At 38.5% G+C, this 118,828-nt stretch overlaps 2 protein-coding genes across 2 annotated transcripts; one reads left to right on the top strand and one right to left on the bottom strand.

The window, feature by feature from the left end:
* The first annotated feature begins 6,233 nt into the window (after positions 1-6,233).
* LOC149018972 (uncharacterized) lies at positions 6,234-7,076 on the top strand. Its single transcript, XM_089154033.1, has one exon. The coding sequence runs from the start codon at positions 6,234-6,236 to the stop codon at positions 7,074-7,076; it is 843 nt and encodes a 280-aa protein (XP_089010159.1).
* Positions 7,077-14,407: 7,331 nt separating this feature from the next.
* LOC149018971 (putative acyl-activating enzyme 16, chloroplastic) lies at positions 14,408-109,478 on the bottom strand. Its single transcript, XM_089153071.1, is given in 18 exon segments — positions 14,408-15,090; positions 15,176-15,233; positions 15,934-16,076; positions 16,172-16,251; positions 17,442-17,601; positions 21,737-21,874; positions 23,188-23,268; positions 23,358-23,411; positions 23,541-23,699; positions 34,470-34,575; positions 35,558-35,625; positions 45,141-45,290; positions 71,306-71,424; positions 75,711-75,925; positions 93,511-93,598; positions 93,842-93,956; positions 101,787-101,978; positions 109,035-109,478. Coding segments are annotated over 18 exon segments (2,208 nt in total). The 5' UTR covers positions 109,224-109,478; the 3' UTR covers positions 14,408-14,997.
* Positions 109,479-118,828: the final 9,350 nt, after the last annotated feature.

Here is a 118,828-nt window from a genome sequence, read left to right as displayed (position 1 = left end):
ATTGTCTCGTAGATGTCTGGGTGGTCTTTCCGCCATAGCATCCTTCTCAATATTGCACAGCATGTAATAGGTCCAATGTAATGTGAAGGGTATCATGTAAAATGTGTTCCTTGTGTCTTCCCAAATAAGCTTATCTGGGAAGAGTGTGATGGAGAGAGGGATCTTTAGGGGTTGTATGGCAAGATAATGTGCCAAATTTCCCAATTTGGTTCAGAATGCACTTTTTATGCTTCTATGCCAAATTTGGCACATAATTCATCCTAAAATCTTGAGAATTCAGAGAGTTGAGAGAGACCAGAGAGAGATGAGAGATGAGAGTGCAAAGAGAACGACGAGTGCAAAACGAGACACGTTAGGTTTTAATGGAAAATGACATCGATATCCTTGATCACTGTCAATGAGAGCTTTGTGCCCGCGCATTTTCTTCAGAAGCAATTCTGTAATTTGGAGCTTCTCTGACACAAAGACTTTCTGTGTCAAACTCCTGGTTCAGCACAGTTTTGTTGAACCAGCACATAAAAGTTGAACCGGTTTACCATGTATGTTTTTGCTAACTTCTGTGCAAAAGTGGGCAAATGGCACAAAATAAGTGTGCCAGAATCGTACCATACAACCTCTTAGTATAGCTGCCACTGGTAGGGGTAAAAAGAGTTAACAAAGTAAAGCTTTCTTCCAGATGGTATCTGTGGCTACTGCCCTTTCACCCGTCCGTCTGTCCTCAATAATTAACTCTCGCTGACCAAATCCTATAAAAATCATCGAATCGATAGCAATAATCCTTGTTTGAAGAGGTTTATTATGGATCATCTCAAAATAGTACATGGGGAGGGAGGCTCAATTAACCGAGACTCAGAAGCAGAAATTCCACCCCTACCATTGACTAGTATCTTTGAGCATTTTTTTCCTGTTGCTTTTAGAGAACTTCCTTCTTGTATCATCAATCAGGCACCCATTAATCTAACACCAACATTATTTGATTCCAAACTTAGAGCAATACCGATTCTACCCTCTTGAAATTCTACTAATTCGCCTGCCATTATTTCATCAAGACCATATGAATACGAGTAATGCCGTCACCTACTTGAAGTATGGTGCCAGTATTCACAATCTTTACTTCCCTATTATATTGCTCAATACGTTCACGGATACTATTACTAATTTTGTCGGCCCGAATGGTTACCATGAGTCTTTCTTAATTCTTTTTTCCGAAGCAAAAAATAAAATAAAATAATAGGTATAGTACTAGCACTAATCGGTTATTTCTCTCACTGCCCAAAACATGCCAATATTAGCACTAACTGTACATAAATTTTTTTTAACTCATTGTTCAAAAAATTATTCAGAGTTCCTAAAGCTCCTTGTAGGGCTTGTTGAAAAACTCATTGTCGGACTTGATTAACGGCTCTTTGTTGTTCAAACTGATCCTGCCTGGAAGGGAAGTTCCCACCAATTGGACCATACATCAACAGAAGCTCCATCACACATACTCAGCTGTTCTGCAGTTCGTGGCTTCGCAAGTTGCTTTAGAAGCTTGAAGTGCGACACTGTAAAGCTTGAAATAGCTAAGGCTGTTAATTTGAGGAGCACCTCTCCACTTGCATGCGTGAACCATTTAATCTACTAGAGATCCTATCATTCAAAGCATGAAACAGCTAGATTTAATTCCCCGGTCTCCGTAGGGACTCCCAAATACTTCAATGTCCTTCTCCCTATTGAATGGCATTTTATAGCAATGTCAGGGAGCTTTTAGACTAGGGACCCCATCATGGTCCAGTCTCTTTTAAGTAATTTAATCCAAATGTCCATAAAGGAAGATATATACCATATATATGGAATGTATATGTGTTGCTTGTATCTCAAGATATTACGCAAGTATACGTATCGCAATCAAGTAATAAATGATAAGTCGATCGATCCCCGGAGAATTATATCCTAACTTTCATGAAGTAAAATTGTTTAAATGAAATTAACGGTTGATTGGTACACTAACTAAATACTCAATGACGGTAAGAAACTAGGACTAAGTGTAATTACAATGGGAACTTTGGTGCAGTGTGTTAGATCGTTTCCTCCCGTTTTATAACCAAATCTGCATACTCAACCCCAGTAATCGACTTGGTGTGCTTGGTTTTTCCATCCTGCTCTCCTTCCTCTCTTTCCTTGGTTGTTGTGCATTTAAACCCATCCAATCTGGTTGTGGGTTTGGGTTTCCCCCCCTCTTTCCCCTTTGTGTGCTACTCCCTTCCCCCTGCTTCATTTTTTCTTATGAAATCATAACATTCATTCAAGAGTCATTCGCTGTTAGTCAATATACTGTGTTCTTAACAATGTGGTTGCTCTAAGCACATGTTGTTACATTCTTCGGTTTAGGTCTACTATCTCCCCCGCGTTTGCCCATCTTCATGCATACCGTTGTTGACATGGCTGTGGTGGTTATCAGTCTGGCTTCTGCTTCCCTGGCTCCCTTTCTTCTTCGCTCGCCTCCGCGCTCCTTGCTTCCCGGCTCCGCGTCTCTCCCCTTCTCTCGCCTCTTTCACCCTTGGTCGTCTCCCCTTCTCCTCCTGCCTCTCTTCTCTTTCTTCCATAATATCTTCAATCTTAGGTTGTCGCCTGGTTGCTTTCCTCCCGAGATCGGCTGAACCATCTGTTTTACGTTTAGTCCACTTGTTGCCCTTTTTGGTCAATTCCATTTGTTGATCGGATTTCCTCCGTTGTTGTGCATGCGCCCTCTCCGTTGGGCATGTTCTTCTATTTGAATCTTCACCTACATGTTCAGAGGGCGTCTTCATCCATAGGGGATTCATGCTGGTGACATGCTAAACATGCAACTGTTGCTATAGACACACCTAATGAATACTATCACTAAAACAAGCAAATCTCCTAAATCAGCCATCTCAGTATGTTTAATCTTAACTCTATTTCTGGTTATCAATATGGAATGCACAACTCTCGGTCCCTCCTGGTGAATAAACCTAATGACAAGTAGATAACTTTTTGGTCAATCATATGTCATCCAAATTAATTAGAGTCTGGATCTTCTATTTCCATGAATTTTTTTTTCTAACTCACATGATTAGATTCTTGACAATTGTCTAAATTTCAAGATAAGATCCCTAGTTTTTAAATTAGTTGGTTAAAACTAATGACAACCAATTTCCAATCGTATGTCATGTAAATTAAATGCCATTTTAACCAATTTAGTGAAAAATGAAGGTATTGTTTTGAAAATGGACACTCGTCAAGAATCTAACTGTGTGTCTTAGAAAATTTCCTCTAATGTGGATGGAGGATTTAGCTTGAATTAATCAATGAAAACCGAAAAGAGATCCCTGCCAAGCTCAGATGCAAGACCATTCTACAACGACTGCTTCATTCCATGAAATGAAAAAATCACATCGTAATTGATGCTCTACTTGTGTCCTCATTGTTGAGGCAATACATGCCATCCAATCTTCTAGAAGTCTCTATCAACCATGTTAATCGTAGTGGGTGGGTCCCACCACAATTTGCGCCATAGTGACAGCAAGATGGAGAGCACATCCAGTGTCTAGATCCATTGCAGTTAAGATTACTAAGGTAAAGGATCTAAAATTCTTCCTTTTATGTTTTTCATTTTCATTGGTATTAGAGCCAGGTTGGAGTTAAGGTTGCCGGCAACGGCTAGTTTCATGGATGTTAGTTGATTTATGATGAAAATCATGGGTTTTACTTTTTCTATTGACACGATTGAGTGTCAGATTTCTCTCACGATTTATCATGTTTCCTTTACGTAGAAGGAAGAGTTCTATGTTACTGGATGTTCACCATTTTTCTTATTAAAAAAAAGGGAGAAAATCCTGTATCTTCACGTAAAAGGATTTTTTTAATTAAAAAAAAAAAAGGATAAGAGGGAGAAGATAATGGCTCCTCTTTGTATAGAGAGAGAGTATTGCCGTCTCCCTTTTGTATGGAGAGAGTTTTTTTTTTTTGTAAGATTTTGGTTTCAATCTAATTGTGGAGATACTGTTGTTGGAAGGAAATTTGAACCACTGACCTGTTCAAACCAACAAAGCTCTTCTAGCACAATGTTTAATCTCTGAATTAAAAAGATATTAGCCTGGAGTTATTTATGAATGAATTTTTTTTATGCTTTTGAATTTAAAAAAAAAAAATTGTGCAATTTTTATGATCATTAGTGTAAATTCTTTGCAATGATGATATGCAAAAAATTTAATTAGCAATGGTACCCTCCAATGACGGTTTAGACCTTAGATTTGCTCCATTGGATGGATGCATAATCAATCTCTTTTAAATAGACCATAAAAATATTTATTTATTACTGGAAGAGATCATGTTTGGTGCTACCATAATGACACATTTTATATATATACACTAGCGTTAGTATTTGAGAGTGATGCAAAGTGTGGTACACCCTGGTAGTATTGTAGTAGGATTTTTTGAGATGTAATTAAAATGTTATAATTTTAATTAATTTTTGGAAGCCATGTAAAAAGGTTGTCATCACTACACTGCGCATCATAATCTTGTACTGACTCGATGTGTCATTAGAAGTACCAAACTTTGGGTTCCTCTGGTGTGATCCATGTACACCCGTATGTATGGCACAATTATGTGATAGGAGATGCCCATTCCTCCGTTGTATATTTTATTGGAATAATTTAAATTAATTATTCTTAATACATAATTAGTGGGGTTTGACATCAAATGGTGTTAGATGATTGACACCCTAGTATGGATTAAGGATAATTAATTTGGAAAAATTCCAATGAGTAGAGAAAAATATACTAACTATGTCTTTTCGCATTCGGGATGTAGTCTAGATGGCCTTTAAAAATGTGATCGCTGACCTACTCATAGGTGAGAAGCTTTGATAAGTTGATTTCATACATATTATTTTATATGATTAATTTATTATATTTCCATGTATTTACAATTGTTTTATATCAATTTACCCTAATATGATATGAAAATGAATATGTTGCACCCTTTCCTTTAATTTCTATAATTTTGGTGATTTTATATATTTCTTAACAAATTCTAATCAAGATTTATTACTTTTATGTGTGATTATCAATAATGTTTATTGGAGTCCTACCTCAGTCAAAACTGTTCTTGTGCTTCTTGTTTTATTTCCTTTTGGATTTGTGAGGAGAGATCATTAATATTCCTTTTGTTCTGTCCATTTTGTCGATCTTCATCGGTGGTCTCTGTGTCGTGAGCCTTTTTGGGGATTCACGACTTTTGGTCTTTCGGTGTTTTTGAGATCTCTGTTGTGTTTATCATCAAACACTCCTTGGTTGTGATGCTTTTGTTCCTTTTGTTTAATTAATCTATGATCCGCTGGGGGCTTTTTGGGAGCTTTGGAGCGGAGAATAACCGGTGTTGGTTGCTTGGGTTTGGCTTGGGATGTTTTTCTTCATCTTCTTTCAATGTTCTTGAACTCCTCTGTAATGTTTTTAGTTTCGAGTATGAACTAATTTAGTTTTTCTAGGGATCAGATGTAGCCTATCTTTGAATTCCAACTCTTGACTTCATCAATATAATTTTGAATATTGTTTCCCTTGATTGAGTTTTTACTTCTATTCTTCATGCTTTTGATGAATTGGCCACTAATCAACTGATTTGTTAATCATAATGAACTGAGAGGGGATTTATGTGTTTAGTTCCTTGGAGTAAAAGCCATGAATTACATGTAGGATAGAGATATACTTACATGGTTTGTGTAGTTGTTACATGGGAATCCACAGAATTTAATGATTTCTCAGTTGTTGTAACCCACATAGAAATATAGTGGGTTAGCAATTGAGGGAATTTCTACTAGTACTCGAGAGAGACTAATAGATAGGAAAGGGAATCTCGACTATCAATCAGGAAAATATTTCTCAAATTATAAAGAGGGAGAAAAGGGTGGGAATGCTTAGTTATGGTGAAATCTGACCCCTAGGTCTTTAGCAATTAATAATCTCAATTTAACTTTCAATTTGCAATATAGTCTAGAAATTATTATCTTCCTTATTATTTGTTCAAATAAAATTGGTATAATTAATTTGGTACTTAATCTATAGTCTTCGAGGGATCGATCTTTTATCATTATATTACTTGTTACGACAACGTACACTTGCGTTGTACTTTTTCACAACAAGCTTTTCGGTCATAAGAACTATGAGAAGTGGCAACAGAAAGTCCAATACTACCTTAATGACCAAGATAGCCTAAAGCATCTTACCACGGAAATGACTGAACCGACCAATCCTCCCTTAGGAAGAGAGACTACACAGTCTCGTAAAGATAAGGATCTGTATGATGCTTGTGTTAAGAAAGATCGAAGTGCGCGATTTTTCATACTAAGTGCCATGCAAGATGACCTACAAGGGGAATATGAGGGTTTCCCTACAGCTAAATCCATGTGGGATGAGTTGAAGCGTGCTTTTGGTGGTACATCCACAACTAGACTACGAGGTATGATCCTCAAGTTTGAGATGTACCAAATGGACCCCAAACATAAAATGACTGAGCACATCAGAATTGTCAAAGAAATGGTTTGCAAATTAAAAGATGTTAGACATGACCTTTCTAATGAACAACATATCCAGGCCTTGATTAGGACCCTACCTGATTCTTGGGCACCAATGAAACAAGTAATTACTCACTTTGAAAGCATCAAGACGTATGTTGATCTAGCTCAACACCTTGAGATGGAAACAGAGCGCCTAAAGGCGACTCGCACAACTGCTATTGTTTCTCATGCAAGTAGACGTAAGGGCAAATGGCCCAAACGTAAAGGACTTAAGAGAGGGAATCATGAGGGTACCAGGAACTTGGCACCTAGGGGAGAAATGGTCAAACAGAAACGTGGAAAGCGTGGGGGTAAGAAAGACATATCCAAAGTAACGTGCTATAACTGCCAAAAGAAGGGACACTTTGCTCGTGATTGCACCGAGTCAAAGAAGGTACCATCTTTATCTTTTCCTTATACCTTTGTGAGTAGGCATGTTTTAGTTGCTTTAACACAATCAGATTGGATTGTTGATACAAAAGCAACCAGGAATGTCACACGGAAAGAGGCAGTTTCATAAATTATCGCAAAGTGTCACTGGAAATGTATAGGATCTACGTGGGAAACGATGCCAACATTGATGTTCAAGGCATTGGAGCAGTCCAACTTAGCTTACGAATGAGCCGCACGTTGATCCTCCATGATGTACTCTATGCACCAGACATAATGCATAATTTAGTTTTGGTTTCATCACTTTTAAGTTTTGGATATTCTTTTAATTTTTCCAACAGTGCTTTGGATTTGTTATTTGATGGGGCCATATGGGGCCACTGTATTCTTGACAATAGATTTTTTAAATTAGATTTGATTTCAGTTATCTCTAATTCTTTTTCTTAAATTGTTGACTGTAATATGAAATCTATAAAATGACATTCTAGGTTAAGTCACATTGGGAAGGATAGGATGTCACGGTTAGCTAAAGTCTGCCTTTTAAGCTCACTCACTAAAGTAGACATGCCATATGTGAGCCTTGTTTGGTTGGAAAGGTTTATCGAAAGCCTTTTGGAAAGGCACCCAGATTAACTCAACCATTAGAGTTAGTACACTCTGACATTTGTGGACCCATGAATGTAAAGGCAAGACATGGAGCCTCCTATTTTCTCATTGTTATGGATGATCATTCGCGATATGGTTATGTTTATTTGATTGCTCACCATCAAGATGAACTAGATTGCTTCAAACACTTTGCGACAAATGTTGAGAATCAATTAGGCAGATGATTGCATCGCTAACCAATAAAAAAATAAAATCCTATACTAATCTAGCTAGCAAAAAGTATGGGGTTGAACAATGGGGAACTAAAAGGCTAAATTACTAATATTGAATTCAACAAAACTAAATTTAAATTAAATCTATTAATTAATGCAAAAACTTTAACTATGAATACGTGAAGATTTTTGGGATTTCGAATCCCCAATGCTTTTCACTAACCGATATAACTCTACACTTCAAAGCAAATTAAGGATGGTCTTCCTAGATATACCCTACACTAACCAATCAAAAAAAAAATCCTATACTAATCTAGCTAGCAGAAAGTAAGGGGTCGAACTATGGGGAACTAAAATGCTAAGTTACTAAAATTGAATTCAACAAAACTAAATTTAAATTAAATCTATTAATTAATGCAAAAACTTTAACTATGAATACATGAAGATCTTTGGGATTTCGAATTAGGATGAATAGAATCTTCTCAAATTCATTGATAATGAATAGAACCAATACATTTTAGTCATTACCAAAAAAAATTAATAGATCTACACTATTCCAAAAGATGAGGGAAGAGAATGGAGTGACTGATGATCACTTACCTCTTCAAGATTTGCAAAACAGACAAAAGATTGGCTCTATTTCACAATCCACACTTCTCTTACCTTCCAGCATATGTTCTCTACTTCCTAACTGTCCACAATAGCAATCCCAAGTAAAATAATGAGTAAAAAGGTTGGGGTTTGTTTTATATATGGAATAGGGGGCAAATTAGGGCAAAACCACGCAGGCAGACCATGGAGGTCGCTTGGGGATTGCCTTAAGCAACCGCCCCCAAGTACTTTTCAATACTTGGGGTGCTTTGCTGAAGGGGTTGATCCCCAACTCAATGCTAACCCTAAACAACATGTGGGGGAGGTCTTACCTTCAATCCGGACATCTTCAAACACCTCTTGATTTTGACTGGAAATCCACTTTCCGAGCAAAGCAAGTTCTTCATCAAGAGACTCTAGATCCATGGACTCAGAATATGGATCATGGACTTCAATCCAAGTACTCCACAACTTATTCCGGCTTGATCTTCGGGTTATCGGACCTGCAATATGAATTCCGGATTAGAAATACGAGGGTTGTTGCAACTACACCCAAAGAGAGGGAGTGGACTATGATGAGACATTCTCCTCGTGGGTGAGGATAGCATCCATTCGCCTTATATTGTCCATTGTGGAAAGACTAGATTTAGAAATCTTTCAAATGGACGTTAAAACGACATTTCTCAATGGAGAACTAGACGAAGAGATCTATATGGATTAACTAGTGGGTTTTGAGTCCAAAGGACATGAGCGCAAAGTTTTTCGCCTTAAACGTTCCATATATGGCCTCAAACAAGCGTCCAGATAATGGTATTTTAGATTTTATCATGCCATAACTTCAAATGGCTTTGATGTGATTGAAGAAGATCATTGTGTGTATATAAAACGGTCCAAGAAAGGGTTCTTAGTTCTCTGTTTATATGTCGATGACATCCTTTTAGCAGGGAATGACATTGACATGATTGTCGCCACTAAAGAGTGGCTGTCCTCCACATCTTAGATGAAGGACATGGGTGAAGCTAACTTTGTGTTAGGTATCAAGATAGTGAGCAATCGCTCAAAGAATTTTCTTGGTTTTTCTCAACAAACTTACTTAGAGAAAGTCCTTAAACGATTCCACATGCAAAATTCCAAGCACATGGACACACCAATGGACAAAATGTGCAAACTGAGCCTAGATAAATGCCTTAAGAATGAAGAAGAGAAAATCAAATGTCAAGAGTTCCCTATGCTTCTGTGGTTGGTAGTTTGATGTAAGTGATGATGTGCACGTGCCTAGATATCTGATATGCTATTAGGATGGTCAATCGTTACCAGAGTAACCCAAGACTTACCCATTGGCAAACAGTAAAAAAGATTTTCCGTTACCTTCATGGGACAACAAATCTCATGCTCACATTTAGTAGTTCAGATTTGAGGTTGAGAGGTTACAGTGATGCTATTCAAAAGGCAGTTTGGCTTAGAAGATTCTTGAGAAGTCTTAGCCTATTCTCACATGCATATGATGTGGTGCTCCTACACATTGATAGTATGACAACTTTGGCTTTTTCTAAGGATGCTGGCACATCCACCCAGCCGGTAGCCCATCGGGCATACCTAGGTATGTGATCCACAGTGCCAAGGATCAAGTATCGAGCAACCATGCCTCCCACATACACGATAACACAATCATGAACAATAATAATCAAGCAAAAGCATATAATAAAGGAATCATGAATAAAATAAAAACAAGATAATCAGAGTGCAGAATAAAATAATACCAAAGTATATATAATCCAAAAGGAGAGAGATTGAGCGGAAGTCACTCCCTCAATGGCAGCGAAAAGTAGATAATTCAAGTTAAGTTACAAGTCCAAAACTTAAGGAGTATATCAAAGAAAGTTTAATTATAGATCCAGGTTCCAAAAGAACAGTATAAGGCCTAAGCTAAGGTCTCCTCGGTCTTATACAATGTGTCCTCATAGGTATACACGAAGGAAACTAAGCAGGGCCTCTCCCACACCAAGGTCGGGCTAATCTTGGTACAGAGGGTAATCACCCTCTGCACCTTCACCGTAACTTTCATAATGGCCAAGACGTTCATTGTAGTATGCGGGATCCTAATCCGCCTCGAGGTATGAGCCATCAGCTTCTTCGGTACTTGCAGAGAAATCTAACAAAGCAATTGCACAAAAAGGAATGAGTTCAAATGAACTCAGCAAGGCAGTTATTCCATAATACACAAGTCATATGATACAAAACGTAACATGATGCGAAATGATATGAGATAGATGATGCAAACATGATTCTAACTCTACATATGCTAATGTCTATGGTGGACATGCTTTAAGTCATAGCACCATACTTCTTTGGGTAGGTCTCAATCACTCAAGCCGGTGGGAATTGGGTCCTGCATCACTCGGGACAATCCATGGCTGGGGTTTAAGTCACCGGTCTCTCACACCACCATTTGGTCTAAGTATTGGCGCATGTCACGGTAAAGCCTAGCCCAATGCAAGTCATCTACTCAGTCATATCATGTCCGATCTAGATATGTCCATTCCTCGCCCCCGGCGATCCTTTTCGGTATCCTTCACACTAGAGTCAGCATAGTCCCGGACTATGGACTCATCAACCCTATTGGTCATCCACAAATAGTAGACGGGAAGCTCTCACGTCCTCTCACGGGTTGGTTACCGGTCTCGAGTGCCCGTGAGCCCAAGTCTAGCTATTTGCAACCCTACCAATAAATGGCTCCTTTCAGGTATCCGTAGTATGATTTATGTCCTCTCACGGGTTGGTTACCGGTCTTGAGCGCCCATCAGACCACACTACTACCACGGGTCGTTCAGTCTCAATACACTTCCGATTCGGGTCTGATACGACAAGGACAACCTAGCCATACATCTAGACAAGTCCTATGTATATCATCCAATAATTCGGGAAAGTGTTGATGGGCACCTTCGGAGAACATCCCATACTATTCCCTCCGATGTCCAAGGACAAAAATGTTGGAAGGACATTCCCCAATCCCAAATCATACTTAATCAATCACATGTTCAATTCCATCATATCATACATGATTGATACTTCATCATATAAAAAGGGATACAATGTAATACGACTAATCACATATGTCATTATCGAAATAAGTAAGCATGGTAATTCAAAATGATATATAACATGATACTACTATTATGAAGTGTATACAGTAGTCACAAGATGTCTAAAATATTACAATGAAAGTAAATCTACCACATTTCAAACATAGCGGCAAGATTCACATAATTCATGTAATTATGACAATAACCGTCCTTACCTTAATCGAATCGAAAATAATACCAAGTATCACTAGAATAGTCCCCAAATCAGTGCTTGTACCCTAGACAACATATGTGCAACATTAGAGAAGGAAACAATCAAATCGGAGATCAAACGGAGCAAATCGAGCAAAGATAGAGTTGCTGTTCTCAGTTGGTCGACTGGCTGGTTGACTGACTCAATTGACCAAGATGAATAGTAACGGATAGCATAGTGATTTTGGTCAGAAACCGATCTTCCGAGGCTCGGATCAATCCGAAACTTGGGGGGAATGATTGTAACAGTATAAGAACATTATACAACAAGTATTAACACAATCTAATGGTTCAATTAGGAATACCCAAATTGAAACCCTATGTTCTATATGCTAAACATCAAGAATTGAATTGGAATTTGTTGCAATGGCAAGGAATGATGGGGAATTAGCTAAGGAAGTGATAAGAACTATATTAGAATCACAAACCGATAATAAATCAGACCTAGCATACATCTACACATCAGTTTAGATCAATAAGACAAGTTGGAATGAAAAGAATCATAGAAATGCAATGCTAGTAATTGAAATGGAAGCATAGCATAGCAAGAATGGAAGGAAACTAATGGAGATGAAAGGGGAAACACATCACCAAGTGTTTGCAAGGTTGTAGCACTTGAGTCATGGTATCAATAGCAAGAAAGAGTAGAGGAATTAGTAGAATAGAGGATGAGAGAGAGAAATCATACCTTGAGGAAGCAATGGAAATGAAATGCAATGATTGAGACCACGAAATCTTCACAAACTCCAAGAGATAGCCTTGGAAGCTCACTCCTCGTTCTTTGGAGTCCAAATGATTGGGGTAGGGTTCTATTCACGAGGTCCCAATAAGTAGGCTTAAAATAATCAAGAAATTTGTGATTTTCGTATTTAATAATCTGCTGGTCGACTGGGCCAGTTGACCAAGCAGTCGACCCAGCCATGACAGCAACTTCAGATAGGGAATTGGAAGGCCAGACTGATCCAAATTGAGTTGGGTTTTCTCCTACAAGTCAATCGACAAGTCTAGATTAGAGAAATACCTTCGAAACAAGACCGAGAGTGCATCAAGTACTTCAACTAAGCTTTCCCTCTTCAAGATGCAGTTTCTCACTGAACACTGATAGTGTATTTAAGTAAAGGGCATCACTGTCAATATCCATAGGCTTTGAGTCATATACCAAATCTTCAATTGCAAGGGCCCACAAGTCTCTTCTTCCACTACTCCGGGTTTTCGGACCTACAAACATCAAAGGATCCGAGTCGGGGTCAGGGTTAGGATAGGGGTGGGTTTCACAAATGTTAAGTTTCATGGAAAAGCCAAACACATAGAGATCTGCTACCATTTTATCTGAGATATGATCACGAAGGGAGTTGTCTTAAAGCACATCTCTACATCCAACATGGTGGCTGGCCCATTGACTAAGCCTATACCAAGGGATGTGTTTCCGTCACATGTTAGGAGTCTAGGTCTTAGACGTGGATGATTGTTTTTTATTTTATATATTTTATTATTATTATTATTTTTATTATTAAGATTTTTATTCATTTTGGACATAATGAAATCAATTTTTTTTATGTGCATTTTTTTACACATGTTTATGATAAGTGAGTTAGTATAATTTTATAAAGATGTCACTAGGCATTGAATTGACCCACTCACACGAGTAATTCGCCTTTGTGCTTGCAGATAGCGAGCAAGATGAGCCTATGGGTTTGTAAGGCTTTAAGGGGCTTTCAACCCAATGATAGACGCCTTAGTTGGAACTAAGATGAGACCTAAATAGTCAAACATGGAATCATCACATTTCTGTGTTGCCTGTATTGTAGCCGAATGTGAATCTTTTATAATTCGTCATTGAGTGACTAATTGTAGAAGAATCATGTTAGGCGCTTTAGGTAGTGATTGAACCAAGATTCATATGACGTTTTTTCTTTTTCTTTTGTGACATGCCCATATCAATGGGAGTTATGCCATAGCATGCATGTTTGTTGCATGTGCTGAAGTCGACCGATGATGAGAGTGATTGAATGGATCCCTGCTTCGTCACTATGTGAGCCATCGGGATCACATTTGTTGGTCCTACTTGTACCCTTTACCTTAGACTATGCCACGAAGAGGACACCTAATGATGCTACTTTAACTTGTTCCTTAAGATCAGGGATGATGCAATCTCGCAGGACAAGACTGAGAAAGCAGTTGGGGATAATCCAAATGGCATGAGGGCTTTGAGAAAACTTTTCATTCTATACCCAACAATGATGTGACTCATTGCTTGGGTGACTTGTCATTTGACAAAGTCATGAGTACATTATATGAGGATAGTTAATGTTGCTCACTATGAGGGATCGAGAGTGTGGAACTGGGTATAATTGAATTGTTTAGAGTATAATGAGATAATTTTAAGTGATGTGCTATGTTGGTTAGATGGAGATTTGATATAGCACTCATACCCTATATACATCTCTTATGTCGCACGTTCCATTTCCGCATTTAAAGGATTAGAGATGATGAGAGCATTTGGATAACTCCGCCACCTTGTGGTGAGTGGGAGGATGTTAATCGTAGTGGATGGGTCCCACTAAAATTTGCGCTATAGGTGGCGGCAAGACGGTTATGTAGTCCAAGATGACTACCCTTCTATTTAGTTGAGTCCAAGCTAGACTCTAGTATTAATTTCCCTCACTTGGATGAGTCTAAGTAAAACCCTAATCAAGGAATTAGGGTCGAGGGAAAATATTATAAATAAAGGGATGAAATACCAAATAGAGGACCGATAATAGGATACTCACCTTTGCTCCGCAAATTCTCCAAGCTAATCCTGAACCTCCATCACTGTGGTTCGCAGATTCGTGGAAATAACCTATAGAGTACACAAGGCAAATCAAGGGAAAGGGAACACAAAGATGCACTCCAATGTCTAGATCCATTTTAGTCAAGATCACCAAGGTAAAGGATCTAGAACTCTTCCTTTTATGATTTCAATTTACAAGCCAGAATATGCTTTACACCAAGAAGTACCAATAAATCATTGGAGAGGCGAAATGAAATAGGCAAATTCTTGTAGAGTAGCACTTGTACATCACACAAGCTAAATGGGCTTTGGGTGGAAAATTTATAATCAATATCCAAACAAATCTAAAAGTGTATAATTATACAACTTTTTCACATGAAAAGGTCAAGTACATCACGAGCATCACACGCCACAAAAATGGTTGCAGCTAATAATGTAGATCCCATTTGTTTGATGCCTTCTAGTCCATCTGGACAGTGGAACATCATTGAAGTCGCACGAACCTTAGAAAAGTAACAGCTTCTTGATAAAAACCTATTTGTAAAGTTCAGCAATTTGATCACTATATTTGGCTACAACTTTGTCTCTCCTTATTTTCATGGTTGGGGTCATTAAGCCACTATCAATCTGCAAGCCAAAGCATCCAAACGACAAGCTGTCAAATCAAAAGTAAAACAATGAAAGTAACCTTGATAGCTATGTGAAACATTACCGTAAACGGCTCATCCACAATCAGAATTGGTCCAATCTTAAATGAGCACTCTTTAGTCCTGCACAATGGCTAAATATGTTAAGGCATCTAGCAAGCAACGCATAGAACCATTCAACCTGTCATTTGGATACATTATTCTATATGCAGCCGAAAACATTTTAACTGGTTTGAGAATTGATGCTCAGAAAAAATAACTATCATATTTCTCATGAAACAACTGTATGTTTGGTCTAAAATATCATACGACATCAATTGCTATTCAGAAATGGTATATTAGAAAAATTAGAAAACACTCTTTGCTTCTTGATGACTTCAAATCAATAAATCCAGCACGTCAGTAGCTTCCACGATGGTGCTCATTCAGAAGTTCTATGTTGTAAAATTTTCAGAACTCCAGAGTACATGACCATAATTATCAATTAACTCATTAAAAAGAGAGAAGAAGAAGAAGCAACCCATTCTTGCACTTTAAACACCCACAGCTGACTTCCTCACTGTACCAGCCATGGCTGTGTCCTCATGTACCATACAAGCTTTTAGGGTGTCTGATATTATCTCTCAATTTTGTAATAGGTTCACAAGGTTCAAGTCATGAAATACTTTGACACCCTTGTCTTACTGTTTAGACAAAAAGAAACTTCATATTTTATGTTAAATCAGCAATGGATTTTCATTTACCGAAGTACACAAACATCATTGTAATTCTAAAGAATCCAGTATAACAAGTTCATTTGAGAGAGAGAGAGAGGAAGACACACCATGTTTTAAGCTCCTCACGTAGAAGACTGTACATTTTCTCCTTACTCAGTTCAGAAGCATCAGCATCTAAGCTAAACTTTTTCGCTTTAAAAGAAACCTCCTCTTTATTTGGAACAATTACAGCTCCCAGGCGCCGTTGATCCTGCCTCAGAAGAGAAGGACATGTATATCAAAATACTACCTGAGAAGAGAAAGGGCCTGAAAATCATCCGAGACAAACCACCTATTTTATTTTACCTGGCCAACAACAACAATCTGTTGAATTAGATTACTTTGCAAAGCAGCTTCCTCTAGCTCTGATGGTTCGACATTTTCACCTATATAAATAAAAAAATATTTTTTAACAAACATCAACTTAAGCTCATGGTGGTAGAACTAACAAGCTTTCTGTAAAATGAATGTATGGAAAAGGGAGAAACTTGAGAAGTATACATTAGCAAATGCTTCTAAAAACTATATTCACTCCATAGAAACCTGAAACACAAGCTAAATTTGGATTCATGGGGACTAAAGTACAAAAACATCAAAAGGGAATTTGTAACAGAAATTGCAATTTAGAAAGTCATAAACAGAAAAATGGAGGAGAAGAGAATGAAGAGAGGGGGAGAGAGTGTTCACATGACCCTCTCCTTCCCACACATGCTTTGTTAATAGTCAAAGACCCAATCTCAGTATAGGAATACTCTCCGTAACCAAGTTACATCACAAAGGAAAAGTAGAGATTACACACAGAAAATAGGAACTAACTAAAAAGTTTCTAGAATAGGGAGATCTTCAAATACCCTCAAATCTAGTCACAAGATCTTCAAATATCTTCAAACATTATTATCCTAAAAGACTTGCTTGGCACCCAAGCAACAAGAAGGAAACAACACAATAGTAATACTAGAAACACCTAGGACCTAAAAATAGAAAACGAAATATAACATTCATAATGAACACCGTTCGCAACACTGTTCACGCAAACAGTGCTGTGAATACTTAATCAAGACTTCTAATAGAACTCAATTGGGGATTGTCACCCCTCAACTATTAATAAATATTTACTCCCATATAGCATTAAGGTAAGGCATGATTCTAGCTCCTCCTATGTGGCAAAAAAGCATTATTGTTCACCCAACAAACCTAATTGTCAACCTTTTCTTATATACTCTAAATTATTACCATCATAAAATGAGGATAAGTTACACATTCTCATTAACTGGTAGGTTATTTCCATTGTTACTACAAAAAGAAATTTTATAGACAAAAATAATGTTACAACATGCAAAAAAGTATAAATGAAAGAGATCAAGTCATGAAAACAAAGCAATCATGCTGAAGCCATATTTTTGTTAAATTGTTTAGCACTAGCAGTATTTTAATATGTAAATACAAATCAAATCACCCCGTCTTTGTACCCAAAAAAAGAAGACAAGAAATTATCATCCAAGAGGAAAAATGTGCTCCAAGTCCAATTCCCTAACATGATTGTATAATGCGACTCTTCTGATTGGTTATAAAATACCTGTTGTAAGAACTATAGTATCCTTAGCGCGGCCTTCAAGAATAATTACCCCCCCACATGTCCGACTTTGTCCTATTGAATGATGGGGAGCGATCCAACCAATATCACCAGTCTTTAGCCAGCCATCCTTGTCTAGTACTTCTTCCGTAGCCGATGGATTCTACTCCAGAAACCACATAAATCTCACATGAAAAATTAGCAAGTAGGATTATTTCATAACACGATAGTAATACTGAATTACTGCAACTACATAAAAGATTGAAGAAGTGAAAGATCAATTTTGGACGCTTGACAAAGGTCATAAAGTTAGAAATGGGATTCAATTATGGAAAAAGATAACAACTGTGTGCTCACCAAACAAAAAAGATTTTTGCAGCATCATTATATGTCACTAGTACAATAATTTCTTTTCTCTACACCGACAGCGACTATGGCATCAATTGCCAAGATGATAATTGGTATACCAGGTCAAGGTAGATTCATTTCTATCATGAACACCATTTTAGGTCTAGTCATTTTGCAGACTAAAATTATTGTGAATAACTATTATCCATAGGCACACACTTTTACAATATTTTCCTCATGCCTTTGAACTATGTTGAGAAACTGCACACTTTTAGCAAATAAAGAAAAAGGGAAATGATAGCCAACAACATCAAGACTCAACCAAGCAGTAATTTGAAATTTAAAAAGTTTTGAGTTTATTTGAGATATTTTTCCTCAACTGATCTCCCCATACATTGTACAACCGCCAACCTAAGGTAAAGTCATTATAAAGTAGGAACTATGCAATTATAAATAAAGGTCCACTTACGGTTTTAGTAAGCAACACAATTCACAATAAATCCTATCCTTCTATGGAATCAGAGCCTGGTTCTATAGTTCTCCCAAATACATAATTCTCTCTCTCTCTCTCTCTCTCTCTCTCTCTCTCTTCAATTTCAAATGGGTTTTAATGGCAAATCAAACTCTCCCTTTCCCATCTCAAGCCTTTCCGACCTCATCTCCATCAAATTGGGTGTGACGGATTACCTTCTATGGAGGGAGCAACTGCAGTTTCTTCATAAGCTGTGATTTCGTGGGCTATCTTGACGACAGCATCATTGAACCTGCAAAAACAGTTATCACTGACAACACCACAACACTGTATCCTGAGTATCTGACATGGCGCAGACAAAACCATTTTGTTCGAGCATGGATCAATGCATTCCTCACTGAATCACTTTCCTCCCATGTCCTAAGTCTCCAAACAGCGCAACAGGCATGGGATTCAATGGCAGAATTATTCCAGCAGCAGTCCACTGTGAGGTGCAACTTTCTTTACAACAAATTGGCAAACTATTGACATCCACCATTACAGAGTAGCCTCCCCTCAATAGGCAATTGAGGTAGATTTCTCAGCTTCGCGAGATCTTGTGGAATTACTTGCTGGCAGATGCTAACTCTAAGCAAATCCTTCATCTTCAGAATCTGTCTCTTAACTCATTATATTGATCTATGGTCACAAACTGATTATGATTGGACAAACCAGCAAGGGTGTTATTAAGAGGAGGAGTTTGCCCTCGTCCTCGTGCTGCATCATTTTGTTGGATCTCTGGTCCATTAGAATCATTCAGATGACTCCCAACTAGCATTCCCAATCTAGTTTGCATTATGGCTTCTTGATCAAATTCCCGTAGATGGTGCCAAAAATTGTTGCTCCAAAATCTTGTTCGTCAATGCAAGTGAACTAACCTACAAAACACGCGCTCAACCAGGTTGGTCGGGTAACGCCATTGACGAGCAAGTTAGTGAATGCACACAGCCTTAGAAGTAGACGCAAGTTGTAGAGCTCTCAATGCTAGGTAGAGTACTAGAAGAATGCGTACCTGTTACTGGAAAAGGTGTACGTTTATATAGATTTTAGGTAGTTACCTTGACCGTGTGATCCGTTTCCCAAACACTTGCTGACCATCAAATGTAAGGCTAATAGTAATTGAGTTCAACCTGGACTCCTTAGTTAGTTTGAACGACCTAATTCGTCCAAAGTCCTTATCTCGAACATTAAGGAGGTTGGTAATAGTTCAAACGGTGAACATTGCTTAGTGTACATGCTATATGATTTAGTTCGCTTATGGTCCGACCAAGATCTGGCCCATCTGGGTTCATCGTTGGTTGACCCTAGTTAGTCTGTTAAGGGTCGACCATATCACTAGCCAATCCACTTAGCTGCTACAATCTCCTCAGCTCTGACCACACAAGTTGCTATGCCACCTTCCATTGGTCTCCTTTCCCTAGTGCTGCTCCTTTCCAGGACCATTGTCATGTTGCCGCTATCACAAACTTCTGGTTGCTTTGCCTAATCATTGTGAACCCCCATTGCACTGCTACTGTTGTGATCCTTATTGTTGTAATCCCTTGTTTGCTGCCTCATGGTGACCATTGATTGCTGTCACGTGCCACCAAGGCCTCCTTGCCACAACCCTTGTCACACTAACACTGTTGTTGTGCCTCTTCCACGGTGATTCCTCCTTAGTCACCAACTTCCTCTGAGGTGAGCTGCACCTGCCAGTGCCTTCACTACCGCCACTGTGACCCACTGGTTGCTGTACCCTTCCCTGCAGCAATCACTCCTCAATCATTGCACCTCCGGCTAGTCTCTCTCATTGGTGCCATCGTGCGTTCCCAGTTGCAATGTCTCTTTGTCAGTCTCCTTATACCGCACTGCCACAACTTCCTGATTTCCACAAAACTACCTCTGGCCTCTACTGCTGGTGCTGATTGGTTGGCTTGATGAAGAATACCTCCTCCTTTTGTTACCCTTGATTTTTCTTCTTGAATATCAATGGGTGACAACAGTATGAGGGTCAGGTCTTATGGTTTTCCCTCCTTTGGTACAATTAAAAAGCCTCTACATGGGATTTCAAGCAACTCTGCTAGGCATTACAACACACGCCACCCTGGCCCTACTAAATTTGATGGCCAGAACTAACTCACATGGTCTCGAGCCTGCCTTATCAATTTTCATGATAAAAATGCAGACCTTGCTTTAGGGACATCCCTAGCCAACATACCCCGGCTGCTGTTGCTAGATGGACTTCTAATGATGCTTTTGATAACTTCCATTCTAATAAACTCCACATAGGCATTTTTAGGTCCCACATTTCTTTTCTTTAATGTGGTCAAGGAATTATGGGGTGCTGTTCATCAGACCTATTCCCAATCCAGGAATCATGCCCAGATCTTAAGTCCATTGACAAGTCCCTAATAGTACTCAGGAGTTGTCTCACTCTATACTATATCGCCCTTTGCTTCGGCAGCAATTGGATTTTTATGTCCCTGTTCCCATGGTTTACTATGAGTCATTAAATGGCTGTATATGTTTTTAACAGGTCTTAATCCTTCATATATCATGTTCAGGCGCAGACATAGGACAATCTGATTGACACCCCAATTCTGCATCATTGCAATTGAAATTCAGTTTCTGCCAGTTCTATGATGGATTTGACAGTTCCAGCTCCAGATCCAGACCTTACTGAATGTGCTCTAAGCACTAGACTATGTGCAGGACAACCATCCGTTTGTGGGTTGTGACAAATACTTCCATCAGGTCCAAGGAGGAAAAAAATTGGGTTTACAAAAGCTTGACTGGACCTAACTTAAATGGAAGTCATGTTGGCTTTTACCTAAGCTAGCACCAGGAAAAAAGACTGGCAGTTTGACAGATTTCGCCAGAATCACCATTTCTGAAATTGGTTTCCGCAGTCGCTCAACTGGATCAAGACTCCAAATGTGAAAAGAAATTTCATGAAATTTCATGTCCTCCATTCTTGTTTTTATGGGTATTATGCTTTTACTGGGCTCTGGCTCATCTCATTACTCATCCTGATAATCCATAAAAATGATGGAAGTATGTTACCAGTAATGCTTATTTTCAGTCTAGGGAAAAAGCATTTTTATTAAGCAAAGTTGTCAGAAAAAAGGCGGATGTTATATTACAAAAACAAATGTCTATTCTATTAGAAAGACTTCTCTTGTGTGCGCAAATAGCTGGAATATAATGAACCATATCCTCAATTCCTCATATTTGATTAACATTAGGTTGATGGATAAGCTAATAAATCTGACAAGGGGATTAATTTTATTTTACATAAGAAACAAACCCAACTCTGACAAAAGTAATAAGACATTTTTTTTGGTGAAAAAACTTGCTGAGCCACATACACAGAATGAATCATCTTCACCTACAACTATACAATCTACAAGCTGAAATAATGAAACAACCATTACTGATTAGAATTATAATGAAAAACTACCTTAAAGTATCCCTTCATCACCTGCGGCCCTCTAACCTTAACAATGCCCTTTGATCCATCAGGTAGCACCTTATCAGTTTCAGAATCTACAATTTTAACATCTGTATGTTGAAGAGGGTGCCCAATCGAACCAAGAACCTTCAAAAGTTGATAATTTGATGGTCAGTCATTAGATGTACCATTTAATCTCAAATAAAACAAAACTGAATTCAAAATAAAACGAATCAGCTCTACAAGAAAGATAGATACAAGATACTAGAGCCCAAGGCAGAGTATGTTATGAAGACCAGGTGCTTTTAAAACAAAAATAGGGACTCTTGATGTGTCTATATGGAGAAGGATCCTAACCTTAAAATCAATTCAGATCTTAGTTTTTTCATTTCAGCAACCCAAAAATATTTCATTTTGGTGGTTCGCTCAAAACAGATCCTTCAGTTTCAGTTCTGTGATTTGGTTATTTTGGTCTATTTGGCCATTTTGGTGAATTTGGCCAAAATCATGGATTTAGAATTTCTATTTGTCACAGTTTATAAAAGGTATCGGTATCAGGTACCACATTTCAGAGACGCATTATATTGTGCTGAAAGGATGAGGGATGATGTAAAATTACATATGGAAATGGTTGGTTAAGTAACACAATAAAGTGCTCAGTACGTACAAAAAATGAAGTCTTGAAGCATAACACACTATATATGATTAACACATAGAAAGATATCATGTATAAAAAAGAGATTAAGAATGATAAGACAGGTGCATTTGAATGATTATTTGGGAAGGATGAGGTTCCATGCTTGCATGATTACCCAATTTTTTTGTATCATCACCTTAAAGGCACAGTATTGCTCAGTTAGAAACAGCAGATAGGGTATGATACTTGAAGCCTAACATTATCCTGTTGGATTTAATTGGGCCAAAATGAGACAACCATATTTATAACTAAGCTTCAACTTACCCATTTTTAGGTAATTCAATGTTTTCCATAACATCCTCACCAACATGTTAATATTTTAAAAGTTTTTATTTATATTATAATATTTAATTACTTAATCATATTTATCATGTTATATTTTTTCTAAATATTTATGTCAACCATAATACTTCATATTGCTGAATTGCTGAAATTTTGATTCTGGGAACAAACCTATAAAGCCATGGGAGAAATAAAATTTACAAATCTGATTTTCAGTACACTAAATTCATCCCCAAAAACCTAGCTTTCACTTCTATACCTGAGAATTATTCCTTCACTTCCATAGCACTGTATTTGCTCATTTCTTTTTACCATGTTGGTAGCAGTCTATTGCATACTAGATATATAGATCAACAGAAATCTACTCTATAAATCTTTATTATGGTCAAGATATCAACAAATGCATAAGCTATATGACAGCATGAAATAATCAAATCAAACCAGTAATATTTCATAATCATGAACAAGCTGGGTTTCTTACATTGCAATCAGGTCGTCGAACACTAACAACAGGAGAAGCCTCGGTTAGACCATAACCATTTTGCAATTGTACGCCAATTGCCTACAAGTTTTACATTTCTTCTGTTAAAGAGCCACACTAACATTGGATTCTATCTGCAATAAGAATGTGTAAGAAACTAAGAATCTAACCTCAAAAAACCTGTCAACATATAATGGTAGACTGCCACCACCACTTATACTAGCCTGCATATGGTCAGCAGCTTTTCTGTTCATTCCACTTGCGAACAACCAACAGGACTTTCACAGAAATAACTAATATAAAAGAACTTAGTTGCTATGTACGTAATGATTTACAATACAACAAGCCCAAACCTTTGATATCCCAATTGCTGAACGAATTTTAGAGTATACAAGCTTCGACCCTGCAGCATGCATTGGCCATAAAATTGCAGCAATAATTCTTGCGAATAACCAGTCGAACATTGATACAAGAAATGGAGGTTGATTCTGACTTCTAGTGAGGCACTTTCCCTACAAATCATGCTTAAATTGAATCAGTAACATACACATGGGACCAGTACTTGGAGAGGAAATAATTTTTACTTTGACGGAGGATGACACAAATAAATTCATTTAAATAGGCAAGCAACTGGTTACTTTATCTTTGGGATGTGGCTGTACAGGCACAGCTGTGCATGGCCTAGCATAATGGATAGTTTATAACTAACATTGCTTTATGTTTTCTTACATGGTTGCCAAGGTGCTGCTTGGGTAACAAGGTGTTTCCTAATGGTAAGGTGCCACCTTGTTTTATTGAGTATTTATATTTTATGCATAGTTTAAAGTATCTTTTGATATGGCATGACAGGGCTGATATGCAGGGTTTAGAGTATGTTTTATTGAGTGTTTATATTTTATGCATCGTTTAACGTGTCTTTTGATATGGCATGACAGGGCTGATATGCAGGGTCTAGAGTATCTGCCCATAAAATAGACTGTGAATCCATATACTGACATAATACATGGTGATACATCTTTCTTTTTCTTCCCCTGCCCCCCCCCCCCCCCCCAAAGCCCCAAAAGAAATAAAAATAAATGGCATGCATCGGGTGTGTCAAACTACACCGCGGATATGGGTCGATACTGTACGATATGAACGATACATCTCGATACCACTGATACATTCTGTATAGGGTTCGGTGGTTGCACTAATACGTATCAATACCTGTAGGCCAATAAAGCTTGATACATCTGATACAACCACCACCTCCACCTTAACCTTATCGCAACTCAAAAGGTTGTACCAAAAGGCACATGAGGAGTAACAAGTAAAGTAAAGATAACGAGGTGAAGTTGAGGTAAATCCAAGAATATCCCTTCACATGGGGTCAGATGCATAGGTCCTAGTCTTCCAAACAACTCTATCAACATTCATACTAGAATCTAGTCCTAGGACATGCATATGCTTTCTTACTGCTTTTCTAATAGTTAATTTAGGCCTGTCCCTACGTCTTCTAGCTCTGTCTAACTGGAACTAATCAGTCTTCCTTACTGGTCCCTCTAAGGGTCTCCACTGGGCATTACCATACCACCATAAATGGCTCTGTTCTGGATTGGTGCAATTCCTAATTTGGTTCTAAAACAATCATTCCCTACTCTTATCTCTTCCAGTGCTGCCACACAACTTTTCACGTCCTCATCTCTGCTACACTCATTTTTTCTATATGACTCATCTTGGTTGTCCCACATTCTGCCCTATAAGTCATTGCTGGTTGGATTATTGTCCTATAGAATTCCCCTTTGATATTAGGCATTCATTTGTCAAATACAACTCCTGAAGCACCTCTTAACTTCCTCCATCTTACCTTAATTTTGTGAGAAATAACATAATTTATATCACCCTTATTGTAAAGGTAGAGCCTAGGTATCTAAAATACTTAGTTTTTGGTATCTCTTGACCCTAAAGCCTCACTACATTGCTTCCCACACTTGACTTAAGTTACACATCATGTACTCTTATCTAGTTTTTGGTATCTCTTGACCCTAAAGTCTTACTACTTCGTCACTTCTCACATTTGACTTAAGTTACACATCATATATTGTTATAACAAACTGGTATCAGAGCTCTTGGTTGTTTTCGATTTTTACACCCATGGCTTCTACATCAACGAAATACGATATTGAAAAATTCAACGAGAGCATCAGTTTTAGTTTATGGCAAGTTTGGATGTTCTTACTCAGCAAGGAGTGAAGAAGGCCATACTTGGGAAGACGAAGAAACCTAAGGCTATGTAAAGAAAATTGGAATGATAAGGATGATTGAGCCCTTAACACAATTTAGTTACGACTATCGAACGAAGTTCTGCAAAAAGTTCTCTTGGAGAAAACAACGGTAAAATTGTGGTCGGTGTTGGAAAGTTTGTACCTCATGAAATCCCTCACTAACAGGTTGAGGTTAAAGCAACAATTATATACTTTGCATATGGGTGAAGGTGCTTCTCTCAAGTCTCATATTGATACTTTTAACTCTATCGTTACTAATCTGCAAAAGATAGATTTTAAAATTGATGATGAAGATTCAACCCTATTATTGTTATGTTCACTGCCTCCATCATACAAGCACTTCTGAGACACCATGATCTATGGCAGAGAGACAATCTCAGTTGCAGACGTCAAAACAAATCTTTTGAGTAAACATAAAATTCATTATGAGTTGACATCAACCAAATCTGAGGGTGTTGGTCGACGGTTAATGGTAAAACTGCTGAGAGAAATTCAGATAGTGATAAGAAGATGTCTAGGTCAAAATCAAAGAACAAAAACTTTACCTGTAATTACTGCAAGAAAAAGGGGCATATCAAATTTGAATGCTACAAGCTTTAGAACAAATAGAAACAAGTGGTGGTACCAACCTGCCAAAGACAGAAACCTCTACAGAGGCTAGTGTCGCTGAAGATGGGAGAGATTTTGAGATATTATTGGTGTCTAATGACAGAGTTAGATCACAAGAAGAATGGATCCTTGATTTTGGGTGTTCCCACCATATGTGCCTTAACTGTGAGTGGTTCTCTACTTAATGAATCTTTTCGAAATGGAGTTGTGTTGATGGGGAATAATTCTCTTTGTAATACAGTTGGGAAGGAAAATATCAAAATTAGGATGCATGCTGGCTCTCTAACTGATGTCTGGCATGTTCCTGAGTCGAAGAAGATTATCATCAGTTTAGGCACCTTTGATACAAATGGGTGCAAATACATAGCTGAAGGTGGAGTCATGAAGGTCAGTAAGGGTGCCCTCTTATTAATGAAAGGCAAAAAGGTTGGTAATTTGTATGTCTTGTAGGGTACTATAATCACTGGATCCGTTGCAGCAGCTTCATCAAATTCTGATTCAGATACTACAAAATTATGGCACATGAGACTAGGCGATATAAGTGAAAGAGGGATGGCTGCATTGAGCAAAAGGGGTTTATTGTGTGGTCAGAGTACATCAAATATGGAGTTTTGTAAGCATTGTGTTTTCGAAAAGCAAAATAGAGTTAGTTTCAGTACTACTATTCATAGGTCCAAAGGAACCTAGACTACATCATTCTGATTTGTAGGGGCCATCCAAGGTTCCTTCAAAGGGAGTTGGTGTCAGGTATTTACTTAACTTTAATGATGATTATTCTAGGAGGTTTGGTTCTACTTCTTAAAGCACAAAAATGAAGTGTTTGTTACTTTCAAGCGACGGAAGATTTTGATTGAGAAGCAGACTGGAAAGCAAATTAAAAGATTGAGAACAGACAATGACCTAGAATTTTGTGAAGGAGACATCAATGAGTTCTGCAGGAATGAAGGAATTGCAAGAAACTATACATTTGTGAACAGTGAAGACACCTCAACAAAATGGAGTTGCAAAGCATATGAATAAAACCTTGTTAAAAAAGGCAAGGTGCATGATGTCAAATGCATGATTGGACAAGGAGTTTTGGGTAGAAGCAGTAAATACAATAACATGGTTGGTAAATAGGTCTCCTTGCACAGCTATAAAACTCTAGAGGAGGTATGGTTAGGTAAACCTATTGACTACAATAATTTAGATGTCCTGCTTATGGACATGTGAATGATGGGAAGTTGGAACATAGGGCTAAGAAATGTATTTTTCTTGGATATGGATCTAGAGTTAAGGGATTTAGGTTATGGTGTCCTAATCCATATAATCCTAAATTTATTATTAGTAGAGATGTAACTTTAAATGAGTCTGCTATGTTGAATCCTAGAAAAGAAACTCATATTCACAGTGATGAAAGTCCGAAAAATTATGGGGAGGTGGAATTTGAAGTGGATGATCCATCTTTAAAGAAAGCACAGTCAACTTCAGTTCAGCCACCCACTCTTATTGAAGAAGAAGGTGCTCCAGGAATCAAGAAGAAGATGAGTACAACATTGCCAAAAATAGGCCAAGGAGGAACATTAGGCCATAAAAAATATAGGCATATTGAAATTGTTGCTTATGCATTGTTTGTTGTAGATACAATTGATAATAGTGAAGCTGTAACATATTCAGAAGCTATTTCTTCAAATGATTCTTCAAAGTGGTTGTTGGCCATGAATGAAGAGGTTGAGTCTCTTCGTAAAAATCAGACATGAGAGCTTGTCAAGCCACCTAGAGGGAAGAAGATTGTTGGTTGCAAATGAGTCTACAAGAAGAAAGAATCCACAACAGGTGATGGAGATGCTAGCTACAAGGCACGATTGGTTGCAAAAGGGTATAGTCGGGTACGAGGTGTTGACTTTAATGATGTGTTTTCACCAGTTGTTAAGTATAGTTCCATTCGTGTTTTGCTTGCTTTTGTTGCTATGCATAATTTGGAGTTAAAGCAACTTGATGTGAAAACTACATTCTTGCATGGTGAACTAGAAGAATTGATTTATATGCATCTGCCTGAGGGTTTTCTTATAGAAGGAAAAGAGGACCAGGTTTACTTGTTGAAAAAGTCCTTATATGATTTGAAACCGTCTCCTAAACAGTGGTATAAGAGGTTTGATTCTGTCATGGCAACTTTGGGTTACAATAGGTGCAAGTATGACTGTTGTGTATACTTTAGAAGACTTTTTGATGGTTCATTCATATATTTGCTGTTATATGTTGATGATATGTTAATTGTTGCTAAAGATATGGATGAGATCATCAGGTTGAAGCAACAATTAAGCACTGAATACGAGATGAAAGACTTGGGGGCACCAAGAAAGGTTTTTGGTATGGAAATCAAGAACGATAGAAAGTTAAGGAAGCTATGGCTATCTTAACAAAAATACATAGAGAAGGTATTGGAGTGTTTTGGCATGAAAGATGGAAAACCTGTTAGTACTCCAATGGCATCTCAGTTTAGGCTTTAAGCTGCTCTATCACCTCAAACAAATGAAGAGGTGAGTTATATGTCATGTAAACCATACTTTAGTGTAGTTGGTTCAATTATATATGCTATGGTGTGCACTCGACCTAACATTTCCCAGGTAGTTAGTGTGGTGAGTAGATAATTATCATATCTAGGTAAAACTCATTAGGAAGCAGTGAAATGGATACTTAGGTATCTGATAGGGCCTTAGGATCACAGTAATATGCTACACTGAGAGGGTAGAGAGAGAGAGAGAGAGAGAGAGAGAGAGAGAGAGAGAGAGAGAGAGAGAGAGAGAGAGAGAGAGAGAGAGAGAGAGAGAGAGAATTAGGGTTGATTAGGGGTTATAAATAGAGGCAAGATGTTAGGAGGAGCTATGGAAAATTTTAGAGGAGTCTTTGGGTAGCCATAGGTTAAGGGGCAGCAATGTGCTATGGGGGTGACTGACACCATTATAACTAGTTTATCATTATTCTTCGTTATTCCATCAATTAAATAATATTAGTTTTGCATTTGATTCGTGGGTTCCTAACAAATTGGTATCAGAGCAGTGACAATCTACGGGAATAGATGGACACCGGATTGCCCATGTTTTCCTACAAAGGCAATGTGTAATAATGGCTTCTCGAAGTGTTGTTATTCTGTTGGGAACACCAAATTGAGAAGGAGAGAAGGTTGAGTGTGGTTTTCCAACATTTGGAAGGAGATGCACTGAATTGGGTGTACGATAGATTGTGGTCTGAATTTACTTAGGTGGGTTTCCAAGAAGCCATAAGAATAGACTTCGGTTATGGAAAAGACTCAAAATGAAATTTGAGTTCGCACAATATTGAGACAATGATAATGCAGTCGTAGGGAAGACGAAGTGGATCTATGAAGGCGGAAATTGCTGATGAAGCCATGAATAATTCCAGAGCTACTCAGGCTTGCCCCGATAATTGAACAGTGGCATTGAAGTTAAATTTGAGTTTTCCACTGAAGACCAAAAAGAGAAGAAAAATAGGAATGGTGCGCAAAGGCTTTTTCGCATCGAAAGTAAGGTAGATTGGGAAGCAAGAACTCCGGCGAAACCACCATGGGTGATGGCGGTAGCTATGGAAGGGGACTTGTCATCACCATGGGGGATGAAACAGCGTGAATTCCGGCGAAAATCTGGTGTGACGTGGGTACAATTTCTGAATGAGTTCTTTCCCATTGAGGAAGATCTCCAAGATTTGGTTATCCGGTTAGATTTGATGGCAAAATCTTTTGATTATTTTTTGGGATTGTCTACAGCTCTGAAGAGGAAGGAGATATTACAATCGACAATGGCAAATAAGAAAATTGGGGTTGGGATCGCAAGAGAAGAGAGGAAGAAGAAAGGGGTGAACCGGGCAGTGGTTAGACCACTAACCCTAGTTTGGTCATTTCACATGGGTAAGTTTATAAAAGTAGTGAAGTGGGTTATGAGAAGCCCAGTAACTTCAAAATACCCACGGTCCACTTCTTTGACTTATGGGTTAACTAATCAAAATTTGAGTTATGGACCTTCTGTGGGTTTTAATTTTAGGCCCCGCCTAGCAGGTTTGGTTTGGGTGTTGTCACGCCCATTGACAAAGCCAAACACCCAGGGGCATTTTTGGGAAAGACCTATTCATTCAACCCTTTACCTCTTCTTCAACCTCCAAACCCTGGATTGCAGCGTTGCGAATCACAGCGGCAACGATTGGGAGGCAGAATCTGTCAGAGAAAGCCAGTGATAGGAGTTGCTTTGATGATCTCTTTCTTCTCCCAACAAGTGCAGTGGCACGACTTGTTGCAGCACTGAATGGTGTGGATTTCAACCACCGACGCAATAACAATGTGAGCATTGGTGGGATCTTTCACTGTACTATTGGCATGGCTGATCAATTCGGTGAAGATAGGGTCTTTTGCAATCCTTTTTGCCAACTGCTGATTGTTGGATTTGGCTTTGTCTTGCCTTGAGTAAAAATCGAGCATTACTTGAAGTGGTCGAGTGGAATGCAGCGAACCTGTAAAGAAGATTGGGGTGATCAAATCACCTTGTCTTAGTGATGCACACCAGTATATTATGTGTTGCTTAAGCACGCATAACATTATTCTTCAAAGGGCTATATTTACATACATATCAGCGACGAAACGCTCGGTATACACTGATTTACATAAGGATAAATTCCTGCTCCTCCAGGTTTTTGTGGAGTATGTTAGGAAGTATGAAACTAGAGACCATATCTTATGCATAGTGGGTGCTCATGACAATTGGGAGATTGGGGTTGCCAATCTGCTGAAAATCCTTGACTCCTATCTTAATGTGAAACTCAGTGTAGCAGATGTGGCGTTCTATATGGATGCTCACGTTATTGGTTTTCATCTGAACCCAGTTTCAATGGCTACTCCTAGTGCGTTCTGTCCATCAGTTGAAGATTTAAGGCTTTCCTTCATATGGACCGCTTGGACTTTTGTGGTTATTGCATAAATTGGATTCCAAGGTGGTTTATTCTTAAAGATACTGAGCTGGATGGTTATGTGGCAAACAGGTAACGACCAAGCTTCTAATTTTCTATCACCTTGAGGGCAAGGTGTTTTCAAGGGGCAGGTAATGATAGGGCCCTAGGATCATGGTAATATGCTACATTGAGGGGAGAGAGAGAGGGAGAGAATTAGGGTTGATTAGGGGTTATAAATAGGGGCTAGATGTTAGGAGGAGTTATGGATTAATTTAGAGGAGTCTTTGGGTAGCCATAGGCTAAGGGGCAGCAATGTGCTGTGGGGGTGACTGGCACCATTGTAACTAGTTTGTCATTGTTCTTCGTTATTCCATCAATTAAATAATATTAGTTTTGCATTCGATTCGTGGGTTCCTAACAGTATCTAAAGGAGACATCTGGTGTGTGTTTCGAATTTGGGAGGAATGGTAACAAATAGGTTATGTTGACTCAGATTATGCAGGTGATCTTGACAAAAAAAAGTCACTCATAAGGTATGTGTTTACTTTGGGAGGTTGTGCGATCAGTTGGAAGGCTACTTTATAGGTTACAATTGCAATATCTATTACAGAAGTAGAGTATATGGCAGTGACTGAAGCAATTAAAGAAGCTATTTGGCTTAAAGGCTTGTTTGGAGAACTCAACATGGTTCAAGAGGTGACTATTGTCCATTGTGATAGCCAAAGTGCTATTCACTGGACTAGAGATTAGATGTATCATGAGAGGACGAAGCACATAGATATTCGATATCACTATATTAGAGAAGTAGTTGTTGAAGGCAATATCCAGGCATTGAAGATTGGCATTGAAGACAATCCAACTGATATGTTGACAAAGCCATCATGTACTGGCAAGTTTAAACATTGCTTGGTCTTGATTGGAGTTGGTTGCATTAGAGCCTTAGCTAATGAAGGGGCTTTTGGAGAAGATGAAGATTATTTAACTTTATGGGAGAATTCAAGTCAAGGTGGAGATTTGTTATGTTTTGACCCAAATTCTTGTACGTGATTTGGAAGGTGGACCCGCACCGACATATTTTGGTGGGTGACCCAAATGACCCGTTTGCGGAGACATGTGGTGGAAGCAGAGGGCTTGGGCCGATATCTTATCCCCACGGTATGGTACGACCCGACCCGATGGGACAACCCGTTTACCTGATTGAAGTCTATATATATATATATATATATATATATATATGTATCTTATGTTCGCCTACCATATTATTGAGAGATTTGGGATTTTCAATTAGGGTTTTGGGTGAGAGTTCTTGTAACGTCATTCTTAGCGATTGGTTGTGAGATCTCCTTCTGTTTTTCTTCTACATGGTGGAAAACTCTTTTTCTTCGCCCATGGACATAGTATACCATATCAGTGTGTGAACCACATTAAATCTATTAAATCTCTGTGTGTTTTCATTTTTGTTTCTTTTTCCATTCATTATTTTGTGGACTTTGTTATAACATATACTCTTATCTTTATTCTAATTATCTTGATAGAGTATACTATTGATACATTCCACAAAAAACCATTTTCACTTCTAGACTTGATGCAATTCCTATTCTAATGGCTAAGCAAAGGAAAATTCTCAACCGTTGCCTAGAATCTTCCATTTAATTTTGTTTTTTCACACTGGACTAGAAAATTAATTAAGGAGCTCTAGAATATCATCCATTGCATCATCTAACTCTTCAAGGCTACAATCTATCACAACATCGAAGAATAATCATTTTTTTTATTTATAACAATATCAATTTAATGCACTTGAAGAGTATTGAATGAAGAATATTGTAAAGGTTGTGTGGTTTTATGAGACGTTCCCAAAAGAATCCCAACTCTAAGGCTCAAACATCATCCAAGTGTTTGTTTGCAAATTAGAGCACAAAACATTTTTGTAATCCCATGCATATTCATAAATATTTAGTAATGTATAGTCTAGAAGACCTTAGGAGGCACCTATCACATAGCCCAAGACCTTAATGACCAAGAAAGTGGCCCCAAAGCAATCGGAAGTGAAAGAAGAAGATAAAAGCTTTCAAGCCCAAATAGATTCGGATCTGCAAAATCTGGCAGTTTATACATCACCAACGGGCTTGCCAATTGTCAAATGACCTCACCGTTGTACCCAGAGAATTGGTCAGGGGGACCATTCAGAATTGTCCTGGATGGCAACTAGTGTGCCAGATGGCCTAAGCTGGTGATTCCAGATCCCAATTGGTGACACTAGATTAAATACCTCCCTAATGGTCATATTCCCAACCAGTGATGCTGGATGATAGAAAAACTAGACGTTATAGATTTTTTAAGACTCCAAATCAAGTTTGGTTTTTAGCTATAACAGCCTTTCTTAATGCCCACTTAATACAACCACTAGCATAGATGATTTCCCCCATCTTGTGATCATTAAACACCATGCAGTGATTCCAGAAGTCTGGAAAAGATTTTGACTCTGATCAGTTCTATTCAAGTGATCCATCTAGAAGAACTCAAGCTTTGGGACTTCAATCTCCTCAAGGCTGACTGTAAATTAAAGGGTACAAGAGATCTTAATTGGTGCATGCTTATCATTGATTCTTCCATTTGCATCATCAAATCACTGAAGCATAAAGAGTGACACCTTTGATAGGTAGTGTATCTTCGAACATTTTGTAGTTCGAATTAATTATTTTTGGTATTTTTTCCTGTGAGAAGTAGGTCCTCTTGCCTGTGAATGAAGAAGTAGGACCTTTCTAACTGTAAATCAAGAAGTAGGTCCTCTTGCTTGTGAGTCAATGGTATAGGCCATCCTGCTTGTCAATGAAAAAGTATTTGTCCTCTTATCCCTATCTAAGAATGCAAGGAATTTCCTTAAAAGAGTTTGTAAATATGTATTGTATCCCCAACTGTGATTAAAGGGATTCAGTAGAGGACATTTCTCAAGGGTTGAGAGCAGTGGATGTCTCTGAGAATTGTTTGCTTATCTTATTCGACAATTATTTATAATAAACAATCAATTAACTGGAGGAATAATTTTAGAGCAACAATTATCCCTGCAATAACCTATTTGCCCAACCTCTAGGTTAAATTATGCCAACATATAAAATTGAACCCTCTAAGAACTACCAGTTGCATAACTGAGTAAGAAGAAGCCTAGATGCCTAGACTACTATGATAGTGATGCAACCTAGGATCATGGATGCAATCCTAGGATTGCCAAGTCGGTGTGGAGGATAAACAAAATAAATAATAAAGGATAAGGAAAGGGGTGTCATTTTTCAAGATGACAAATAGCTCTTCAAGGCTATAAACAAGGACTCTTCAAAGGTCCTACCTCAACTCAAGCAGGAGTAAAATTCATCCTTTCACTGGTATGGAACTACGTACCTAAATTTGGACTACAAACATTACAGATAGAAGTGTCTCTAGAAATTAAAATTGACATTTAAGTTCAACTCAAACCTCATAAATCCTCTTGAAATCCATGTATGCCAAACTGATCTTGATGGATGTAAGTGCAACAAGCTTTCGAGCAATAGAGCTTGATGATAGTTGTTTCTGGATTCCTCTGCAGTAAAGATAATAATTACTAAAGAAGAATGCAGTACAGAAGTTGTCTACCAACAGTTCAAAACCCTGGAAAAAGATGCATTAGGGTTATTGCAGAACTAAGAAGAATATTTATCAATTCCACGAAATATCTGTGGTTGCCTAGTTACTAAGAGGATCTGAACAGATCCGTAGAAGACTCCATAGAATCTAACTGTACAAGGAGTCAGCTTGCAAAGACTAAACTAATGGGAAAAAAATCCCAGGGGCTACTGACAAACTCATAAATATATTGAGGCAGTCGATCAAAAGATAGCGTGCTAACCAATAATTTTCATTTCATAAACATCACTTTTTGTGTAACAAATCAGAGGAAGCCCATGTATGGGGTTTTATTTATTTATTTTTTTCATTATTATTATTTTTTAACAGAAGAACTTTGATCAAACATGCAAACTCCTGATAATTTGATGTATCATTTTGACTTTTGAACAACATAGAAATAGAAAATCAATTCAAGCTCCTCCTGGATGCTGACCTTTCAAATTCATATCCATCCTCAATTGTTTATTAACAAAGCAGAGAAAGACAGTTTGAGTTTCTCAAGAACGTTAAGGAGGGACCAAAATATCTTTTCTCCATATCATTAGGAAAACTAGCTACAAAAAAAAAAAAAAAAAAAAAAAAAAAAGAAGAAGAGGAAAATGCCTCCAACTTGCACACAAATATTCATTAGATCATTTTGGGTCATCTTCTCGACTGCTAAATGTAGAGGAATTTTCTACATCATGACAAAATTATCTACATTCTTGCTTCTAATTTGGAGACCACCAGCATGAAACAGAAAGAAGTGGAAAGGTATTAGTTTCCCCACATAGCTGCACTTCTTGATTGGAGACCCTGAAAGGGTAGTCATTGGAGAATTGCTCAGATATAGGGTATCTGATGAAACAGTCCATGGCTAACTCCACCAATGTTAATTCCATGTTACAGAACTTTACCTGTAAAGTGTCTCATATACTAGAGGAACAGATATGATGTAATGCGGTTGATAACGCTGCAAATCTTCCTATCAAAAAAGATAGCAAGAACAATCAGCATGGAAAACTCAGAAAAGCAATCCAAACTAACATACTAGTAGAGCTTGATCTCTTTCTACAAGAATTAGAATAAGAGCTTGAAATTTGATCGCTTATCAAGAAGATGCTAGTCTTGAATGTATAAAATTATTTAAGATTCAAAATAGGTTTCCAAAAAGCAAGTTTCAATCTTACTTTTTCATTTATCAATTTCGGTTTGGAGATATCTTGGAGAAATCTTATTGGTCTTTATGCAGCTCTTACAGCCATGAATCCTTTCAGTTGATGTTCTCATTTCCTCCTGTCAATGTCTCTTCATCATAATTGTCACAGTGCCGAGGCGATCCAAGATGAGCAGTTCAAGCGTCTAGGCAGTAAGGCGCTTGCTAAGAGGGTCTCAAGGCAAGTATGGCAATTTAAGTGTGGATGCCCTTTCCCCCTTCTTGTTTAACATAAATACACCATACCTAGGGGTTCAACCTTTTTATCTTTTTGGAATATTAGTTTTGAACTATTTTTTACTGGGTTCAAATATGGGATATTTTCTTATCTATAAGTAATATATTAAGTATAAAATCAGTTTCTTATATGATATTTGACATAAGTAAACACCAGATTTTGGTCCAGTACTAATTAAACTAGAGCAAGGTGCCCTACAATAAGGTGGCAACTGCCTAGGCCCCTATAAATCAGCTTGGATGCCTAAGTGGCAGACGCCTTGACAACTATGCTCTCCATTAGTGCTTCTTCCACTATAAATTAAGGAATCTCTTGCATACTATGCATCAAGGCATCAAGTGTCAAGTCTCCCTTTGATCAAACCTCTCTTGGATTAATCAAGGATCAATCTACAACGGTTAATCAACCTGTCTTAAGATGAATCAAGTTCTCTTGAGGGTAAATAAATTCTTTAAAGATGGATTCCCCTTCTATCATCTGTCCATGTATTGCTTGATCATATTATTCTCTTTGCTTTGAAAGCAATACTATAATTATTTTCATATTAGATTGAGTACAACCCTATAACACTTGAAGAGCTCTAGTAGTTGAGTGCACAATTAGTAGTAGAGCCAGAGACTGTTTTATCCTGAAGTCCAATTCAGAATATTCTCAGTTGCATCATAGAACAGTCAAGTGAAATGACTTAACTTAACAACTTGCTAAAATTATTCTGTTACAAGTTCCCAAAACAGGCAATGTACCCAACTGCTTAAAAGCTCATTATCATGGCCTTAGTGTTTGACTAAGCCAACCATGCCGGTGCTTAGCACCAACTTGTACTAAGTCAGCCCTTAACCGTAAATTGAGTGAATAGGAGAGAAGTAAGAGAGGGACTTGAGAGGAAGAATTTGTATTGCTTGAATGCTCACAACTTGATTGATTGCTTGATGGTCTATACAAATGAGGCTCACCCCTATTTATAGGTTAGGTGCTATACAATGGGCAGTCAAGATTATGTCCACATGTCTCCCATCTAACAGTTGGGAAGCTTCAAGGGTCCTAGATATTTCTAGGGAGTGTTCTAGACCTAAGATATCTTGCAAGACTTGGACATCTCTAGAATCCTCCTTTCTAGAATGTGGGGCTAAGCTTAGCCCATAAGTAATCCTTTTAGTGGACTAGGCCATTTGTGACCTTTTATTGTAGACCCATGGGCCTATGAAGAACCGGGTTGTGTCATTCTCCCCTGTCTAATCCGTTGACGTCCTCATTGAGTCTTCTTTGTGGAACCTCCTTATCTATTCTTGGAACTGCCACAAAGAGTAAGCTGCTTTCCAACTCGTCTCGCTCTCGGGTAGTCCCTTCCACTTGATTAGATACTCTCGACTTGAAGGTACTCCTCGCTTCTGCACGAATCGATCCACAATCATGTATTCAGCCTCCATGTCGTAAGATGTCGTCACACTCATAGGTGCTCTTGTGGATGTTCCACGACTCGAGTCCTCCACATCTCCATGATTGGTTTTAACATGCTTGTATGGAAGACCGGGTGAATCTTTAACTTAGGTGGAAGGTTTAGCTGATAGGAAAACTTGCCCACCTCCTTCACAACCTCGAATGGTTCATATTGACGAAACAACCCTTTGTGCACCTTCCTTAGGGACTTAAACTGTTAAGGCAAGAGCTTCACCTAATCAAACTGTTAGGGCAAGAGCTTCACCATGATTAGGTCTCCAACTTCAAAGTTTGTGGGACGTCTATTTTTGTCGACCCACTTCATCTTCTTCGTGGCTTTATCTAGGAATGACTTTGCCACATCTATTTTCTCTTGCCACTCCTCGGCAAACTTGTATGCCAAGGGGCTCTTCCCCATGTAACCCATCATCATTGTGTGGCGTCAATGGTTGTTGCCCTGTGGCGATCTCAAAAGAACTTTATTTGGTGGCCTCATTAAGCAACTTCGCCCAATCTCGCTAATTGGCACTCATAAAATGTCTTAAGTGTAGCTCCAATAGCCCATTTATGTGACCCGTTTTCCCATCCGATTGTGGGTGAAAAACTTGTTGAGTAGCGCAACGATATGCCCAACAACCTGAACAACTCATTCCAAAATCTCCTCGTGAAGCAAGGGTTACAATCACTTATAATTGATTGTCGCACATCCCAATAACAATACTTGACAACATTCTTTAGGAATAACCTGACCGCTTCTTTTGTTGTGAAGTCTCTTGTTGCCGCCACAAAAGTACCATACTTAGAAAACCACACCACCACCATGATTGACCCCCCACCCCTCGAACTTCAGTAGAATGCTGATAAAGTCCATAGATACACTCTCCCTCGGTCAACTCAGTCTAGGTAACGGTTCTAACATACCTTGTGGTAGTTGTTGTTCCACCTTGTCTTGTTGGTACACAAGACAAGTCCTCACATAAGCCTCAATGTCATCTCTCATCTATGGCCAATAGTATGTTGCCTCTAGTAGTGCACAAGTGTGCCTTTGTCCTGGATGACCAGCCCATTTGGTGTTGTGGCATTCCTGAATAAGATTTTTCCTCAAGTTGTCCAATTGGGAATATAAATCCTCCTCTTCTTGGCATATAGTACACCATTCTTCTCCCAAAACCGCCTTATCTTACCCTCTTTGGCTAGGGTGAGCAAGTTCTTAGCCATGGGATCATGGTCATACCCTCAATGATTAGGCTTAATCCCTCTAGTTGACTAAGAGATGCCAACTCTAGCTTTCGACTTAGTGCATCCGCCACCTCATTAGCCTTACCCAGCTTATACTTCAAATGTGAAGTCAAACTCCGCCAAGAAGTTTTGCCATTTAGCTTGTTTCAGACTTGGCTTCTTTTGGGTTTGGAAATAGCTACTGGCTACATTATCCGTTTTGACCATGAACCTCGACCTCAACAAATAATAATGCCACATTCTTAGGCAATTCACCACCGCAGTCATTTCCTTCTCATGCACCGCATAGCGCCACTTGGCCTTATTAAGCTTGTGGCTCTCATAGGCAATAGGATGCCTTTCTAGCATCAACACCCCTTCAATTACGTAGTCGGATGCATTCGTGTGCACCTCGAATGGCTTGTGATAGTCTGGCAAGGCAAGCACTAGTTCCTCCATAACCGCCTTCTTCAAATCATCAAAGGCATCTTGACACGTGTGGGACCACTCCCACGCCTTGTTATTCTTAGTAGGTCCATAAGTGGAGCTTCCCTCTTGGAATACCACATTATAAACCACCAAAAGTTCACCAAGATAAGAAATGACCTCAACTCAACGACCTTGGTGGGTGCTTCCCATTCTCGTATAGCTTGCACCTTGCTCTCATCTCATCCATCCGCAATGTGCCTCCTCCAACCTTGTGGCCCAAGAATATCACCTCCTCTTCTGCAAATGGACACTTCTCCTTCTTCACATAGAGTTGGTTGTCCTTCAGTGTTTGTAGAACTGATCTTAAATGGTGCGCATGATCCTCGAGTGAGTTACTATAAATGACTATTTCATCTAAGTACAACACCACAAACTTGTCGAGGTAAGGGTGGAAGATGTTAAGAGTTGTGCATGGTCAAAAGCTGTTGCCTTGATGCGCAAGTATTGGACAACCATGGTTTTCTAATGAGTTACCTACATTCCTTTCTTGCAAAAGGTTCCTAGGTGATCAAGTTTTAGGAGAATTAGTAAAGCATAGTTTTTCAGCATAGGTCTATTTTCAAGTTCTTTGTAATTTCATATACTTTCCTTTTTGGTTCTTTCTATTTTGGACAGATTCATGAGTCCATGAGATGTATTTTTATTTCCTTTTTTAGAGGGCAAAATGGCTTGCTTCTCAATTTGTAATCTAGACTATTGAGATCTATAAATAAGAGGCTGCAATTCTAGGAGATTTTTACTAGAATCACAGACCCTTGCTGCCGTAATTTTTCTCAGTTTTTCATTTCTTCTTCTTCTCTATTTTCTTCTTTAGTTCAGCTGTTGTTTAGATTATTAGAGGCATGATTTCTAAATGGTATTAGAGCAGGTTTTAATCTAAAGAGTGTTGTTCCCATCCTTTCTGCTGAAGTTCCTTTTTGTGTTCTGTTCTCCTTGGTGCGCAGCCACCTAATGCTGCACCTAATATACTGTTAGATCAGGTATTCATGTGAACTGATCTTTTCTAATTATTACCCTACTTTTAAAGGTCCCCAGAACATAGATTACATTATGGTTTTTTCCCCCTCCTTTGTCAGCCTTTATTTCTGCACTTTGCAGATCCTTTATTCTTCCTATTTGGCCTGAATTCTGCAGAATTTCTGTTGCTATTTTTACTTCAAGTTGTGGGATACTGGTTCGAGCTTCTACCTTACTGGTTGTGTGATATCTACCTCAGTTCTAATGTCTTCAGCTACTGATGATTCGAAGACAAGTACTGCTGAATCCAAGGGATCACAAGTTGATTCGGTGAATGTTCAGATTACACTTCCATCAAACTCAAAGGTGATTCTAATTCTTTGCTTTGGTCCCAAGCTATTCGTGTTTATATACTTGCAAAAGGTAAGCTTATGTTTATTGAGGTTGAGCCTCCTGCCGAGACTGACAAATACTACTCTCCCCAAGATGATGCATCTTTGGAAGTGGAATAGCATTGAACCTGACATAGCAGCCAATGTTATGTTCCACAAGACTGCCAAGGGATAGGATGATTTGCAAGAAACCTACTCTCATGCTAAAAATATGACTCGAATTTATAGTATTTATGAAAAGTTATTTCAGTTTAAGCAAGCTGACAACTCTCTGCAGGATTATTACAACTCCTTTAAGGGCATGATGGAGGAGTTGAATGTCTTTCAACCTCTCACTACAAATATAGAGAAGCTTAAGGCAAACTTACAAAAATATTTCTAGACCAAAGACTTGGGTGATCTTCAGTACTTCTTGGGAATTGAGGTAATTCACAGTAAACAAGGAGTTAGTTTGTCATAGAGGAAAAATGTGTTTGATCTTTTGGCAGAAACGGGCAACTTGTCTCTAAACCTACTGACATTCGCAAGTATCCTCAACTGAAGTTAAGACTAGATGATGGTGACTTTTAGGACGATGTCCATCATTATAGGAGTCTTATTGGGAAGCTTATTTATCTTACGTCACTCGTACTGATATTTCTTATTTTGTTGGTGTGTGGAATCAATTTATGCAGTCTCCTAGAAAAGCCCATTGGGATGCGACGATCAGAGTACTTCGGTATCTAAAAAGTGCGCTAGGAAAAGGGCTTATCTATCGACCAAATCTATACTCTGATTTGGTTGCCTTTTTTTAAGCAAATTGGGCAGGATTTATAGTTGATCGCTGGTCTACTGAAGATTATTGTACCTTTCTTAGTGGAAATCTCATGACTTGGAGGAGTAAGAAGTAGTTCACTGTTGCCTGATCTAGTGTTGAAGCAAAGTACAAAGCCACGGCCCACATGGCTGTGAATTGATGTGGTTTCGTTCCTTATTGGAGGAAACTGGGATTCCAATCTCCGCCCCCATAAAGATGTTTTGTGATAATCAGGCTGCTATTTATATTGCTAGCACTCCAATGTTCCATAAGAGGACAAAGTATATACAGGTGGACGGTAACTTTATTCGTGATGTAATTAAGAAGAAGATTATTGAGACTCCCTTTGTGAATTCTGCTGACTAGCTAGCGAACTTGTTCACTAAAACCCTGTTCAGGCCAAGTTTTCAGACTATCTATTGCAAACTGGGCGTGGGAGAGTTGTATGCTCCAAGGCAACTGCCTTGATGCACAAGCTTTGGACAGCCTTGGTTTGCTCAAAAGTTACTTACTTTCCTTTCTTGGAAAAGTTTCCTTGGTGATCAAGGTTTGGAGAATTAGAAATTGTAGTTTCTATTTTCAAGTTCTTTCCAATTTCATGTACTTCCCTTTTTGGTTCTTTCTATTTTGGACAGATTCATGAGTCCATGAGATGTATTTTTATTTTCCTTTTTAGAGGGCAGGATGGCTTGCTTCTCAAGGTGTAATCTAGACTACTGAGATCTATAAAAAAGAGGCAGTGACTCTTGGAGACCTTTACTAGAATCGAAGACCCTCACTGTTGTGATTTTTCTCAACTTTTCTTCTCTATTTTCTTCTTCGGTTCAGCTATTCTTTAGATGACTAAAGGCTTGGTTTCTAACAGAAGATCTGGTGCATGAGGGTGCAAAATGTGGTTAGTGCATTGGTGAGGCCAAAGGGCATGACCAGGAACTCATACACCCCATACCGTGTCACACAAGCAATCTTCAGTTCATCCCCCTCGTAATGCAAACTTGGCAGTACCCGGACCACAAGTCCAACTTGGCGAAGCATCGTGTAACAATAAGCCTATCAAACAAGTCCTCAATCAAGGGAATAATGGGGTGACTATTCTGTATTGTTACCTTGTTAAGTGCCCGATAGTTTATGCACAGCCGCAACAACCCATCATGCTTCCGTTGAAACAACACTGGTGCGTCGTATGGTGCCTTTGATGTTCTTATGAAGTCAGCGTCAAGTAACTCATTGAGTTGCTTTCGTAGCTCCTCCAACTTTGGTAGGGACATTGGATATGATGCCATGGCTAGTGATTTGGCACCAGGCTCCAACTCAATAGCATGGTCCACCTCCCTCCTAAGTGGTAACCTCTTGGGTAGCTTTGGGGGCATCGCCTTCTTTAACTCCTCAAGAGTCCCCCTCGATCTCCTTAGGCAACACTATCTTCGGAGCATCTTCCTTATCTTCCATTAGTGTCGCCATGTAAGTGATTTTCCCCTTCTTTACTCCCTTCTCCAATTGTATCGCCGAAAGAAGATTTAACACCTCCTTGTTTCCTTGAACTATTTGGATCATACACAGTACGCCTTCCTCCATGATGCACACCGTGCTGATGAATGGCATTGGTATGGCCTTAACACTCCTTAAGAACTCCACACCCAACACCACTTGAAAGTCATTCATAAGCACCACCATTAAGTCTATGGTGCCCTTCCATGCCCCAATGGTTATATCGACTCAATAAGCAACTCTATTGATAAGGAGGAGCTTGTGAGTTGATGGCCTTAAGCCATCTTCCTTCCTTCCCCAATTCCCCCCCTCCATCGAGACAAAGTTGCTTGTGGTTCCTGTGTCAACCATGGCCCTCATCATCTTGCCATTGAGACTCTCCTCCACGTACAACAACCCCTTTTGTGATGTACAGGCCTTCACCTTTGTTGCCTTAGACTACATTGCCCCAAGCTGTTGTAGGGACCCCATGTGCGCATCATCCACACCCTAATCTTCGAGGAATGCATTGAGAGGCTTTCTTTTTGGCAATCGCTAGCCCAATGCGGCCCGTCACAAAGGAAGCACTTGTCCCTTAGTTGGAACTTCTCCTTCTTGTCTTGTTGCCCCTTGCCTTCCTTGCTTAAAGAGAGCTTGCTTATGCCTTCCTTTGAGTGGTCGGCCTTAGAGCCTTTGTCTCCCCCACCTTTGCCACTGTTGCCCTTCTTGGCTTTAGATTGGTTGTCTCTCCGGAACTCCACCAATGACTCCGCCATTGTTATAGTCATCACAAGGTCTTGCACGCATAAAGTTGAAGCTTTTGCGAGGCCCAAGCTTGAAGAACACCCATCAAGTCCAAGAGTAATTCCTCTTTGGTCATACTCGGGACCTTGAGCATTACCGTAGAGAACTCCTTCACATAGTCTCAAATAAACCCTGTGTGTTTCAACCTTTTGACGCTCCTCTTTGCCTAGAAGGCTGCATTCTGGATAGAATTGTTTTAAAATCCTTCTAGAAATCTTCCTAAGTGTCTATGGTGCATATACCCCTTTGCATACCATTATCTCTCTTTTGCCACCATAAAGTTGTGGTGTCGATGAGGTAAAGCGTCACAGTCCTAATCTTGGTAGGCTCATCCACAATCGCCATCGCCTCGAAGCACCGCTGCATATGCCATGGGAAGTTATTAACCTCCCAGGCATCCTTCTTTCCCTCCAACACCTTTGGCTTTGGCACCTCTGTCCTTGGTGTTTCATGCCACACGGTCTCCAACCATCGTCCTCTTATATGTCACCAATTCCCCACTCAACTCTTGCACATGAGCCTCAACCTCAGCAACCCTTTCCAACACTTGAGCCTGAAGGGCGTTATGTTGTTGTTGCTTGTATGCAACACATTAAGAGCACCCAAAAGGGACTCCCTAAGCTCATCGACCTTACCCTTGAGGACAAAAGCCAACTCCACAAGTGTTATGTGTGGTTCCATCGCACCACCAACGTCAATAGACTTTTGCTTGCCCTTGCACTTTCCTCATTGGCATAGGTCTCCCTCCCACATTTTTGCTCGCTTTACACCACATTGAGAACCTCGGACTCGCTAGCCATAGTGCTATCCCACAAACTTGACTACTCACAGCCGAAGCTCTAATACCACAAATGTAATGGCCTTAGTGTTCAACTAAGCCAACTGTGCTAGCACTTAGCACCAACTTGTACTAAATCATCCTTTAACCCCAAATTGAGTGAGTAGGAGAGAACTTAGAGAGAGATTTGAGAGGAAGAACTTGTATTGCTTGAATTCTCACCTTGATTGATTGCTTGATGGTTTGTACAGATAAGGCTCACCTATATTTATAGGTGAGGTACTATACAATGGGCAGTCAAGATTATGTACACATTTCCTATCTAACGGTTGGGAAGTTTCTAGGGTTTCTAGATACTTTTAGGGAGTGTTCTAGACCTAAGATATTTTACAAGCCTTGGACTTCTCTAGAATCCTCCCCCTTTCTAGAATGTGGGCTAAGTAATCCCCATAAGTAATCCTTTTAGTGGACTAGGCCATATATGTCCCTTTTATTCTAGACCCTTGGGCCTATAATGAAGCGGGTCGTGTCATCATGCAGTAAAAGCAATTTCCTATTCATTTTACGTTTGATAACTCAATCTTAATATCCTAACCAAAATCCCAACAAGACCATATTCAACTTTGGCCACAGTAAAATTTTTCTCAGTTAATGGAGAAGAAAGGCATTGCTAAAGAAATAAAACACGGATGATATGAAGGAAAGTACCTTTAAATTTTGCACAGTTGTGTATATTTGTTCAACACCACAAGTAAATATAAAGTACTCAACAGCTCGCTCATATGCATGCCAAGATGGAAGCATGCTTAAGAACCTATTCCCAGGCACCGCAGGTACTCAGTCCCAAAAGTTCCTTATCTACAAAAACATTTTAAATAAAAAGTTAGAATCAAGAATAGGCATGTTATTGCTCAAAAAAAGGGAAAAAGAAAATGACCAAAAAAAAATAAAAATGGCAAGTACAGTCACCGTAAAACCTATTAAGGGATTTAACATTTGTCATTTACAATGAAGCTACAAGTATTATATGTCAAACTAAATTTTGTTGGATAAAAATATTTCGTTAATCATTCATGTAATTTACATGGGAAGGACTAGTAATGGCAAGGTTGCTCTATTGTAAATCAATAGTCATGGGTTCACATCATGGAAACGGCCAACATGTAAAGAAGAGGTAAGGCTGCATGCATCTACCACTTGCCAGACCCTGTAGGCCCATAGTAGTGGGAAACTCATGCACACCATTTATGTTATTTGTCAGTAGAAAATAATCTCAACATAATTCAAAATCTTAACCATAACCACAAAGATGTCAGGAAATACTTGGTTTAGCCATAGTACAAGATAAAATTTGAGTGCAACTCAGTAAAATGTGAGGTTTCAACTGAAATCATACAAGCTATTTTTCGTCTAAAGGCTCGAATATTAGGGAAGGGCGGCTTATGTATAGAGATTAACACTCCCTAACACATGCAGGCCCAGATCACATGGTTCCTTGCACATGGTAAAGATCTTATGACACCTATGGAGAAGACATCTCGGGGGGGGGGGAAACAAAAATTCAGCTGCATTTCCTAGGGTTCAAGACATGAGGTTCCATCTGTAATATCCAGCCCTATTCTAACCCTGACCCTAACCCGGATCCACTGTTGTATTCAGGTCCGAAGACCCGAAGCGGTGGTAGAAGAGACCTATGAACTATTCTGATTGATGATCATGATTCGGAGACTGAGCCTATGGACATTGATGATGATACCCCTTGCTTAAATGCATTATCAGTGTTTAAGGAAAGTCTGCACATCGGAGAAGATTAATCTCGTTGATATATCTAATGACCTCCTGTGCACAATCCGAAGGTATTCCCCGAAACTAGACTTCTTGATTGAATTGTGGAAGAAAACCTCACTCAAATTGACCTTGTATAGCCTTTCAAATCCCTACTTGAAGTTGCTGTACTAAACCTGTTTTTCTGCTGAGAAACATTTTGGTCGATCCTTTTGGTCGATACCATCAACCAAAACCATCGACCAAAGTTTCCCAGTCTGCCAAGTTAAAGATTCCATGGAATATTCCTATTCCTTGTGCAATCATTTTTCTCACCTGAAATCGTGGGGAGAGCTTCCCAAGGCACCTCCTTGGCTAATGTGAAGGGCATCTCATCAAAAACTCATTGTTTACTATTGATTCTTGTCTACATCTTTCACACTAAGGTATGAATCACCATTCCACTCTCTATCCTACCATTTTCTATTCTTTTCTTTCCTTTCTTGCTGGTGAGACATTGGAAATGGTGCTGCAACCTTGCAACCACCACTCCAAGTGTCTACACATGATTAACCTATGAGTTTCTTAGCCATCCATTGATGCTATGCCTCCACCTCATGCCTAGCATATGTATTCCTCTAATTTTTCTACTAACATCATGTCATTTTGTACCAAACTGAGTTGTAGGGCATGCTATGTTCATGTTTATCACTTCTATATGATTCCAATCGAAATTCTATTAGTTCCCCTAGCTATTACATGCCATTTCCATGACAATGCAATCAATCCCAACTTATGCCATGATGTTTGTCACTTGAACTTGTTAGCTCAATTTGGGGCTTTTTGTTTGGATCATTGGATTGGGTAAATTTCTTGACCTATAGTGTCCTACTACTGTTGTTAAGTGTTCCTCCAAGTTTCAGATTGATCTGAACACCGGAAAACCAATTAGGATCAAAACACCCAAAATCCATCATTCTGGTCCGAAGGAAATTTTGGTCGATCCTTTTGGTCGATACCATCGACCAAAACCATCAACCAAAGTTGTTGCTGACAGCAACCTTGGCCAGTTTTGATCCAATTGATATCCAATCTTCCTAATTTCTCCTCTAACTTATTATTGATGTTTGTTTAGGGCCTTAACAATTATTTTGGACTATTTCTTGGTACTCTCAATTCATCATCAATTCAACCCAAGGTAAGGATGATTATCTCCATAAATATATAGATCACCAACTTATGATTTATTTTCTTGTTTATGAATAGAACCTTTTGATTTCTTTTAAATCTTTATAAGATCATTATATATGTGTTAGAAACAGTAGTATTGACATCTTCATACTTTTGTCATGTTACCTTACTATTCTTGTTTACTTATGTCTATGATGATTCATTTCAATATCATGATTTAAATTTTATGATAAGATGCATTGGATGCATGAAAGATGATGAACTTGAATATATGATTGCTTACGCATTGACTTGGGATTGGGGAGTGTTCTATTGACACTTCTGTCCTTAGGCATCGGAGGGAATAGTATGGGATGTTCTCCGATGGTGCCTATCGACACTCTCCCGGGTTATTGGATGACATACATAGGACTGTCTAGTTGGTTGGCTAGGTTTATCCTTGTCGTGTCAGACCCGAATCGGAAGGGCATTGAGACCGAACAACCCGTGGTAGTGTATGGTTGGATGGGCGCTCTAGGCCGGTAACCAATCCGGTAGGGGACATAAACCATGCTACGGATACTCGAAAGGGGCCATTTATTGGTAGGGTTGCAAATGGCTAGACTTGGGCTCACGGGCGCTCAAGACCGGTAACCAATCCGTGAGAGGACGTGAGAGCTTCCCGTTTACTATTTGTGGATGACCAATAGGGTTGATGAGTCCGAAATCCGGGATTTCGCTGACTCTAGTGTGAAGGATACCGGAAAGGATCGCCGGGGGTGAGGAATGGACGTATCTGGATCTGACTTGACCGACTGAGTAGATGACTTGCATTGGGCTAGGCTTTACTGTGACATGTGTCAGTACTTATACCAAATGGTGATGTGAGAGAGTGGTGACCTATTCCCTTACCATGGTTTTTGAGATGACTTTATCGAACTTCCCTGGCAGACCCAAGATATCTTGTATGATTGAGGGGGAGTAACTGACCACCCAAAGAAGTATGGTGCTATGACTTAAAGCATGTCTACCCTAGAGACTAGCATTTATAGAGTTAGAATCATACTGCATTATGTATGTTCTGTGTGTGTATGATTTCTCAATATGGAATAACTGCCTTGCTGAGTTCTTCGAACTCATTCCTTTTGTACAAATGTTTTTAGATTATCCTACAGGTACCGAAGACTACTATGGCACCCCCTTCGAGACGGACTATAATTCCGCATACTACCCTTAGGGTAGTGGCATCTATGAAGATCCGAGTGTTGGTGCCGAGGAGGATTACTATCCGCACCAGGGTTAGCCCCACGGTTGTGAGAGGAGCGGCAAAGCTGGGTTTACTTCATCCGTACCATTGAGGAGACTGTTATTAGAGTAGAGGAAACCCTAGCTTAGTGCCCCATTCCCTTGGTGTATTTTTGGAGTACTTGGACCTGTAATTAATTAACTTTTTGGGATTATCTTTAATACTTTGACATGTAATTAACGTTATCACACTTCTTTTCCACTGCTTTGAGAGAGTGGTAATCATACATTCTCTCACCTTTATGATTATGTTCACACTTTACTGTTATTGTCTTCCGCACTCTGATTTATTTAATCTTATCTTATTCATGATACTTAGTATTAAATGTTTTTACTTTGATTATCTTTGTTCATGATTATGTCATTATGCATGTGGGAGGCATGGACCTACGAATCTTGATCCTTGGACTGTGGATCACATTCTCGGGTATTCCAAATGGGGTACCGGCTGGGTGGATGTGACACCATCTTTGATACACTGTTCGCTACAGTTTCACCTAAAAGCTCGAACTATTAGGGAATGGCAGCTTAAATGTCTACATCAACAAATCAACCATTCGACTAATATTTTGGTTTCAGATTTGTTTTAATACAATTGTGAATTTACACATCATTTTGAAATATATGAGTCCCAAATTTTACTCATTTGTGATTTTCGAGTGGTTTTGCCTGTTAAAGAGGAAAAAATCTTAAATAACACAAAATTTGAGCCACACCTTTACAGAGTTCGATTTCAAGAAAACCAGAAGCAAGTGCCTCTGATTAAGGCCGGAGAGCACCATGCAAGGGAATGTATGTCGTAAAAATCTTGTGACCTCAAAAGATGATGGCCACCATCAAGAGCACTTGGCAATGAGGGCGAAATTGAGGGGATCAACATTCTATCTATTTCCTTTATGAAATGAAGAGAGCCGGTGCACCTAAGTGAGAAGAGTGCATTTTTATCTCAAAGAAACATGTTCTCTGGCACCACTGAAGAAACACTCCTTAAAACCATAGTGGGAGATCTTGCGAGATATCTCGCTATTTTGACATAGCAAGACGAGAGGAGAGGTGAGATCTGCGAGATGGGAGATCTCGCCACATCTCACCAAGATCTCGCCGAGATCTCGCCTCTCTCTCACTGCAACCATAAAAAATTGCCAGAAACTTGATTTTTTGTCGGAATTTGTTGGGGATTCAACTTCTAAACATCTTTAAGACATCTACAACATCAAATTATCATCATTCAAGCCTATTTCAACTAGATCAACAACAAAGGTAAGATTTTACCCCAAATTTGAATTTTTTCAAATAGAATATTTTACAATGGGTGTGTGAGTTTAGTGTAAATATATGTTGATCCACAAGCTTTGATCTAACTTTCATGGAAACCAATTTAATGTGACATTTAAACCTATATGTGACATACTATAGTGATGAGTTGATTTGGGAGTCATATGTGGCCACCGTTCAGAATCAGTTAATGCAGAATGCTGAGTGATACTCTTGCTGTCTTGTAGTCTTGTAATCTTATTACTCACATACTCTTGTGATTGTGATTGTGAACTTATGGATTATGATTTATGACTTACTAAAAGTCTAAAACTTCTTATGGTTGTAAAATTTTGAAGCCAGTTAAGTTCTTTGATAGTTTGATGTGTAATGTATTTAATATTTTATAGTTGATAATATGAATTACTTGATATCTCTACATTTCAGTTTTACACATAGGGTTGACTTAGAAGACATAGTTAGGGTTATTTTCTCACAATTCTAAGGCCACCAATGTGTTCAAAAGGTCTTAAATAGACTAAATACCAAATTTCAGCCCAACCCGGGCCCTAAAACCCACTGAGATGGGTCAGCGAGATTACGCCAAAATTTTGGTAGATCTCGACCGAGATCTCGCCATCTCGGTCGAGATCTCCCTATTTTGGAGTGGCGAGATCTCGCTCTCGAGTGAAATCTCCCACCATGCTTAAAACTATATTCACAAAAGAAACATGCACTTCGGTACTGCTAAAACCAGCCCCAAGGCCCCCGACTGCTGCCGGGCTATCCTCCCTAGAAAAGTTAGAATCAAACATCAGAAGCCCATGGGATTCGACTTCGCTAATTTGCCCCTACAGAGCATAAACATACATGCTCCACCTACTTCAATGCAAATCCTCCACAATAGTCCAATTATGTACTGCTGCTACCTACAGTGATCTTGAACCATGTAAGTAGTCCCCTCACTGATCCAATCATGCATTGCCCATCCTGCCATTGAAATTTTGAGATATGTATGAACAATGAATATCTCAAGTTGCTTTTATAACCAATCATCATCCAGATAGCAGTTGGCTTTGCCCCAGAACACTGAAGAAGACACTGTTTTGCATGTCTTTAGTTCTGCAGTCTCCCAACCCCTTCAATCTATTTCCCCCTCTAAGAAGACAACAAGCCCTTGACAAAAATTCATCCTCCAATATGCCCCTTCCTATAGTAACTCCTCAGTTGAAAAGGAATGGAAGGCGATGCTAGTGCTGCAGATGACAATTCTTGGAGAGAATCCATCCTTGTATTGGAAGAAACTTCATCTTCTTTCATCCACTTATGCCTCTGGCAAGGCCTGCGGAGCGCATTTCTGTTAAGTAATCCATTACTTAAAGAAAAGAAGACAAGGCGTTTAAAATCCTATAATTGGATCAGTACCACCTGAAAAGCTCCTTGGAATTTGGCATTGGCGTTAACGGTGGAGACCTCGCACTCTGTCATTTCTGCACCTGACGGCTACTCGATGCCGACAGCACCTAATTTATGCCCTTGTAAGATCAAAGAGAAATCACTGGCAGGTTTGAGTACTGTGATCTCCTAAACCTTTCCCTTGTTTGTTTCTTGCCATTTGAATATCTGCAGCAACGAGAAACTCCAATTCTATCACTTTTCTTATTTTGGTTTACCATGACTGGAAGGTTGAGTTTTTATAATTCAGGAAGAGGTAATGGAAATCATAAACAAAGGAAATGGTCAGACCATTTAATATTGGGAATCTTTGTTATTTATAGTTTTCTATTTATAGTTAGCTATGGGAGTCACCTAAGCTTAACTTCCTATTCTGTTTTCTAATTGGATACAAGGATCTAACTTCTTTTTCTAATAAAATGCTCTAACTGCAAATGAAATAGAAGAACGAAAAGTTAGAAGTTTGCCTGAGTACTTGCATAACTTGGCATCCAGTATGTGTGGGTCCTCTACTCCGTTTATCTGGGTAAGTTCTTCCCCCTTTCTTCTCCTCCTACATCTATTTCCTAATTCCCTTCCTTTCTTCTTCCCTTCATCTCTACTTTATTATTGGCAATTCGTCACTTGTTTTCCTACATCTCCTTCTACTTTTCTGCTTTTGTTCTTCCCATCATTCTCTTTAATATTCTCCTCTCAAGAGACTCTAGCCCTAGGACCCTAGTTATCGACAGTCAGAAGCATGTTTTTAGTATGAATGAAAAACAGAAAGCTCTGCTGCACTTGCTCTAACCTCCTGTTTGATTTCAGACTATTCTGGATTCAAGAGGGAAACTTCCCTGGTTGGGTATCAAGAGGACAATCAGTTGAATGACATGCCTTAAAATTTTAGATGTATCCTAGATTGTTTGAGCTTGAAATCCTCAAACCGAGCCCCGCTTCACCCTTGGGTTATAATTGAGAGGCCTCACAACGCCCCCTTCTTTTATGTGTCAGCACATATGACCTGTTGCAAGTGGGTGAACTCTAGATCATAAATGGGTTAAATCAAGGATCAGCCATAAGCCCTTACTCATGAGAATTTATCATGGATGATTTAACCAGAGACATTCAAGATGAGGTTCCTCAGTGAATGTTTCTTGTTGATGATATTGTTTTGGTTGCCGAGACATAAGTAGAGCTTAATGCCAAAATAGAGATTTGGAAATCAACTTTGGACTCAAAAGGTTTTACACTAAGCAAAAAAGAAGATGGGATACATAGTGTGTAACTTTGGGCATGCTTGCCAAATGATATCTCTAGGCAGGCCTTCACTGATTGGAGATGTCTTAGGGATACACTTCCAACCAGGTATAGTCAAGTGTGAAGGAATATCACAGTGCAATCACAAGCAGCTTGTGTTGGGCAGGCAGTGAAGACAGAGACTACTTAATCTGTCATTTCAGCTCTCTGGTGTGGGATGCAACTATGGAAAGCTAACCAAAGAGAGAAGAAAGAGGATTCGATGCAAGAGGTTACCGTTTGGATGTTGAACACCTTTGTACGCAGTGGATCATTTGGATTCACAGCAACTCTGGCTTTCTGCTTAACCATTCAACACATTGGACTGAGAGAAACTTCAGGACCTTCTAGAACAACTCAACACCTTTGATTCCACTGTTTGGCTTCCCTCCCCCTCCAAAACCTTCTCCGTTGCCTCAGCTCGGAATGTCCTCAGAGCCCATAACCCTAAGCCCCCATGGCCCCTCTTATTCTGGTTCAAAGGCTTCATCCCCCGTCATTCCCTTACCCTTTGGAGAGCCCTTAACCTTGCCCTCCCTACCTAGTCCTTACTTATTGGCCGTCACATCCCTGCAAACCAAAATTGCATCCTCTATTGGAATGGTCTAGAGGACCTTGAGCACCTTTTCTTTTCTTGCCCTTTCCCCAGATCTATCTGGAGAAAAGCCATTGCCTTCATTTGGCCCCGCTCGAGACGGTCTTTCGGTTTTTCTCGTGATTGGTCTTGGATCTTGAGATCCTTCCTAGGTAACTCCATCTATGATCGGATCGGCAAGTTAGTCTTCTGTGTATGCATTCATCACCTTTGGTGGGAGCGTAACCTAAGAAGATGGACTTCCAAATCCCGCTCCAACGATAGGATTTGGAATGCCATCTATTTTGATGTTTCTTCCAAATTGTTAGCTATTCTCCATCCCCCCAGTAGTTGATACCCCAAGGAACAGGATTATTGTTGTCTCTTGGGGTCTTAGTTCTTCTTTTCGGTCTCCTTCTTGGAGGCCTTGTTTCTTGTTCCCTTGTTTCTTTAATATAATCATTTATTCATTCATCCAAAAAAAAAGTCAAAGGCCATAGACCAAATTGTAGCAGCAACAGTAGATAATGTTCAGAATAAGTGGGCTGCCAATCCCTTAGCTTGTGAAGGAACCGACGAGTCTTCCTACATAGCTGAGAAGTGGAAAATACATTTTGACTGGAAGTCTTAGCTAGCTACCTAGAGCTTGTTCCTGGTTTAAGCCTCCTCAACAAATGGTTGCGCTGTAATGTGATGGGGTTTCAATCAATTAAGCAGATTCTGATGGACGTGTGATAAGGCATGAAGAGGGGCAGCATATTTTTACTTTTGCAGGTAAAGGCGGACAGCTTTTGGTATTAGCTATCGAAATGAAAGGAACCTATGAAGGCTTGAGGATCTGCATATCGAAAGGTTTACTGGCAGTTTTTATCTAATGTGATTCCAAGTTGGCAATAGACATTATTAATGGGAGAATCCAAGGGCCATGGACAGTCCAAAGTTTGAAATGGGAAATAAGAACATGCAAGGGAATTTGTGCATGTCTAGAGGAAGCAAAACCAGCTAGCTGATTTTATAACTGGCATCCAATTGACATAGAGCCAGGTGGAGTGGGCACCTAGTGATTTTCCAAGGGAGCTAGAAGACCTTATTCAGAAGGATGCAAAAGCTCAGGTGTACTTTAGAATGTAACAGGTTTTGGTTGTACTTTCCTTTCTGGGACCCTTGGTAGTAGGGAATGCCTCCCTTTAATGGGATCTCCTTCCCTCGATTGGGGTTCTAGGAGATTGCCTTTTATGTATCCCCCCTTTTTCTAATACAACAACAACAACAACAATAAGCCTTGCCCCAACTAAATGGGGTCGGCTACATGGATTCTTGCCCTCCAATCAGTTCTGTTTGAGGCCATGCTAGATACAAGGCCTAAGCTATACATATCCTTTCTCACCACTTCTCCTAAGGTTATCTTAGGTCTACCCCTAGCTCTTCTAGTTCCTTCAATATGGATTATATCACTTCTCCGAACAGGAGCATTTATAGGTCTCCGTTGAACGTGGTCGTGCCACCTCAAACGACTTTCTCTAAGCTTATCACTATGGGAGCAACTCCCAGACCAACTCTAATATGATCGTTTCTTATCTTATCCATCCTAGTTTTGCCACTCATCCATCTTAGCATCCTCATTTATGCTACACTGAGTTTATCTATATGATTCTTTTTAACAGCCCAACACTCTGCCCCGTACATCATAGTTGGTCGAACAACGGTCCTATAAAATTTTCCTTTAAGCTTTAATGGAATACGCCGATCACATAAGACCCCGGACGCACCTCTCCACTTCATCCACCCTATTTTAATTCTTTGGGAAACCTCATCCTTTAAATCACCTCTTTTACTTATGATTGAACCTAGGTAACTAAAATAACCACTCTGAGGAATCTTTTTATCGTCAAGTATCACCATCTCATCATCTGCCCGATCATGACTAAAGTTACAAACTAGATATTCTGTCTTCGATCTACTAAGTTTAAAGGCTTTTGATTCCAAAGCTACTCTCCATGATTCTAATTTGGTATTAATCCCCACTTGGGTCTCATCAATCAACACAATATCATCTGCAAAAAGCATACACCAGGGGACCTCATCTTGAATGTCTTTGGTTAATTCATCCATTACCAGTGCAAATAGATATGGGCTTAAAGTTGACCCTTGATGTAGCCCAACTATTATCGGGAATTCATTACTTTGTCCCCCCACTGTTCTAACACTAGTCACCGAACCATCATACATATCCTTAACTATATCTACATATTTACTTGCAACATTTCTTTTCTCTAGTACTTGCCAAATTAACGCTCTAGGGACTCTATCATAAGCTTTTTCTAGGTCAATAAATACCATATGAAGGTCTTTCCTACATTCTCTATACTTTTCTATGAGTCTCCTTAACTATATCCCCCCTTTTTCTAATACAAAACAAAAATTGACCCTTCAAAAAAAGGCCATGCCTGGACAGAAAATAAGGCAGTAAAAATTCAAGAGAAGGAAATCTTGTAAAGCAATTATTTAGGTACTTATGCTCAATCATAAATAAAGAAGCTGATATAATGGAAGATGTTTCCCGGAGAATCAAAATCGAATGGATGAAGTGGAGAGGTGTGTCTAGGGTATTGTGTGGTCGACATATTGCTCCAAAACTCGTAAGGAAAAATTTACAGTACCATCATATAAATAGCTATAATGTATGGTATAGAGTGTTAGGCTATTAAAAAGCATCATATGGATAAACTTAGTAGAATAGAGATGAAGATGTTGAGATGTATCATTGGCAAAACTAGGAAAGATAAAGTAAAGAATGATCATATTAGAGTTTTTAGAAACACAATGTTTGGCAGAATGGCTTAATCATCAATGTGATCTCAAGCCCTCTATTTATAATTATATGGAAAGTACATTATTACATTAATACCCATACTTGGGTAACAAGAGATTTACATGAATAAAAACTCTAATAGAATTGGACTACTAGTAGAACTCAACCAACACTCCCCCTCAAGTTGAAGCATAGATATTAGTCATGCCCAACTTGCCTACAATAGGAAGGAAATCTCATTCTTTCAAACCCTTAGTGAAAACATCTGCCACTTGGTCTCCGGACCTCATCAAAGGCATGCAAATAAACCCTTGTTCCAACTTTCCTTTGACAAATAACCTGTCAATTTCAATGTGCTTAGTTCGATCATGTTGTAATGGATTATTAGCAATACTAATAGCAGCCTTGTTGTCACAATATAGCATCATAGGGTTTGGAACTTGGACTCCAATACCTTGTAGCAAGCCTTTCAACCATAGTAGCTCACAAACTCCACGAACCATAGCTCTATATTCAACTTCGGTACTGGATAAAGCTACCACATTCTATTTCTTACTTCTCCAAGTAACTAGATTACCTACAACAAAGGTACAGTAACTTGAAATTGACTTTCTGTATGGAGATCCCGCCCAGTCCGCATCAGTGTATGCTTCTACTCTTAGATTATCAGTGGGTGACAAAAGTATTCCTTTTCCAAGAGTTCCCTTCAAATATTGTAGTATTCTGGTAACAACCATCATATGAGATGAATATGGATCATGCATGAATTGGCTCACTATCCCCACGGCATAAGCGGTGTCTGGTCTGGTATGGGACAAGTAAATAAGCTTCCCTACTAGCCTTTGGTATCTTCCTCTGTCCACTGGTTCTCCCTCTTTTTCTTTAAGTTTAGCTCCAACTTCAATAGGGGTATCAACTGCTTTACACCCCCAACATTCCCACTTCTAATAATAAGTCTAAGACATACTTTCTTTGGGATAGGAATATACCCTTCTTTGATCGAGCCACCTCAATCCTTAAGAAGTATTGTAATTTCCCTAGATCTTTAATCTCAAACTCTCTGCCAAGAAAGTTCTTCAACCTTTGAATTTCTTCACCATCATTCCCTATGATGACAATATCATCCACATAAACAATGAGAAGTGTGATGTTAGTAATTGATTTTCTGACAAATAGTGTATGATTAGCATTGCTTTGCTTGTACCCAATAGAAGTCATTGCCTTCAGGAGGCGTCCAAACTAGCATCTAGGAGATTGTTTTAACCCATAAATTGACCTCTTCAACCGACAAACTTTCCTTGCAGAATTGTCATCGGAGAAACCATGTGGGATTTCCATATAGACTTCTTCCCCCATGTAAGAAGGCATTCTTTACGTCTAGTTGGTGCATATTCTAGTCTTTGTTCACAGCTATAGACAATAGGACTCTGACAGTGTTCAGTTTCGCAACAGGGGCAAAAGTCTCCTGATAATCAATCCCATAAGTCTGTGAAAACCCCTTTGCAACTGGTCTTGCCTTAAACCTGTTGACTAATCCATCCATGTTTTGTTTAATCATAAACACCCATTTGCAACCCACTGGTTTTTTTCCTGGAGTAAGTGTAACCAACTCCCAAGTATCATTTTTCTTTATTGCCTGCATTTCCTCTACCATAAAGGCCTTCCATCTCTTATTAGCATAGGCTTCTTGCCAACTTTTAGGAACAAATATAGATGATAAAGAGGATATAAAAGTACAGTAAGAGTCAGACAAAGAGTCATAAGAGACATATTTAGCTATGGGGTGCTAAGTACAAGATTTGACTCCTTTTCTCACAGCAATAGGAAGATCAGAAGAAGATACCTCAAGGGGAATAGTAGAATCTGATTCTGGAGAAAGAGATTGAAGTGGTAATGTGTCACCTTTCTCCACTTGCTTTAGCCAGTTGTAATTCTTCCTCTGATAAGTTTGCACCTGCGTATTCTGGTCAATCTGGTTTTGAAAGACCTCAACAGTGTGCCTCACAGGAGTGGTCTCCCCCTGGCTAGGTTCTTCACATGGTTCGAAAAACGAAGGGGGAGGATTAGAGTCCTCAGGTATACTAGCCGAAGACTCCCCCTAGTCAGGAAACTCTTCTTGAACTCTTAAGTTGTGTTGATGTGTGATAGGAAGATCTAGAGTTGGAAAAAACACCTCTCCTCTAGGACTCTCCCCCTAGAGAGGTGTATAATAAGGGCAAGACTTATGAAAAATTACATCCATGGATACAATGGTTTTCCTAGAAGGAGGATGATAACATTTGTACCCTTTCTAAGTAGCAGAATACCCCAAAAATATGCAGCGTAGGCCGCGGGGAGCCAGCTTACTCTGGTGGGCTGTGATTCTGGCATAACATACACATCCAAAACCTTTGGGGGGAACAACAAAAGAAGAGGCTCTCTGAAGAATCTCATTAGGACATTTAAAACCAAGTATCCTACTAGGCATCCTATTCATAAGGTAAGAAGTAGTGAATATAGCATCGCTCCAATATTGGTCAGGTACATTCATAGCAATCATAATTGAACGGACTATCTCTAAAAGATGCCAATTCTTCCTTTCGGCAACCCCATTTTGGGCAGCCGTATCAACACAACTGGTTTGGTGTATTATGCCAGAGTCAGAGAGATATCTCTAAAATTCACCATCAATATACTTTGTGCCATTGTCACTGCGAAGGATCTTCACAGTGGCATTGAACTGAGTTTTAATCATATTATAAAAATCACGAAAACATCGAAAAACCTCATTATTTTGTTTTAAAAGATAAATCCATGTAGAACGAGAGTGACAATCAATAAAAGTAACAAAATACTTATGACCAGTAATAGACACACGTCGGCAGGGGCCCCACACTTCAGTATAAATTAGCATAAAAGGAATAGATTTTCTATTATAAAGAGAAGGTAAATAAGTAAAACGAATCTGCTTCGCAAAAATACAGGCTTCACAAAAAAAAATCATCCTTGTTACAAGAAGAAACCAAATCAGGAAATATTTTCTTAAGAGTTCCTAGAGGGGGGTGACTTAGCCTACGGTGCCACTAATGAAGGTCTGATATTACCGAATGGACCGGATTAGAAGATGTAGTCAGAGCAAAAGTAGATCCTCCAATCGGCTCGAGCAAATAAAGTCCATTGTCTAGTTTACCACGTCCAATCTCCTTCCCCGTGACCAGATCCTAGAAGACACAGTGAGATGGGAAAAAAATCACTTTACAATTCAAGTCATGTGTAAGACTACTGATAGAGAGCAACTTAGTAGAGAAAAAGGGAAAATGTAAAACTTCATCCCAAAGAAAGTGATGGAGAATGCTGAATGGTCCCTTTTCCAGCAATGGAAGAATATGAGCCATCAACAATTCGAACTTTATCCTTTCCAGAAGTTGGAGAATGTTGTAAGAAAAATGAGGATAAACCTGTCATATGATCTGTGGCTCCTGTATCAATGATCCAACAAGTAGAAACAGAAGAAACTTGGAATTTTGTAAAAGTTTTACCTGAAGTAGCAAGGGAGGAGTTGGTATGCGTAGTAGAGGAAGCAGTGGTAGAGGCCGTACCGGCAGTAGAAGAATGCAGAATACGTCGCAGAGTAGCTAACTCCTCCTGTAAGAAACCAACGTTTGCAGAGGGTGTTGTGGAAACTGTCTAAAAAAGATTAGCCTTTGGTTTTCCCTTTCTTTGTGCTATTTTTTGCTCAAAATCATAAGGTTTCCCATGCAGTTTCCAACAATTGGCCTTGGTATGGTAGGGTTTGTGACAGTGCTCACATTTGACAATGTCCTTAGCCAAATCAGATTTAATGCAAACAAACTGTAAGGCTGATTTCTCTATAATAGGAGAATGAAGCATGGCTAATCGACGACTTTCCTCACACTGAACAAGGGCATAAAACTATTCTAGTGTAGGAAAGGGAGAGCGACTTAATACTTGCACTCTGATCTGATCACACTTCACATTCAAACCTATCAAGAAGTCATATACCCGAATCTTATAAACGTGCTTCCTATAAGTAGTCACATAATTGGGATTAGTGGGGTAAAAATCCCCATAATGGTCCAACTCTTGCCAAAGAGATTGCAATTCAGCATAATATTGGGCCACAGTCAGTTCCTTTTGGGTAATCTCATAAAGCTTCTTTCGTAGCTCATAAACCTGTGCATCATTCCCCAACTGTCCCTAGGTTTCAGTAATAGCCTTCCAGATTTGGGCTGCAGTATAAAGTAATAGGTATCCATGGGCAAGAGTTGGATTCATGGAATTCAAAAGGAATGACATAATAAGAGAGTCATTCGAGATCCATTTATCCTGTAAAACACCTGTGGTAGTAGGTTTGATAGTGGTGCCCGTAATGTGTCCAACAAGTCCTCTTCCAGCAATAGTTAAGTAAGCAGATCGAGACCAAATCAAATAATTTTTTCCATCAAATCTTACCGAAAGAGGATGAAGAGTGGGGTAATGTTTGGAGCCAGTGGGAGCAGTAGTACCTTCTGTAGTTGCCATGTTGAAAAAATTATCTGCAGTTCTTCATTCTTCACCCTTCAACTGAAACATCGCAGAAGTCAATAGCCAAATCACAATTTAAAGAGTGCATATAAGGAACACCATGTCTTCACTTTTTTTTTCAGTAATGACAAATATGTCCTTGAAAAATCTGAATTTGCAAATAAGTCTCAGAACTTATACAAATTTATAAGTCCCTGCAAATGCAAATTTACCAATAGATCCTTGATAGAATGCAAATGTACAAAATTAACCCTCAAACATCTATTTTGTTTGGGCTAATCGACTCACTTCAGATGAAGAACCCCAATCGAAGAACCTCAATCGCAGGCTTCAGATGAAGAACCAGGCTTCAGAATCGCAGGCTTCAAATGAAGAATCAAAGAAGAAAAAAATGGTTGTAGGAGCAGCAGTAGTGCAGCGGTAGGGAGAGGAAGATAGAATGGTTCAAATAACTCACTGTAGTGCAGCGGCGGAAGTAGAGCAGCGGTGGAGTGTAGTGGCGGAGGCAGGAGCAGCGGCGGAGTTCTTCTGCTCTTCTTCTTTCCCTTTTTTTCCTCTGTTCTTGGTCTTTTCTCACCGTATGTAGCAGCGTAGTGCAGCAGTGGTACTGAAGAATAGCTAGAAAGAAGGGGCGATGGGTTTTGAAGGGTTTGAAGAACTGCCAAAAAGAAAGGGCGATGGATTTCGATGGGGTTTCGATGGGTTTCGATCGGTTTTCAATGGGTTTGAAGAGCGACAGGAGAGAGGCGATGGTTTTGAAAGAGATAGATTTGACACTCTCGACACTCTGCGACAGCGAGAGAGAAGCGAGGAGGTAGGTTCGACACTCTTTTGTTTCTTTTTTTCCCTCACTTCCCTAATCGTATTTAGGCTCTGATGCCATGTAGAAACACAATGTTTGGTAGAATGGCTTAATCATCCATGTGATCTCAAGCCCTCCATATATAATTATATGGAAAGTACATTATTACATTAATACCCATACTTGGGTAACAAGAGATTTACATGAATAAAAACTCTAATAGAATTGGACTACTAGTAGGACTCAACCAACAGAGTTGGTCTGTGAGTAGCTTTCATAAATGATAAGCTATGAGAAAGTCATTTGAGGTGGCACGGCCATGTTCAATGGAGGCCTCTAAATGCCCCAATATGCAAGAGTTCTTTAATCTGAATTGAAGGAACTAAAAGAGCTAGGGCAGACCTAAAATTACCTTAGTAGAAGTGGTGAGAAAATATATGCATGGATTAGGCATTATGTCTAGTATGGCCCCTACTAGATCTAACTGGAAGCGAGGATCCATGTAGCTGAGCCCATTTAGTTAGGACAAGGCTTGTGTTGTTGTTGTTTATTGTATTGTTCAGACTTCATAAACAGCACAGCTGTATTCTTAATAAATAAGACTTCCCTTTACATATAATAAATTAGAATTCCCTTGATATACTTTCTTTTACCAACATAGTAACCCCTTGAGAATTCTGGTTGGTTACCGCACTGCCACTTCCATTACCTGTGGCCTATTTAGGCACACAGGTTATCCCAATTTCAATCCCAAAGAGGGTTTTCAAACCTGGAACTGCATTAGAAATTTATCATTCGACTGCACGCCCTCAGCAACCCCAAACAATTTGCCGTATTTGGGATAAACAGAAGCTATAATCAGATCACATAAAAATTCCCATCAAGAGATTAAGAATGTCATATAGAGGGAAAAAGAATGTCTCCCCTTTAGATTGTTCTACAGACTACAGGGATCATGTCTGAATCACGGTTCTCCCAATTTTTACATCGACCTTCGGAACTATGCATACTAACATAAACTATTAACATTTCAAGAATGGGCAATCCTAGTAATATAGTCGACGTGATGCTTTTTTGGGGCTTCCTTTTCTCCTTTACTTTTAGGATCTTTCTATTTCTACAAGCTCTATGGGAGAAGAGAAACTAGCATATTTGCATTCCATTCTTATGAGCTCCATATCCCCATCTCTCCTGTGGCATTTCGGGCTCCAGCAAGGCCACCACGGATCAGCCTCTTAGATAGTCAGATCCCATGAACTGCCTGTAAAACTGATGAAGATCTCCCCCACCACCAGGATGTCATAAGTTGAAAGAGAAAAATGAGTAAGTTAAGGATGAGAATAGCTACCTATGTGTATCCTCTTTGATTTAAAGAAGAAGCAAAACGCAGCTGAGGCAATTAAGGAAAGAAGAACATGTTTCTCAATTGCAAAAATGTGCAGTGGCTCAAACAGGAAAGCCAATAAGACCGGAACCCAGGCTGCAGGAAAAGAAGAGAAGCAAGCCTTGGCAGCAAGCTGCCTTTCACTTCACTTTCTATTTTAGTGCTAGTTTCTATTTTGACGATAGTTTCTATTTTGGAGCTAGTTTCTATTTTCAGAACATTTTATTTTGGATAGATTTTGGGATTTAGAAAATTAGTAAGTTTTGTCCTTAAGCTGTATTTTTTATTTCCTATTGTAGAGGACAGTTGCTTGTCTCAAGTTGTATTAGACCTCTTGAAAAACTATAAAAATAAGCTTCCTGCGATTCTAGCTAGAATCGCAGACCTTCTCTGCTGGTTCTTCTCTTCTCCTCTCTTTCTTCTTCTTCTTCTCTATTTTCTTCTCAAAGTTCAGCTACTGTTTTGATTGTTTAAAGCTTGTTTTTTAACATGGTTTCAGAGCTTTTTTTAATCAAAACAATGTTGCTCTCAGTGTTCTCTTCTGAAGTTCTCTTTTTGTGTTCCTTGCTTTGGTTACCTACTGCTGCACTTAATTTATAGTTAGATCAAATGATAATCTAAGCTAATCTTCTATACTTTTTATTCCCTAATATCTTAACTTGATCAATTATTCCTAATCTTATTTTTCTGCACTCTACAGAATCTATTCCTCTGATTTTCTAGCATACAACTACAGTTTCAATTCTACACACTGCAGAATTTTTTTTTGGGTCTTATCTTCAAGTTCTGGGCTGCTGGATTGTGATCACTGTGTGATCTCCACTTCTACAAATTATGTCTTCAAATACTGGTGATTCAACTACTAGTTATGTTGATTCCAAGGGATCACAATCTGATCCAGTGAATGTTCAGATTACATCCATTAAACTCAAAGGTAGTTCTAATTATTTGCTTTGGTCCCAAGCTATTCGTGTTTACATACTTGCAAAAGGTAAGCTTAAGTTCACTAATGGTGAACCTCCTGTTGAGACTGAAAAAACCTACTCTAGTTGGATCCAAGATGATGCAATCATCAAAATTTGCATGTGGAATATCGTGGAACCTGATATTGCAGCCAATGGTATATTCCACAAGACTGCCAAGGGAATTTGTGATGACTTGCAAGAAACATATTCCCAATCTAAAAATATGACTCAAATTTTTAGTATTTATGAAAAGTTATTTCAATTTTTGCAAGTTGACAAGTCTCTGCAAGATTCTTACAACTTTTTTAAAGGCATGATAGAGGAGTTAAATGTCTTTCAACCTCTCACCACAAATATAGAGAAACTTAAGGCACAACGAAATGAATTTTTTGTATCCAAGTTTCTTGCAAGATTGAACCATGAACTGAAATTTGTCAAAAAACATTTTCTTGCTGGTGAGCATGTCCCCAACCTTAGTGAAGTATATTCTAGACTTAAAGGTATTGCCTTGCCTGAAGGGAGTTCTCCTGGAAATAGTTCTAAAGTAGAAAATTAAGCCGTTTTTACCTCTAGCAGAAGGGGATTTGGTCGTGGTTCAGGGGGAATTAGTAGATCTTTTGGAGGCCACGGTGTTCAACAGTCTGATAAGACATCTTAGCTTTGTACTCATTGCGGTAAAACAGGGCACTTGGCCAAACCTTATTGGGCCACACATGGAAAGTCAGAGTGGGCCAAGCAACTTGCAAATCATGTCATTTCTATTAGTGATACTGCACTTGTAGCAAACAACGATGGTGGTTCTAGATCATCTTCAGGGGACTTGTCTAAGACTTTAAGAGATGATGTATGCCAAATCCTTCATTGATTGTAAAATATTGAGACCAGTGCTTCCAGTGGTACTTTAACTGCCACACTTTCTCATGTAGATAACATAGCACTTCTACTCCTACCCCTTGGATCATTGATTCAGGGGCCTCTTCCTATATGACTGATAAATCATCACTTTTTAGCTCTTTTTCTAAATCTACCATTAATAATTTTGTTGTTATAGCTAATAGGACTTCCAACCTATTCTAAGCTTTGGAAGTGTTTCTCCTATACATTCTCTTACTTTGTCATATGTGCTTTATGTTGCTAACTTTTCTTTTAATTTGTATTTGCTCATCAATTAACTAAAGCATTAAATTGCTCTGTAACCTTTACTCCCAATTCTTGAGTTTTCCAGGACCTTTACACGAAGAAGACAAGGTGGAGGATATGCAAGGAATAGACTCTACTATCTGGACTATGCTGCCCCTAATGCGGCTCTCTTTGATGATGGTGTAGATGCTCTTCACTGGCACTATCGTTAGGTCATCTATCTTTAGCTAGATTAAAGATTTCATTTCCTTCTTTTAAGTCAGTCCCTAGATTAAATTGTGAAACGTGTGAGTTAGGAAAGCATCATCATGCCACCTATCCTCCATGTTTGTCCTTCATAGTGAGTCTTTGTTTTCTCTTGCTTATTCAGATATTTAGGGTCTTTGCAGAATTAGTAATAGGCATTGGTTTTCGGTATTTTGTCATTTTGGTGAACGATTTCTGTCTTACATGGTTATATCTTTTAAAGGATTGGACAAATTCTTAACTATATCTAAAAATTGTATTCATGAAATTAGGACTCAATTTTCTCTTCCTGCTAAAATTTTTTGATCGGAGAATGCTTTAGAATGTTACACAATACATCTTATAATGATTGATCAAACCAATTGTTCATTCACTCCCCAACAGAATGGAGTGGCTAAACACAAAAATCGCCACCTCTTAGAGGTTGCACAAGCTCTTTTGATTCAGATGAATGCTCCCAAGAGTTAATGGTGTGATACGGTTTTGAATGCTAGTCATTTAGTTAACCGAATGCCTATGACTTTACTTTATGAAAAAATCTCCTTTTTCAGTTTTTTTTTTTTTTTCAAATATAGAACTGTTTTTTAATTCCACCAAAAAATTTGGTTGTGTTTGTTTTGTTCATATACCACATACTTTGGATAAACTTTCCCCTTGATTTGTTAAATGTATTTTTTTTTTGGGTACTCTCGTACTCAAAAAGGTCTTCGTTGTTATGATCCTATTCATCGGAAACAATTTGTAAGTGCGGATGTGACCTTTTTTGAAGATACTCTTAATTAACCTAGTCCATCTGTGTCTTTTTGGATGATGCTCCTCTTATTCCCTCTTTAATTCCTTCAACCAACAGTGTCCCTTTACAGGTTTATCAACGAAGACGTAAGTTGGCAGAGTGTATTGTGGATAGTACAATTCCTCCTAAGGATATTAGCAGCTCTCCTTTAATGGAGACTACAGCTAGTCCTACAGATGTTCCCTCTTCATCCTCTCTACCAGCGGATTCTTCTAGTGGAGATCCTACTCCACCTTTAAATGACTTACCAATTGCTTTGAGTAAAGGTACTCATACTTACACTTTACGCACTAACATTGTTTATCCCATTTCCAACTTTGTATTTGTTTCTCATCTACCTCCTAACTTTTGTTACCTTGCTCTTTCTCTATCTGCCATTCATATTCCAACCCATCATATCGATGCCCTTAAAAACCCTTGGCTGGAAAGCTACCATGCATGTGGAAATGGATGTTTTACAATCTCATCATATATGGTCTTTGGTAGACTTATGGATTTTTATTTGCAGCAGCCATTGCTGGCTGCTGCCAATGGTGGTGATCGCGCCTCATAATCAAAATAAGATCGAACGGTTGAGAATCAAATGGCAGGGGTTACTTGCAAATATTATTTTTTATTTTTCATTTTGAGGGTTGAGAGTTTACTAATCTACAAAATCATCCCTGCAACATCTTCTCTCTCCTCATTCGGCTGTCCACTCCTTCGCGTTCTCCCTCTTCATCTCCAGCAACATCAACTCACTCATTAGTCCTCTATCTCAAGGGGGGGAAAATGCGTCTCATGAAGTTGGGGCTCTGAGCCCTTTCAATCCCCTTAAAAATCGCCCAAATTAAACCCTAGTTTCGCCAGTACCGTCAATTCTCTAGAGTGCTTCAGGTGTGAAGTTCCTCTGTCCCGGTCTCTACTTTGTTCGAGCTCTTTGTAGTCGTCAAATCATTGTTTGTCAAGTATTGGAGTGGTTAGCTTGAAAACTTGAGGGTTTCCTTCATTGTCAGGACCATAAGAGGATTGAATCTTAGATGCCGATATTTAGTTTTTAGATTTAGTTATTAAATAAGTAGCTTATGAATTCTTTATTTGGAGCATTCAATTTAGTAGTTTGTTTTTTGAACAACGTTTGAATTTGCAATGGCTTTAATCAACGTTTCACTTCATTTATACAAGTTCATGTAGAGATAACTGGCTTCTTGAAGTTGATTGGAAGTGGATTCCAGGTTTGTCATTGACTATTCTGAACTTTGAACTCTTAGACCCGCACTTGTAAGAAAAATTAGAGAAATGGAGATTGAATGTTACATTTCCCCGCTATACAAATATGCAAAGCCGATTTGTAGGTGTGAGTAGATTATGATTTCACTTTTCCCTTTGCTATCACAGCAGCTTGGTTCTTTATGTGGCTTACCCAATCGAAAATGTCTTGGATAGCAGGTGGTGGTTGTGAGTCGGTGTCGCCATATCCAAAGAGGAAGAAGGTGGAATGAGATGGCATGTGGTGGTGCGGGTGGTGTGTTAGTGCCAGAGCTGAAGAGGGAGAAAGCATAAATGAGTTAGAGTCGACAAAGGGGTGAGAAACAGAGACTATGTTGGAGATTAGTAGTTAAGAGTTAAAAAAAATGTAAAAAAAAATGTCTCCTCTCCTCTAGTGACCTTGGGCTCACAAAAAAAAAAAAAAAAGAGGGAGAAGGGAAGAACACTCACTCAGTCTCTTATAAGCAGGAAATGAATTGGATTTGGGAGTCGGGTAATTGAGGGATCTGATACTGTAAATTAGTAAACTTTAAATCCTTCAAATGTAAAAGTAAAAAATAATATTTACAAGTAAACCCCTGCATTTGATTCTCAACCGTTGGATCTTACTTTGATTACGTGGAGCAATCACCACCATTGGCAACAGCCGCATTTGATTCTCAACCGTTGGATCTTACTTTGATTACATGGCGCGATCACCACCATTGGTAGCAGCCAGCAGCGGCTACTGCAAATAAAAATCCGTAGACTTACTTCCTGAGAAAGATGTGGTCCATTGTTAGTGGGTGTATAATGTTAAGCACCATTTTGACGGTATGGTTGAAAAGCTTAAGGCCCACTTGGTGGCTAAAGGCTATACACAAACATATGGTGTGGACTATTTTGAGACTTTTTCTCCTGTGGATAGACTTCATTCAGTCTGTGTTTTGATCTCTTTAGCTATAAATTATGATTAGCCTCTTTTTTAACTTGACATAAAAAATGCTTTCTTATATGGTGATCTTCAAAAAGAAGTTTACATGGAGCAACCTCCTAGGGTATGCTGCTTAGGGGGAGGACAATGTTCATGTTAGTAGGTTTCATAAATTGATTTATGGACTCAAACAATCTCCACGGGTTTTGTTTGAGAAATTTAGCAAGACTATGAAGTCTTTTGGATTTGTACAGTGTTATTATAATCACTCTATCTTTGTAAGATGGTAGAGTGATTGTGTTGTCATTATGGCAGTTTATGTTGATGATATTATTCTTTCAGGCAGTCATGTTGCAACAACCCATACAGTCAAGGCACACTTATAGAAATATTTCCACACCAAAGACTTGGGTGGTCTACAGTATTTATTGGGGATTCAGGTAATCCGCAATAAATAGGGAGTTGGTTTATCACAAAGTATGTGTTAGATCTTTTGACTGAGACTAATTTGCTTGCTTCTAAACCTAGTGACATTCTCATAGATCCTCAGTTAAGGTTAGGACGAGATGATGGTGACTTGTTAGACAATGTCCATCATTACAAGAGTCTTATTGGGAAACATATTTACTTATTATGTTGGTGTGTTGAGTCAGTTTATGCAGTCTCCTAGGAAGACCCATTGGGATGCAGCAATGAGAGTACTTCGTTACCTCAAGAGTGCGCCCAGAAAAGGGCTCATCTATTGACCAAAGTAGAGTATGGACTTGGTTACCTTTTCTGATGCAAATTGGGTTGGATCCACAGCTGATCGCCTGTTTATTATAGGTTATTGTACTCTTTTCTAGCGGAAATCTTATGACTTGGAGGAGTAAAAAGCAATCCACCATTGCCTGATCTAGTGTTGAAGCTGAGTAGGGCCATGGCCAACACAGCTTCCGCATTGATGTGGCTCTATTCCTTGTTAAATGAAATGGGATATCTAGTCTCTGCTCCTATAAAAATGTTTTGTGATAAGCAATTTGCTACTTACATTTCTAGTGACCATTGTTCTATGAGAGGATGAAGCATATAGAGGTAGACTGTCACTTTGTGCGTGATGTAGTCAAGAAAAAAGATTATAGAGACCCCTTTTATACTCCTTTTGTGAGATCTACTGACCAACTAGCTGAGTTCTTCATTTAAGCTCTATTCAGACCTAATTTTCAGTCTATCCGTTGCAAGTTGGGCATGGGAGATTTGTAAGCTCTAACTTGAGGGGGAGTGTTGAAAATTGCGCAGAGAATCCAAGGTTTCTGCCTCGGTGTGCAAGCCTTAGTAGCAGTTGCCTTTCACTTCATTTTTATTTTGGTATTAGCTTCTATTTTGGTGATAGTTTCGATTTTGGTGCTAGTTTCTATTTTCAGAACTTTATATTTTGGACAGATTTTAGGAGTTAAAAAATTAGTACGTTTTGTCTTTAAGCCTGTATTTTTTTATTTCCTTTTCTAGAGGACAGTTGTTGTCTCTCAAGTTGTATTAGATATCTTAAAAAACTATAAATATAAGCTTCCTACGATTCTAGGCTCTTTAGCTAGAATCGCAGGCCTTCTTTGTTGGTTCTTCTCTTCTTCTTCTCTATTTTCTTCTCAAAGTTCAGCTACTGTGTTGATTGTTTAAAGCTTGTTTTCTAACAGTTTCCATTTGACAGCTTCTTTGTAGTCAAGAGGATGAGTGATTAAGAGTTGTCTTGCTTGTCTAAGTCATGTCTGTTATGCGTCTTCCTCTATAGAGAGGCAAGAGCAATCCTTAGACCAATTCCAACTTGCTGTCGACATTACCAATGGGAAAGTACAAGGGCCTATGAAATGTAAGTAATAAAGTGGAAAATCATATAGAAGGCTAATCCACTGTATGCGTCTTCCTCTATAGAGAGGCAAGAGCAATCCTTAGACCAATTCCAACTTGCTGTCGACATTACCAATGGGAAAGTACAAGGGCCTATGAAATGTAAGTAATAAAGTGGAAAATCATATAGAAGGCTAATCCACTGTAGGAAAAGAAGTTTAGAGCAAGAAAGTTTAGGTCTATGGCGAATGGAGTTTGTGAACTGTTACAGCGGAAGAAGGTAGTTCAAGAATTGGTGTCAGGAACTGAATCACCTAAGAGATTTTATTATAATAAGCTTCTGTAAACATCCCTATCAAACCTGTGAAATATGATAGGACAAAGCAAATCAAGATGGATGGGCACTTCATCAAAGTGAAGCCTGACTCCAGCCATTTAAGCACCCTTTAGTGAGTACCAGTAACTAGCTATCAAACATCTTATACAAGGGCCTTTTTTATTGTCAATTTAGTACTCATTTACAAGCTGGGAATATGGGACATTTACTCTCCATCTTCAGGCAGCATTAAGAGTTAACAAGAGTACTCTGGGACATGATTATTATATTGTAACTTGATGTAATATATTATTTTCATTGTTTTATTAGATATCTACCTTGGATATCTAATATTAGCATGAGAGGCAAGGATGTGAATTCCCTTTCTTAAGTGACCAATATATGAATGTGTATAGTCCAACACATTTCACAACACACATTACCCTAGAATATCCCTCATCTCTATTCTCTTATCATCTTCTTCTGCTTCCTCTTCTTCCATCTTCTTCCTCTTTCTCTTACATATGTTTCAACTTTCCAGTAGAAGGGAAACAGAAAAGGTTGATAATTCAAAACCAGAACTCATTGTACTGCCTTAGATTGTGAGGGACTGGGGTGGAGGAAATTTTGGAGTTTGTACAGCAGAAATGAAACCCACCAGTATGATCAATGTGTATTGCCAAGACAGTGAGTTCGTAATAGAGTAATAGATGAGCATTTTGACTATAAAATTTATCATTAAGAATATTTGTGTCCTGATTTCTTGAGTAAAATAACAAAGTTTCCTAGTTACAAGGATGCAAAATAGACTAGTTCCATGAGAAATACATGATAATGTGGAAACCGATAGCTATGGAATGGAAGGCAGTGAACGGGAGTAAAAGTTACATACAACTCCCCCCCCCCCCCCAAACAAAGAAGATTAATAGAGGGGTAACCCATTGATCCAGTTACAAACTCTGGTATAGAGAAAACATAGTACTCATTAAGTGGAATATTGCTGAGAGAGAATATTTTCAGCTCAGCACTTAATACAGAAATTCTTAGCATGCTGTTCTGTCTAACATCTAAACTTCAGGAAATATAGGGAAAGACAAGAACCAAACCTGGTGCAGCAGATTTTTATGCGTAAGCATTACTCCTTTGGGATTGCCGGTGGTTCCACTCGTATAAACAAGTGTAGCAACATCATCAGAGTTGATTGCTTCATAAATGTACTTTTGACCTAGAGATAGGTTTGTCAGAAAAATGGTAAACTCTCTAATTAACAGGTAGAGTTTATTTAGAGCGAATAAAAGCCGTAACCAAAAGTTGTAGTAAAATTCTAATGTGTTTATGCATGTCCATATAAAAAGAGAGGGAGAGATGGAAAAGTTGTGCAATTCATAGGCTGATTCTCATGTCCAGTTAACAAAGTTAACACAATCATTCAAGAGAAACTTCCCCTATCAAACAAGTGGCATTCACTTGGTCTAGAAATCAAGATTCAAGAATAACCAACTGATCTTAATCATCAAGTATCTGAACTAAGATCTTCATCTAAATTCAAGATTTGTCTGTAGAGTTGCTTAGTGGCTAGGCAAAGTGTGAGAACCAGTTTCAACAGTGAATCCAGCAAAAAGTCTACATGAAGTAATGAAGTATGCAGGATTCCGGTTGTAACCATTAATGAATCAACAAAAAGCATTTGATCTACACAATCTCTATGGCGTTCACAAATCGCAGAGTTTTACAAGAACTTGCGTTTATACCTTGACTGTTAAGGAGGCCTCCAAATGTGTCATGTGGGTGTACACATTCAGCCTGGTTCTACCACACATCATCATCATTGTTAATAACAAGTGTAAGCATTTCTTTAGTCTTCCTACAAGAACTTTTTTTGCTAATCAACAATACCTGGCGAAAGGTCTTTTGCAATCCACATAGAAAAGCCTTTCCAGGTGGCACACCTCATTTTTCCCAGGTGATATGGCAGCTCCAATCATCTACAGATAAGGCATGGTCTGGATTGATCACCTCGCAAATTTCAGAGCCAAATGAAATCTTTTCACACTCACCCCAACCGTATTTGTGTTCTTTCTGTCTCATCTGTCCAACTATCTTCTTAAAGATTAACAGGTTTAACAATATTTCGTGATGTGTTCAAATCCATCAAGCCTGGAACTTGACATGTGAGCAGAGGTACAGGATATGTGGGACAATGACCTACCTACCACAAAATTCCAAAACTAAAGGATCCGACACATTGCCAATAATAGATCTGTACAAGAAGCATGTACCGGAGAGAGAGAGAGAGAGAGAGAGAGAGAGAGAGAAGATCTGTACAAGAAGCCTTTCCAATGTGGCCGTGAAGAAAACTAAAACACTTCTAATTGCCAGAACCATACCCTTCTATGCTTCCTACTGTCCTGCCTTCAACTGCTAGGAGATTACTTTGTCATTCTTTAATAAGTTTGTCACATAGAGCAAACCCCTACCTCCAATCAAAACTCACCTCTTGCATCACCAATCAGGTCAAAGGCAATCATTTCCAAGTTTGTCATCAAAGCCAGCTTTTAAACCTGAGATTTTACATTCAAGTTCATCCAATATTTGACCATAAAAGCATGACAGCCACCCTCTATTCTTCTAAAGACACCGTTTTGTAAAACTCTTCTTGAATTTGATTGTTACTATCCATAATCACAGTAAATGATTAGTGCATGTTGAATAACGGACGCAATCTGGACTTTGGATCCATTTGCTGCCCAAAATCTTAGGACCTAAATTAATCAATAACCTTGAAATCATCTTGGAAATGGAGATATTGAATGCAAATACAAAAATAAAGAGAAACCAAGCAATGGAGTGCCCTAGGCCTAAATTGATGCTGGATATAGGAATGAACAGGGAAAATTATGAGAACATAAATTGACTGGGAAAAAGGATATTCAGAAAAATCAAATTATACATAAAAGAGAAGGAAAAAAGAAGGATAAATTCCCAAGTCACTCAAACAACAAAGAGATTTCAGAATTAAAAATAGAAGAAAAATTCCTCAAGGAATCCACTTTTAAAAACCTGGCATAGTAAATAGAACTTCTCTCAACTACCATATTCTGTATTCTTCATGAATAAGCACAGTAAACAATTATCCAGCATCATTAATTTTTTCTCTTTTGGGGAAATATATCCAGCATTATTTATTTCCCCGATAGGACTCTCTTTTGTAATCCTATTTAAACTGCAACTCCCAACTAACAGAAATCCATCACAAACTGATACTTCAACAAAAGTACCAAATGAAAAAAAAATAATAATAATAATGATGAAACAAGCCAAAGAAAATTAAATGTGGATTTCAAAATCCAAGAAAATAAAAGGTCCTCATTTTAGAAAAGCTCAAGTAAGTCAGTATCTGCATAACAGTGTGGACAACAATGTCAAGTAAAGAAATACAGCACCTCATGTGTCAGTGTGCTAGCTTTATACCCATATGTAAACTCAATGAAAGAGCTGAATGGTTCAGCTTATTTGTGTTTTAGTAACTGTTGCAACCACAGCCTTATTAGTTGATTGAAATAGTCACATCCACGATGTGGTGAGTGGTGTTTGGATTATTCAACGTAGAAGAGGGAATGGCATTCAGGCCAGCAACATTAGCTTATGCAGTAGGGAGATCTTCGCTTCTTAAGAACTTGCCGACTTAGAAGGAGACTTGTGGAATCATCAAGAGAGAGTGGATCCAGGGAAGTACCCATAGAAGTGGCGAAGGATTCATAATCAGTACCTAGGCCAATCAGGATGTTTAAATAACATCTGGGTCAAAGACAGGATGACCTGTGGCTGTGAGATTGGCTACTAATGCTTTGACTTTTTTAAGGTATGGTGTAAGTGGCCTCTTGATCTGCATCAACTGGTATTTGAGTTGCGTTAGACAGGCTAGAGATTCAGATGCGCACGTATGCTCTAGCATATTCCAGTCAACATGGAAGTAACACCAATAGTGTGTGCATCAAATGCTCAGTCAGACAAGATAATATCCAGCTTACAAAGACTTGATCTTGACGTCACCATAGACTGTAGGCAGTATTACAGGTGGGGAGGTGGTGCGTCAGGTGGCAGTGTGTGGTATTGTGGGGGAGGGACAAGGAAGGCTTCCATTTTTTTGGATGAATAAATAAATTCAATACCAAAGGAAAGAAGGGGGAGGAGACGATGAAGGAAGTACAAGCAAATGCAAGGGCTGAACCCAGACAAAGCTAACAAAAGGCACCGAGCTAAACAGAAAAAGTAAGGAGGATCAATTGGTCAATGCTGAAAAGACTAGACTGGAAACTAATTTTCCTCTACTCTTTTTTTTTTTTTTCTGGGGATGGGCCTTGGTGCAACGGTTGGTGGATGACTGTTTTAACCTGAGGTCAAGGTATCTAAACAGCCTCTCAGCAAAAACTGCTGGGGTAAGGCTGCATAGGTCTATAGCCCCCCTGGACTCTGCTAGTGCAGAAGCCTTTGGCACTGGGTTCACCTTTTTTTTCTTTTCCTTCTTTTCTCTATGAGACTCGAACTCATTGATGAATTCTCCATCCATATGTTGGTGCCCCTTAGAGGTATGGTTGTTTCTCCTGAAACCATCAAGATCAGAGTTCCAACTTTCCTAAATAAGGGCAGAATTGGCATAATCTATCAGGTAAAGTGCATAAAGAAGTAAACAAAATTGGGCTTTCAATTGGAGGAAATTACAGGCTTACAGCAATATAGGTTGATCGGCAGGAACTAGACAACATTCTTAAGAGAAAGCAGAGAAGAAGCAAAGGTGGTTATAGTGGTGGTGAAGAAACATGAAGAAGACATGTTTAGATTGGACATTAGTCACTGTCTCTTGTATAACTTGAAAGAGTTAAAATTGGATTTGAATTCAGCCATATCACTGTGATATCAGATGCTTGTATTTCTAATATCAAGTATTGTTTACATTGTACATCTGAAATTCAAAGAAGAGATAGAGGTTAGGAACTACAAAACTCCATACTGCTGTACTGAGAATCTGTTTGGAAGACTAGATAGAAATTCCTGGTTAAGGTCTTCCAAAAGAACCCAGTCAACACAGGACTGATTTTTATCACATTCAAACCTGAATTTGAAATTGAAAATGTGATTATTTCCCTTAACACTCAAAATATTTTCCTTAATGTTTCAATAGTTACCATGCAGTTCCAATTTGGGTTGGATACAGGAGTCATCATTTTAGCCTTACCCCTTTAGACGTGGACAGAACAAAATCAGACTGAAGGTTGTTTTCAGAGTTTCCATCAAAACTCAAACATAAAGGTAAGATATAACACATAATTAGATTTTTCCTCTTTTAGACAACACTAACATGATGCTATTAAGAAAAGAAGCATAGATTACTCAAGAAAACAGTTAGGCTCAATGAGAAGGGGAAAAAAAATTTGGCCAAACAATGAGAACAAATGAATGACGGCAAACTTCATTCCAAGTTTTAAATTAGAAAATAGCCTTAAGCAATACCTTCTTTATGAGAATTCTTGATCAACTTTTGACAGCTTTCTCGCCCCAATTCTATGATCTCTTTGAAGCTAAACACTGCCTTAGTTTCTGTCAATTTAGAAGTTATTCCTGATTTCTCACCCCAAAGAAGGATGATAAATTTTATAGCTGCCTCAGAAATGAATGTTTCTGCTATCTTGTCAAAGAAATCTGGATTGTCCACGACAAGTGCAACACTGTAACAATAAGAAGAGAAACACAGAATGTTCAGCAATTGCTTTGAGAACAATCATGGGAAAGCTAACACTTTCAGTCAAGGGGAATAATAATTTATCTGTAGCTGCATGTTCTTTTGAAGGCATTGGACTCAGTATGTGGGGCCTCTCAGAGTCTTGCATCTGTCACTTCTCCAAGTGGTGCAAGTTTGGCCCAGTAGCTTTACCTTGCCCTGATCAGCCCTAAGCCCAAATAGGGCTTGGGTTCAAAATTCTAATATTCTAGACCTGAATCAGAGCCAAGGGTGGGCCTAGGATTATTAGTGTTTGTCCCACCCCACCCAACCCATCCCTGATTTTTTTGCCCCAATTTTGGCCTTAAACATAACCCTGACCAGGTCCCTGATTTTGGCCCTAAGCCGCCTTGATTTTAGACCTGGATTGACCCTAATATTCACCCACATATTTACCTTGATCTAGGCCTTGATGTCAACCCCATACTCTACTTCTTTCTTATTTTTTTTATTTTTTTCTTTATTTTTAATATTAGATTCAATAGCAGCTTGGAAGTTTATTTGCTTCTTTAATTCTTTTTACATCAGATGATTCAAATTTAACGACAACATTTTGTGAGGAAGTTTTAATTATTTATTTATTTACTTTTTTGTGCATCTAGTTGAGATATTATTGATATTAGATTTAACAAGGACATAGATAGTAATCATAGCTTGGAAGATTTACTCTTTCTTTATTATTATTATTTTTTTTTATATTAGATCATTTAGATTTAACAAGAGTTAAGATTATGGAAGTTCTGTTTTTCTGTTGTGCATCTAGTTGAGAAATATCAGATTTAACACAAATCATAATAGTAGCTTGAAATTTTGTTCCTTGGTTTTTATATAAATTTTAATAACACTTTGAATTCTGAATGTGTCATTGTCCAAGCGTGCATCTCATTTTCAGTTTAGTTGAGATATTTTTAATATCAGATTTGTTAGGGCTAGGGCCAAGGTCACAGACAACGACGGGGGCAACTAGTCCTGACCAGACCCAATCATTGACAATCAAGATGGGACTGGGCTTTCTTCGCCCATTAGGGTTCAGGGTTGGGGACAAGATTAATAGACCAAAAGTCAAGTTCAGGGCAGGAATGGACCATTCAAGACTGGGATTAGGTTTTGAAAGCCCTGCTGAGCCCGGCCTTGTTGCAGCCCTACCCTCCCCGCTGGTTTACTTTCTTATTAATTCAAGTCCTTTTCTGAGATAGAATAGTCCTCCTTAGTTACTAGTAGAACCCCGGGGGGGGAGAAAGAGAAAGAAATAAAAGATTGGAGGAACTTCCCAAAGCATTCCTCCGACCCTAAGAAATGGATTTTTTTGGAAAGACAAAAATAAAGTATTTCACAAAACATACACAACTATGAATCCAAAAATCATGTTTAAAATAGTAACAAATAAGCAGAAAAACCAGAAGTCAAGTTGATGAACTCAGTCAAACAAACATCGTATATTTTTCTAGCAATAAAGCTTTTTGGCAATTAGTGACTAGATGCAATGGAAGATTACGTCTTCTGAACTTTGTTTATTTTCATAAAGCAAGAAACAAACATCCAAGAAAATTACATCTGAAGCATTAGTTCTTCAAGAGAGTCTTTAAGGATATATTTTTCACAATTGATGGCGACATTTGAAGTGGGCAATTAGCATGTAACCCTTCGAAAGAATCAGCGGCTGGCCTATGCCGATCAATGCTACTTTCACGTAGCGGAACTTACCAAGAAACTATACCCCTTTTGTATGGGTCTGCAGTTTTAGTAATAACAACACAGCCAACATTGGGCAAATCATGTCTTTAGGCCTTCTTTCAATTTCATTTTTTGGAAGAAGCACAATAGGAGCTTCATTAAAAAAAAAATTATTTTTTATACAATTACTTTTTTAGTTACTAGAAGAAATGAAAATGGATAAACTAGCAAATAATTAGTCAAATCCAAAAAAAATTAACCTCAAAAACAAGGAAGCATTGACTAATTTTCTGCCTCCACAGTTTGGTCTAAACTAGTGTACAAAGATCAACCGCAAGTTTCGAAATTTCATGTTATATGTAATTTTCCCTTTTCAAAAACAAGATGAAACCTATATGGAGAAATTCTTTTACCAAGTTTTGACTTGTCTCGATCGAAGCGGCTCACCCACAGCCTTATTTTACCAAATCTCACACAAGTTCTGCAAGGTTCCGCAGAACTTGAGTGGTACCACCAGCAAAGTTTTGACTTTGCTTCTTTTAAGCCCTTTTTTACCCAATTTTAGTCACTCCCTTCCTTCCATCATGCTCCGCTCCTCCTTTGAGGTGGTTAGATTTATTCAAGGTTTGTTCTAAACCTTCCATTTTAATGTTACATTCCCTAGGCCAGGATGTCTACTTTATGTTGATGAGGCTGCCTATAGAAGTGCAGTGGCAGACTAAATGGACAAGTTTAGGCATACCATGACTTGGCCTGCTTTTGTCCAGTATTTAGAGCACTACTCAGAGGATGGATCCACGAAGGCACTCAACTTGGAACCAAAGCCTAGGAGTTTCTTTTTGGTTATTGTATTATTTTTTATATATAATTTTGTATCAAACATTTGAGGTATGCAACACAATTTGTCCGATTTTACGAAGTTAGTATTTCTCAGAACCTCTCATGTATACTAACAATTGAATGACAACTTTTCATCGGTTTTTTTAGCAAAATGTCTACGACATTGTGCTTTTGTGCTTTTGTGCTTTTTAAATAGGTAGTATGCAAGAAATTAGACCAAAATTTTCACCTAAAAAGCCCAAAATTTGGTCAAAACTACATAGAATTATGATCAAAATTTCGCAGGTTTCGACCTGTTGAAAGAGGCAAGTGAATCTTGACTTATGTCATTGTGACACTACAGCCCTTTATTTATAATTATAGAATGACTTATGTCATTGTGACACTACAGCCCTTTATTTATAATAATAGAATGAAGTGAAGAGTACAAAATACTTGGGACTAAAAATAATAAAACTCCTAACAAAAGAAAATTACCCTTCTTTGACTTACAACACTCCCCCTCAAGTTGGTGCACAGATGTCTATCAAGCAGAACTTGCTAAGAATACTATTGAATAACTTGACACTCAAGCTCTTGTGAAGATGTTAGCTTGTTGATTATCAAATGTGAGGAATGAAATTTGAATCAGCCCAGACATGGTGGGAGATATCGCCACTTAAAAAAATCAAGATGACGAGATCTCAATCAAGATATACAAATTTTATAGCGTTAGGGCACCAGTTGGGCTGAAACTTGGTATTTAACCTATTTAAGGCCTTTTGAACACACTGGTGGCCTTGGATTTGAGAGAAAATAACCCTAAGTATGTCTTCTAAGTCGACCCTTTGTGTAAAACCGAAATGCTGTGAAATGCAAGGTTAGACAACATTTAATATAGAGATAATCAAATAATTCAAGTTATCAATTATCAAATATCAAATACATTACACATCAAACTATCAAAGAACTTAAATGTCTTCAAAATTTTACTACTATAAGAAGTTTTAGACTTTCAGTAAGTCATAAATCATAATCCATAAGTTCACAGGAGTACAAGAGTATCAAGACAGCAAAAGTATCACTCAACATTCGGCATCAACTGATTATGAACAGTGGCCACATATGACTCCCAAGTCAACTCATCACTGTAGTGTGTCACATATTGGTTTATGTGGGACCGATATGTCTCCATGTTAGAATACTGGAGGAATAGCACTCTGGGGTAACCGCTAGTCGTGGGTTGGTGAAAGAGCCATTGTTGCTCTTGTTGTTCATGTTGCTGTTGAATATATGGGTAGGGGTTTCTAAACAAGTAAGTCAACAACCCACCTTCACTCCCATATGTGTACTCTTCAGGTGTAGGGTCTTGAGGAATAATATGATCTCCATAAGAAGAATACCCAGTGTAATTTGACCCGGTGCTATGATCCCCGTATAGGTACTCGATGACTTGCCAATTGGCCAAACTTTGTTGTTGTGAACCAATGTGACCATGATTTAGGCTCATGCTTCCCATGTTCAATTCAAGATCCTACATGCTTGCATCATCATTCGTTTGCCCCTGGTTTGATCTGCTCTTCCTACTCCTAGTATAAGTCCAGGAGATAGGGGAACTGTGGCTCGCATGTGTCGGATGTCTCAGACCTAGTGGAGCTGACTCCCTTTGTTGACCCTGACTTCCACCAGCAACACCACCAGCTGACTGCCTCCATGTCTCGATGGCTAACTTGGAGGGACGGTATCATCGGCATCACCTGAACTCCCACTACTAAACATCACCGCAGCTGTTTCAAGTTGACCACGTGGCTCCACAAATGGTACACTTGGTCATGTTGATGCTGCTACAACAGCCTAACCCTCATCAAAAGACATGTGGTCAGCCACAGCATATGGGCCCATGGCAGCAACAATGGTAGGATCCGGCTGCCCTCCTGGCCCATCCAGCACTGGGCCACCTCGATCCTTAACCCACTGATATATAACATTGTCTTCCTCATCCTCTACGGGGGACTCGTGGAATATATCAGTCAACTTAATAGGTTCCCGATTTTCATCATCCATATCATCTTGTACGTGCCCTACTATGAATCTCAGGTGTAATGCACATACACTAAGTCTTCGAGCCTCTTACTCCCCAATCTGTTTCGTACCTTACTAAGGATGAGCGATAAGGTGCTCCAATTCTTCTTGCAACCAAAGGATGAGCAAGTTCGTGAGAGTACTTTAATTGCTATGTCCCTGAGATTTGGCAAACTAGTTCCATACACCAGTCAGCTGCATAACTAGATATAAGAATACATTAGGCAAGTAAATCTTAATACTTATATAAATTATTAGTTATCACTTATAGAGTTATAGACTTATAGTAATGGATTATCTACTAAGATCATTTTTTTTCCTAGTTGCAACTGCAAAAGGCTTTCCAAAACTCCCAGAAGCATCCCTAAACTCCCTGATCTATACACCAATTGTTCAATTATTGTACTTTTACTATTATATATACACTAATGCAAGAAATTGAAGAAACAATTGAATAAGTTCTCACCTCTCCATTAATTGTCCCCTACATGACAGGATTTGGCACAAGCTTCTCCACCACGTCTTGCACCGCATTCATCAACCTTACATTAAACCCCAGATCATTCTTGTAATGGGACTTTGGGTTGAGGTAGTAAGCTTGTATTATGGAAATAAAAATTTTGGTTAATGATTTGGTTGTTTACTTGTTTGTAAATTATAAGTTATAACTTATACCAAATTAACAATGTAAATTAAAGTATACAACAAAAACTTAAAGACTTAAAAGTGACTCATAAGCCAAGTGCACATGATGCATCAAGTGTGTCTCCCATCTATCATCGATGATCCTCTCGTAGGATTTGAAGGGGCTAGGGGCAGCAGCTCTAACCAACTCTTTCATTTGCTGGAGGGTAGCAATATATGTGGCATTATGGGCTTCTTCTTTGAATCCACCATCCTTAAAACAAACACAATAGGCTCTAAAATGCCCACTGTCATATTCAGCTGCCTCCAAGAGGAATCATTAGCAATGGTTTGTTGGACTACTACTGGATCAGGATGGCTAAATCCACACCAATTAAACCACTCCTCACTTCCAAACATGTGCTGTAGACCCACCACTTTCTTCTGAAAGTCTTTCAGAGCTACATAGTTGGTGGCAAATCTAGCCAATCCAAGTCTGACTAGATCACCCTTATAGTGGTTCTCCATCATCTTCAGCACATAACCATGGTTATAAATAACATTATTGACCCTTCTAGCCCTGTCAACCATAGCATTGATTGACTTTCTCTTCCCCAAGTCCTTCAACATAAGATTAATTGAGTGTGTTGCACATGGTGTCCAAAAGAGGTGGATCTTACTGCTCTTCTTCTTCATCAACATTTCACTAGCTTTTTTGAAGTTAGCACCGTTATCTGTGACAATTTGGACAACTTGCTTGGCCTTACCTCAAGGAACACCTACCTAAGAAGCTTGTAAAGGTAGTCAACATCTTTGATTTTATCTGAGGTATCCATTGACTTAAGGAAGGATGTCTTTCCATTGTAGCTCAGCATGAAATTAATGATGGACTGTCTAGTAGGACCAGTCCATCCATCAGCCATCACAATAACACCATGTGTTGTCCATCTTTCCTTCAATGAACCAATGTATTCCTCCACCTCCTGCTTCACCTTTGGTAAATATTTATTCATTACTTCCCAAACTGATGGGCCTTTAACCACTACACCTACCCGAGCAACTGCATTGATCATCCCTTGATAGTATGGTGTTTTGGTTATATTGGCTGCAATGTTGTTGTAGAGCATAAATTTGTTAATCGCTTCCTCCTCCCTACTGCCTTCTCTACCTCCAGCAAACATATATGGAATGCTTCTTTGATAGGTGTTTTGATGCTTAAAGAGGGAGGGGTCTTGGTCTAATGTGGCATCATAATGTGTAATCTTCCTCCTCCTTTCAGTCCTCTCACTTCTATGAAAACTATGTCTAGGAGGCATGGATGCCCCTGACCCCGAACCACCTACTCGTCCTGTCTGTTCATATTACCTCACATTCTCAAAATGTAAGGAATGTCTGCTAGCTTCCATTGCAACCTTCGTCTGTCTCCACTCGGCCTATGACTCAATACCCATTACCCTTCTCCTCTCCTCTCCTCATCGTCGTCTTACTCCTCATCAACATCAACAAAAGGTCTACACAGCACTGTATCCTCAAATTCCCTTTTCTATTGTGCCATCTCATCCCTTTTTTGTCTCCCTCCCTTTAAAGTTGTTGCAATTGCTTTTTGCACTTTATAAGGAATCTTGGAACATTTGGCAACATCTTTGTAGCCACCAATCAAATGTTGTTTTAATTCGGTTGAACCACCAGAATTCAAGTTCTTAATTGTTGGATTCTACCAGGAGTTCAATTAGAGTTTGTATAGGAGTTAAATTAGAGTTTGTATTCATGTAGAATTCTATTCCTTGTAATAGTGTACTTTCCACTTAATTATAAATAGAGGGCTTGAGATCATTGATCCATAAGCCATTCTGCCAAACATTGTGTTTCACAACATGGCATCAGAGCCTAAGTTTGATTAAGAAAACGAAACGAAGACCTACCTCCTTCTGAATTTTTTTCAAACCCATCGCAAACCATCTCAATTCTCTGCATTTTTTCAAAACTATTGCAATTCTTCAAACCGGTAGCAATTTTCTGATTCTTTCCAAAAAAATCTATCGCTGCTTCCTGCGCCATCGAGAGAAAAAAAAAGGAAAAAAAAGGGGAGAGAAAGCAGAAGTTCTTCAGTTCCAATTGAAATCTGCTACTACTACCGTCGCAAAAGTTTTTCAGTTCTGACTGAAATCTGCTGCTGCTACCGTCACTACTGCTGCTTCCTGCGCCATTGAGAGAAAAAAAGAGGAGAAAAAGTAGAAGAAAAGCCACTGCTTCCTGTGCCTCAAATTCTTAACACAGTGAGTGAGTTTAACCCTGCTTTTTCTCTCAATTTCTGGTGTTTAAGTCTCACTCCGTTGCGGAAGTCCTTGCAATCGCAATTCTATAGAAGTTCTATTAGACTTGGGATTTCTTCTATGGATACCGTAGGCCAGAAAAACGATGATTGTGGGGATTTATTTTGTAAATTGGAATTTTTTCAATGACCTATTAGTAAATTAGCATAACTGCAGGGACTTATGCGTAATTTGCTTTTTAGGGACCTTAATGTCATCTTCCAAAATTCCAGGGACTTATTCGTAATTTCCAGTTTTTCAAGGGCTTATTTGTAATTTTCTAAAGTTCAAAAAAAAGAAGAGAGAAAAAAGAGGGGGGGTATTTAGAACCTATTTTAGGTGGTTTGGCTGTTGCATTCTGCACATTTCAGGTTACTTTGAAGGGGTGAAGACTGAAGAACTGCAGACAATTCTTTCAACATGGCAACCACCGATGGTACTATTGCTCCCACTGGATCCGAACATTATCCCACTCTTCATCCTCTTTCGGTAAGATTTGATGGCACAAATTATTTGATCTGGTCTTAATCTGCTTACCTAACTATTGCTAGAAGAGGACTAGTTGGACACATTACTGGCACCACTATGAAACCTACTACCGCAGGTGTTTTTACAGATAAATGGATATCAAATGACTCTCTTATTATGTCATTCTTTTTTAATTCCATGCATCCAAATATTGCCCGGGGTTACCTATTACTTGATACTGCAGCCCAAATCTGGAAGGCTACTCCTGAAACCTATGGACAGTTGGGGAATGATGCACAGGTTTATGAGCTATAAAAGAAGCTTCATGAGACTACCCAAAAGGAACTGACTGTGGCCCAATATTATGCTGAGTTGCACTCTCTTTGGCAGGAGTTGGATCATTATGGGGATTATCACCCCACTAATCCAGATGATGTGATTACTTATAGGAAGCACATTGATAAGATTCGGGTATATGACTTCTTGGCAGGTTTGAATGTGGAGTATGATCAGATCAGAGTGCAAGTATTAAGTCATTCTCCGTTTCCTACACTAGAACAGTCTTATGCACTTGTTCAGTGTGAGGAAAGCCGGCGATTAACCATGCTTCATGCTCCTATTGTGGAGAAAACAACCTTACAGTCTGTTCGCACTAAATCTGATCTAGCTAAAGAGATTCTCAAGTGTGAGCACTATCACAAACCATATCATACCAAGGCCAATTGTTGGAAACTCTATGGGAAGCCTGCTGATTTTGAGCAAAAAAGAGGAAAATCGAAAGCTCATATTTCTGAGACAGTTTCCACAACACCCTTTGCAGACGTTGGCCTTTCACAAGAGTAGTTAGCTACTCTGCGACGTATTCTGCAATCTTCTACTGCCGGTACAACCTCTACCACTGCTTTCTCTACTAACCTAACCAAACCAACTACTACCTTGCTATTTCAGGTAAGACTTTTACAAGCTTCCAAGTTTCTTCAGTTTCTACTCATTGAATTTTTTATACTAGAGCCCCATATCATATGACAGGTTTATCCTCTTTTTTCTTACAATATTCTCCAACTTCTGGAAAGGATAAAGTTCAAATTGTTGATGGCTCCTATTCTTCCATTGCTGGAAAAGGGACCATTCAACATTCTCCATACCTTTCTTTGTCTAAAGTTTTACATGTTCCCTCTTTCTCTACTAACTTGCTCTCTATCAGTTGTCACATCCACCTAGCCGGTACCCTATCTGGAATACCCGAGTGTGTGATCCACAGCCCGAAGATCAAGTTTAGGAACCATTATATCCATTTAGCACAATAACATAATCAAAAGCAAGAATAAATCATTGTATTCCAATAAATTAATAATAAAAATCAAGAAAGGATCTCAAAAGGATCACTAAAGAATATCGAGTGCCAGAATAACATGATACCAAATCAAAAGACAACTGTAGAGTATAACGGAAATATACTCCACAACATATGCGGAAGGTAGGTTGAAATCTAAGGTTAAGCTCTAAGCTAATACAAATAAAGTAAAAGTCTAGAAGAAACAAGATTAGTCTAATCAACATCTTTAGTCGGCTCTTCTTTTTCTTCAGTCTTCATCTTCTTCACCTTTGGGTTATGCTATTGAAGCTTCAGATTAGCATCTAGCGCACGATCCCATCAGCGAATAAGACGATGCCGGCTACCGTTAATGGGAGCCGTCAATGCAGTCCAAATCTGTGTGTTGGCTGCCTCGTTGGTCAACACCTTGTCCAAGGACTTCCGGAGTTGTATCATGTATGGAAAGGTCCTCCGTGCTGGGGCACGAGTTCTCTTTCGATCTGCGCAATGTCATCTAAAACAAGTCCCCTGAAGGGTAAGCTCAAAAGAACTTAGCAAGTAATCCAAACACAATAAGCATCTTCACATGCATTCACAAACAAACATATATGCAATGATATGAAACAATAAATGCAAATATGTTTCTAACACTATGTATGTACGCTAGTCTTTAATGGCAAACATGCTTTAAGTCATAGCACCATACTTCTTTGGGAAGGTCTCAATCACTCATCCTCGGTTGGTAATGGGTCTGGCATCCCTCGGGACATTCCATAGTTGGGGTTTAGGTCACCGCTCTCTCACATCACCGTTTGGTCTAAGTATTGGCGCATGTCAAGGTAAAGCCTAGCAAATGCAAGTCTTCTACTTAGTTATATCAACTCAGGTCCAGATACGTCCATTCCTCGCCCCGAGCGATCCTTTCCGATATCCTTCTCACTAGAGTCAACACAGTCCCGAACTACGGACTCATCAACCCTACTGGTCATCCACAAATAATAGACGGGAAGCTCTCATGTCCTCTCACAGATTGGTTACCGGTCTTGAACTCCCATGAACCCAAGTCTACTATTTGCAACCCTAATGGCCTCTCACGAGTAACCATAATGTGATTCATGTCCTCTCACGGGTTGGTTACCACTCTTGAGCTCACACAAATCCGCATTGCTACCATGGGTCGTTCGGTCTCAATACCCTTCCGAATCAGGTCTGATATAACAGGGGTATTCCTAGCCAAACACTACTAGACCAATCCTAGGTATGTCAACCAGTAGTTAGGGAAAGAGTCAAGGGGCACATAGGAAAGCGTCCCATACCACTTCCACTAATGTCCAAAGACAGAAACGCCAATAGGGCATTCCCCATTCCACAACCACAACCTAGGCATTCACATCACATCATGATTCCATACAAATCACATTCACATTCATATTCATATCATAGTCCAAATCACATTCACAATACTATATCATCAATTCCAATATATAAATAACAATATGAATACACTACAGAAGTTGCAGAAGTATCATGATGTAAAGAAAATAAAACATCAGTACCTAGGTCATGCATTCATGTCATAATACAATAAGACATGTAAATAGGCATATTGTGAGTTGGAATACTCACCTCGTAATCCGAACTTATAATCTTCAAGTAAGAGATCAGAGATCAGAGAACAAGTCCAAAATCACCTAAACAAGCTTGACAAAACATGTATAGGTCATAAGAAGCAAATCCAAGAGATAGGAGTTGAAACGGAGCAAAACAGAGTTACTGTCAGCCTTGATCGATTGGTTGGTCTAATGGCTCAACCAACCACCCAGTCGACCAGATGAACAGTGTTCGACAGGCAGAAAACACTAAATCGGTCATAACTTCTTCATTTGAAGTCTAATTGCTCCGAAATTCGAAGGGGAACTTCACAAAGACATACTAAGACTATCTAGTATGGATTAGACACCATCCATGGTCAAAATCAATGACTTAATCAATGACTTTCTAATTTGGAAACATGACTTTCTATTTTGATCAAAAACATGGTTTTCAATGAAAACAACCATGGCTGCAAAGGAGGATTAAAGATTCACTCAAGAGGATCATTAGCAATAGATTAGAGATGAATACTAACATGAATTCAGATCTAATATGATTGAGAAATCAGATTAAAGGAATGATCATGAAGATATCATATAATCATGGCTAAGAATTCAAGCATGAAGATCATAGCATCAATGGAATGAATGGAGATTCATTCAAAGACATTGAATACAGTAGATCAGCAATGAAAACTAAGAATAAGCATGTCTAATACTAATTAGAAAGGAAAAGCTATAGTATGAAAGAATCATGCTATCAAAACCAATTTAGAAACAAGGAAAATCAAGGAGATTTACCATATGGCTTCAAGGAATGCATAGAGTGAATGGGGTTTCACTCTAAAACACAAGGAGATCAGAGAATAGGTAGTTACAGTAGTGTAACACCTTCTTCTCAATCAAAACAATAAGCTAGAACAGTAAGAACAAAAGATTAGAGAAGATAGAGGTAGAATACTAACCTTGAAGATGAATAAAAGAGGAGGAACTTTAGATCTTGCAAGAGTTCTTCAAAATCACCAAGGAGAGGCTTTGAAAGAGGCTTCCCAATAGGTTTTAGAAACAAAAGGGGCTAAGGGACACGAAGTCTACTCAAATAAAGCACTAAAAACCCTAAACAGAAGATTTTTCCGGATTCTGTCCTCGCTAGTCGATTGGCCCAGTCGACCACCCAATCGACCAAGCATGTCAAGAAGGCCAAATTAGGGATATCAAAGCCCAAACTTCATCAAATTCACATGGGCTTCTCCCAACTCAACATATGGCCTTCCTAGCACATAGGAGTACCTTCCAACCATGTCCAAATGGGTTTTAAGTCCATCAACCAAGCTCTTAAACATCAAGGTGTAGTTCATCTCCAATTCAAACAAGGTTTCCAAAAACAAAAGAAATCCATCATCAATCTCCATGGATTTCACCATGTCTTTTATTGAAATGGCACACTAAGTTTTCTTCCTTCACTTTGGATCTTCGGATCAACACTAAGGGAGAGGTTTGGCTTGACATCCTAGGGTCTTCTAAACATATCCAAACTAAACTTTGGGCCCCACATCAAGCTCAAACACCCACAAGTCTCATCTTTGCTCGAAACAAATAGGGTGTCCAGGCTAGGTTAAGGGCTGGATTTCACATCAGTAGTTTTACACATGACTTGAATTGTAAAGTGACATTTTTCTCATCTTACTATGTCTTCCAGGATTTGGTCACGAGGAAGGAGATTGGACGTGGTAAACTAGACAATGGACTTTATTTGCTCGAGCCAATTGAACGATCTACTTCTGCTCTGACTACATCTTCTAATCAAGTCCATTCGGTAATATCAGACCTTCATCAGTGGCACCATAGGCTAGGTCACCCCCCTCTAAAAACTCTTAAGAAAATATTTCCTAATTTAGTTTCTTCTTGTAATGAAGATGATTTTTTTTTGTGAAGCCTGCATTTTTGCGAAGCAGACTCGTTCTACTTATTTACCTTCTCTTCATAATAGAAAAACTATTCGTTTTATGTTAATTTATACTGATATGTGGGGTCCCTGCCGCCGTGTGTCTATTACTGGCCATAGGTACTTTGTTACTTTTATTGATTGTCACTCTCGTTCTACATGGATTAATCTTTTAAAACAAAAAAATGAGGTTTTTCGATGTTTTCATGATTTTCATAATATATTAAAACTCAGTTCAATGCCACTGTGAAGATCCTTCGCAATGACAATGGCACAGAGTATATTGATGGTGAATTTCAGAGATGTCTCTCTGACTCTGACATAATACACCAGACCAGTTGCGTTGATACGGCTGCCCAAAATGGGGTTGCTAAAAGGAAGAATTGGCATATCTTAGAGATAGCTCATTCCATTATGATTGCTATGAATGTACCTGACCAATACTGGAGTGATGCTATACTCACTACTTCTTACCTTATGAATAGGATGCCCAAGTAGGATACTTGGTTTTAAATGTCCTAATGAGATTCTTCAAGGAGCCTCTTCTTTTGTTATTCCCCCAAAGGTTTTTGGATGCGTGTGTTATGCTAGAATCATAGCCCACCAGAGTAAGCTGGCTCCCCGCGGCCTACGCTGCATATTTTTGGGGTATTCTGCTACTCAGAAAGGGTACAAATGTTATCATCCTCCTTCCAAGAAAAACATTGTTATCCATGGATGTAATTTTTAATGAGTCTTGCCCTTACTATACACCTCTCCAGGGGGAGAGTCCTAGAGGAGAGGTGTTCTTTCCGACTCTAGATCTTCCTATCACACACCAACACAACTTAAGAGTCCCAGAAGAGTTTCCTGACCAGGGGGAGACTTTAGCCAGTATACCTGAGGACTCTAATCCTCCCCCTTCGTTTTCTGAACCATGTGAAGAACCTAGCCAGGGGAGACAACTCTTATGAGACACACTATTGGGGTCTTTCAAAATCAGATTGACCAAAATGAGGTGTAGACTTATCAGAGGAAGAATTACAACCGGCTAAAACAGGTTGAGAAAGGTGATACGTTACCACTTCAGTCTCCTGCTCCAGAATCAGATTCTACTGTTCCCCTTAAGGTATCTTCTTCTGATCTTCCTATTGCTGTTAGAAAATGGGTCAGATCTTGTACTCAACATCCCATAGCTAAATATGTTTCTTATAACTATTTGTCTAACTCCTACCGTGCTTTTATATCCTCTCTGTCATCTGTATCTGTTCCTAAAAGATGGCACGAAGCCTATGCTAATAAGAAATGGAAGGCAGCTATAGTAGAGGAAATGCAGGCAATGAAGAAAAATGACACTTGGGAGCTGGCTACACTTCCTCTAGGAAAAAAACCAATGGGCTGCAAATGGGTGTTTGTGGTTAAACAAAATATGGATGGATTAGTCAACAAGTTGAAAGCTAGACTAGTTGCAAAGGGGTTTACCCAGACCTATGGGATTGATTATCAGGAGACATTTGCCCCTGTTGCGAAACTAAACACTATCAGAGTTCTGTTGTCTGTAGCTGTGAACAAAGACTCGAACTTGCACCAATTAGATGTAAAGAATGCCTTCTTACATGGGGAGTTAGCAGGAAGAGTATATATGGAAATCCCATATGGTTTCTCTGATGACAATATTGCAAGAAAAGTTTGTCGGTTGAAGAGGTCAATTCATGGGTTAAAACAGTCTCCTAAATGCTGGTTTGGATGCCTCTTGAAGGCAATGACTTCTATTGGGTACAAGCAAAGCAATGCTGATCATACTCTATTTGTCAAGAAGTCAGGTACTAACATCACACTTCTCATTGTCTATGTAGACGATATTGTCATCACAGGGAATGATGGTGAAGAAATTCAAAAGTTGAAGGACTTTCTTGGCAGAGAGTTTGAAATTAAAGATCTAGGGAAGTTACAGTATTTTTTAGGCATTGAGGTGGCTCAATCAAAGAAATGTATATTCCTATCCCAAAGAAAGTATGTCCTAGATCTAGTATCAGAAGTGGGAATGTTGGGGTGTAAAGCAGTTGATACCCCTATTGAAGCTGGAGCTAAACTTACACAAAAAGAGGGAGAACCAGTGGACAAAGGAAGATACCAAAGGCTAGTAGGGAAGCTTAATTACTTGTCCCACACCAAGCCAGACATCGCTTATGCTGTAGGGATAGTGAGCCAATTCAGTCATGATTCATATTTAGCTCATATGAAGGTTGTTACCAGAATACTATAGTATTTGAAGGGAACTCCTAAAAAAAGAATACTTTTATCACCCACTGATAATCTAAAAGTAGAAACATACACTGATGCAGACTGGGCTAGATCTCCAGACAGGAAGTCAATTTCAGGTTACTGTACCTTTGTTGGAGGTAATCTAGTTATTTGGAGAAGTAAGAAACAGAATGTGGTAGCTTTATCTAGTACCAAAGCTGAATATAGAGCTATGGTTCGTGGAGTTTGTGAGCTACTATGGTTGAAAGGCTTGCTGCAAGATATTGGAGTCCAAGTTCCAAACCCTATGATGTTATATTGTGACAACAAGATCGAACTAAGCACTTGAAATTAATAGGTTTTTTGTCAAAGGAAAGTTGGAACAAGGGCTTATCTACATGCCTTTTGTAAGATCTGGAGACCAAGTAGTAGATGTTTTCACTAAGGATTTGAAAGAAAGAGATTTCCTTCCTATTGTAGGCAAGTTGGGCATGACTAATATCTATGCCTCAACTTGAGGGGTTAGTGTTGGATTCTACTAGGAGTTCAATTAGAGTTTGTATAGGAGTTAAATTAGAGTTTGTAATTATGTACTTTCCACTTAATTATAAATAGAGGGCTTGAGATCATTGATCCATAAGCCATTCTACCAAACATTGTGTTTCACAACATTAAGGCAATACTTGCATCGGGATTTTTTCTTGTCGGCAGTTAGTGGATCCCCCCCCCCCATGTTGCCAAGCAATGTCCTGAGTCCCATTACCAGTGCCGCCACTTCCACTAGTTGCCATTTAAGCTACAAGTCTACAATACTGAAATACATACATGAATCTTCCCAAATAATCATTAGAATAATTTTTAGATAAATAAAAACATGTAAAAACAATTTATAAAACAACAAAACACACACTTTGTTCTAAGATAACATATATACAATGTTCAAACAGACAAGTTTGTATTTTAAAATAAACTACATAATATGAGCATCATTTAAAAAAAATAATAAAAAAAAAGAGGATAAATTTTTAATAAAATATTATTTTTTTATAATTATTTTATTTAATTATTTAAATAAAAAAATAAGAATAAATACAGCAAGCATGATAATCAAAATATGACTATATGGGGTTGTAGCCCTCTCAATGTAGTTTAACATAACTGAATCACATTCATATCATAAGTATTTTTTATATTTTTTAATTTTAATTTTTAGATATTATATTTTTTTAAATATGAAAATTCAAAAAATAGATTAATAGCAGAAAATTAAATTTGTTTCCATGAAAGTGTAGATCGAAGCTAGTAGATTAATATATATTTATACTAGACTCACACACCTATTGTAGAACATTCTATTTGAAAAAATTTCAAATTTGGGGGAAAATCTTACCTTTGTTGAAGATCTGGTTGAAATAGGCTTGAATGATGATAATCTAAAGTTGTAGATGTGTTAAAGATGTTTAGAAGTTGAATCCTCAAAAAATTCCAGCCAAAAATCAAGTTTCCGGCGACTTATGAGAGTTGCAGCGAGAGAGAGGCGAGATATGCCTCTCTCGCACGAGATAAGGGGTTTTAAAAACCCCTAAAGCAAGTGGTTGGACCAGATTTGGCGAGATCTCCCATCTCTCCCAACTCAAGTCTCCTCTTGTCTTGCCCTCTCAAATTAGGGAGATATCTCGCAAGATCTCCCACCATGAGCCCAAACTCGGACCTTCTCCTTGATAAAATGCATATCAATCTCTACATGTTTTGGTCCTGTCACGCTGAATTGGGTTATGTGCCATACTTATAGCTGATTTACTATCAGAAAACAATCACACAGGTTCTTCTAGATCTGCCCCAAGTTCCTGGAGAAGGCCTTTCCACCATAATCCTTCACAAATGCCTTGAGCTAGAATCCCAATGAATAAGGGAAACAAGTACTTAGTTATGCTCGTATAGTACTTAATTATGCTCTGAGACCATATGCAATACCTAAGATCAGTAACCAGAACCTACAAATGCTGGGAGAAAAATAAATAAGAGAGAGAAAGTGGAAGGGAAGAATGAATGAGACTGCAAAGACAACAGCAGCTAATTATGTTAGCTTATGTAAGGGCAGTCTCTTCTCCCCTCGTCTTCTTCATAGTAAAATCAATAAAAGGTTAAATTAGAAAAGGAAACTATCTCCTTGTCACCTAAGGGAGTAACAAAAGAAGTTAATCTAGTAAGGAAAAAAGAGAATCTAACCTAGAGGAGGAAACATAGAAAAGAAGCAGCAACTAGTCTGTTTAATCGTATTAGGACAAAACCTCATACTTGTGATACATATCGTAACAAAATATATTACAGATACAGCAGGATATAGTTTACAAACAGTCTAGTTACCTTGAGATGCAAGTTAAGTTTAGGGATCTTCCATTCATAAAGACAGACAACAACAGATATGGTTCATTAAATGACCAGAATATACACAAAAAAGGAACCATCTGTCCTAACCTTTCAGAGTGATTGTATATTTGCAATAATTCTTCAGTAGATGACCTGGTTCCTCTTACCACATTAATTGCTCCTGTGGCCATAATTCCTATGCCAACATGATTTTTTTCAAATATGAGAATATAGTACTGAAGAATGAAGATCTAATAATAAAATATTCCTAATTTGAATCCAACTACATTAGTTAAACTAAATCAACATAAAGACTATCCCACTAATTGGTCCCAAGAAAAGTAAACTTACGACAGACGAGGTTCAAGCAATAAAATGTTTCCACCCAAAAGGAAGAAAAAACAAGAAAGGGAATTCAACTAAGATAGCTTCAGAGTACCTTGATCAGCTACAAGCCACCTGCATGAATTGTCTGCAAAAAGGGCGAGCTTTTCATCTGGTTTCAGTCCAACAATTCTAAGACCTTCAGAGAATTCTACAATCTGCTGCGCAAGCTGCAAGTGTCACAAGCAAAAAGGATTTCAAAACAACCTACTGGAAATGCTAAACAATTTGTTACACAAGCATTCATGCAATTCAACCCAAGCAAACTAACATCAAGTCAGAAACTGTGGGTTTAGTGAACATGACTTGTGTCTAATGAAACAGAGGCCAGCTTTATTTAACATATGGAGGAGATCAATCTAGAATTAGTACAAAGCGTGGTTATAAATTTCATGAAATTTCAGGAATTTCAACCGTAATGACACAAAATGCCAAAGGCAAAATGAAAACTAGGTGAAAGGCAGCCAGAAAACCCACCGAAACCAATGGGGGACAAAATAGAGAAGAAAGAAGGAAAGAAGATAGGGGGAAGAAGGGGAATCTTAGAAGAATTCATCTTGAAGAAGGAGAAGAGGGAGAAGAACACTCATAAGAAGAAGAAGTGGAGAGGAGGGGGGGTGCAAATGCACAATGCTTAAGCTTTACTTCATTTTTTTCTATTCCATCCTCAATAAGCTGACTACAAGTATTTAAATAATAAAAAAGGCATTCTTAAATACGAAAACAACTATAGTAGGACTCTTGGTAAATCAAAATTAACAAAATCATACTAGGACTCTTCGGAATTTAAAAATTAAAACTAACTAAAACTACTCCTAGATATCCTACTGAATTGAAAATCTAATCACATAATTCTTCCAATTAATATATAACAAAGTCCTAAATTATCTCTAAAACTCCCACAAAAATAGTTCCTATTTTATCTCCTTGCAAGCTGGATTGGGGCCCACCAAATACGAAGAATTATCTTATAGGTTACTGTTTGCATCACTGTAGCATGAACAGTAACTGCTGTTTGTGCTAATTCAATTCTCCCTCTCCTAAAAAAAAAAAAAACTCTTCCTTGAGTTTCATTAAAAGAAAATCTGCCTTACTCAATCTGCATCCACAAAAATAGGCTTTGATGGGTTGCTGCAGCATTGTTCAAAATCATTAAGAAAAGAAATTAGGGGAAGGGAAAAGGAGGAAGAGTAGAAAAATCTCGAGGAGATGAAAAGCAGGCAAGAGAGACAAGAAGGTTGAAGAGTCTACGAGATAAAGAAGAGATTTACTCAGTTTTGGGCTCTGATACCAAATAATAGGAGACATAATAGAGAAGAAAAAATGATAAAGAAGGGAAGATCTTAGAAGAATTAGTTTTGAAGAAGGGGAAGAGGGAGAAGAACACTTATAAGAAGAAAACGAGGAGAGGAGAGAGGGGGTGGGCTGCAAACGCACAATGCTTAAGCTTTACTTCATTTTTTCTATTCCATCCTCAATAAGCTGACTACAAGTGTTTAAATAATAAAAGAGGCATTCTTTTATATAGGGAAACAACTACAGTGGGACCCTTGGTAATTTAAAACCAACAAAAATCATACTAGGACTCTTAGGAATTTAAAAATAACTAAAATTGATCCTAGATATCCTACCGAATTGAAAATCTAATTACATAATTATTCTAATAAATAAATAAATAAATAAATCCTAAATTATCTCTAAAACTCCCACAAAAACAGTTCCTATTTTATCTCCTTACAAACTAGATTGGGGCCCACCAAATTTGGATGTATCTCCTTGCAAGCTGGACTTGGGGCCCACCAATATCTCCTAGGTTACTGTTCACATGAGAAGAAGGATGCAAAATACATGTAAAAATTATTGAAGCAAGTGGTGAAGGACGTTGGAGTGGAGAATGTGATCTAAATTGTGACTAATAATGGCTCCAACTATAAGAAAGTTGGGTTGAAAATGATGCAAAACCCCAGATATCAAACATGCTTCTACTTCTAGTACTAATTTTCATTTTTGAATACATATTACAATATCACATTACATATACTGATATACATTCTGTTACTTTTATATTGATGTCTTGATAAATAGATATACACTCTTTTTGACTCTATGTGCTGCTCATTGCATTGACCTAATGCTAAAGGACATAGGGAAGGTCAAGCTTGTGAAGAAGACCGTGGAGCAAGTCTGACAAGTTACCATCTTCATCTATAACCACACCTATGCACTAAAGATGATGAGGGACAAGTGTCAGGGTGACTTAGTGAGGCCAGGCATAACTAGATTTGTTACCAATTGGATAGCACTGTAGAGCTTTGAGAGTAGGAAGATTGACCTTAAAAGCATATTTACATCGGAACAGTGGTTTAACTAGGAGGATTCTTCATCTATAGGAGGAAGGAGAGCACAATTGACCATACTCGATGACAGTTTCTGGAATAATGTGAGGATAGTGGTGAAGATACTTGAACCTATGGTGCATGTATTGAGGATGGTAGATCAGCAGAAAAGACCAACTCTACCACATATACGAGCTGCAATAGATAGGATGAAGCAGCAAATTGCTTTAAGTCTACCCACACGACAAGAAAATCATCGGCATCATTTAAGTTAGATGGGCGTCTATGTTGCAACATGCACTACATAAGGCTAATGAGTCGTTAAGTTTAGTAATCAATCTAATTTTCATCATATTATCAGTTTATCACACTATTAAGTATTGACTATTCTCTTTTTTTTTTATTTTTTTCTTTTTTTTTACTCAACATGCTATCTATATCTCAAGTACTATTACAAAGACATGCTTGGGATGAGGCAAGATTTGGTAGATGCCATCCAAACTGTAATGGAGAGGTTGGAACCAGATCCATCTAAACAGACAATCATCCTTATGGAGGTGAGATTCTGATTTGATATTCACAATTCATAGTTTTATACTAAGTTATCAAGTATTAACCAAGTTATTGTTTTTTCTTTGTATATTAGATGAAGGTATTTAGGGATGCCATTGGGAGTTTCGGTAGTTTTGTGGCCATATCAGGACGGGAATTCACCCTTAGGGGTAAGTTAATTCAGTAGATATTTAATTACTTATATTCTATCTTTCAATTATTTATTTTAAGTATTGATTGGAGTATGTGCTTGTTGTAGCTAAATGCTTGTTGCATTTTAGCCATGACTCACCTTATTTGAGTACGATTACATGCAAAGTGTTCTCCCAAGCATGTTCTACCACTGGTTGTGAGCAACATTGGAGCACCTTCAACCTCATCCACTCAAAGAGGCACAACTGATTGGGTGTGAAGCGTCTAGAGAACCTTTTCTATCTACACTATAATATAGGACTGAGGACAATCATATTAGACAGGGGCTGGACAGAGAGAGTAACAATGTCGAGTTGGCCGACATATTTGAGATGGATGATGATGATAACCTAGTAGTTGACTAGATCAGGGACAGTGGAGAGCCCTAACTGGAGGTCGTCCCAGTAGACAGATTGCAAAGGAGATGGGGGCTGATGTGGCGGACTTTATGGTCCAAGAAGGGAGTACACATGCAGCGCCCACCCATCCCTTTGTGCCACACCCTAGTGCATCCACCCAGAGTGAGGATTTGATTGTCTAGTCTGATACCAAGGATGATGCGACTCAGCCCCCCCATGACAACGATGATGACGATGATGGTGATGATGACAACAACAACAATGATGATGATGATGATGATGATGGAGGGGATGAGGAGGGTGTTGGACCTCATGATCAGGATTCAACTGATCCCAATGACAAACCACCACCACCAACACTAGCACCAGCAATACGTGAGAGTCAGGGAGGGGGAGGACGACCACTGAGATTCAAAGGTGAGAGTCAGTTCACCCAAACGACATAGGATTCAGACCATAATAGAGCTACATCTCGAGGCAAAAAAGTTTTCTCGACATATTTGAGGAAGGGGAAGGGGAGACAGCATGGATATGACACGGAGGAGACACCATCATATGGGTCCTACCATCCGGTTCATGCGGAGAGTTTGGTGGGCTCTATGAGATTGATGAGCATAGATGATTCTAGAGACTCCACCTCTAAGGATCCGGATGGCATAGGCCTAGAGAATCCTCATATAATATTGTTGTTAAGCATATTGGTTCTACTAGGTCAACTTAGGAAGCTTATGGTTATGGACCTTATGGTGTCCCTCCTGGCTATTAAAATCAAAGTCAGCCACAATGGAGCCTCACGGTCATGGAGTTTATGATGTCCCTCCCACTATCACGGTGTCACCTATCAAAGTCAGCCACTGGAACCTTATTGTCATTATAGAGCTTCTGGTGTCCTTGCCCCTGCCCACAACCAATGCATTTCTTCATTTGTTAAGCCGATCTTCCACTCTATATCACAGCCACCACCATCCTTTCCATATGCAGTTGAGTCAATTCCTTATCTAGAGATTCCCAACTTCCCACCATCAGGATATCTTAGGCATGTGGATGAGGCTACATACAGAGCTGCAGTTGCTGACTACTTCAACAACTATATGGGGCAAACATCATAGGACAAGTATTATTATTTATATGGGGTTTAGGGAAGAGGGAGACATGGAATAGAATAGACTTGTAATTGGTAATATTCATATATATTATATACTTGAATGTTGCCTTTTCAATGGTTTTTTTGGTAAACTAGTAGTTCCAAAGTTTTTACTATACTTGAAATAGGTAGTATGCAAGAATCCAAATCATTTTGAGTTTATATAAGGCCTGAAACTGAAGTTTGAAACTTCAGTAAGAAATCACAAGTTTCGACCAAAAAATTTTCCTTGGTTGTAAGCCTAGATTTATGATGTGATTTTGGATACTTTTCCCCTATTGCTAAACTTACTTCCATCTTGGTCCAGATTTCTTTGGCTGCCGTTTTTTCATTGGCCCCTATATCAACTTGATGTAAAGAATGCTTTTCTCAATGATAATCTCCATGAGAAAACTTATATAGAGCAACATCCAGGGTTGTTGCTTAGGGGGAGAGTGGTATGGTTTGTAAACTTAAGGAGTCATCATACGGGATGAAGCAATTGCCTTAAGCATGGTTTTGTCGCTTTACTTTTATTGTGATTAAATTTTGGCCAACTCGTTGTGACACTGACCATTCGGTGTTTCTTCTCCATTTTAGTGCTGGAAATTTATTCCTCATTGTTTATATTGATGATATTGTTTTTACCGAGGATGACTCTATTGGCATTGACAAGTTGAAGTTATATTTGCAACAATTATTTTAGACTGACGACTTTGGAAGACTTAAGTACTTTCTGGGTGTAGAAGTTACTCTATTGAAGCTCGGGATTTCTTGTCACACCGTAAGTATGTGATTTATTTGTTGTCTAAAACTGAATTGCTTGGTTCTAAACCTTCAAATACTCCCACCAATCTGAATGATAAGCTAATGTCAGAAGATGGAGTTGCTTTTGATGATCCAAAGAAGTGCTGAAGGCTTGCTGGTAAATTAAACAATTTCATTGTGACTTGACCTGATATTACTTTCCCTGTCAGTGCGTTGAATCAATTTCTTTCTGCTCCTCGGACATCTTATCGAGATGTTGTTTTACAAATATTGAGGCATCTAAAGAAGGTTACTAGCATGGATTACTTTACAAAGATCATTATTATAGGAAAGTTGAAGGTTTTCCGGATACACATTGAGTTGGATCACCTATTGATAGGAGATCAACCACAGGCTACTGTACTTTAATTAGCAGTAACCTTGTATTCTGGAAGAGTAAAAAGCAGACAATTGTGGTTAGATCAAGCATAGATGTTGAAAGAGTTCGTCTTTGGCAATGATTTATAAATAGATGTGATAATTAGGCTGCTATTCCAATAGCAACAAGTTCTGCATTTCATGATTGCACAAAGCATACTGAGGTTGACTGCCACTTCATCCATGAGAAGCTACAACAAGGATTAATTTCTCCAAGACAAGTCCGTACTAGAGAGCAATCTGCTAATTTGTTCACAAAGCCTTAAGGGGCTGCAAGAATTTACTATATTTGTAAAAAGTTGGGCATGTTTAACACCTGTCCTCCAGCTTAACAGAGAGTATTAGAATGTAGTCTTAAGAGTAAATAGGGGAGAAGGAAAAGGGCCTCGAGTTAGCACGAGGAACTGGGTTTTGGAGTTTTTTCCAGCATATTTTATTTTATTTTTTGTTTCCTATTCTGAGTGAAATACCTGCTGGTCCTCTATAAATAATAAGGCTAACTGTTGGAGAGCCTCACAAGATAATGTAAGGCATCCTTGGCTGTTAGCAACTTTTTCTCTTCTTCTTCTTCTTCCTCTACCTCTGTAACTTCTTTCTATTTACAGGTTGTAAGTTAAGTTAACTTCACCAACAAGACTGTCATTCATCAACAAAACTGAATGATGAGATTCATCACAACCTTAACAAGGTTGGAAATTATAAAAGAACCATTGTTGTCATGGTACTAAGGCAACCAAGGCGTTTAAGGGCCTTCCTATATGTCTTGGTTATAGGCCACAAGGTGTCTCCATGACGACAAGGCACCTTAGTGTTCTTTTATTAATCTAACAATTTTATTTGCCAAAAATGACATAAGAATTTCATTATCCTACTTATATGCTAAACAAATATTAAAGAATCATTTCAATGAAAGATATTCGTCAAAAGATCAAATTTACAAACTACCTTTATATAGCAGTATACTATTTAAATCTGTTCATCCCAAAGAGGTTAACTGCTCAAACGACTTTTTATTTTCATCAGAACTGTTTATTAGACAGGGCATAAAACCAGCCTTCCAACAAATTCAAGATTGTTTAATCTGATTTGTGTTGAAGGAGTTCAGTTCAACTGCAATTTGTTTTTCCATTTTTGAGACACTGATCTCAAAATTAAATGCAAAGGTCTAAGCCCAATCCAAATTCATTGCACCATGGAATCACCAATTCCAACACTAGCCACCAAAACAGATGCTGCAGATAATGAGTCAGAAAGAAAATCAGTTAATCTCAACGCTACTTATTTTATTATTTTAAGTTGGTGTTCTGTTAAAAAAAAAGTATCCATCAGATTTTGCAAAAGTCGACACCCAGGAAATATATAATGACAGCAATGTAGATGTAACACAAGTTCTCAGTTTTCTTATTTCCTTTTTAATTCTACCAGTCATGCCAAAATCCATAAAAGTAAATCAGCAGTTTAGGATAATGTTATTTATTCATCTCATTAAGCCATAGTCATCAAGAATACCAGTGACCAGTGCATCATCCAGAAAGGGAGGAAGGATGCCAAGGAGGTGCTAGAGAAACACCTACACAACTATAAATAAACAAAGCCACTAGAAGTCATGAAAAGGAACCTCGGATAGATAAATTTAATATTCTCTACATAATAAAGGCAAAGTATACAATAGCAACAAACATGGAAGGTAAATAGAACATTTCAAACTATTTATTTGTTCTGTATTTAAAAATAAGTTTAAAAACTGAAATTCCTTCTCAGGAGGAAGGGGAAAAACAACTTAAATAAACGAGAAAGTAATGAGAAAGTTCGAAAAAAAATAGAAACTTCAACTCAGAACAAGACAACCAGGGAACACAAATTGTAGTGGTATGGTAAGTTCAGTATACCCTTCCTTTTCTTTAATCAAATAATAAAATAAATCATTTATGCATAACAGTTGACAAACTCTCACTCAAAAGTTCAATACATAAATACAGACATATCAATCATGGCTTGTTAATACCTTTCAGACATCATATCTACATGATTTCAAAAGCTAAATATATCCAATATCTCTGTTTGAAAAGGACATTTTTTATCAATTTTCATTTGTCGAGACAGAAAAAGGAGACAATTACAGGAGGTAAAATCTTAAGTATATTTTTACATTCAGAAAAAGTACTGGTGACATGAAATAAAAAGGAATGTGATTTATTTCTATCTGCACTTTCTGACAGTTCTCCAACCTAGGAAACTGTAAAATACACTTGCCTGCTTGTAAGTTAACTTTGAAGGTGGATCATGATATGGATCCACTACTGCTATCCTATCACCATATCTTTCTGCTGATGTCTTCCAAATGTCTGGGACTGCATTCCATTCTCCAGAGACTGAGATATTATCACTTGCAAGCAATACGCTCTCTAAAAGAGGGGAGCACCTTCTGACTTGCAGCTCCTCTGACTGCACGTATAGAATCAATCAAACAAATGTTGCGTTAGTCATGACTCACAAATCACTGCTCATCATTGTTTCTCCCCCAAATTCTGGGCTATATCACACACTAGGTTAACAAATTTAAAAATTCAGTAGGGGGGAAAAGTGAAATTTTGGCAACAGAACATTTCTCTTACTTTTTCATTAAGTTATTACTACTGTGAAGGGGACAAGGTATATGAATTAGGTGGTGGTCCTTTGCGTCTAGACAAGACTTGTCATACCAATGAATCCATTCTGTAATGATAGAATATGCATAAATGATATAGATATGAATACTGTACAGTGGACCAGGTAGATGAATTAGGTGCTAGTCTCTTTTGCATCTAGACGAGATTTGTCATACCAAAGAATCTTGCTCTGCAATGATAGAAAATGCATAAATAATATAGAAATGAATAGTGTTCATTCCCCAATATTGTTTTCCCTCTGAGTTCTATTCTGCTTGTATTTTATGGCCACAAACAACATTGAGGGGCCATGTTATGTGCAAATCCCAACTTAAAATGAAAAGAATTTAGAAATAATAGGAAGAGAGATTATAGGTGGAGAGAGAAGAAATTTCAGAGAAAATAAGTATTTCTGCTTTACAGACAAAGGCTGGCATTGGCTCAAGAAGAAACTAACTTTCACTCAATAGAATAATTTTAATTTCCAACAGCCACATTCCCTAGTTTTCTCCCCTAGTAGGAATAGTAAATAAAACCAACTCTACAGCCCACATATCCCATTAACGTAGGAAGTTAACCTAACCAATTATAACTCCTACACACCAATAATAATAGTTTTTAATTACTAAGACTTAAACAGACTAAACAATTTTGACCCCCAAACCACTCTGTAACAAGCTACTAGAAGGTTTGTGTATCAATATAAAATGCTTTTACGATATACTGGGATATTATGAAAATGCCTAACATGACCATCTGAGAAGTGAATACACAACTGAAAAATGAACCATAATAACAGAAACATGCAGTGCCACCATCCACAAGTTAAAGCACTTGTGCCTTAGTTTCAAAGCCCAAAAAATCTAATATTCATACGGGCAAATTTTTGCACGTTGGCCACCCATCTAAGTTTGGCTGGATGGTTCACCCATTTCTAGGGACTGTAGGGACCACAAGACCCATGAGAAAGGCCTCTCCTTGTCATATTATCAGAGTTTCCTTTCCTACGATCATCTTTGTTAACACTGCCCAACTGAAACATCCCCACAGAAACACACCTTGGAGAAGGGAGATATTTTATCAAAAACTTATTAGAACACTTTGGTCATTTAACATCTGCCACTAGGTTGATAACACCTCTTATTAGCTAAATCTATAATGCTCAACAAATAAATCGACGAGCTGTACACTACTTTCCTCATACGAATGGGTCAATATTTATAGAATTATTGCTGCAACCAAGAACATTTTGATACATCAGTGTAACTTTCTGGCAAACAGCTTATTCAAACAGAAAAGATAACGGTTTGTATTTTTTGCAGTTAGCCAAGTAAGTGCCACAGACCTCTGAGTACGGTCAAAGCCCTCTATTCCCATAAGATGCTTGCTTAGTTATCAAATTCCTACTGCAACCAAGATTCGACCCTTAAATTGGTTGTAACTTTCCAGCAAAAAGCTTATCCAAATGGAAAAGGTAATGGTTTGTATTTTGGAGTTACCCACATAAGTGCTACAGTCCTTCCAGTACAGTTAACAAGACTTCTATTCGCATGATAAGATGCTTAGGAAACACTAAATGAAGGCCCCAACCCCATTCTTGGTTATCAAATTGTACTATTGTCAGAATAGTAAGCACTCAAGAGGAAAGCATCTCAAACATAGAAGCAGGGCAACAAACCATTTACGTGACCAAAAAACAAAAGGAAGTATCCACCTCTATAGGAACAAAGCACTGTTGCATACAAATTGGAAGTCCTATCATAATGAATCCAGATGACTATAGTGTCGAAATTCTCTGGAGATAACAGTTTAGTCCATCAGCATATTTCACATTAATTGGGGATATTCAAAATGTGCTCATCTATAGGAACCTAAGGGTGCATTGGTCACACTCCAGCTTTCTATTGAACAGAAACATGTTTGCTATCACTATCACAAGATCATTTTTGTGCTCTTTTGGAACAAACCGACAATCTAGAAAAACAATAAATAAAAACCACATATACAAAATTGAATTAGCTTATGTTCCAAAAATAGGTTAAAGAACCAAAAAAATTGACACCATCACTCCCCTTGCTCCTCATGCTCTCTGCAATCAGGACATCAATATCATTCTCAAAGCAGGGCACCGAACGCTGCCACCTGCTGCTGCAAATCTCTGCCATCAACAGCTGTCTGCCTGAGGTACATATAACAGTTCCAATCGGGTACTTGCTCAAGCCCTCTACTTCCATCACAGATTTTGCAAAAAACGGGTCATTCGGGGTTGCCCACCAAAATATGTTGGCATGAGTCAATCTTCAAAACTGAGTACAAAATTTCAGGTCACACATTACAAAGTCTGATCCATTCTAGTTAGTGGGAGGCGGTACACACCATAATGAAAAGAGGATGGAACTTAGAATTCTTGACTAGAGATGCTCATACAGTATCAAAGTATGCCGATTGTAGTGCTTACTACATAGCTGACCTAAGTGGATAGAGGTGAGGTTGACTCAAATTCTTAAAACCATAAATTTTCTAAACATCTATAATTTTCAAATGGAAATGAACCCAAGATTTTACCAATAAAATGGACAGTGAGGACAAATGGTAAGATGTGAGCAGTCAGTCAATCAGTTACACCAACAAAAGAGGTTCAGAAAGTAAAACTCCATCTGCATTCTGTAGTGTGGATTATCAGAGCTATAGTAGGTTCAAGTCCAAAAGATGTCTGACGTGCCCTTCTAATTCTAATGTGCTTGATCGGTTATGTAATTTTTTTTTCTTTTGATATTTAAACCATGTGAATAATTTTTGGAGTTTTTCAAGGAGCTTTTACAACAACAACAACAACAATAAGCCTTTTCCCAACTAAATGGGGTCGGCTACATGGATTCTTGCCCTCCAATCGGTTCTGTTCAAGGCCATGCTAGATACAAGGCCTAAGCTATACATATCCTTTCTCACCACTTCTCCTAAGGTTATCTTAGGTCTACCCCTAGCTCTTCTAGTTCCTTCAATATGGATTATATCACTTCTCCGAACAGGAGCATTTATAGGTCTCCGTTGAACGTGGCCGTGCCACCTCAAACGACTTTCTCTAAGCTTATCACTTATGGGAGCAACTCCCAGACCAACTCTAATATGATCGTTTCTTATCTTATCCATCCTAGTTTTGCCACTCATCCATCTTAGCATCCTCATTTCTGCTACACTGAGTTTATCTATATGATTCTTTTTAACAGCCCAACACTCTGCACCGTACATCATAGCTGGTCGGACAACGGTCCTATAAAATTTTCCTTTAAGCTTTAATGGAATATGCCGATCACATAAGACCCCGGATGCACCTCTCCACTTCATCCACCCTATTTTAATTCTTTGGGAAACCTCATCTTCTAAATCACCTCTTTTACTTATGATTGAACCTAGGTACCTAAAACAATCACTCTGAGGAATCTCTTTATCGTCAAGTATCACCACTTCATCATCTGCCCGATCATGACTAAAGTTACAAACTAGATATTCCGTCTTCGATCTACTAAGTTTAAAGCCTTTTGATTCCAAAGCTACTCTCCATGATTCTAATTTGGTATTAATCCCCACTTGGGTCTCATCAATCAACACAATATCATCCGCAAAAAGCATACACCAGGGGACCTCATCTTGAATGTCTTTGGTTAATTCATCCATTACCAAGTGCAAATAGATATGGGCTTAAAGTTGACCCTTGATGTAGCCCAACTGTTATCGGGAATTCATTACTTTGTCCCCCCACTGTTCTAACACTAGTCACCGAACCATCATACATATCCTTAACTATATCTACATATTTACTTGCAACACTTCTTTTCTCTAGTACTTGCCAAATTAACGCTCTAGGGACTCTATCATAAGCTTTTTCTAGGTCAATAAATACCATATGAAGGTCTTTCCTACATTCTCTATACCTTTCCATAAGTCTCCTAATTAAGTAAATAGCCTCCGTTGTAGATCTTCCCGGCATAAACCCAAATTGGTTCTCCGTAACTGTAGTTAAGTGTCTCAACCGGGTTTCAATTATTCTCTCCCATAATTTCATCGTATGGCTCATCAATTTAATGCCTCTATAGTTATTACAACTTTGAATATCTCCTTTATTTTTGTAAATTGGAACCACAACACTTCTCCTCCAATCATCTGGCATTTTCCCTGTGCTCATAATCTTATTAAACAACTTAGTCAACCAAACTAGTCCATGGGTTCCTAAGCTCTTCCATACTTCAATTGGGATTTCATCAGGACCTTGTGTCTTGCCGAGTTTCATCCTCCTTAAAGCTTCTTTTACTTCGGACATCGAAATTCTACGTATATAAGTTCGGACACCAGTGCCTTGGTGAAAAGTGTAATCGTCCGAAACATAAGTGCTTGAAGAATGCTCATTTAGTAAACTAGAGAAATAGGTTTCCCATCTTTTCTTAATATCCTCCTCACAAACTAATATTTTACCGTCTCCATTTTTAATACATCTAACATGGTCAAGATCTCTACTCTTCCTATCCCTCATCTTAGCTATCTTATAAATAGATTTTTCCCCTTCCTTTGTGCCCAACTTATTGTATAACTCTTCATACTTCCTTTCCCTTGCTTTTCCCGCAATTTTCTTAGCTTCATTTCTATCTAACCTATACCTTTGAAGATCCTCAACATCCTTAGTTCTTTGCCATGTCTTAAAACTAGCTTTTTTATTCCTAATGGCAGCTTGAACCTCACTATCCCACCACCACGTCTCTCTATAAGAATGGATCTTTCCTTTTGATTCACCTAGAACATCTTTAGCCACTTTCTTAATACACATAACCATCTCATTCCACATTGCATTGGTATCCCCTTTAAAATCCCATTTTCCTTGTTTGACTACTTCATTAGCGAAGGATTTAGAGTACTCTCCTTTCAAATTCCACCATCTTATTCTGGGATAGTTTACCTTGGACCTTTTATGTGTTCTTGGGACTAAGCACATATCCAAGACCACAAGTCTATGTTGTGCAGTTAAGCTTTCCCCCGGTATCACCTTGCAATCCTTGCACAACAATCTATCAGTCCTTCTAGTTAGGAAGAAATCTATTTGGCTTCTATGCTGTCCACTTTTGAAAGTAATTAAATGCTCATCTCTCTTTTTGAAGTAAGTATTTATAATAGATAAATCAAAAGCAGTAGCAAAATCCAAAATTGAAATCCCCTCGTCATTCCTTTCTCCAAAACCATAACCTCCATGAACACTCTCATATCCTCTTTGATCTTTTCCAATATGTCCATTTAAATCACCTCCTATGATAATCTTTTCTCCTTGACGAATTCCTTGCAGTAATCCACCCATATAATTCAAATGGGATCCAGTTTTCCTAACCCACGACTTCTGATGGTTGGATGAGACTCTTTTAATAGTGCTACGGGTATATTGTATTTTATTGTTAAGGGGCAAACTGAATAACAACACCACAATGACTAGATGCTCTTCACCAACTTTTACCTTCAGCATTTTGATTTGTATATTGAAGGGTAATGTATCAGTATCTCCAAGTAGGCACCTAATTGACCAATAGGGGTAACTTTTGGAAAGCATATCTAGATGTCCTGTGTCTTATGAAAACTAGTTAGTTTTTGAGCAAGTTTATTGGACACAACCTTTTCCAGTGTCTATTCATCTTCTGTAAATGGAGAAAAGGTTCAGCCTCACTCCAACAAATTCAAAAGACAAGACAATCTCAACTTTTGCTCTCCCTTTGTCATTCTCTGTTTCTGGCTTTGTTATCTTCTGAATGGGCATAACTCCGTATGTCTCAAAGAGACCTAGTATACAAGTATAACTGCTAGTGGAAAATGATTACAACCACTACTGGAGGAGACAGTCTAATAAGAGAATGACTAGTGGCATGACTTAGCTGCATAATTGCTTTAGTTTTGCTTATTTTCAGGTTTCTGATGCTATCTGCGGTATTCTTGTCTGTTGAAATTCTTTGGAAGTTTTTGTGCTATAGACAAGGTCTCAAACCATTGCCCACCCCCACCCCCACCCCCCCCCCCCCAAAAAAATAAGAACTTATCTATATTACAGAAGGTTTGCAACACACTTAATCACTAGAAGGGGGATGGTGGCTGCCCGTTGACAAGTCCATGTCTGGATTAGTCGACCGAAACAGCCACCAACCCGCCACACCTCCCTTTTTTCTCTGTCAGCTTATTCATCCCATCTACTGGTGGATCCAAATGGGTGCCTACCGCCTACCACATCTGGTGCCTACATGTGTTTCAGGTCAGATTTGTCTCCATAGCATTAGGAAAAACCAAATGGGGAGGCTTTTTTAGTTGAAACAAACAGCCAACCCACCCTTTACATCTTCTCATCCGGTGCATGCATCCGTGGTTCAGGTCAGATTTTGGTCTCATAAAATTGTACCGAGTGAAATTAGTTTCAGTCTTCAATTTCAGTAATACACTTGAGTCACTTTGTCTTTGACTTATTTGGTAGTCAACATTTAGTCCCAGCTCTGCAAATCTGTCACAGTACATTTCTATAACAATTACCCGAAAAGTTTATTCTTATTGTTCTAACGTGATTTTATTAACCAGTTCAAATTTTCTTGCAGAAGCTAATGTGGATTGTATTCAATTTGCAGTTTTATTTTATGAACTTCCTGCGCATGTACAAACTCCAATCTAAACTCTAACCCTCCTCACCAACGCATTCCACGATACACAACTAATGGAAAGATGAACAAACAAGTTAAGAGAACAAACGAATTGGTAATCAAATTGGTTCAGATACAGTGATAACCCTATCCAAAATCAGAATAACCAAAAAGCATATTAGTGATTACTGGACACTTACACATGTTCTTAATTCGCAATTTATGGTAGGTCTACGAGCCGAACGAAACAAACGGCCTTTACTGCATCTTCTGTAGCAGAATTTCACACCGTGGAAGCTACGACTGGGTAGAAGAAATCCTAATACCGGTCTAGGTCCATGGTCGAGAGAACTCGAAATGAGATTCGAATGAAGACATACGCTCGCCATTCGATTAACAGAGGAAAAAGAAGAGAAAAGGTTGAGCTGAGAACACAGGATTGAGAACTCAAGCCGAGTAAATACTGGAGATTTTAGAGAGCGGAAGACGACTTCCAAATATGTATAAGAAACAGAGGAAGAGTGAAAAAAAAAAACAGAGGAAGAGTGAAAAAAATCGAGAAACTTGACAGAGACGGGTAACGTAGGACGTAAGGCGTTGTCCAAGTACAGAGTTTTCCCTCCATTGGAATTCCCATTTTGGGGAGAGGAAAATGCTGACGGGTTATGGTCAGCTGCCGCGGATTTCATCAACTATGACTAGTCAAATGGCGCGAAAAAAACAAAGATATTTAGGGGTATTTACTATTTAGGACTTAAGAGAATGAACGCTACTTTAAGCCTTCAGCTCCTATGGCAATAAGAGAGGTAAAATTTTCAGGGGTAAAGCTGTCATTGTATGTGTTTTGTTAGTTGTTTGGATATTCCAATAAAAAGTAAACAAAAAAATTTTAAAAAAATTGGAAAGACATAGAGTCATAGAGAGGATATAAGTTTCTTTTTATGGTAAATGAAAATTTCATTGATGAGGCGAAGGATACAAAGCTCCACCAATCAGGGAGAAAAATAGACATCAACCACATGGTTGACCTCCCTAGGAATAAAAGAAAAGATACATTCTTCAAAGAAGGGGACAAGGTACTTAATATCCGATACAACATGCTTAAATCTAAAGGAGATTTTGCCTGTCCCATGACCACATGTTGAAGCCCTTTACAATAAGATTCTATTAGAACCTTGTCCAACCCCTCAGCAAGGGCATGTAACATGAATGAAAGAAATAGGGGTAGAAAATTTTCCCCTTAAATAAATAGGAATTATAAACAAAGTCAAATTCTTCTTTCTTTTTTTTGGCTAACACATATACATTTGAACTCTTTACGTATCGATGTGCTTTTATAATACAGTGGTAGTAACCTTTTATATAGAGACAGTAAGACCAAGGAGGTCTTGAACCTCCATTTCTCTTGTCTTAGGATCCAAGGTAACCTTACACTTTTCTTCATTCTACTAATATTCAAACCTCCAATTTTTAATAATGGTTTCTAATGCTCTAAAGTTAGCGTTCATCCTTTCTGATTTCTTCAAGGGATACAATGTCATTAGGAAAGAGCATCCACCAAGAGACCTCATCTTGAATGCTTTTCTTAGATTGTCCATGATAAACATAAATAGAAAAAGGCAGAAAGTAAATTACTAATGCAACCGTATTGTGCATTAGAAACTCAAAGACACGACCTCCCACAAATCTTACAGCAGTGATTACATTCTCATACACATTTATTTATTTATTTTGTACATGAAACCATCTAAATCTTTAAAATTTAACTCAAATGCAAGGGTAAACAACATCTAGGTTGGGCTGTAGTTATGCTTCTAATCTTCCTCCCGGCTTTCCTTTTATTTTTAAATTATGATGGAATTATCTTTTTTTTCTAGGGATTAATGAATTATCTTAATCTTGGAAATGAGGACTTCGGAAAAAGAGTGAGGAGAGAGAAGCTTTGGGGGACGTGGGAGTTCCAAGGGAATCAATTTTTGCCCTTGAAACCACCTAAGGAGGCTAGAAATGGAGGAGTTGATGACAGGGAGGGGAAGAAATCTTATGTTGGTGTTGTCAGAAACTCTAAGATGCATGCTTAAAATTGACTCTCCTCCCTCTCCCATACAAGTTGGTTCTCATCGAAGAATTTTGATTCCTCAGCAAGAGTATGAAGCGCAACGTAATTAGTTTTGTCACATCTACCCAGCCGGTAGCCATTCACTCGAATACCCGGAGGAATAATCCACAACCCCATAGATCAGGTCTCAAACAATCACCAACCATTCCACACAATAGTCCAATCATACGCAAGAATATCAATGCAATAAATATTAATAAAGAAAAAAGTCGAGTAACAAGGATCTCAGAAGGATCTCAAAACCAATTTAGAGTGCGGAAGTGATGACAAAACTAAAGTAAACAACCAAAAGGAATAAATAAAAGTCAAAATTTCATAAATGTTACATTAGGTACGAGTCCTTAAGTGTTTTGAAACTCAAAAATCTCTGTATCATGAGCAGTATAAATCAACTCATGAGTCGAACCAAGTCTGGTACACGCAATCGAGACATGAACATTTTTCACTGTGAAAGTCATAGTCCCCAAAATCTTGTGCACCGTACAGATTGGTCGTTGGTGTCTCGTGTTCTTGAATTCTATGATGTCTGGATCTGCAACAAACTCTAAGACAACAATTTCCCCGAAGGGTGACCTTAAAAGAACTTAGCGAGTAAGGTACAAACAAATAACCAATGTCACAGTCCAAATCAATACATCACATAGTGCAACATGACATGAGGTGGAATGCAACAATGCAATTGTATTATGCTAGTCTCTAATAATAGACATGCATTAAGGTAGAACACCAGCCTCTTCGGGATAAGTCTCGTCACTTTGATCTCTCACGGGTTGGTTAGCAGTCTTGAGATCCCGGGTAAGGAGTAAAGGCATCCTTATTGGACTATCACCATGGCTGGGGTTTAGGTCTCCACTCTCTCACCACACCATTGGCATGAGTACTGGTGCATGTCAATGATGAGCCTAACCTAATGCAAGGCATCTACTTAGTCACATCATATTAGGTCCAGATACCTCCCCTCATGCTTCTTGCCTTCTTGGTTTAGTATCCTTCTCTATATAGAGTCAATGTTTCCTTCTCGGACTATGCATTCCCTTAACCCTATTAGTCATTCACATATAATGGGCTGGAAGCTCTTGTGTCCCCTCACGCTTCTCATCTTCTTGGGCACCCATGAACCCAAGCCTATTATATGCAACCCTACCAATGAATGGCCCCCATGGAAATGTTGTCTCTCCTAATGCTTCTCACAGTCTTCAACGCCCACCAACCAAATACCGCTACCACGGGTCACTCGGCATCAACACCCCGCTGATAAGGTGATGATATTAAGGGGTACCTAACCAAACTCTTCTAAACTTCTTAGTCATGGCAAGCAATAATCGTGAAAAGTGCTGGCAGCATTAGACGATTGTGTCCCATACCACTTTCGCTAATGTCCCAAGCTAGAAACACCCAAATAAGTATCCCCCAATCTACAATCACAACATACATTCACTTTCCACAAAGGAGTAAAAGGTTCAATCGTATTCCCAATTCATAAATCAATTTAAATCCAAAATGTCACATGTTGATCCATGCATCAATGTCAATAACAAATGACTTATATTCTGTAATTTCATAATCATAAACATCATTTTAAATCCTAAAACATTAACATGTATAATAATATACAAGTTTCATATCAACTAAGAAAGTAACAATGGTTATGTGCAAGTTAATGTTCTCACCTTGCTATTGATTTGCAAACTTTTAAGTTAAGTCAAAGAGTAAGTTCATGCTTCCCAAAATAGTCCAATTAACATGTTGGCTCAAAGTTAGAAATAACCCTAGAGGTCTAACATTGAAAAGAGAAAAAGAAAATATTTTTAAAATATACTAACATTGCAGGGTGTGGTTGATCAGTGTGGTTGCCTGAGGAAACCAGAGCAATCAACTAGCCTCTGAGTACGGATAGATTTGACTCAAATCGTCAGAAGGCTTCTCGATTGGGTTATAAACCATTCCGAAAATACCTATAAATTTTGGAATAATACTAGAACATGATATACCATAGTTTAGACATCAAACAAAGCAAAAATAATGAAAACCTAAAGAATCCTATATTAGATCTTCTCTGAAATTGATCCGAAAGATTCACAGATAAGCCAGAGTGAATGGGGATTCACTATGGAGTGAAGAGGGTAGAAGAAATAGGTTGATACAGTAACTAGAAGCCTTCAACTAGGTCTTGGTAGTAGGAGGAATTAATCATAAAAGAGAACTAGAACGAAGAAGATGAATACTAACCCTTTAAGAAAGCAAATCGCTGTTTGGAAACCTTGTCGGATGCTCTCCGTACTATCTTTCACCTTTGAGGAGTGTTCTCTAACGAGTTTTGACATTTTTTGACAGCTTTAGATCATAATGAAACCTTTTAGAATTAAAACACATTAAATAGAGCTTCAAAAATCAAAATTTCAAAATTGCCTTTTTTCACTAAACAAGGCCGGTCGCCTGGGGCGACCAGGGCAATCAACCAACCCCTGGAACTTTTGTTTCAGGAGTAAAACAAAGGCCTTAAAAAGCTCAAGTTCTGCTTTAGTTCCTATTCTATACTATAGAAGGGTTTTACTTGATTTTTCAGGACCTTCTACATGTGCCATCATAGTATACTTGATCCATATACCAAGTTTGTCAATGTCCGAGTTAGCCTTCCAAACTCTGACAGAACTCCCAACTCAGCATCATCTCCATCTTTTTTTTTCCATTGGTTAAAACTCCAATCCCATAGTCTCAATGTGGATGACCCACAATTGCTTTCTACCTGCACTCTGGGTTTTCGGACCTACAATATGGATTTCCGGGTTATGATTGTGGGGGATTTCACAAGTTTTGTTTTTCACTAATTGGTAGAGCCAATTTTTGACATACTTCCATGGATGAGTTGTTGGATCTTGCAAGAAAATCCTAGAAATTAAGTTAAGGGGTGGTTTTGCATTCTTTGGAAAAAGGGTTCATAATTTTTAGTTTAGATGTGAGGAAGACATGATGGAGGTCTAGCAATGTGGATGGTGGAAGTTGAGAAATTAGTTTATCTGCTTTCAAAGAGGGTGTCCAGATTTCAGTATCTATGCCGCTCAATCAACAAACTAAGCTGGCGTGGGTGCATTTTTGAAACCTGCCTATAGAATATTGGCATGAAAAAGTTCTACTTCTAGTTGCAAAGACTGTGAGACACCCTGTGTCACTTGATCGGTGAACGCGTGCGGGTTCTGTTGGTCATTGCAAGAATTTTGTTAGAGTTGGAAGAAAGTGATATGCATGTGAATGAAGTGCAAATTGAAAGACTGAACCAAGTATATCCCATGTGTTCAGTTTTATTTTTTTTGAAAAATGATCTATAAAGATGACATCACAAAATGTTCAATGTGTAATCATGAGGGCCGTTCGGCGCAATAGTGTAGAGATAGATTGAACATCCCTGTGATTCCAAACTTTGAAATTCTGGCAAGTCCCAAAGAAAATACGACGATGTGGGTTAGGGATGACAAAAGTCCCAACATCTAGGTGCAGCTTTAGGTGGAATTTGAGTTAGATGCACACTCTGAAATGGCTCAAATTCCAAATACAATTCAAAATTAAAGTTTGGTGGAGGAAGAACACCCATTTCAAATTCAAAGAGTTTTATGTATTTATCTAACTCTAGAAACGATGGAGATTTTGTTCAAATTCAATCAAATTCTCTTGTTGATAAGTTGAGGCCTAAATTTCAAATTAAGTGTAGAGAACATGGATTTTAGTTAAATTCAAACAAATTCTCTTCTTGATTAGGTGGGGCCCCAAAATTTCAGATTCAAAATACAAATTCTCTTGTTGATAAGGTGGGGGATGAATTTCAAATTTGTATAGAGAACATGGAAGAAATAGTTGGAATTCAAACAAATGCTCTTATTGATAAGGTGGGGCCCAAATTTTAAACTCAAAGTGTAGAGAACATTGAGTGGGCCCACGTGGAGGATGAGTTGGCTATTGGTGAAGTGTCTCATGATTTAGGAGTTGATCCAACAGTTCAATTGGGTGTTGCAGTGAGGCCAAGACGTTCCAATACAAATTATGATATTAGCCAGGAAAGGAAAAAAAGGTACATGGTGGCGAGGGGGAAGGACTAAGTTGTGCTTAGTGTCTGCGGATCTAGATGATAAAAGGGAGATCTAAAATAGTAGGCGCAGGGAGATTGCTTTCGAAGAAATTTTAAAATTGATCCCCTCTTTGTGGAGAAAGGAAACCGTTGAATGGACAATCAAACTTAGATTATAGGTTCTTTTGATGGGGAAGGGGTTTTTCTGTTTCAAAATTTTTTTATGATGATATTCTTTTGCAGTATCAGGGATGTGAGGAAGAAGGCAGAGATCAATAATCTGCAAATGGTAAGTTTTAAAATTTTCTTTTTTCTATGCTTAATACAAATAACCTTTTTAGCGGAAAAAAAAAATCTCTTGGAAACTAAAGAACATGATTACTCTCCCTTTTTTTCTCCTCAAATGCATGGGATGATAAAAAAAAATAAAAAAGAAAAAGGAAATAAAAATAAAAATGAACAAGGCTGACCTGACCCACCTAGCCCATTCATTGTCAATTAAGGCAAGCATGGGATAGATTGTACACAATATGGCTTGGAACACTGGTGAAACTTTGGCCTTCATGACCCAAACCAGCCCTGGACACCCTAAACCCGAATAGGTTTTGACTGGCTTTTTTTTAGGGTTGAGGCTTTAGCCCACCCTACTGACCTTATTTTAACCTTGGCTTAATTCATTATTTTTGGTGAATGAGGTGATTAATGCATCTTATTGAGGATGTTTTGAACTTCTATCTTTGATATAAATGATTAGATTTTTAAACTATGTATGAACCGCAAGTGTTTAACTTTTTTCTGAATATAATTGGTACATGTAGTTTCCTTTAGGGGTAGGTATTTTGGACATACATTAGTGTTTTGATTCCAATCGTTTGAGTTGCTAAACATTTGGATGCTACCTTTTATTTTAAAGTAGAAAAACTTGAAATTTTAGAAAAAATGCATTCCGTTAATCATTTAAGACAATGTTAATCAAGGTCATAAGTTAGAGCAAACAAGGTTAATCAGGGTCAACCAGGGCCAAATTGGCCAAGCCTAACCCAATCAAGATCAATTGAGGCAGGCCTGGGCTAGGCAGAACTTGATAGGGTAGGGCTTGGGTTGAGGTTTTTGACCTTGCAGCAGGGTTAGTGAGGGTATGGCAAGTCTAGTTGAGTTGAAGGGTCTTTTGGTTGGACTTGGGTTTGAAACACCCAAACCCTACTTGGCCCTATTGAACTCTTGAGACTTAGGAGATATCTCTTTTTGCATTTAACAAAATGAGACAATGGGCTTAACACATAGGGTCTCGAGTTGTAAGTCTCAAGCTGTTACTTTGATTATTAAATTATCATTTGAACTTTATAATTTGAACTATGAACATGTGTAATGTATTATATTTGTTTGAAATTTGAACTTTCAGCATCAATGCAAGAGGGTGTGTTATATAAATGGCCAATCTTAAGGTTCCACTTTGATGTTGTCGTTTATCACTTGGGGACCGAAGTGGAATTCATATTTATACTTTTTTTCCATAAATTTGAGGTCACCAGCTCATTTAGAAGAACAAAAACAAGGCTTTATAGCAAGTTTCAAACCAATCGACTCTTAATACCCTTTGAGTTGGGGCCTCTAGTTGGGAAAAGAATTCCACACTCAAAGACTCTTTTTTGAGTTGATAAGATAAGCCTCAAGATCGAGGTCTTGAACCATGCTTCGGGATTGGCGTTCCCTAGTGTTAGGGTTGTACTAGGAATTGCAAAAACCTGGCCCTATTCGCTCCATTTTCATCCCTACTTTTTACTAACTCTATGTTTTTCATAAGCCTCATTAAGTTGTAGTTAATATTGTACAACTACATTGCATTGAGTCAAATTAGTTCATTGAGATATGTCTATTTTAAATGGGATTCGGTTGCCTTCTCCAAAATCCCACTATGTGACTCATTTAAGGAAAATACCCCGGTTTTGGATATCTTAGTTATTTTTTTTTGTCATCATCAAACTAGTCATAAAGACTGGGTCCATAGGCCAAGGGGATGGGAAGAGTAAAGGAAAGGTGTGGACAAACAGAGATTCAAATCCAAGAACTTATTGGTCGTACTATCTCTATATTAAAGATTCATCACTATGCTAGAAACACATCCATCGAACAAGTCTTTGTAATATATTTTTTGTAATTGTAATAATAGTAAACACTCAATTAACCAATAATCCCCCCATCTCTATTATCCACACTTGATTTAATTAAATATCATAAGACTTAAACTCTTTGTTGAAAGATTTATCTCACCAAATAAATAGGAACCTTAATATGTCAAATTGATTTGACATATAAACCCCACTATCTCTATTTTTCGCACTTAATTTAATTAAGTCTTTTATTAATTAAATCTCATCAGGCTAAAACTCTTGTTGAATTTATCTTCTTTTTTTTTTGTTTTTTTTTTTTGTTTTTGGTAAACCACACTTTATTCAACGGAAGAGTGGAAACACAAGCCCAGCTCCTGAGACAACAAATCCATGAGCCAAGGAGAGCTCATAGGCCAGACACACCTGGAACTAGACGACAGACCACCATGGGCCAACACATTAGCGACAACACATTAGCGACTAAGTTAAAAGAGTGCGAAATCCAGGAGAAGGAAACACGGAGGGGGGGGGGGGACACAAACCGAAATAATCTCATCCACAGACATTCCCTTTTGCAGATCCGAAATTGCTACCAAGCAATCCACCTCCAACATCACTAATTTAAAACCAACATGAAAAGCATAGAGCAGACCCTCTCTAATAGCAACCAATTCACCCTCCAGAGCAGAATTCATCCTCCCAAAATTAGAAATGGCAAAAAGAATAGAAACCTTATGATCACAACCAATGAAACCATATCCACCCACTGATTGATCAGCACAAAACGCAGCATCCATATTGACCTTAATCCAACCCCTAGAAGGGCAACACCAGCCCGACAGGAAACGCTCATCAACATTAATAGGTTGAACAGACCAAACTTTCAAAAACTTCAATGCTGTAGACTAAGCTCGATTAATAACTTCAACTGGAGAAAAGGAAATACCCAAAAAAACTAAAGAGTTTCTCGCCCTCCAAATGGACTAGAGGAGGAATGAGGCAAGGCAGAAAGGAAACACCGCTTCCTTTTTATCTCTACGCTTCAACCGACACCATTCCTCAAGCCATGTAAAGGAAACATTTTCGTAAAAAATATCCAATATCTATGATAATGATGAACCAAACCAAATAGTAGCCTAAGCGAATTGGCACTTGAAAAAGATATGATCCACCGATTCAACTTCAAGACCACACCAATGACACAAAGGCTCTACTGGAATATTTCTTCTATTTAAATCTGAGCAAGAAAGAAGGCTATTTGCAAATAAACACCATAATAGGAATTTGATTTTCGGGAGAGTTTTAGCCTGCCAAATCATCTTCCACATATATAAAGGCATTAACTGATATGAGTGCAAAGAGGAAGATGAAGGAGCTTGATTATTCCTCACTTGCAACTCATTATACAACAGCTGGTATGAAATTTTGATAGAAAAAATTCCATTAGCAGCAGGCCTCCAGACTATAAAGTCATCTCTATCAACAAAAGAAGGCCAAACTTTTAAAATTTCAACCACATCACAAATATTAAATAGCTGATGAAGCAAATCAATTCTCCAGCGACGATGAACATCCAGTAGGTCTGAAACCCAAACAAGAACACAATCAGAAGGTTTGGAAGACGCCACTTTATAATTTTTGGATGATGGAATCCATGCATCCTCCCAAATCCTAATAGATTTTCCGTTCCCTACTCTCCATAAT

Source organism: Hakea prostrata, chromosome 4 (assembly GCF_041222555.1).
Source record: "Hakea prostrata isolate BN-2017 chromosome 4, UWA_Hpros_2, whole genome shotgun sequence".
Classification (NCBI taxonomy): domain Eukaryota; kingdom Viridiplantae; phylum Streptophyta; class Magnoliopsida; order Proteales; family Proteaceae; genus Hakea; species Hakea prostrata.
The sequence above is the reverse complement of the archived record's forward strand: the minus strand, read 5'-3'. Positions and strand labels throughout refer to the sequence as shown.

Bases quoted from the DNA above. Each gene is read 5' to 3' on its own strand.
- LOC149018972 (XM_089154033.1), top strand. From the start codon at position 6,234: ATGACTGAACCGACCAATCCTCCCTTAGGAAGAGAGACTACACAGTCT.